General features: G+C 38.9%; 7 protein-coding genes, 2 long non-coding RNA genes and 1 other non-coding gene across 20 annotated transcripts; 7 read left to right on the forward strand and 3 right to left on the reverse strand.

The window, feature by feature from the left end:
- The first annotated feature begins 15,071 nt into the window (after positions 1-15,071).
- Positions 15,072-15,178, forward strand: LOC141645013 (small nucleolar RNA R71). Its single transcript, XR_012544611.1, has one exon. It is a non-coding gene; the product is annotated as a small nucleolar RNA R71 (small nucleolar RNA).
- Positions 15,179-42,638: 27,460 nt separating this feature from the next.
- Positions 42,639-48,808, forward strand: LOC141643323 (RNA-binding KH domain-containing protein RCF3-like). The gene is made up of 7 exons (XM_074452435.1): positions 42,639-43,413; positions 45,081-45,428; positions 46,203-46,448; positions 46,584-46,817; positions 46,920-47,002; positions 47,983-48,094; positions 48,433-48,808. The coding sequence occupies exons 1-7, from the start codon at positions 42,916-42,918 to the stop codon at positions 48,562-48,564; spliced, it is 1,653 nt and encodes a 550-aa protein (XP_074308536.1). The 5' UTR covers positions 42,639-42,915; the 3' UTR covers positions 48,565-48,808.
- Positions 48,809-49,291: 483 nt separating this feature from the next.
- Positions 49,292-51,292, reverse strand: LOC141631051 (UDP-glycosyltransferase 91D1-like). The gene is made up of 2 exons (XM_074443773.1): positions 50,176-51,292; positions 49,292-49,928 (listed from the first exon to the last, which is right to left on the reverse strand). Exons 1-2 carry the CDS (start codon positions 50,998-51,000, stop codon positions 49,353-49,355), a joined length of 1,401 nt encoding a protein of 466 aa, XP_074299874.1. The 5' UTR covers positions 51,001-51,292; the 3' UTR covers positions 49,292-49,352.
- Positions 51,293-52,142: 850 nt separating this feature from the next.
- LOC141641600 (uncharacterized) lies at positions 52,143-52,989 on the forward strand. Its single transcript, XM_074450256.1, has 2 exons — positions 52,143-52,602; positions 52,658-52,989. Exons 1-2 carry the CDS (start codon positions 52,143-52,145, stop codon positions 52,987-52,989), a joined length of 792 nt encoding a protein of 263 aa, XP_074306357.1.
- A 6,871-nt stretch (positions 52,990-59,860) lies between these two features.
- LOC141643324 (KH domain-containing protein HEN4-like) lies at positions 59,861-71,278 on the forward strand. Of its 2 annotated transcripts, XM_074452436.1 has the most exons (8): positions 60,343-60,453; positions 65,083-65,631; positions 67,219-67,566; positions 68,738-68,983; positions 69,116-69,349; positions 69,452-69,534; positions 70,501-70,612; positions 70,951-71,278. In XM_074452436.1, the coding sequence occupies exons 2-8, from the start codon at positions 65,125-65,127 to the stop codon at positions 71,080-71,082; spliced, it is 1,662 nt and encodes a 553-aa protein (XP_074308537.1). In that variant the 5' UTR covers positions 60,343-60,453; positions 65,083-65,124; the 3' UTR covers positions 71,083-71,278. The 2 variants fall into 2 exon arrangements, with proteins under 2 accessions (XP_074308538.1, XP_074308537.1); XM_074452437.1 differs by lacking the exon at positions 65,083-65,631 and having other exon boundaries at positions 59,861-60,453.
- Positions 71,279-73,052: 1,774 nt separating this feature from the next.
- On the reverse strand, positions 73,053-74,700 carry LOC141641601 (UDP-glycosyltransferase 91D1-like). The gene is made up of 2 exons (XM_074450257.1): positions 73,876-74,700; positions 73,053-73,667 (listed from the first exon to the last, which is right to left on the reverse strand). Exons 1-2 carry the CDS (start codon positions 74,698-74,700, stop codon positions 73,053-73,055), a joined length of 1,440 nt encoding a protein of 479 aa, XP_074306358.1.
- A 24,229-nt stretch (positions 74,701-98,929) lies between these two features.
- Positions 98,930-108,703, forward strand: LOC141643326 (KH domain-containing protein HEN4-like). Of its 4 annotated transcripts, none has more exons than XM_074452439.1 (8): positions 99,449-99,559; positions 102,129-102,677; positions 104,265-104,612; positions 105,778-106,023; positions 106,156-106,389; positions 106,492-106,574; positions 107,542-107,653; positions 107,992-108,703. In XM_074452439.1, the coding sequence occupies exons 2-8, from the start codon at positions 102,171-102,173 to the stop codon at positions 108,121-108,123; spliced, it is 1,662 nt and encodes a 553-aa protein (XP_074308540.1). In that variant the 5' UTR covers positions 99,449-99,559; positions 102,129-102,170; the 3' UTR covers positions 108,124-108,703. The 4 variants fall into 4 exon arrangements, 3 of the variants coding, with proteins under 3 accessions (XP_074308541.1, XP_074308540.1, XP_074308539.1); XR_012543682.1 differs by lacking the exon at positions 99,449-99,559 and having other exon boundaries at positions 101,548-102,677; positions 107,992-108,197; positions 108,233-108,703; XM_074452440.1 differs by lacking the exon at positions 102,129-102,677 and having other exon boundaries at positions 98,930-99,559.
- A 157-nt stretch (positions 108,704-108,860) lies between these two features.
- On the forward strand, positions 108,861-109,575 carry LOC141643327 (uncharacterized). Its single transcript, XR_012543683.1, has 2 exons — positions 108,861-109,345; positions 109,381-109,575. It is a non-coding gene; the product is annotated as an uncharacterized LOC141643327 (long non-coding RNA).
- Positions 109,576-122,780: 13,205 nt separating this feature from the next.
- LOC141643328 (RNA-binding KH domain-containing protein RCF3-like) lies at positions 122,781-128,105 on the forward strand. 6 transcript variants are annotated; one of them, XM_074452445.1, is made up of 7 exons: positions 122,781-123,519; positions 124,395-124,766; positions 125,035-125,283; positions 126,274-126,480; positions 126,576-126,664; positions 127,390-127,506; positions 127,658-128,105. In XM_074452445.1, exons 1-6 carry the CDS (start codon positions 123,040-123,042, stop codon positions 127,490-127,492), a joined length of 1,500 nt encoding a protein of 499 aa, XP_074308546.1. In that variant the 5' UTR covers positions 122,781-123,039; the 3' UTR covers positions 127,493-127,506; positions 127,658-128,105. The 6 variants fall into 6 exon arrangements, with proteins under 6 accessions (XP_074308546.1, XP_074308548.1, XP_074308543.1 ...); XM_074452447.1 differs by having other exon boundaries at positions 127,698-128,105; XM_074452442.1 differs by having other exon boundaries at positions 127,395-127,506.
- A 4,381-nt stretch (positions 128,106-132,486) lies between these two features.
- LOC141631056 (uncharacterized) lies at positions 132,487-140,250 on the reverse strand. 2 transcript variants are annotated; one of them, XR_012537583.1, is made up of 4 exons: positions 139,997-140,250; positions 133,341-133,561; positions 133,174-133,231; positions 132,487-132,657 (listed from the first exon to the last, which is right to left on the reverse strand). It is a non-coding gene; the product is annotated as an uncharacterized LOC141631056 (long non-coding RNA). The 2 variants fall into 2 exon arrangements; XR_012537582.1 differs by lacking the exon at positions 133,341-133,561 and having other exon boundaries at positions 139,997-140,248.
- Positions 140,251-144,179: the final 3,929 nt, after the last annotated feature.

Consider the following 144,179-nt stretch of genomic DNA (forward strand, 5'->3'; position numbering starts at 1 on the left):
ATTTATAATTTCCTATTAAAACTAACCTAGGCTAGTGGTAACAGGGTCGAATCACAAGGAGGCGAATGTAATTTATAGTTGTCTAAATTCGGTCTAAGGTAACAAAAGGTGGGGTTTTGATTGGGTTTGGTCTATAGCTAATAACAAATAAAGACAATAAATTAAATATGTGAACAAGACAAATATAAAAAAAAGGTGCAAGGATGATCGGTTCGTTATAGTTTCGGCGGCAGCATACTAAACATATCTAAATCAAAACACATGAGGCGGGAAATAAAGAGGTCCTCTCGGTCCACTCTTAACAAATAGCATCTTTCGATCTCGCTATAGGTCCCTAATATCACTAATACTAACTTTCGTCCTGAAAAGTGATTTACGGTCTAAACTTTACCTATCTTTCGATCTCAGCATAGTTTAGTCATTTTAATTGGTGATCTAGCAACTGTCCCTATCTCTCGATCTAACGGGTCAGCCATATCCTAAATATTCAACTAGTCGTGTGCACTCGATTCGTCGAATTAAGAATTAAAACAATTAAAACGAAAATAAAAACCTCACGTGGTCAGTCGATCGACCGGGTAGGGTGGTCGATCGACCAACACGCGAATCAGGCCGTGTTCTTTATGTTGCCGCCTACACTATAATTCCCCTACATCCTAGCACGAATAAATTAGCTACTCATACTAACGATGATAACAACAATGAAATTAACGAAATAGACAGAAGGTTTCATGCTTAAAACGAATGAACAAACAATTAACAAATAATGATAATTCGGTTTCGGGAGACTAACTAACAATTCCTATACTATCAATGCAATAAAGAATGAACTGGAAATAGAGCAAGTGAATACCGAAATTGCAGATGGATTGTAACGGAATGATTGAAAGCACAACGAAAATCCAATGCGAAATAGTTTCCCAAACCCTAATTATTTCTAAATAACTGTATGTGAAACTTAATGCCAAAACTTCCTCCCTAAACTGATGTTTCTAGGTTACGTTATATAGGAAATATACGTAACAATTATTATCAAAACCTAAACTCAATGGGCTTGCGTTTCCTCGATCTTTTAATTCTCGTCTGGGATAGCGGCTTGGTCGATCGACTGCTCGGACTGGTCGATCGACTGAATAGAAATGAACAGTAGCTTCTGGAACCCGATGGTTGGTCGATCGACTGAAGGTAGTGGTCGATCGACTGCTTGAGCTGCTACTTGACTTCTATAATCCCGTGGATTTGTCTTTTGGGCCTTGGAATGCGCACCAAGCTTGTTCCTTAAGTGAATTCTTCACGTCAAATGCAATGCAGGATAATCAGGGACGGATTTAGCTTGATTTCCGCTGTGGATTCTTCACATTTCTGCAATGATGTACAAAATACGGAAGTAGACGGAAATAGGGAAAAATGTAGCATAAACTACATGAATGAGCTCTGAAATGCGTGTAAAATGAGGTGCAAAACATCATATAAAAGACACGCATCAAACTTCCCCAAACCAAACCCTTGCTTGTCCCCAAGCAAGAACTAGACTCGATCTAAATGGAACGAGTTCAAACTTAGAGCGAATTGCAACAAGTAAAACCTAAACCATTTTAATGCAACAACCAACAATCAATTAGCGTATGAATCATGCAAACGAGTTATGAAGTCGTTAAAAACTATGCTGAACCGTCAACTATAGAGACTTATCAAATTGGACTCTCACGGGTCGCTCAAATCACTCAAAAAAGCATAGGTGAATAATGTAAAGATAGAAAGAATTCGTTTTGTAAAGACTCTCACCTAACTACGACCTATAAGAACATGCCTGCAATATAATATGAAAGTAGTCTCTATGGCCGTACATATGCATTCCAACCAACAAATGACCATGACACATGCCGAGGTATATATGTGGATATGTGAGGTATGGGTAAGAAGAGGCAAAACATTTATGGAAAAGTGGAGGTACATGTGATCACGCTAGTACCAAAACGGAACCATATGGCAACATCCAACTTCTTGCTCAAAAACAAATGAAACGGTGCTATAGCAAGCACAAATCTCATAATCTCCAGGTATAAAAGTAATCAACTAACTCCCCATAAAATATGAATAATACATGGGAGCAAAAATCGCCAAAAGATAAAGGCTTGAATTATGCGAATTGATTCTTTCTTTTTTTCTCTCGAACCTCGGTCGATCGACCTATAATGTCAGTCGATCGACCGCTTAAACAGTACAGAACCTCTTTTTCTCTTTTTTCGAATCATTTTTTTTTCACTTCTTTTTTTTTCTTTTCTATTCTTTTCTTTCCTTCCTTCATTTCATTTTCCCAACAATCATCTCAATTGAGTAAATACCACCAAAAACGAAGTAACAATCCCAAAAACATGGACTACTAGCTTGACAAAGGACAGGCTAAATGTAGGATGTGGTAATGGGACAAAAAGGCTATTTTTGGCAGTGTGGAGTTCATGGGCAAAACGAATAAGAGGAAACCTCTACCACATGTGTCAACAAACCACAGACCGAATACATACAGGCATTAAGCAGATTAAGTTCATATTTATGCACATTTAAGGAAACATGTCTCATAAGGAGTACTACTCACATTCCTAAATAAACCGGTCATAGATGTCACCAGTTATAAGCTCTAAATCTCAGAAATATGATGTAGGTTGCCAAAATTCAAAGTCAAGTCTCAAGTTCAGCAAATAAATTTAGCGAAAACTCTGCATATATGATTCTACTAATAACATGTTAGTTAGCAAGGCTTAGGCGAAAACAGATGCAATTGCAATATCATCATTGAAATACTACCGTCCCGACTCGACCTATATGCTAAAATAAACGTGCAATTGTTATGAAATTTTTGAAATTTTTCAATTTTTGGATTTTTGTATATATGAAAAATGAAATAAACAATGCAAGGCAAAAAAAAATGTAAACGTGAATGCAAGCAAATGATATGCGACGCAAAACCCTTCCCCAAACCAAATCGCACAATGTCCCCATTGTGCAAAATCATGTAATGAAGAAAAGAGAAATGGGAATTTGCGAGAAATTTAAACAAATAAATATGACATGAAGTGAAAATTGGGAACTCACAAGACTTTAAGCGCAGCAAAGGAAACCTCCCCAAACCAGCGTGAGTTAGGAGGTTTCAGTAGCCAGCAGTGCTACTAAAAAGTACCTGAAAGACAAAACAAAACCCACGCATAAAATCGAGAAGACAATTATGAAGCGGTATTATGTGCATAATTGGGAAAAATAGAAGAAATAAATAAAATGACGGAAGATAAATTGGAGTAGAAAACTCCCTTAAGTCCGCTAATCGACCAAACATAGCAGGAGAGAGGTCGTAAACAGGTACAGCAGTGCATGGTGGTCGATCGACTACATCACTCAGTCGATCGACCAAATGAACAGGAACAGAAGCTCCTGGAAACCGCAGATCAGTCGATCGACTACACAGACCAGTCGATCGACTGGCAATACTGCTGTAACTTCTTATTTCTTCGTATTTGCTCAATTACTTGAGCTAATGAGGTCTAAAAACCTTCAAGTGCACAATAATACGCACCCAAAATTGCGCAAAACCCAAAGTAATGTATCAAGCATATAAAATCCGAAGCAAGCAAAATAAAATGCGAAGTTTCGCGCACACAAAAGCAATAAAAAGTGTTTAAAAGCAATAAAATGTTTGATAAGCAATGTGACCAACTAGTAGTTGATCAAAAACGGCCACGGTATGGCCCACTTCGTCGGCTTCTGGCTACTAGAGGTAGCCTCAACGGTGCTTATCTTATCAGTTGCACCCTTCTCAGCTTCCACGTCTGTATGGCTCAACGGATCAACACTCTCATCATCTCTCCAATCAAGGACCTCCTCCAACTCGTCAGAATCCAAGTCAGACTCCGTTACTTTGACCGGCTCGTCATCAACTTCCTCATCGGTTGCATAGCTAAGGCAGCCAAGACCTCCTCTTTGAATGATCGGCTTCTTCACAGCTGAAGTAACTTGTAGCTCGTTCTTCCCCAAACCAGCTCCTGCAATATCAGAAATGGACAAATCTTCCTCCAGTTTGCTCCCATTCTGGGGCGGAGGGGTTACAACAGGAACAGGGATAGGCATATCAGGAAGCATAAAGTACGATTTCTTGTCAGAAACCGTGTTACAAGTCACAGGCCACATGGGGTCCTTTTTCTTAGACGGCTGGGCAAAGACAATAGAATGTTTGCCCACTTTAAAAGTCAAGGTACCTAGACCGATATCTATGATGCACCAAAGGTGTGCGAGAAATGGCCTACCCAAAATAATGGGAATATGGGCATCCTCAGGCATGTCAAGTACAACGAAGTCAACGGGGAAGAAAAACTTCCCTATTTGGACAGGGATGTCCTCTAAGACTCCTATTGGCTGGACCGCAGATCGGTCGACCATCATCTTGTCATATCATCACTGCGAACCTAGTCAATTTGAGCTTCCTAGCTAGACTCAGGGGCATGACACTTATACTAGCTCCTAAGTCACATAATGCCTTCTCAATAGAGAAGGTACCTATATTGCAAGGAACAGAAAAGCTACCCGGGTCCTCTAGCTTATGGGGTGCAGTGTGAGACAAATAAGAGCAGGACTCCTTGGTTAATGCGACAGTATGCACATTTTCAAATGACCGCTTCTTGGACAAAAGTTGTTTCATAAATTTAGTATAAGCGGGCACTTGGTTGACTAACTCAAGGAAAGTCACTTGTACATTCAAGCTACGAATAACTTTTTCAAATTTATTGAAAGATACCTGTTCCTTCGTCGGCACTAGTCTTTCCGGATATGGGGCTGAGAGAAGTACCTTATGTTGGGGTTGGTGTCCTTAACAGTTAGTGCAAGGACTTACAAACCTCTAAAAGGATCAAAGGGCATACTTTGGTATTATTATCAGTTGATCCACGTTTATCAATAACGGTTGGCTTGCTAGATAAGTTTGACGTTATTGTCATACAGATGGCGGTGATCAACTGGTCCCTAAAAGTCACACCTATAGGATACGTTCGAGAGATGTGACGGTATGAAAATACTGTCATATAGATGCCAAAATTGACTAACCAGTTAGTCCGAGTTATTTGACTAGTAATTAGTCAAATACGTGATGTTGAGATATTATATTTAATACGGATTAAATATCATGGGCTAAGGCGAATTAACCAGTTAATTCGTGAAATTAAATATACGTGATTTATATTTAATTAAATGTATATTAAAATAATTATACAATCTTTGTTTTTTGTCGGACACGAATTAATAATTCAGCTAACCCGTATTATTAGCCGATGCCTTAATTTCCGATAACCGATAACAGTTTATAATCAAACCCGTCATATACATTTTAGCGGAATTGATCGGACCACAGGTTAAAATATTAGGAGAAAGTGGAAAGCCCACTTCCCCCTAAAAACCCACGGCTGGCCGAGCTAACAAAAGAGAGCATCCCTCTCTTTTGTAACCGAGACAATTTCATTTACAAAAAAACTAGGGTTTTGGAGATCAAGCTTTTCTCTGAAACCTGAGATCTCTCATCTCGACAAAACTCACAACAGTTCTCCCTATATTGCAAGGCAATCGGAGAACACTGTTCTAGCACAAGGGCATATCTCGGACAAAGTCTTGGGTGCAACGATTAGGAGGGAATCTGCTTAGATTTCTGATCTTTACGCCGCAATTAAAGGACCCGAGGTTGATTTCTATACACTTATCGTTTCTATTGTTTTATCGTTTTATGACTATAAATTGCATGTAATTTTTACGTTATAGTCCTGCAATTTAAGGGGTAGTATACGGATATTAACCCACAAGTGGTATCAGAGCGAGGCCACGTGAATTTTTCATGTGTTTTTCATAAAACGATCTTGAAACGATTTTGTTTTGGCTAAAAATTTGTCTCGGTGACCTATTTTTCACTCGGCAGAATTTTTTTTTAAATTTGCTGCGTTTTTTTTATGGTTGCATTGGGAACCGTGTCTTGTTTACACGGTTGCTCTCGATGTTTTTGTGCTTGAAAACCCGTGCCCAGTATACACGGCAGAATTTGTTTGAAACCGTGTCATGTATTACACGGTTTTATCATCTTTCTCGTTTTGGTTTTATGCATATTGTTGTTTTATACAGAGATTATAACAATATGTCAAGTTTTTATCAATTATCAAATTTGTTTTGATGCGTTTTGATCAAAATTTTAATTGATTTTATCTCGAAAATCAGTTTTCACGAGGGTTTGGGATTTTTCAGAAATTTTTGTACTTGATCGAATAAAGTTTCAATCGATCGAGTGGTTTTTTTCATTTGGTTTTTGTTCGATCGAGTCCCGATGTACTCGATCGACCACGTGTCTAAAACCTTTTCTCGATCGAGTCCCCTGTTGTACTCGATCGACCCTTTCTAAACCCGCCGCTCGATCGAGTTGTCCTCGTACTCGATCGAGTAGTGTTCTTGATATAGGTACTCGATCGACCACCAGTTTAGTCGATCGAGCACCTCCTGATTAGCATACCTCTCGATCAACTTGCGATTGATCGATCGAGCTCCCATCCCCTCGATCGAGCACTTATGTCCCTGGATCGAGGGATTTAAATCTTTTTGACTTTGAAAATTTGTTTCTTTTGATTTAAATTTTCCTTTGGCTTTAATATGTACTTTATCCGGATATAGTACACTCGCTTAATAGTGAATCGGTTCACTCACGTACCATATAGTTGTTTTAAAGTGTCTTTAAAATGACGGATTATAATAGATTAAAATTAAATGATAGAAGCGGTTTTATCACACGAATTTTAATCATTAAAAGGTGGTTTGGATAAATTTAACATAATTACAGAATTATGTCACGAATGAATTTGTTTTAGTTGATGCATTTTTATTTATCGTTTTGTTGAATGCCGTGAATGCCTTTTAATTACGTATTTAATATTTACAAGCGATTGTAACTTAGTGTGGCCTTAGTAGAACGTGTTACCGTAATGATGGAACACGGTCTTGGTTGTATTTTGAGATCTTGTATCTCCGTTTTGGATTTTTCACTTGTAATTACAGTTTTAATTAGAATGTAAATAGGTTTATATTTGTAACTTTAATTGTAATTTTTGAGAAGACCAAAGATGGAGACCGGATGCTCACTCCCGCTACTTGGATCAAGATGGAACATCAAGACAAGCTTTTCGGGTCCAACGGTGGATTCCAAAGTTGTATTATGTTCTTTTACTAGGATAGGCCACACTAGGACATTTTTATTTACGTTTTTGCATTCATTTATTTATTTTTCGCAACGATAATATGCATCATATTCCGCCTAAAAACCAAACCACCTAATTTATTGCATGAAAACTGACACATATAGAGGTCACGAGTTAGTTTTCATTGACATTCTCATGTCACACGTTAAAAGCCATCATCTAAATTAATTCATTCACGACAGACGCTAGTTATTCGTTCACTTAAAAATGAATTATAATTTAGTTGATGGGATCTTCCTCGTATAAACAAAAATTGAGAACGGTCTTTATAGGTCAAACTCCAATGAGTCCCTTCTTCGTCGGTAGGCATACTATGACCCCTTCTACGTCGGGTAAGTTGGAACCGATTGACCTATTTTATCTCAACACTATGGTCACTCAAACGATCCCGTGATCATGGTGGACTATAGATAGGATTTACGGAAATCTATCGACCAAGAGTTCTTACGAAAGAATTAGCTAAACAGTTGGCTTATCAATTTACGAAATTGAGTCTTGGGATCACTTGTATCATTCTTGAGGGAGATCAATTATGCAAGTGCGAGAGTCTACATGTTTAAAATGAATTTTAAAATAGACTTAAATCACCTCGATGAGTTGCTTATTTCGTTTTGTTTTTCTTTTCTTTTTCAGTGTAGATCACGTTTTAAACTGCTAAACATCAAATGGCTGGTTCAAGTGATAACCCAATGCCAAGTGCCACATTGGACCGTGAGTCCTGGCTTAGGATCTTCATGAGTCGGATGAATCGGTCCACTCGATCAAGAATGACGGATCCAACTTCGCGGATCGGGAGGCAAAGATTACGGAATGCCGCCTGCCGACGGAAAGCTCAAATATCTACTTGAGCCCATGCCACCACACCCGGTTCCCACGGTGGAGCTAACGAGATCGCTAATTATAACGATTTCGTCATGGAAGCGGGTGCGATTAAAAACGTGCTCATTTTTGCAATGGAACCCAATTTGCAGAAACGCTTCATAGCCCAAGGTGCAAACAAGATTTTCACCACGCTCACTAAGGAATTCTCGAAAGCACCGAGAATCGTGACCTATGAGCATACCACTCGCTTCTTTGATGCGAGACTCCAGAAGGGCCAACCGGTTAGCCCACACATTCTCAGCATGATTGAGAATGTCGAGAAACGGAGACCTTTAATGTAACATCAGCGAGAATATTGTTATCGACCGTATTCTTCATTCACTCCACGATGGTTATTCGCAATTCAGAGCGAATTACTATATGAATGATTTGAAGAAAACTCCCCATGAATGGCACTCCCTCCTCGCATGGACCGAGAAGGACATGAAGTGCGGTGGGAGTTCGAAACAGGATGTCCTCGTTGTGTCAAACAAAGGGAAAGGTAAGGGCAAAGCTCCGGCAAACCTAACGAGAGGTAAGGCGAAGTTCAAGAAGTCGGGTTCGGGGAAGAGTGGTCCTGGTGAGGCAAGTAACTCATCGAGGCATGACAAAGAGCAAGAGTGATAACATGGAATGCCATCATTGCCACAAGACTGGGCATTGGAGACGCACATGTCCTGTTTATCATGAGGACTTAAAGGCAGGTCGTGTTAAACCTGTTGGTATGTCTTCTCTCTCTTCTACTTTTATTCATATGATTGAGATTAACCACGCAAGTTACGGAACTTGGGTACTTGATACTGGTTGTGGTTCTCATCTGTGTAATCATGTGCAGGGGCTCCGAAACATCGAACCCCTCGTAAAGGGTGAGGTGGACCTGCGTGTTGGAAATGGAGCAAGAGTAGCTGCCATCTCCAAGGGGACATATGTGATCCAGCTTCCTAGCGGATTTGAGTTATCATTATATGATTGCTATTATGTACCCAGTCTTTCTAAAAACATTATTTCTGTTTCTGCGCTTGATAAACTTGGTTTTTCATTTGTAATAGAAAACAATGCTTGCATTTTCTCATTACACGATATGATTTACGGCAAGGCAGTTTCCATGAATGGAATTTATGTTTTAGATCGGACAATGAAATATTACACGTAATGAATAAAAAGTTAAAGGTTGGTGACAAAGATCAAACGTATCTATGGCACTGCCGTATGGGACACATTAATGAGAAACGCGTAAAACAGCTCATCAAACATGGAGCTATCTCGGCCTTTGATTTTCAATCATTTGGCACGTGTGAATCATGTCTCATCGGTAAGATGACTCGGATTTCCTTCAAAGGTGTTGGAATGCGCGCTGCTGACCTATTAGGGCTCATACACACGGATGTATGTGGTCCTATGTCAATCACCGCACGAGAAGGCTATAGGTATTTCATCACTTTCACGGACGATTTGAGTAGATATGGCTATGTCTACTTAATGAAGCACAAAAGTGAATCCTTTGAGAAATTCAAGGAATACCAAAATAGGGTGCAGAACCTATTAGGTAGAAAGATTAAAACACTGCGTTCGGATCGTGGTGGCGAGTATCTTTCTCACGAGTTTGATCAACACCTAAAGGACTGTGGGATTGCCCTACAGTTGACTCCACCTGGAACACCTCAGCTGAACGGTGTGTCCGAACGGAGAAATCGAACTTTACTTGATATGGTTCGATCCATGATGAGTCACACGGTTTTACCTGATTCATTATGGGGTTATGCTCTTATGTCAGCCGCTCTAATACTTAACCGAAGTCCGTCTAAAGCTGTTGACAAGACTCCATATGAACTATGGAAGGAACGGTCCCTAACTTGTCCTTTATACGGGTTTGGGGCTGCGAGGCTTATGTCAAGTGGAGACACGAGGATAAGCTCGGCCCCGATCGGTCAAGACATACTTTATAGGTTATCCTAAAGGATCACGTGGTCATTACTTTTATTCGCCAACCGAACAACGCGTTTTTGTTGCGGCTAGTGCGACATTCTTAGAGAAGGAATTTCTCGAGAATGCAAAGAGTGATAGAACCTTCGACACATCGGAGATTCCAGAACCAAACACCGAGCAATTATTGGAGGAACCAATTCCTTCAATCCCCTGCCATGTGAATATTCTGAGGAACCTAGGAGGTCGGGTAGAGTCTCTATTCCTCCGGACGGATACATTGGTATGGTCGAGGAACATGACATAGATGACGTTCTACTCTTAACGAGTAGTGAACCCGCAACCTATAAAGGTGCCATGACGAGTTCTGACTCAAAGCTATGGCTTGAGGCCATGCAATCCGAGATGGACTCCATGTATGAGAACAACGTGTGGGATCTTGTTGACTTACCTGCTAAGGTTCGTCCCCTTCAATGCAAATGGCTTTACAAGATAAAGCATTTCGTGGAAGGTCGCAAGATATCTACAAAGCACGACTAGTTGCTAAAGGTTTCACCCAAGTGCCAGGTTTGCACTACGATGAGATTTTTGCACCCGTAGTTATCTTTGCGTTCCATTCGGATTATCTTAGCGATCGCCGCTTTTCATGACTATGAAATTTGGCAAATGGATGTGAAAACCGCCTTCTTAAACGGCTTTTTGGAGGAAGAGTTGTACATGGTACAGCCCCCGAAGGTTTCATCGATCCAGTACATCCTAAGAAAGTGTGCAAGCTTAAGCGTTCCATTTATGGACTTAAGCAAGCATCAAGGAGTTGGAATCATCGCTTCGACCAAGTGATAAAAGAAAATGGATTTACTCGATCCGTCGAGGAACCATGTCTATATATCAAGTCGAGTGGGAGCAAGATTGTCTTCCTAATATTGTATGTTGACGACATACTCCGGATTGGGAATGACATACCTCTCTTAACTTCGGTGAAAGTATGGTTGAAGAACCATTTCGGATGAAAGATCCGGGAGAGGCACAGAGAATTCTAGGCATCCGTATCTATCGAGATAGATCACGACGGATGTTATCTCTCGATCAGAGTCTTACATAGACAAAGTCCTAGAGAGATTCAAGATGACTAACTCCAAGAAGGGGTTCCTTCCCATGTCCCCGGGGTGCATTTGAGCAAGTCTCGGGCACCGGAGACACCGGAAGAGAAAGAGCGCATGACACGGATTCCTTATGCTTCGGCTATAGGATCAATCATGTATGCCATGATATGCACACGTCCGAACGTGGCATATGCATTGAGTATGACAAGTCGATTCCAACAAAGAACCAGGTGAACCACATTGGTTGTCTGTCAAGAACATTCTTAAGTACCTACGGAGGACTAAAGATTGGGCATTGACTTATGGAGGCTCTCAAACGCTATGCGCAAGAATGGTTACGCAGATGCTAGCTTCCAAACGGATCGTGATGACTCGAAATCTCGGTCAGATTCGTTTTTACTCTTAATGGCGCTGCATGATCGGTGGAAGAGTTCGAAACAAATCTACAAGAGATTCTACGATCGAGTCCGAGTACTATGCCGCGTCTCGAAGCAACAAAGGAAGCGATATGGATGCGTCAATTCTTACATGGGCTCTCTGTAGTGCCTAGTTCGAATGACCCGATCACCATCTATTGCGACAATAGTGGTGCCATCTTCCAAGCTAAGGAGCCAAAGTCTAGCAACAAGTCTAGACATGTACAACGGAAAGCTCATCTAATCCGGATTACGTGGAGCAAAAGATAGTAGTGATAGAAAAGATTGCTACAGATGATAACATAGCAGATCCTCTCACTAAAGCATTACGACAAGATAAGCATGAAGGGCACGTAAATTCCATGGGAATCAAACGTGTTCCTGAGTTGTAGTACTCTTTTATGGATCAGATTCATTCTCCTTTGTACTCTATACGACATCATCGTTTTGATATTTTATATATATATTTTGTTTTTCATGTGGAATTGTACGACAATTTTGAACACCACAAAGTGAAATGAACAAACATCATATCTTGTTAGTCCTTAATTGCCCACATGAGTGATAACTCGCAATTATTCTGCGTGACGTTGGTTGATGGTGGGTTCAACGAGCCATAAGTCAACAAAGGTTGTGACCAATCACAGAGGCGATTTATACGGATATTTCGTAGGACACAATTGTGACATCGACGTGGAGTCCTAAATGTTTTATAACATTCGTTGCCCGGTCGTGGATAGGACTTCCATGGTGATCCTAAGAGTCGATTCTTTGACTATCGATTGTCTCTTGAGACTACGGCAGATTTTGGGTGACTTTGGTTTCTTTCTCACGGTCATCCGTAACAGGGGCCAAGTAGATTTTTTCGGGTCATTTCATCTTTCGTGCTTAGATCGGAAGGAGTCGAGTTGAAGGAAATATTCAGCCTTTATCGGGTACTCGATATTTCTCAGGGCCACTCGAGGAGTCAGAATCGAAATGCATGGCCATGCTCGAATACGGATTCGTTTTATCAGTTAAGTTACTCTCTAGTCGGGAAACCACTCTAGATACGGATCGATTGTAAAATACGACCTTTGTGGATCCAGATCTGCAAATTGTTTTACATTGAGTGGGAGAGATTTTAAATGAATATGAGAATCGGTTATCGCACATACACTTGTTCGGACAAGTGGGAGTTTGTTGGAGCTTGTGTCCTCCAGTTAGTGCGGATAACGTCATTGCACATACACTTGTACGGACAAGTGGGAGCTTGTTGGGGTTGGTGTCCTTAACAGTTAGTGCAAGGACTTACAAACCTCTAAAAGGATCAAAGGGCATACTTTGGTATTATTATCAGTTGATCCACGTTTATCAATAACGGTTGGCTTGCTAGATAAGTTTGACGTTATTGTCATACAGATGGCGGTGATCAACTGGTCCCTAAAAGTCACACCTATAGGATACGTTCGAGAGATGTGACGGTATGAAAATACTGTCATATAGATGCCAAAATTGACTAACCAGTTAGTCCGAGTTATTTGACTAGTAATTAGTCAAATACGTGATGTTGAGATATTATATTTAATACGGATTAAATATCATGGGCTAAGGCGAATTAACCAGTTAATTCGTGAAATTAAATATACGTGATTTATATTTAATTAAATGTATATTAAAATAATTATACAATACTGTTTTTGTCGGACACGAATTAATAATTCAGCTAACCCGTATTATTAGCCGATGCCTTAATTTCCGATAACCGATAATGTGATTTATAATCAAACCCGTCATATACATTTTAGCGGAATTGATCGGACCACAGGTTAAAATATTAGGAGAAAGTGGAAAGCCCACTTCCCCCTAAAAACCCACGGCTGGCCGAGCTAACAAAAGAGAGCATCCCTCTCTTTTGTAACCGAGACAATTTCATTTACAAAAAAACTAGGGTTTTGGAGATCAAGCTTTTCTCTGAAACCTGAGATCTCTCATCTCGACAAAACTCACAACAGTTCTCCCTATATTGCAAGGCAATCGGAGAACACTGTTCTAGCACAAGGGCATATCTCGGACAAAGTCTTGGGTGCAACGATTAGGAGGGAATCTGCTTAGATTTCTGATCTTTACGCCGCAATTAAAGGACCCGAGGTTGATTTCTATACACTTATCGTTTCTATTGTTTTATCGTTTTATGACTATAAATTGCATGTAATTTTTACGTTATAGTCCTGCAATTTAAGGGGTAGTATACGGATATTAACCCACACCTTAGCCCTCTCCTCTAAGTCTCGCATGCCGGCATCCGTGGACTTAGGCTGAAAGTCCACCACCTTCTCCTTATTGAAGCTTGAACCCTCCTCAGACCGTCTCAAATGTGAGCCATTAACCGTCATCGGATCGTACTTCGGAGCTGGGACTGACCCATCAGCACTCGGGTCTTTCCCCAATATTTTCGGGACTGTCGTGCCCCTGAACAAATGATCCCTCAAGTTGTCGGGCATCGGAGGACGAAAAATCCCGTTATCAGCAGGGGTCTCAGTCGATCGACCAGTGATGTCAGTCGATCGACTGGGATGAACAGGACCAGAAGCTCCTGTAACCCGCACTTCAGTCGATCGACCGGGTATGTCAGTCGATCAACTGATATACCTGGTAGACGCCTTTTTCTTTCCTTTGCTCGTTCCAGCTTTGTTTTGACTCAGTTTTGCCTCATCTTTCGCAGTGGCATCCTCGACCATAGCAGGCCCCTCCAGGGTAGACCCACTCCTCAAAGTTATGGCGTTTAGGGTCTCTTTCTGGTCAGTTTGAGTCGGTAAGTGTCCCGGAGCTCGAGTGGTACTCTTGCTAGCCAATTAAGCAATTTGGCTCTCTAGCATCTTTATCCCGGCCTCTCTAGCTTGGGACTCCATCAGCAATAAGTTCTTCAACTCGGTGAACTCAGAATTTTGGGATTGTTGCTGCTACTGAGGGATATACGGAGGTTTTTGGTATAGTTGTTTGTGAGGGGGCACATAGGCTTGCTGCTGCTGCTGTTGTGGAGGTTGAGTCGGATTTAGGACATTTTGGCTACTCCACCTCAAGTTGGGGTGGACATTCGGCTCATAGTACGTGTTTGTCTGCGTATAGTGTTGAAAGGCAGCACAGGACTCAAAGGGGACAGAACAATTCTCTGAGACATGCCCCTCAGCTCCACATCTTCTACAGACGAAAGGACCGTCTGAAACAGCGTTAACATGGTACATCCCACCTTTAGAAGCTCCTCCCAATTCATATTTGTCAAACCTTGCAGTGAGAGGTTCTAGTGCAGCAACAGAGGAAGATTCAGTAGCTCTCCTCTAGTTTCCTCTCGAATTCCCATATTCAGCCTTATGAGTGGCCAAATCATCGATGATCTTCCACCCCTTAGTCTCTCCCATGTTCTCAGCAAATCGGCCATTGGTCGCATGACATCCAAAATAGCCCCTCGATCGTCATCATATGACCCATTATAGAACTGGTTGCAAAGACTCCATTTTTCGAACCCATGGTGCGGTATGGTTCGCACCAGTTTCTTGAAACGGACCCATGCTTCATGGAAGTTCTCATCAGGCCCTTGTTTAAAGCTCGTGATCTGAGCTCTAATGGCATTCGTCTTCGAGGCAGAGAAGTACTTTTTGTAGAATGCCAGGGCTAAGGAATTTCAGTCGGTGATCCCATGAGCGGCTCGGTCCAGATCTCTATACCACTCTCTCACAGCGTCACGAAGAGAGAAAATGAACATGGTCTCCTTGATCTGATCTTGGGTCACACCGGCCAGCGGGGGTATAGAGCAACAATAATCAACGAAGGTCTCCATATGCTTGGCTGCATCTTCATTTGCAGCTCCCCGAATCGGTTTCTCTCAACCGGTTAATATAGGAAGGCTTTGGCTCGAATTTTCTCGCCTCCCAAGGTAGTTCGAATCCTTTGTAAAGATTCTCGGTTGTCGGCTCCGAGTGATGGCAATGGTTGCTTCTTCAGCCATGACTAGAATTTCTGGAGAAGTGACTGTCTCAGCTGAAGAAATAGAAGCAGGAGATGTAGGTGGATCTTCTTCGAACAGCTCGTTCTCGTAAAAGCTTAACAGAGTACTCAGCTCTTCCTCTGTCGGCAATACCCTTTGTGATCGTCTCAACTCGCGCAAGGATTTCTCAATCTCAGGATTTAATGGTACTAGTTCACCACCCTGTGACCTGCGCATAAGAAGAAACTACAAAAAGAGTATAAGAAAAGTTTAAGGAACGGATGTCCCTTAAACTAAAGAAAGACTAAATAAAAACAACTAAAAATTAGAACAATTGCCTCCCCGGCAACGGCGCCAAAATTTGATACCCGTCGTTGTGAGTACCAAAAATAAGATTTATAATTTCCTATTAAAACTAACCTAGGCTAGTGGTATCAGGGTCGAACCACAAGGAGGCGAATGTAATTTATAGTTGTCTAAATTCGGTCTAAGGTAACAAAAGGTGGGGGTTTGATTGGGTTTGGTCTATAGCTAATAACAAATAAAGACAATAAATTAAATATGTGAACAAGACAAATATAAAAAAAAAGGTGCAAGGATGATCGGTTCGTTATAGTTTCGACGGCAGCATACTAAACAGGTCTAAATCAAAACACATGAGGCGGGAAATAAAGAGGTCCTCTCGGTCCACTCTTAACAAATAGCATCTTTCGATCTCGCTATAGGTCCCTAATATCACTAATACTAACTTTCGTCCTGAAAAGTGATTTACGGTCTAAACTTTACCTATCTTTCGATCTCAGCATAGTTTAGTCATTTTAATTGGTGATCTAGCAACTGTCCCTATCTCTCGATCTAACGGGTCAGTCATATCCTAAATATTCAACTAGTCATGTGCACTCGATTCGTCGAATTAAGAATTAAAACAACTAAAACGAAAATAAAAACCTCACGTGGTCAGTCGATCGACCGGGTAGGGTGGTCGATCGACAAACACGCGAATCAGGCCGTGTTCTTTATGTTGCCGCCTACACTAAAATTCCCCTACATCCTAGCACGAATAAATTAGCTACTCATACTAACGATGATAACAACAATGAAATTAACGAAATAGACAGAAGGTTTCATGCTTAAAACGAATGAACAAACAATTAACAAATAATGATAATTCGGTTTCGGGAGACTAACTAACAATTCATATACTATCAATGCAATAAAGAATGAACTGAAAATAGAGCAAGTGAATACCGAAATTGCAGATGGATTGTAACGGAATGATTGAAAGCACAACGAAAATCCAATGCGAAATAGTTTCCCAAACCCTAATTATTTCTAAAGAACTGTATGTGAAACTTAATGCCAAAACTTCCTCCCTAAACTGATGTTTCTAGGTTACGTTATATAGGAAATATACGTAACAATTATTATCAAAACCTAAACTCAATGGGCTTGCGTTTCCTCGATCTTTTAATTCTCGTCTGGGATAGCGGCTTGGTCGATCGACTGCTCGGACTGGTCGATCGACTGAATAGCAATGAACAGTAGCTTCTAGAACCCGATGGTTGGTCGATCGACTGAAGGTAGTGGTCGATCGACTGCTTGAGCTGCTACTTGACTTCTATAATCCCGTGGATTTGTCTTTTGGGCCTTGGAATGCGAACCAAGCTTATTCCTTAAGTGAATTCTTCTCGTCAAATGCAATGCAGGATACTCGGGGACGGATTTAGCTTGATTTCCGCTGGATTCTTCACATTTCTGCAATAATGTACAAAATACGGAAGTAGACGGAAATAGGGAAAAATGTAGCATAAACTACATGAATGAGCTCTGAAATGCGTGTAAAATGAGGTGTAAAACATCATATAAAAGACACGCATCACTTGGTGCGCATTTCGAGGCCCGAAAGACAAATCCACGAGAATTTAGAGTTCAAGTATCAGCTAAAGCAGACGATCGACCGCTACCTATGGTCGATCGACCATACCACGACTTCAGGAGCCACTGTTCAGAGCTTACCAGTCGATCGACCGGCCTCAGTGGTCGATCAACCACACCGCTATTCTGACAAGAATTAAAAGATCGAGGAATGGTAAGCCCATAGTAGTTAGGTTTTGGAAATAAGAACTACGTTGTATTCTATATAACGTATGCTAGGTTTTCAGAACAATCATCCAGTTTTTATTAAGCTTAAATCTAGTTTTAGTTCTACTTTTATAATTAGGGTTTGAGATTATTGTTCTTCGATTAATAAAGTTCCCTTCGCTTTCGGTTTGGATCTGGCTCTGCAATTCCTTTTCGGTATTCTTTTGTTCAGTTCCATTGCCTATTTTACTCATAGTATAGAATTGCTAGTTAGTTTCCCGGAGCCGATTATCGTTTATTGTTATTTGTTATTTAACTATTTTAAGCATGAATTCAGTAGTCTATTTCGTTAATCTTGTTGTTGTTTTTACCAATATCATGAGTAGCTAAATACCTCGTGCTAGGATGTAGGGGAATTGTAGATTAGGCGGCAGTAGAATAGTACGACCTGAGTCGCACACCCTGGTCGATCGACTGGCCACGTGAGGTTTTGTTTCGTTTTAATTGTTTTAAATTCTATATCTGACGAATCGAGTGTACGCGACTAGTTAAATGTTTAGTAATTGACTGACCCATTACATCGAAAGATAGGGAAGGTTGTCAGACTACCAATTAAAACGACTAAACTATGCTAAGATCAAAAGATAGGTAAAGTTTAGGTTATTAGTCACTTTTCAGGACGAGAGTCAGTACTAGTGATATTAGGGACCCGTAGCGAGATTGAAAGACGCTACTTGTTAAAGAGTGGACCGAGAGGACCTCTTGTTTTCCCGCCTCATGTGTTTATTTCAGACCTACTTAGTATGCTGATGCCGAAACTACAGTGAACTGACCATCTTAGTACCTCTTTTATATTTGATTTTATACATTTCTTAGTTTATTGCTCATTAGTTATAGACCAATTCAATCAAACCCCCACATCATTGTTACCTTAGACCGAAATTAAGACAGCTAAGAATTACATCTGCCTCTCTGTGGTTCGACCCGACTGCCGCTATCTATAGTTGTAGTTGGAATTATAAATTTATTTTTGGTGCACACAACGACGGGCGTCAAGTTTTCTTTAGACGGTTTTGAGATGATAGTCGGGATGGATTGGTTAGGAAAGTATAAAGCTAAGATAGACTGTCATCAAAAGAAAGTGTCTCTGAGAGGTCCTAAGGGCATTAGTGTGTCTTATCGTGGGTTTGTTGTCAAACCCAAAGTTAAGTTAATTGCAGTTGTGAACTTGAAGTCATATCTAAGGAAGGGGTGCCCGATGATCTTGTGCCATGTGACAGATGACAGGATGGAGAGTCCGACAGTTGAGCTGATACCAGTTGTGGGGGAGTTTCCAGATGTCTTTACAGAGGAGATTCCGGAGTTGCCACCGAAGAGGGAGATAGATTTCAGTATTGAGCTGAAACCGGGGACGGGGACAATCTCTAAGGCACCGTACCGGATGGGTCCTAAGGAGTTGGAGGAGCTCAGGAAGCAGTTAGATGATCTGATTGAGAGGGGATACATTAGACCTAGTGTATCACCATGGGGAGCACCAGTTCTGTTTGTGAAAAAGAAGGATTGGAGCTTGAGGTTGTGCATAGATTACAGGGAGCTGAACAGAGTGACGGTGAAGAACAAGTATCCTTTGCCAAGGATAGATGACCTGTTTGATCAATTGAGTGGTGCAGCAGTCTTTTCTAAGATTGATTTGAGGTCGGGCTATCATCAGGTGAAGATTAGGGAGGACATACCAAAGACAGCTTTCACGTCGAGGTATGGCCATTATGAGTATGTGGTGATACTGTTTGGGTTATCTAACGCACCAGCTGTGTTTATAGATTTGATGAACAAAGTCTTCAGTCAGTTTTTGGACAAGTTTGTGGTGGTTTTCATAGATGACATCTTAGTTTTTCTAAGACTAAGGAGGAACATGAGGAGCATCTCAGGATTGTGTTGTAGACCTTGAGGGGGCATGATTTGTATGCCAAGTTGTCCAAGTGTGAGTTCTGGTTGGAGAAAGTTGCCTTTCTGGGGCATGTGATTTCTAAGGAAGGGGTAGCTGTGGATCCTGCAAAGATTGAGGCAGTTACCAAGTGGGAAGCACCAAAGAATGTAGTTAAGATCATGAGTTTCTTGGGTTTAGCCGGGTATTACAGACGGTTCGTGAAAGATTTCTCCAAGATTGCTAGACCTATGACGGCTTTGATGAGGAAAGATAACAGGTTTCGTTGGGATGAGAGTTGTGAGACAGTGTTCCAAACATTAAAGGAGCGTTTGACCACAACTCCAATCATAGCACTGCCTGAAGAGAGTGAGAACTTTGAAGTGTATACAGATACTTCAAATAATGGTTTGGGATGTGTGTTGATGTAAAACGGTAAAGTCATTGCCTATGCTTCTAGGCAATTGAAGCCTTATGAGGAAAATTATCCTACACACGATCTGAAGTTGGGTGCAGTTGTGTTTGCTCTCGAGATTTGGAGACATTACCTGTAACACCCCCGCACACCCGGACGCCTTACCAAGCACCATCCCAGTGTATGACGGTGTCACCATCTCGGTTTCCCAAGGAGGTAGATCAAATTAGACAATAAAAGAACAATCGTACAATATTAATATGCCTCATACAACACAACTCAATACAAAGTCTTTATAATAAAGGTACAACTACAACACTCATGACACTGCATCTCTAGAATGGTAGCGTGATGACTCGATCCCTCCAATCCTAGCAGCCACAGTCAACAGTACCTGCTAAGCCAACTGCTCACCATCCCCGAATGGATCACCGCAGACACCACAAAACAACACGGGGTCAGTACTGACTAATCAAATGTAAGACAGGTCAACAATGTAAACAGCTGATCATCCTCTATTCCAGTCTCTCGATCTCGCACAGTAACCGACTACACCCCGAAGGGTGTAGCCCTGCCAGATTACCCATCGCAACAGGTAATCCTCACCGCCAGTGGGTGACCGCAGCCCATCCCACCTAGTCCAGCTCATCAACGAGCGACAAATATCCCTGTCCCTTAATGTGCACATCCCCTCCCGTAGCGGGTTCCACGGAGGGCGAACTAGGGTGTGAAGTCACTCCCGCAAGTGACTCCACCACAATCATACAACACCACTGCATCACAGCTGTCACAACACCACAACCGTCACAACACAACCACATCGCCACCACTATCACAACCCCCATCCTTCGACGATCAGCAGATAACAACAATTATAAAACAAACACAATCTTAATCAATTAACAGTACTGAGTAGGAAAACCCTACCTCGTCGCAAAGCATGTAAAACCTCCATACACAGCCACGCACGACTCCAATAAGCATCCTAACATTACACATCGGCGGTGACATAGACGACCACCACCCACGTCATCCTTCCCCAGCGAATCCCGTCCTTCCCATGGTGGAGGTTTAGGCTAAATACATTAAAGTGTGAAGATATGGAGTGATAGGAGAGGGAGATAGGCTAGGGTTCGAGAAAGAGAAACTGTCGAGGAAATGAGAAAATGAAATGAATCTCGCGAACTTGCGTTTATATTAACGTGTCGACAGCAGCCATACTCGGTCGAGTACGAGAGTACTCGGCCGAGTAGGCTCTACTCGGTCGAGTATAGGTGATACTCGACCGAGTAGCCTCAGCTAGGTCGAGTAAACAATCCTATAAAACTCATGTTACAAGCCTGATCCCTCACCCATTTATCCCTAAGGTCTGTTTGGTCAACAAGATCGGTCAACAGCGTTCTTAAATATCCTGGGTATTACAGTCTTCCCCCCTTAAAAAGAACTTCGTCCCCGAAGTTCAGCCCGCACGCCACTCCCCTCAGGGTTACGCACTGTGACACTAACCACTTACACAAAGACGCACCACTCACACCATCCTGACATCACCGTCATACCACATTACTCATACAACAGTCACCTATCACAGCTACTCTTCCAAACAATATTAATCACCAACTTTCACATATACTTACGGAAATTAATGAATTCATATGCACTCTTTTGTTAAAAGCGACACAACGACTAGCAACCATACACAAATGCAAAACAATACTCAAAAACATTACTCAACCACCACATTCCGTACACCTATACCAAATATACAAATGCAAAACAATACACAAATGCAAAACAATACTCAAAAACAGTACTCAACCACCACATTCCGTACACCTATACCAAATATCACATAAATTTAATTGAGACACCCGTGCAAAGTATAATCTTCATATTACTTGAGTACAACATGGATACAACTTTAAGGAAACATAAATGTAATTCTGAATGCTAACATGCATAACATACATGTGATTCCAAATATTATAGGCATAATTAAATACGTATTTCCGCGACATTACTCTTCCCCTCTTAAAGGAACTTCGTCCCCGAAGTTCACCACTAGCCACTTCCCGTGCCCAAAGCCAACACACACATGACATAACTCATAAACTCTTGTAGCACAACTTACTTTATGACATTACACTCTTGCGACTTGTAAAGACAGAATATTTCAGCAACTAAGTAGTATATATAAATAATATGGGGTTAACAAAAGATAGCAGCTTTATTCGTGACCAGCTGGGGCGATTATAACCGTAACCAAACATATCCACGCATAAGACTGGTGACAGCTACAACACTATATGGGTATTGTATTATCTTTCTACATTATTTAAAGACTCGGGTATTCCCCCCTGAACAATTAAATTCCTGGATACCAACCAATGTTATATAACGAAACATTCACAAATTAATAGGTTATCTCAACAATCACGTACCTGTGACATAATCATAATCAATCTTTTGAACACTTATTCTACAAAATAGCAAAATAAGGCACTAATAAACTCCTTCATACAATTATTCACATAACTCATGCAATTCACGTAGCTATTACACATCAGTGTCTCTGTGTCAGCAATAATCGGCCGAGTATGAGAGGCTACTCGGTAAGCTCTACTCGGTCGACTATATTTGTATACTCGGCCGAGTAAGCTCTACTCGGTCGAGTAGTAACTATGCTCGGTCGAGTTATGACAGCTAGAGAGTGTTTTGACGACATCACATAGAGCATTCACAATCAACCTGCATCAAACTCTTCCCAGCAATATCAAACACAACTAATCTCTAACATAACGAAATCCAACTCGTCTCCACACGATAAATAAAGTAATTAACGGCCTTATGGCCGAGTACAGTCATCCAACAGTAGATAATAAATCCCGAAAGCAACATGCAAAATAGAAATAATAAATCCAACACAAAAGAACTATATCCAACACCAAAGAAATAAATCCAACACCAAACAATCTAACAACACAAGATCAATAACGAGGACCCTCCTCCATGTCATCATCACCACCTGCGCCAGAAGTACCTGCGCCTAAACTCCCCGCTCCTGGAAAGCCTGCTGCTGCTGAGTAATCCCCTCCTAGATGACTGCCAGAGTTGGCTCCCAACGGTCCCGCAAGGCAGCCAAACTCAGTCTCCTCCGGAGGTCTCCAGTAACTCGGGTCAACTCCATAGCTGTGGAATACTCCCGTATCCACCCCCGGTCCCCTCCACCAGACAGGTTGTGCTAACTGTGTCCCTATGCCCTGGTTAAGGGTCATCTCATGCAGGTTGCGGAGCACCAAAGTAGAGGAGATCCGCTCAGCCAGGTCATGCGGCTGCATCCTGGGGTCATGCACTGTGGGGTAGGGCGAGTACTGATAAGGGTGGTAAGGGTAGGAGTCAGGGGTAGAGTAAGAGGGCTTAGGTACAACCGGGTCTGCCCTAAACTGCCTCACTCCACGGCGCTCCCGAGGTGGGGGAGGTGCCTGCTGCTGACCCTCAGGCACGGTGACAGGCTCAAGTAGGTCCAAGAGAATCCGTGGGTCAATCAGGTAGGTCTGGGGCTCAGGTCTAGGAATGGCACAAGTCTCCCACTCAGCCAAATGATCAACAACAGGGAGATGGGCTGGGTCCGGAAGTACCATCCACATAGATCCCCTCACCCTCCAGGCATAAGACCCGTCATCCATCTTCCTCAACCATCTGTTCTGACGCCAATACTGAGCATCCATGGTAGGCACAATCTCTACATACTCATTCCCCTCAGGAGGTGGGGCCTCAAAATCTGTCAGGCGCTGAGCTAGGCAGGTCACTATGGCCCCGCAAGCAATATGTCGGGTCTCGGACTGTGCCATGCGCTCAAGACTAGAGCACACTACACCAGGAGCACTGTAGTAGAACGGTTTCTGACGGTGTAGGTTAAGGTAAAACATAAGGAGCATGACTTCGTGAGAATTGAGCTTGCTCACGTCATCTCTCGAGTACAGTAAACAGGTCAACATCCTCAGAAACATACGAAGAGAAACGTGCTGCACATCATTAATCAGCATGGCACGGGCACTAGAGGTAGGTCTGCCAGTCAAATATGGAAGGTAAAGAGGTGCACCACTGTTCTTGGCCACATCACTAAGGTACCCCTCCCCCTCGGCCTCTAGACCCAAATGATCAGCAAACTCATCTAGGGTAAGCTCATGATCTTCATTCATGAGACGAAAAGAAACAGTCTTTCCCTTCTTATCATAAACAAAAGAGCTCAAAAACTCCAAGGTCAAATGGGGGTAGGATTTCTTCCTCAGATGATACAACCCCTCCATACCCAAAATCTAAAAGATATGAAATATGTCCTCTTTGATCCCTAAAGTCTCAAGGATACCAGGATTAACACAGCGGGTGGGACGAAAAGGGCGACGCATAAGGGACACAAAAGGCTTACGATGATTGAAATCAGAGAATATTACCGATGGATGTGCCTCCACCGGCGGAACTACGGGTCCACTGCTTGACTGACCAGTCTCAAGCTGGACATTAGCACGAGTTCTTTTGTTGGGTAAGCCTCTGGTTTTCACCATACTGCAAGAGAACACTCTTTAACAAGGGATTGACACAAAAATTCTTAGCGCAAAAGACGGACTGTTTTCAATTGTATATCGATTTTGGAACGATCTTTTTAAGACAAATTATCAGAAAATCACCAATTACCTTACAACTTATATGGTTATAAGCTTTAATTTGTTTCAATTAAAGAATAACCATCAACAACAAAGAGAGTTTCGTTTTTGAAACCCTAGAATTCAAAAATTGAATTTTAAATCATGAAATCGCTTAAACAAGGGCATACACAAGGTCTACATATAATTGACTCCAAGAATCAGTAAATTGAAGACTAAATTTCAGTTGTTTTACATAGAAAATTCGAATTATAGCATGAAATTATACCATAACTTTGAAAACAAATGAGAAAATTGAGTTTACATCTTACCTTAAACTGATTTGGGGCAAGCAAGAGCAAGTGGAACGCCAAGGTTTTACCCAAAAGCTTGAGGAATGAGGGATATGGAACTTTTGGAGAGAAGGAGATGTGAAGGTGGGAGGCAGAAATAAGAAAGAAAGGAACGAAAATAGGGTTTTTGTATAACCCGCTTAAATCCCGATAAAGCATTACTCGGTCGAGTATAGGTCATACTCGGCCGAGTGTCGACCACTCGGTCGAGTGTTTAGGCATACTCGGCCGAGTGTAGACTACTCGGTCGAGTATCCTTCTTGCTCGGTCGAATTTTAAAGAACAGAAGCGATTATTATTTTCACCAAACGGATACTCGGTTGCGTAGCTTGATACTCGGCCGAGTATGGTCTACTCGGTCGAGTACAGTCACCTACTCGGTCGAGTTTCCAAAAGTGAACAGGAAATCCTAAATTTTCATTGTTCCTGCAAAATAAATAATATCGTTCGGAGTTCCGTACAACCGGCTCGTCACCATTAAAGCTGATTTCTACCACATAAACACATAACAACACGTATTTTTGTACATCCACTATCAAAACGATCATCACTTCTACCTTCATTCCTCACTATGCCATGAAACTATTACTCCCTATCCTTATAGCATACTCAGCAATTTAATTACGGTACCTGCAAGATTTAGCTCTTATATCACATCATCTCAAATTCCGCTACTCACCATGTATACACCTTAATCACATTACAAGACAGCAATTCAACACACAACACATTCATCGTGAAACAACTTGATTAATCTTACCATTGGTCGCACATCGCCACAATTCCATCACCCACTTCAAACTTTTCCACACATACACCTTGACACATATCATCCTAAACATAGATACACACAACAATCATCACTAAGCAATCAACGACTCTCACTAGCTACCCTTTTTCCCGTGTCTGGCTTAAGTCCGATGGGGCCATGATTTTGAAATGAGGGCGCCTACTCACCCAAAATCTAGCATCGGCTGGGGCTCCCAATGTACATACACCAGGTTCATTTTAATTGACACCCTATATTCATTAGATTCATTGGTTCAGGTTCCAAAATCGTCGGCTCTGATACCACTTTGTAACACCTCCGCACACCCGGACGCCTTACCAAGGACCATCCCAGTATATGACGGTGTCACCATCTCGGTTTCCCGAGGAGGTAGATCAAATTAGACAATAAAAGAACAATCGTACAATATTAATATGCCTCATACAACACAACTCAATACAAAGTCTTTATAATAAAGGTACAACTACAACACTCATGACACTGCATCTCTAGACTGGTAGCGTGATGACTCGATCCCTCCAATCCTAGCAGCCACAGTCAACAGTACCTGCTAAGCCAACTGCTCACCATCCCCGAATGGATCACCGCAGACACCACAAAACAACACGGGGTCAGTACTGACTAATCAAATGTAAGACAGGTCAACAATGTAAACAGCTGATCATCCTCTATCCCAGTCTCTCGATTTCGCACAGTAACCGACTACACCCCGAAGGGTGTAGCCCTGCCAGATTACCCATCGCAACAGGTAATCCTCGCCGCCAGTGGGTGACCGCAGCCCATCCCACCTAGTCCAGCTCATCAACGAGCGACAACTATCCTTGTCCCTTAATGTGCACATCCCCTCCCGTGGCGGGTTCCACGGAGGGCGAACTAGGGTGTGAAGTCACTCCCGCAAGTGACTCCACCACAATCATACAACACCACTGCATCACAGCTGTCACAACACCACAACCGTCACAACACAACCACATCACCACCGCTATCACAAGCCCCATCCTTCGATGATCAGCAGATAACAACAATTATGAAACAAACACAATCTTAATCAATTAACAGTACTGAGTAGGAAAACCCTACCTCGTCGCAAAGCATGTAAGACCTCCATACACAGCCACGCACGACTCCAATAAGCATCCTAACATTACACATCGGCAGTGACATAGACGACCACCACCCACATCATCCTTCCCCAGCGAATCCCGTCCTTCCCATGGTGGAGGTTTAGGCTAAATACATTAAAGTGTGAAGATATGGAGTGATAGGAGAGGGAGATAGGCTAGGGTTAGAGAAAGAGAAACTGTCGAGGAAATAAGAAAATGAAATGAATCTCGCGAACTTGCGTTTATATTAACGTGTCGACAGCAGCCATACTCGGTCGAGTACGAGAGTACTCGGCCGAGTAGGCTCTACTCGGTCGAGTATAGGTGATACTCGACCGAGTAGCCTCAGCTAGGTCGAGTAAACAATCCTATAAAACTCATGTTACAAGCCTGATCCCTCACCCATTCATCCCTAAGGTCTGTTTGGTCAACAAGATCGGTCAACAGCATTCTTAAATATCCTGGGTATTACATTACCTATATGGGGCGACCTTTAAGGTATTTTCAGATCACAAGAGTCTCAAGTACATCTTCACTCAAAAGGAGTTGAACATGAGACAGAGGAGGTGGATGGAGTTGATTGGCGATTATGACATGGATATTACCTACCATGAAGGGAAGGCCAATGTAGTTGCAGATGCTTTGAGCAGGAAGAATGTACATTCTTTGTGCACAACTTTCACTATAAAAAGAAATAAAACAGGCGACCGATTTTGGCGACTGAAATCAGTCGCTAAAATCAATTTAGCGACTGATATCAGTCGCCAAAGGTCAGTCGCTGACTTTAGTCGCCTTTTCTAATTTTGGTCGCCAAATTTGGAGACTGACAAATCAGTCGCTAAATTGGAAAAATAGCGACTGAAATGGTAGTCGCTAATTTGGCGACTGAAACAAGGTAGTCGCCAATTTGGCGACTAATTTTCAGTCGCTAAATTGCCTTTTAGTCGCCAAATTTGGGTGACGTAGCCAAATTCTATGAGGCTTTTTTGGCGACTGATTTCAAGGTAGTCGCCAAATTGACGACTGAAATTCAGTTGCTAAATGGCTTTTCAGTCGCTAAAGCCACTGATTGTTTTGGTGGTTTTTTTCGTTTTCATTGCTAGCCAAATATTTACAACCTGCATACAAACCGAAGTTCCACAACGCCATACATCCCAAATTTCAATACACACAACACCATACATTTCAAATTTCAATCCAACACCACGCATTTTCCCAAACTTCATTTCATATATTAAAAATGAAAGTTTTACAAGCTAACATATTCTAAATTTCAAGTCTTATTACATGCTAAATTAAACTTACTTAACTACTTGGAAGCCAACACCGGCTCCACTCCCCCCTTGTGGACCATGCGGATCATTTGGATCGTAGTCGGGTCTAGGTCCGGGGTTACAACCTTGCCACCAAGTCTCAAACATTGCCATTTTTTCCTTCATTTGGCGGAATTCTTCATCACGTTTTCTTTCACGTTCATCACGCTCTCTTCGTTGAGCTTGGAGTTGACTAATAACTCCCGGTTGATACGTGTTGCTGGGAATTGTTGAAGTCGATCTCCTACGCTCATAGAAAGCCAGTGTTGAACTTCCGGTCCCATATACGTGCCCTTTCTTGAAGCCATTCACCAACTCAAACCATATGTCATTATCCGCCTTTTCTGGTTTGGCGGCTTTTGCATGTTCAAATGCATCCTACAATATTAAACAAATCATTATAAGTTAATATGGTAACCAAAATAAGACATTAAAAAAGAGTAATTTAACAAAAAATAAGTGTTAGGGAAAACTTACATATAAGTCCTTGTCTTTTGTCTTAGTCCAACTTCTAATCCCTTTGTGGTCAACTCTGGAATGCGTGTCCAGAAACAGTTCTGGTACCGTCGTAACCGGCTTTGACTTCTTCTTTCCTTTCAGAATGAAAAAAACATACATGTTAGAAAATCAACAAAAAATCTAACATAAAATAAACATGTTGAAAACCAAAAAAGTGTGAAATAATAGACAAACTTACACCCAATACACGATCCCATAACGATCGAGATCCCCCGTAATGAGTAGGCTCGACCACGGCTTCTTGTTTTCCTCCTTTTTTGTTGAGGGATGCTTGCTTAGACTTTTTTCTGAAAAGCTTCACTTTTGGTATGATTTATTAAGCCTTCATACTTCTCACCTGCAATTACACATATGAAATTATAACTAATAAATAAGTTACTGGTATTATTTATAATATAAGAGAGTATATGCTAATTAATACAAATAACAAAACAAGTTAATTAAATACCTTTCATGTTATCTGGCTCCTTCAGGCGCCTGACCGTCTTCCAGATCACGTCCCGATATCGTCGAGTACCGACTTCATTGTACCTGGCACGGACATTCATTTCTTGAGACTCATCCCAAGCAAATGCTTGCTACAAAAAAAAAGGCAACAAAAATTCATATCAGTATAAAATAAAAGTCTAACTTGGTTCTTAAAAAATTTATCAAAATTAATTATTTGGTTTCTAAAACAAAGAACTACGGAAAATATATACCTGAAAGTTATTGAACCACGCCTCTTTTTGTGCATTAGAAGCTTGTGTCCACGATGTAGGAACTGGACCCACGAAATTAGTCTTCGTACTTTTCGTTACCCCTCGTATCACGCAATCGTCCCTAAACCTGCATTTATTTTGAACATGTAAAATTAGAAACAATTTTTATTTTACAAAAAAATAATAATAATAATAATAATAGTAGACTAACAAAGAATAACTTACCATGGTGTGCCAATATGATGCACAATTTATCCATACAAGAGTCACTGCTAGGATATCTCAGCAACAGTTTTGGTTCACAATGGTGTATGCTTACAATGATGGTATTGGAAGAAGAGACCTATGGCAGAAGTTAGAAATTATAGCTGGTCAATGCAGTGGGGCTTGGGCTTTGGCAGGAGATTTTAACAATTAACACTGTTATTGATCCTAATGAAAGACTGGGTGCTAACACCAGACAGGCTGATATGGATGAATTTTTGGACTGTATTGCTACCTGTGGTGTCACTGATATTGCTGCTACTGGGGCTTACTACACATAGACCAACAAACAGGAACCACTTACAAGAGTGTTTAGTCGGTTGGACAGGTTCATGGTTAATCAGGAGTGGATGAATCAGTTCCCTAATATGATGGCACACTTCCACCCAGAGGGATTATTTGATCATTGCCCTTGTACTGTGGGCAACTATGAGATAGGGGGTGGCAGGAGAGCTAGTTTTAAGTACTACAATATGTGGAGCAAAGCAGACGATTTTATACCCACAGTTACTGAACAATGGAACAAAAACTACCCAGGGCATAAAATGTTTGCTGTCATTAAGAAATTGAAAGCTCTAAAACCTGCTTGGAAGGCACTGAATAGGAGTTGCTATCCTGATATTGTTAACAACACTCTGATAGCTGAAACCAAACTCCAGGATCTGCAGAAACAGTTAGCCACTGATATTCACAATACTGAACTGATGCATAAGGAATTTCAGGCTGCTGCTGATCTTAAGAAGTTGAGTGTAGCAATAGACAGCTTCCTGAGTCAGAAAGCCAAGTCCCAATGGCTAGAAGAGGGTGACAGTAATACTGCATACTTTCATGGGGCCATAAAGAAGAGAATTAGTATGAATAAGGTGATCCAGATTGAAGATCAACATGGTAATGTATGTACTGAGAACCAGACCATCCAAAATGCCTTTCTTGACTATTATCAAACCCTTCAAGGCAGTAATAAACCTACTGAACATGTGAGACAGTGTGTTCTAAATGAGGGGAAATTTTGTACTCAGGACCATGTACTGTTGTTAAATGCACCTATCACTAATGCTGAAATCAAAAAAATCTTCTTTGACACTCCAAATGACAAGTCTCCAGGGCCTGATGGATACACAAGTGCATTTTTCAAGGACAGTTGGGAGGTTATAGGAGAAGATGTGTGTGATGCTATCAAAGATTTCTTCTCCACTGGTAAGCTCCTGAACCAGATAAATGCCACTAACATTACTCTCATACCAAAATGTGAGAGGCCAACCACTGTCAAACAATTTAGACCTATTGCATGTTGTAATATGATTTATAAGGTAATATCTAAATTACTATGTAATAGGCTGTCTCAAGTTTTGTCTGATCTCATAAGTGACAATCAAGGAGCCTTTATTAAAGGAAGATCTATTATAGAGAATGTACTTATTTGTCAGGACATTGCCAAGATGTATAACAGGAATGTTGTGTCTCCAAGATGCTTGTTTAAAATTGATCTCCAGAAAGCTTATGACACAGTCGAGTGGGATTCTGTTGAGCAATTATTTCAAGGCCTGAAATTTCCTTCTGATTTTACTCATAAAGTTATGACTTGCATAAGATCCACATCCTTCTCTTTGTGTCTCAATGGTGGTAGTTTTGGTTATTTTAAAGGAAAAGAGGGTTGAGGCAAGGGGACCCTATCTCTCCTCTTATTTTTACCATATGCATGGATTACCTTACTAGAATGATTAATTATGCTGTGGCTAGATGGCCTTTCCAATACCATCCTCTTTGTAAGGCATCCAAATTAAATCACCTGATGTTTGCAGATGACCTGTTAATGTTCTGTAAGGGCAATGCTGCTTCTATAATGCTGTTACTCAGGGCTTTCTCAGCCTTTTCTAGAGCTTCTAGCCTGTCTATGAACAGCTCTAAATCTGAGGTCTATTACAATGGAGTTGGGCAACAGCTTAAAGAGGACATACAACAGGCTACAGGTTTTGTGGAGGGTGCTATGCCATTTAGATATCTTGGAGTCCCTATCAAAGCAGGCAGACTGACTAAGACTGAATGCAATACTATAGCAGAGAACATGGTAGGAAGAATTAGAAGCCTTGGGGCAAGAAAACTCTCCTATGCAGGTAGAGTAGTACTCATCAATTCAGTTCTTAATACTCTCTACTCATATTGGGCAAGCATATTTCTGTTACCAAAAAGCATTATCAAGAGAATTGAGGGCATTTGCAGAAATTATTTATGGGATGGCAATACTGAGTATCACAGAGTCCCACTTATTGCTTGGGATAAGGTTACACTACCTAAAGAAGAGGGAGGCCTGGGAATTAAGAAAGCACAGCTATGGAATTATGCAACAGTGGCCAAATTGGTGGACTGGATTTATGGGAAGGCTGATAGACTGTAGATTAGATGGGTCAATCAAGTATATTTAAAAGAAAGGGATTGGCATGAGTATGTCCCTCCTGCTGATGCTTCTTGGTCGTGGAAGAACATATGCAAAGTCAAGGAAATGATGAAAAATGGATACTCTGATGGACAGTGGACTGCTGATGTTAAAGGGTATTCCATAAGAAGTGGATATGATTGACTTAGGGTTCAACAGCCTAAGCAAGATTGGGTGCCTCTGGTTTGGAACAAATGGAACATACCCAAACATACCATTATTGCTTGGATCATCATGAATAATGGTTTGAATGTGAATGAAAAACTATGCAAAATAGGATATTGTACAGATGATTGCTGCTTGATCTGTGGCAATGATGTTGAAACACAGGAACACCTATTTTTTTATTGCAGATACAGTCAGAAGGTAATACACCAGATGGAGAACTGGTGTGGATTCCCACTGCAGACTAACAGGAGCATGGGTATGCTGTCATCTAAAGGAAGCCTGAAGCAGAAAGTTCAATTCCTGATGATAACTGCATGTTATTATCAGGTATGGATGCAAAGAAATAGTGCCAGAATGAAACAAGTGTTGCTTAAGCCAGAGAAAGTAGCTGAACATATCATTGAGGAGGTAAAGACTAGAATCAGAAGGAAGCTCACGAAGCCTGTTTCGAGTACTGAGAAGACATTGCTGGAAAAATGGGGTGTCCTAGGAGTGAGCTAGCAGCATGTGTAGGCAAAAGAATGTGTATGCATATTTGTCTTGGTTAGCTAAGGCTTTTTGATGTTTACCGTTGCATGAGATCCTCTTGTAATTAGACTTTTTGTTTGATTTTAATATATACTCACATTTCACCAAAAAAAAAAAAAAAGAATAACTTACCATAATCCCGCTGGCTCAAGTATCATCCGACGATCCGCAGTGTACCGTATCTATACCTGTACTGCCTCGTCGGTATCGGCAGGCTGATCCTCGTGACCGTCACCGTCACCGTCACCGTCTGTCAGCACCGGATCCTCACGCACAAACTCCTCCTCCTCCTCACGCGTACTCTGTCCAGAACCTGAGCCGCCTCCACGCTTCCTACCTCGACCTGCTCTAGCCATCTGCAGTAATACAAATAAAAATTAACACAAATAATGATAAATGAAAATTATACGGACTTCTAAATTTTAATTATTTACTCTTGAGGAATACAAAATTATACCAATTTAATCATACTCATCATCGTCGTCGTCCTCTTCCTCATCCTCATCCTCATCCTCATCCTCATCCTCATCCTCATCCTCATCATCATCATCATCATCATCATCATCATCATAATCATAATCATAATCATCTTCATCTCCAAACCCCTCGTCCCTCCTCCTCCTTTTCTCCTCCTCCCTTCTCCTCCTCACCTTCTCTTCCCCCCTCATCTCCTCCTCTTCTTCCCTCCTCTCCTCCTCCTCCTCCTCATCCTCCCCCGGCAGTCTCTCTTCCACATCATAATATTCTTCCTCTTCCATGTCTTCACCATCTTTATTCTCTTGCTCATAGTTGATTTCATCGGGTGGAGACAAATGTGTTTCATTTGAAACGTTTTCTTCTTGGAAAAAAAATTGTATCAACTTGTGACCGTGCCTTTGTCTTAAAGATTGCACACCACGCATTTTGATTTCTATCATTTGTTGTGATTGGATAAGTAGCAAAATACACTTGACGAGCCTGATGTGCAAGTATAAATGGATCATACTTAGAGTATGTTATAGTACGATTCACTTCTACAAGCTTGTATTGTTCATGTACTCTCATTCCAGTCACATAATTATCCTTCCAGTCAACCTTGAATAAGATAGTTTTATAAGCTCGGTCACGTCCATTATAACTAATTTCAAAGATATCTTCAACTATACCATAGTATTCGTTGTCATCAAGAGAAGAAATAGTCACCCCCCAATTGCACTTAGCCTTACCTTTACCGTGGTTGAATGTTTGAAAATTAAACCCATTAACCGAGTATCGATTCCACGTTCTTACCATTCTTGAAGATCCAAACGCCAAACTTCCTATCAAATCATCTTGAATATTCAACTTAATTACATGTTTCTGAAACCATGTTGGAAATTAGTCCTCATGTTTGTCCCAAACATCATCCTTACTTATATTAGGATTCCTCTCAATGAAATCATTAACAAACTGTGTTTCGTATGACTACAAGAGGTCACAATTAGATAGCACGTAAAGGTGGGCACGATTATACTCCTTATCATCCAAATATCTTGTTTGCCCCTTTGATGAACACCCTTCATCATCTTGAGTTTGAAAAAATTCGGGTAAACTTCCGTCTATTTCATCCGGTTTCTCAACATTCAAATTTTTTGCTTTGGTTTCTATATGTTTTTCAAAGTAAAGAGAACAAAAGTTTGCAATATCTTCCGTTAAATAAGCATTGCATATAGAACCTTCTACCCTAGCTTTATTACCAATTTTTTTCTTCAAATGATTAAGAAACCTATAAAAGTTAATGATGAGTTTTATTAATAATTAATTAATAATAAGTTAACATATAATAAATAGATTAGTTATTATTATTAATTTTAATTTAAAAGTAGCTAGATTATCTTAATTACCTTTCAAATGGATACATCCACCTATATTGGACGGGTCCCCCAACTTTGGCTTCATATGGCAAATGAACTGGTAGATGCTCCATGGAGTTAAAAAATGCAGGAGGAAAGATCATTTCAAGCTTACACAATATCTGTGGTATTTGCTCTTCCAGACGAATCATGTCATCAACACATATTGAAGAGGCACATAAATCTCGGAAGAATTGACTAATCTCAACAACTGCATTCCAAATGTTTGTCGGCACGAGGTGTTTCAAAGCAACGGGTAATAATCGCTCCATGAATACATGACAATCATGACTTTTCAAGCCTTGCAACTTGACTTCTTAAGATCAACACATCGACTAAAATCGATGCATACCCATCAGGAAACTTCAAATTTTGTAACCACTCACACAATACCTTTCTCTTAGCTTTGTCGAGAGTGAAAATGGATGTTGGCTTAGACCCGTCGCCGCGAATGTGTAATTTGGGACAATGACAAAATTTCTGCAAATCTTTTCTAGAAGCAATGCTATCACATTTTTCACCTTCTACATCCATGATCATGTCAATTAGTTGCTCAAAGAAATTCTTTTCTATGTGCATAACATCCAAATTATGTCTTATCAACATTGTCTTCCAATAAGGAAGGTCCCAAAGAATGCTTCTTTTAAACCAACCGTTTTTCTGCATTTTCATTTCTTTAAATTCTTCTTCGGTACCATCAACAGGGGATGCTATATCACATACCGTCTTTCATATCTCATCCCCAGGCACTCGTTTTGGAGGGACATCAAGCACCTCTTTACCTTTTATGAAAGCTTTCTTGTTCCTCCTATGTGGATATCCCTCTCATAAGAAGCATCTATGACAATCAAACCAGCTTATTTTCTTGTTATTGGGAAGCCAAAATGCTTTACTTTCCCCCATGCAACAAGGACATGCTTTTTGTCCTTGTGTAGACCACCCAGATAGCATACCATAGGCGGGAAAATCATTTACTTTCCACAAAAAGGAAGCTTTAAGTTGAAATTTTTTTTTAGACACATCATAAGTTTCCACCCCAACTTCCCACAAATATTTCAACTCCTCCACCAATGATTGTAAATAAACATCGAAATTACGTTTCGGGCTTTTTGGTCCGGGAACAATAAGTGACAAGAAGATAAATGGTTTTTTCATACATAACCAAGGTGGTAAGTTGTATGGTGTGGCCATAACGGGCCAACAAGAATACTTCCTCCCAAAATTACCGAAAGGATCAAATCCATCCGTACACAAGCCAAGTCGTACATTGCGGAGTTCCTTGGCAAATTCAGGATACATCTGATCAAATCGTTTCTATTCTTCCCCATCACTAGGATGACTCATCTTCCCCGGAGCACGTGGGTTTTCTTTGTGCTATCTCATTTGTTCGGCAATGTTTTTGGTGGCATAGATTCTTTGAAGTCTTGGTGCGAGAGGAAAGTAAAACATTTGGTTACATGCTATTGGTTTCTTACTCTTTTTGGCCCTCTTACTACCCTTGCCTTTTTTCAACACCAAAACTGTATCTCCTTCACTTGTCTCATATCTATCCGCCCCACAATCTTTGCATTTGTCAAGCAAAATATCATCTTTCCAAAATAGCATACATCCTTCGGGACATGCATCAATCTTTTCATGCGGTAACTGAAGACCTTTAACTACTTTTTTGGTAGTGTAGAAACTTCGGGTCATGATATTATCATCGGGGAAAGATTCTCCAAGGAACGAGGCAATGCCATCAACAGCAAGAAATTGCATATTAAACTCACATTTCAAGGTAACTAGCCTAGAAGCGGCTTGTAACAATGTCATTCTACTTTTTTCATACAAGGATTTTTCTGAGGCTTTTAACATGTCAAGAAAGGCTTTTGCTTGTGGGTGTGGCGGTTGTTCTTCAGAAATGGTTGTATGGTCATCACTATTAAAAATAGTGGAATCCATAGCATCAACAACCATCTCTCTATATGGGTTCTCATCAATTTGTATTTGTTGGGTGTGAGCTTGTTCATGAATTGGAGAATATGCTTCTCCATGTGAAATCCAATTGTAATAATTTGGCTTAAACCCGTTTATAATGAGATGTTCTTCTACTACAATGTCAAGCTGGTATTTCAGGTTTTTGCATTTGGCACAAGGACACCTAAGTTTTTTGTCTACCAAGTCATATTCATCTTGTTGTTTGGCAAATTCAATAAACTCGCTAACACCCTTTATAAATCTAGCGGTATGACGTCTTTTCTTATTAGAATGGTCTAATCTTCCTTTATACATCCATGAACGTTCCAATCTCTTCATTTTAATCTAAAGAAGACCCCACAATAATTTAAACATTTTTAAAAAATAACAATAATATTACATACAAAATTTAAACATTATACTCCACATTATACAATAAACATATGAAAACAATATATAAATATTGTCAATAAGTAATCCATCTTCGAATGGGGTCCTTATCACTCCAACTTAAACCTGTCAATGTACGTTTCAAGTCACTAGCAAACACACTTGTAATTTATTAATGAGGAAAAAATTGGCAGACAATTCCCTTGATTCTCCAAATACACATCAATGTAGAATAACTAATTACTCCACATATACATGTATTCGGAGAACATTAAAGGGATCCCCACCAAACTCATTCCTCATTAATAAATCACAAGTATGTGTTTACTACCTAAATGACTTGAAACGTACAAAGACAGTCCCAAAATGGAGACTATTCAAGAATTACTCCTAATGAGTAATTCTTGAACGGGTACTAAGTCAACATCAAATCAAACTAACTCTAATTTAAAGTTTAAGATAAACAACACTTGGTACTAAATTAATTAAGTCAATCAATAGCACAATTCAACAACATAATAAAGGTTTCTATACTAGAGTCCGTAGCATAATTTGAACTAAAATTAGTAAATTTAAAAGGTAACTGGTAAGAGCAAATTACCTAATCAAGTAAAAGCAAAAATAAAAAGAAAACAAGAAGCAACAGCTACCGCGAACGGTGGTGCTCAGCAGCGCGGTGACAACCCTGGAAGGAGAAAAGAAAAACAAAAAAACAGGTTTATTCAACCTCAATTCATCAATAACATGAATTATCAAACTAAATTTATCAAAATCAAGTCCTAAAGAAGGTTCCTCTTAGCTAATTCCATTAATGCAAAAGACGGTTTCACTTAGCTTAATATTAATAATAATAAGACGGTTTCACTTAACTTAGTAATAATAATAATAATAATAATAATAATAATAATAATAATAATAATAATAATAATAATAATAATAATAATAATAATAATAATAATAATAATAATAATAATAATAATAATAATAATAATAATAATAATAATAATAGTAATAATAATAATAATATTAATTAAGACGGTTCCACTTAGCTTAATACTAATGATAATGAGACGGTTTCACTTAGCTACCCAACACCAAACACCACCCACGACCCACCCAAGGCCACCCCACGACCCACCCCACCCACGGCCCATCACGGCCCACCCACGGCCGACAACCGCCACCCACGGCCGACCAACCCCCCACCCATAACCCTAAACCTAAACACAAACCCCCTTAATCATTCCCTTTTAATTCAAACACAAATTAAACTAAATCTAACTACAAATTAATCTAACATACTAACTACAAATAAATCTAACAAACTAACCACAAATTAATCAAACTAACTACGAATTAATCTACAAATTAATCTAACAAATTAAACTAATTAAACTGAAATTAAACAAAAAAAAAACTAACCTAATTAAAGAGAGTGGAAGTGGCGGTGGAAATGGCGGTGGAAGTGGCGGTGGAAGTGTGGTTGTGTCGTCGATGTTCGTCGCTCGTCGCTGCTTCTTCCCTTTTTTTGTTTCGAAAGAGTAAAGTAGGAGAGGGGAGGAGCCTGTTTCTATTAAAAAAATTGGCGACTAAATATCATTTTGGCGACTGAATTTCAGTCGCCAAATTTGGCGACTACCTTGAAATCAGTCGCCAAATTAGAAAATCAATCGCCAAATTAGATTCCCTTTTTAAAAAAATCAGTCGCCAAATTAGCGATCGATTTGATCATAATGTTAATCAGTCGCCAAATTGGCGACTACCACTATCAGTCGCCAAATTTCGGTCGCCTGTTTTAGTTTTTCTTGTAGTGTTTATCGTTGATGAGATTGAGAGATGAGGTTGGGAGGTTTGGGATACATATGATCCAGAAAGGGGATGCCATGGGAGATTTGACAGTGCAGCCTGATCTTTATGATGATATTCGCGGTAAACAGGAGTTGGATCCCAAGATGGTGGAGTGGAGAGCTGGAGTAGAGAAAGGGACAGTGTCTAGATTCTCTATTCATACAGATGGTAGTTTGAGGTTTGATGTGAAGTGGTGTGTTCCTAATGATGGGGAGATGAAAAAGACAATCATGACAGAGACACATTGTACACCATAATCGGTACATCCAGGGGGTGACAAGCTGTACAAGAATTTAAAGAAGACTTTCTGGTGGCCTGGGATAAAGAAAGAAACAGCTGAGTTTGTGGCCCGTTATTTGACATGTTAGAGAGTTAAAGGGGAGCAGCGACGACCATAAGGTAAGATTCAGTCTTTAGAGGTACCTGAGTGGAAGTGAGAGTCCATTTCTATGGATTTTATCGTGGGTTTGCCAAAGAGTCAGTAGGGTAACAACATGATATGGGTTATAGTGGATCGACTGACCAAGTCAACTCATTTTGTACCAATGAAAGATACATGGACTAAGGCACATTTAGCTATGGCTTATCGGAAGAATGAGTTGAGATTGCATGGAGTGCCTAAAGACATAGTATCCGATAGAGATTTGAGATTTATCTCAAGATTTTGGAAAGAGATGCAGGAGTCTTTGGGAACGACATTGAAGACGCGTATAGCATTTTATCCTGCGACAGATGGTCAGACTGGGAGGACAATCAAGACTCTTGAGGATATGTTACGAGATTGTGTGATGGATTTTGGTGGTAGCTGGGAACAGAGGTTAGATTTGATTGAATTTTCTTACAACAACAGCTATCACACCAGTATTGGCATGGCGCCATTTTAGGCCTTATATGGGAGGAGATGTAGGAGTCCGATTTGTTGGGACGACAGTGCTGAGGCAGTGGTTTTAGGGCCAGAGATGGTACATGAGATGGTTGAGCAGATTAAGCTGATCAGGGAAAGGATGAGAGCAGCTTAGGATAGACAAAAGAGTTATGCAGATCTACATCGTCGGGCTATAGAGTTTCAGGTTGGGGACAAGGTTCTTCTGAAAGTGTCTCTTATGCGTGGGGTCATGAGATTTTGGAAGAAAGGCAAGCTGAGTCAGAAGTTCATATGACCATATGAGATCTTAGACCGGGTTGGAGAGGTTGCTTATCGTTTGGCTTTACCTTCTGCTTTGGATAGGGTACACAATGTGTTTCATGTATCTCAGCTGCGAAAGTATGTGAGTGATCCGTCACATGTGTTAGAGGTGGAGAACATAGAGCTAGATGAGTCCTTGTCTTATCTTGAGGTGCCTAAGCAGATTCTTGACCCGAAGGTTAGGAAGACTAGACATGGTGAGACGGTCTTGCTTAAGATTCTTTGGTCTAAACATGAGGTTGAGGAAGCTACATGGGAGGCCGAGGAGGCCATGAGAGAGTGCTATCCGTTCCTTTTTTATCAGGTATGTATGGTTACGGAGACGTAACCTTGTTTCTTTTAAGGGGGTAGGAGATGATCGCGAAGAATTTTTGCATCTTTTTGTGTTGCTTTTGATATAGTTAGTAATTGTTTGAGTCGGGTTGAGTTTGGTCGGTAGTATGTGTCGGAGTTTTTATGTTGTGTTTTGTCTTGGTTTTTATGTCGGGAGTGTGGTTTTTATGTTGTGTTGGTATTGTGACGGTTGTTGGATTTTATCATTATTGATTGTTGTTGATTGTATCTGTCTGTGATCTTCGAGGTGCGTCCCCGGCTGAGTGGAGTCACTTGCGGGAGTGGTTTCACGCCCATGATTCGCCTTCTGTGGAACCCGCCACAGAAGGGATGTGCACATTAATGGACTTGGGTTTATCGCTCGATGGAGATGAGCGGGGCTTAGGTGGGAACGATTGCGGTCCCCCACTGGCGGTGTGGAGTACCTGTTGCGATGAGTACTCTGGCAGGGCTACACACTTTAGTGTGTAGTCAGTGATGAGGAGTTGATTACGGAGTTTGGGTTGATGTGACGGTTGAGCTGTTTTGTTACTTGTCTTATTGTGATTGTATTGTGTGATTAGTACTGACCCCGTCTTTGTTTTGTAAAACTGTGGTGATCCATTCGGGGATGGTGAGCAGTTGTTGAGCAGGTTTGATTAGAGGCATATGGGCTAGCTGGGATGTGTCACCACGAGCTGATTAGAGTCTTCTGCTGTCTTTCTTTAGTAGTTTTGAGACATTTGGTTTAAGAGAACATGTACCGTATTTTTATCAGTGTGGATTTGGAATTGTAATCACTTAAACTTTATTACTATTTAAATTACATTTCATTATTGTCATTTGATTATCATTGTCTCGGGAAACCGAGATGGTGACGTTCTTATACCTAGTGGTCCTGGTAAGGCACTTGGAGTATGGGGGTGTCACAGAAATTTGGAATGTAGGTAGAGGGGAGTGCAAAGTAGATCTTAATTGTATTGTTTGTGGTGGTTGTTGGTTGCAAGTGGTGGTTTAAGGGGAGTTAAATTGAAGGTAAAAAACAATTAGAAAAATGTCAAAGTAGGATTTTTTTTCGTGGGTCAATTCACTCACCTCAAACCACACTTGCAACCAACAACCATCAAAAGCAACACAACAACGACCTACCTTACACTCCCTCTACCTACATACGACATTTCAGACCCAACAAAACATCCTAACCACATTTAATGACCCACGAAAAACCTTATGACCATTCGCTTTACATCTAGCCTCTTCGACAAGCTTTACTTTACACATCAATAGACTCCACATAAGGCCACCTTTGACCATCGTGTTGATAACCTCTGGAAAGCTTGTATTTCCACCTTTCCAACTACTCCAAGAACACCTCAAACTGACATTGTTTGCTATCTCAAATATCGACTGAAAGGTTACCCCATTGTAAAATGTTGAGTTTTTCGGCCAAAAGGTCGTGTTTAACAACAAAAATTATTAAAGGTTGTGTTTTACAAATTTTTTTTAAAGGTGGTATTTGGAAGAAATTTTTTTTAAAGGTTTTGTTTGACAAAAAAACCCTTAAAGCATAGCTGGATTTAGGAATTAGACAGGTTAAATGGGCTAAGTGTGTTAGAAATAATCTACTTAAAGAATAATTGGTTAAATAGGTCGGATGGAGTTGTTTCAAAATTAATTGGGTCGGGTTAGGATTGAGACAAATGATCCGTTAATATAATTGGGTCGAGTTTGGGCTGAAGTGATGATGACCTACTTCTTTTTTTGGGTGCAAATAATGACCCTTATAATATTAACACGAATACGACATATTTATCAGATATACTCCGTATTGAAAAGGTGGGAGAGAAACCCAAATTGGACCTAATCGACGAATTTTCCACTCCAAAAGTATATACTTAAATCTAGACCTGATAAATGGGTCAAATTTCGGTCGGGTTACTTTGGATCGGATTATTTTAGGGTCAATTTATTGGGTCACTTTCGGGTCAAGCCGTTTTGGGTCGGGTCAAATCAGATTGGGTCACTTTGGGTCGGGTCGTTTGGTTCATTTTGGATCATGATTTTGTATTAGTTTAGTTATTTTGGGTTAATCGGGTCATTTCAGGTCACTCAAGTCTAGTCACTTTTAAATCGGGTTTATTGGGTCACTTGTGGATCATACATTTCAGGTCATTTTTAATTCATTTATCAGCCTTATCAAATCGTGTCAGTTTTACCGGCTCTACTTAAATCCATATCGTTTTCTCTAATAATCACCTACATCTTCAAACTCGATTAGTTTAGTCACACTCACAACTCACAAGAACATGACCAATTTCCTACTCAGCAGCCGTGACCTATGTCTTTAATTTTCATCGATATATCCTCAAATTGGACATTAATTTACTCATTTAGACTCCATAATCCCCCAAAATTGCTGTCATTATAAATCTTTCCGTTCATCACCACCATTTTTTAAACCAAAGACTCTTCTAGTGGAGAACCCAGCCAACTCACAAACACAACAAGAAGTACTATTACTAACTCTTTACAAGTTACAATCTTGATTCTTGAATACTTCTCAAAATCATTACAAACTCATAAATGTCGAAAAAGAAAGAAGTAAAACAGATCAAAGAAAGGGAAAACCAAGTACAATTCCGACTCCTATGCAACAGCCACACCGTCGGCGGACTAATCGGCTCCAACGGCACCATCATTCAATCTCTCGAACACGCCACCTCTTCCAAAATCAGCGTCAACGCCTTCGGACCCGCCGGCTCCGACCGGATTGTCCACGTCGTCGGAGACCACTCGCTGACTCGAACCATTCTCGTTGACGGCGTTAAAATTAAGGTGTCCCCGGCCCAGGATGCGCTGGTTAGGGTCTTCGACCGTATGCTAGAGGTCGATGCAGAGGAAGGAGGTGGAGGTGGAGTTGTTAAGTGTCGCCTTGTGGTGGGCCCGAGTATGGTGGGTGCTGTTTTTGGTAAAGCTGGTAAGAGGATTAATAACATTTGTCGGGAGACCAACGCTTATATTAAGGTTAGGCCACTAGCTTCGCCTCCGCCTGGTTCGTCTCATTCAGATGAATTGGTTCAGGTACCTCTAATTTCTATCAATTGTATACATTTTTCAAAATTTCCCGCTATTTTATTAAGTCAAATTGGTTAAAGTTTGTTTCTTTTGATGGCTACATTTTGATTAGGACAGATTTTACATTTGGGTGTTCTTGTTTTGATGTGTTGTTGACTTGTTGGTGTTGTTTGTCAAACTTGCTAGTTATTCCATTGCTGAAAATACAAGTCCGGGATTTTGAGACGGAATTTGGTTTCTATTTCGGAACATAGGAGAAATTGGTTAGCTAGTCATATACGTACTAACATTGACATTAAATCAGTTAGGTTGTGTGCATACGCGGTGTCTAGTGGGTGCATACTGCCTCAAGGGCCTAGGGCCCCTTCAGATTGTGAGATGAAGGTGGGAGTCTAGTGGGTGAGATGTCTCAACTTTACGGTGTTTAACTGTTTTCTAATGACTCAAAATGGAAATTGTGTCGGGAGTTGTATTTAGTGATTCCTACTTTGTAGTCAATTCGGTGAATAGTGAGTCATTGGCTCCACTGAAAGTGGAATTAATTCTATCACATTCTCATTATTTCCTCTTAGTTTTGTAATTATTTGTTGTAGAAATTAAACACGAGAAGGATTTCCGTCATGATCCCTACGGGTATGAGTTATGACCATATAATCCTTCAAACCTTCATCATCTTTTGATAATCCTACACAATACAACAACATTAACCCAGTGCCTCAATGACTCCCACAAATTGCGGATTAAGGTTTGTCGGATATACGCAGTCTTACTCTTGTGTCAGCAACACAAAGAGGCTGTTTCGGAATCTTGCATTGAGAACTGCAATTTTCATCTTTGGGTCATTCGGAAACAACCGATAGGGTTATTATGATTGACCAACTGTAGAATTAAGGTAAATTAGGGGTAAAGTCATAGTCAACCCAAATATTTATAGTATACGCTGAATGTGATGGTCGGAACATTTCAGCCTTTCAATCGTTAGTTTTATGCTTATATTTAAGCGTTGTTTATGGTCATTGCTTTTGCTCATAAGAAAACTTATTGTGATTATTGATCTCTATATTTTATCGAATGTATCTTGCTGCGTGACCAAGGCTAGAGATTTCCAAAATACAGGTATACAAATCTGCGTTCTTCCCTGTGTCTAATAGGTGATCCCTCACCATGAGTGATCTATAGAGTTTGCATTCTTGCTACGAGAAATGCCAATGATGTGCTTCATGTTCAGAATAAGACTACAACAGTGTGACACTATGTGTATCTAGAGTAAACTAAACTATATTTTTTCTATATACTGGGGAGATGTGTGGTTGTATACTTTACAACTACATTACCCCGGTGTTTCAATGACTTCCACAAATTACCCCGATGTTTTAATGACTTCCACAAATTGTGGGGTAAGGGTGTGTCGGATGTACGCAGCTTTACTCTTGTGTCGACAGCACAAAGAGTCTGTTTTCAGATAACCCAGGTTGAAAATTGCGTTGAGAAGTGCATCAAATGACTACTAGGAGTACTTCACCATAGAAAGAAGAGTGGCCACTTTAGCGAGTCACTTTGCCGTATTCCATCATAATCCAGAATCAAAGAGTAATGAGTTTTTAGCTCCATTAGAAATTGAAATATATGGTTGTGTACTTAGTTTATCCTATTTAAAATCTTCACTTCTGTAGATCACTGGTGGCAGTCTACCTGTGAAGAAAGCACTGGTGGTTATTTCACGATTTCTTCAGCAGAAAGCAATAGAAATCCAAAGAGGAGCTCCTGAAGCAACATCCTCTCAGTTTCTGGATCGAAACTTGAAAATAAACACACACAATGCACATGTGGACAATACCGCTAATGGAGGACTAGCAACGAAAGTGGTTTTCAAGCTTATATGTCCCTATCGCGCAGCTGGTTTTGTAATAGGATTTAAAGGAAAAAAAGTGAAGAAGATAGAGGAAGAGACTGAAGCTTCTATATTCTTTTCTGCTGCCGACACTGGCTGCGAGCGTGTTGTCACCATATCCGCTTTTGAGGTATGACTTTGTTCCGGGAAGCTTTTAAAATTTTCTAGGTAACTAGTTTAATGTGGCAAAATGAGTTTGTTAGTTTTGTCTTTTCTAGAATCTTCCTCCCAATATTGTCCATTTTTCCTTTGTGATTTATTGCAAAAAAAAAAAAAAAATGTCCCTTTCTATATCCATTGAAAAAAATTTCATCCAACCCATTTGTCATCCGCGAAACTTATCACTATAATTCATCCGTTCATCTCCGATGCTCGGTTCATCCAGTAACTATTATAAAGTTTTTAGCCAGCCCACTCGTTGCCCACAAAAATTATCACCTCCAACCCATCTATTTATTACCCGCGGATGAAACGCGTGATCAAGTTATATATGAGGGATACCTAGTTATGTTTCTAAGTTAAAAAAAAGTACTAAAAATTATTTTACCTAAAAATATAAAGTGAACTAGGTTTTGAACTGGCTGGCTAGTGAGTATTTTCAAATTTAATTAAATATTTGTTTAGAAGGTGTGAAACATGGAGTAATATAGTAGGGAGTTTTGTTTTATTAGGTTGAATTAATGTATCTATATATCTTAAGCAAGCCAATAAGGGAAGAATATAGGATGACGGCTTGGATGAAGCGTTACTTAACCCACCGACATCTGTCCTTCATCCTTTTAGTTCGGGTTTCCTTTCATCCATTTTGATCGGTTGGATGGGTTTTTAGCGGCGTGGGTGAAACTGTCATCCCTATTTATGCGCCTCTGGTACTTGAATGATATCTTGTTTTTGACACCTGAAGAACAGGGAATCACAATACTCTATTGCACAAAATGCTACTGTTCGCGTTTTTAATGAATTGGTCTCATCAGAGGAGGGTAATACAGTGACCGCAAGACTATTAATCCCCCCATATCAAGCTGATTGGCTTAGTGATGGAGAGGTCTCAGTCATGTCAACTATACATAATGCCAATAGCGCTACCTTAAAAGTTGTGAAACTTGATAATTTGCCTGCCGGTGCCACTGTTGATGAGAAAGTCCTCCAGGTGAGTTTTGGGAGTTGTTGACTATTACTTTTTTTTTTTTTTTTACCTTTTCCAAGTTCCAATTGACTTGACGAGGTTCAGATAGTTGACTTTATTGAAATTTAGATGATTGTTAATTGTTATATCTGCTTGCAGATAGATGGTGATTATCCTAATGTACAAATTGCGCTGTTTCAAGTTACTTGGGTATTGAGAGAGAGAGTTTTCAATGCATCTTTGCCGAAAGACAGTTTGCCTCTTCTCCCACATAATCTCTTTAATAAGCTTTCTCAAGGGAACAAGATTTCTTCAGTAACAAGCAAGATGCACGAGTGCAAGGTTTCTACGAACACTAATGGTTCTATACCACCTATGCTCCCCCATTCGCAGGTTACTGTATTTTCTTTTTTCTTTTTTTTTTCTTTTTTCTTTTGTTCATGTTGTGGTTGGTTATTGTTTCTGCCATGGGTGTTAAGTAGAGTATTTTTACAGTTTTCTGCTGGATCCAGCTTGACGACAAGAACGGGTAGTGCTGGCAATTCAGCAACTGTTAATGATGGTTCTGATTTTGGCAGGTCAGCTCAGTCATATCACTATATGTTTCTTGGTGTTCAAATTTCTTTATATTCTTGTGTTTGTGCTATTCGGTTGGGATTTCACTTCTTTTTATATCACGAATGATGCGTATATCCTTAGGCTGAGAAGGCATTATGGTTCTTTTGCCTCCTCTGCAATCTTCCAGCATTACCCTCGGAAAAATTTCTGCATTTTGTCTCTATCCAACTGGACTAAGTCTAAGTTTTCCATATTCTTGTAGCCCAAAAGATGGGGCCTTCGATTTCCGCCCATGTTAGATCTTGGTCGAAAGCCTAGTTTGTATATATTGGCTGCAAGTTCCCACATTCACCGCTAGCTCATCACTAAATGTGTTACTTTACAAGACCCGATCTGAATAACTTGCCTAGACCTAAAAAGAACAACTCGATTTAGATTCGGATCCGAAATGATTGATTTGAGACAAAAACCGTTATAGCCACTGCTTGATATCGGCATCACATGTAACTAATGATCCAAAAACAACCAAAACTCGGCTTGTATGACTCATTTGCCAAGTCTATGGCTAAATGCTATAGACATAATCCATGGTTTGCTGGTGAAAAAGTGATGAATTGTGGAAAGATAGTTTTATCATTTCAGAAAATTTACGTGGTACCTACTACCTATGAGGTTTGCCACGTTGCACATGGTATCACTTAGAAGTTAGAACCCAAAAGCTTTGTTTGACCATATCTCTTCGCCACAAGTTTAGAATGCGGCAATTTTGTTCTAATCAATTGTCTTTACGAGAATCACTATATGGAAAAAAATAATTTGTTGCATTTTCTGGATTTGTAAACACGAGTCAAAGTTTTATGATTCAAAAAGAGGGGGGCCCACGTGTGATTGAGTGAAGTGGCAAACCTCAGAGATCTCACTTTCTGTTTTTCCGTTTTTGTTTCAATGTCATTGATGTTCTCGCTGAAAGATATGTTGACTTGTCTGATCGCGTGTGCAGTGGCAAGAAATCTTTTACAGTGACCAATACAAAAGTGGAGATTGCAGTTCGTAAAGACGTGTTTAGTGCCGTCTTTGGTGAAGATGGTAGCAATTTACATCGTCTACGAGTGGTAATAATCTAATCTACTGTATCATTTAGGGCTCCTTGGGAAGGAGGTAACTGTCACTAGATTTATAGAGCTTAGATGAACTGAAAAATGGAGGAAAGTGTAATAGTTGCTCTAATAATGGAGTCTTTATTAGTAATGTATTGCCTCCATGTGAGGTAATGATTCCTCCCTCACCTCACCTTTCCACCGTCCACAACCACCACGAACCACCAATCTCCTCCTATTTCCTCTTGTTTTAGGCTTTATTACTCAGGGTAATAATTACCTTAATCCCAAGCAAGTCCTTGAAATAACTTTGCTTCTTATTAGGTAGGTAACAATATGAATTTTTTGATCAGATATCAAACGCAAAAGTAGAAGTGCGGGATCCTAGCTCAACCGGAAATGACGGAATGGTGATTATTTCCGGGACACGTGATCAGACCTTGGTTGCTCAGAGCCTTCTACAAGCCTTTCTAATGTCTGCTTAAACTTCTTCTCCTCCTCCTCAGATTCTGTAGATATTAGAGTGGAGGGAGTGTCTGATGATTGCGGGATGTCCGTTGTGCTTAGTTTTTCCACGGGAAAATGTGATATGAGGTTCTTTTTTGTGTAGTATTTGCGATTACTACTAGGCAAGTTACTATCCTTCTGTGCTCAATTATGGCTGTTTTTTGTTGGGTCAAATGAGGCACTAAAAACCTGCAATACAAGAACAGTGAGATTTTACTTGCATCACGAGGTATTGATATCAATGGGTGGAATATAATTATGATGATGGTGTGATGTTATATCATACGGACGGAGTATTTCGTATCCATATCCGACTATTTATGCGTGTTATTCAAAACCCCTACTTGATCCATTAAAATTACTTGGCCTCAATGCACACACAAATTATCTGCTGCGATGGCATGTGCGGTGGTGTACCTTTGTTTGCATGGTGGTTGTAAAATTTATTACCTACGCACATACTTCTTTTGTCTCAATTATTTGTTTATCTTTAATTAACTAAAATATCCCTTAAATTAATATAAAAGGTAAACAAATGACTGAGACGGAAAGAGTAACCTCTAGAGAATATTGCATGTTACTGTAGCATAATATCATAAGCATAACCAAGTGCTTGCAGTCTAGTGGTAGACTTGGGTAACTCCGCTCATTTATAGAACGATGACAATTTAAATGTTACTAAAATTAGATAAGATTGTGCCCAAAAAATTTAGATAAGACCATTTTTCATATTGTACACCTCATATTATGATGACTCCTTTGACACTCAATCGACAAGTAACTTAATTTTGTTCCTGGACAAATGAGCAGGCCCAGGCCCATTGTTCCTCAGAAACTCCTCTAATTTGTCAAAATACTGGGTTTGTAAGCCTATATCAGCAACTACTCGACTCATTTTCACAACCTCTGCTCTATATATACTACCGGCTTCATCCTCGACTACCAATCTCACTAACTCCGCTACTGACCGTCTATTAATCGACCCATCGTTTTCAGCCTTCTCTATTTCAACACCAATCTGCTTCTCCTTCAGGATTCTGGCATTTAACACCTGGTCTAACACAAATGGTAGCATTATCAGCGGCCTTCCGAACTGAACCCCTTCAATTACCGAACTACAACCACAGTGCGTCAAAAACGCTCCTACTGAATCATGTGCCAGTATCCTGCTTTGCGGAGCCCATTTAGTCCAAACCAACCCGCGTCCCTGGATACGCTCCTGGAACCCGTCTGGTATTTCCACTGAGCTACCTTCTGCTCTCCTTAAGGCCCAGAAGAAGGACAACCCGGATAGCTCTAGACCGAAGGCTAACTCAGTGATTTGATCTTGCCTCGGTGATACCTTGATAAGATTAGGAGATACATATTTTTCATAAATTGTCTTGAAATGAAAAGTGAATACAAAAATTAACTTATTTACAACGGTTTTTCTAACGTGTACTCTAATCTTGAGAATCTTTCCTTATATGGCTTCTTAATGAGTGCCCTTAGGGCACACGTTAGAAAAACGGTTGTATTTACAATACGAGTAAGCTCTCTACCTTTACCAAAACTAGGAAACACGATGCTGTTACATTTTTTCAACTTACCTCACTTCCCAAGGCCACGTACAGTACTGATCTTTCTCTGTGCTTGTCTAGCCATCCTTTTATTGTCTGCCATGTGTCGCTGTCATGGTCGTCATCATGGGAAACCGGCATCAAACCTGTAGGGACAACAGGCTTCTTCTGAAGCGTTTCAAGCAGTTGCAAAGACTCGGCTTCCAACTCCACGCATCCACGTATCAGGATTACGTCAGTGTTTTTGATTGAAGCTCCTGTTTCCTCTGAAACTTCATCGATGTTTCCAAGACTCTTTTTTGCCTGACGGAGACGACAAAGGAGATTGTCGTCTATATCATCACCACCAATGCATGGACGATTATTAAAAAAGCCTTCTTCATCGAGACTGTCAAGTGGTGACGCAACTACTGAAATCGTCCATGCATTGGTGGTGATAAAGAAGGCTTTTTTAATCCCAAATCTATCTGCAATCGAACCAATCCATGGGTTTAAGTCATGTACAATCCAATCAACCCGAGAAGAATCTTCTAAAAACCTGAATACGTGTTCTTGAAGACCACGGTAAGCTTTTCGAAGGAGAGGGATCTTGCCGGAGGGTGTATCTGTGGTGGCTGCAGCCGTTGGCGGTAAGCCTGGCACGAGGGGAAGCGGGAGAGGGACGAGAGTCAGTTGGGGGAGAAGATTGTGAGGGATTTTCGGGAGACGCTGGAGGTTACGAGAAGCAGAAAGAAAGGAAATATGATGTCCCTTTGAAGCCAAGTATTTTGAGAGGTGGAAAAAGGGGAGCAAGTGACCAAATGCCAACCATGGAAACATAACAATGTGTAACATTTTCGTGTTTTCGGACGCCATTGATGCAAATTTGCAGAGAAGAATGTTGGTGTGCTTGCTTTAATTGAGAGATGGACTAATCTTGTCTTGTGGTTTAAAAGGCAGGGGATGGAAATGCAAGAATCATGCGTGCATGTCCGGATATCCGGGATTGGCAAGTACGTATACGCGTAGTATGTAGACCAAGGAATGCATTTAATTTGTGCAACTGAAAAACGGAATGTATACACTCATTTCACACCTTTGTACAGCACTTGTCAAGCTTGTGAGAATCAAGATGGTGAAGAGGGATGTGCATTGTTGGTGATTTAAGTAAAATCGTTGGTTATTTAATTAGTGTAATCGGGTTTGATTTAAAGGAGGGTGAACACGAAATAGTGAGTTGTGGTTGAGAGATTTTTTTTTGTCCAATAGAGAGGAGGGGTATTCGAAGCTAAAACCTATTCTGCACAATACATTTGTCTTAACCACTCGACAAAGACATCTTCGGTAGTTAGGTCAAGACATTGTGACCCATTTATGTAAATAAGGTAACTCAGACACAACACGAAACTTATGTGGGCCAAGTTAGCGCTTTTGACACGAATTCAACAAGAATAACCCATTTATTTAAACGGTTTTTCTAACCTATGTCCACTAGACATAGGATAAGAAACCAAAAAAGGAAAGTAATAAATGATATTTTTATGGAAAATTGTAATATCAATTACTTACTTATGGAGACGGTTTGAGTGATAGAAGCATCTCCAACATATGGAGACTAGCCAAAAAACCAAGGTTAGTAGGTGAGAAGTTAGATGTGAAGAGTGGTAGGATAGGCAACAAAAATAGAAAAAGAATCTTATCAAACATTGAGCACATAAAGTCACTAAATCATTCTCTAAGAGATACCATGATCGGAGTTTCAGAAAATTGTGGAGTTTCAGTTGGAACAGTCCATTCATGGGTAAAAGAGGGTTTACTTTAACCTCATTCAAGCCCATTACATCCTAAACTCACAGACTTACATAAGGGGCAAAGGCTACTTTATTCACTTAGGTCATTAGTTGTCAAGCAAGTACTTCAAGAATTCTTTGATCTCAATAATGTGCCACTAACTGAAATCTTATTTACTGAAATGAGCAACACAATACATATGGATGAGAAGTGGTTCTTCGTCACAGATGGCAACGAGAAAGTATATGTTGTGGATGGGGGAGGAGCTGTCATATAGAAGTTGCCAATCAAAGAGGTACATTACAAAAGTTATGTTCATGTGTGCAGTGAGCAGGCCAATATATTCAGCTGATGGGGAATGTCTATTTGATGGTAAAATAGGCATGTTTCCATTCACAAACCAAGTTCCAGCAGCAAGGGCAAGCAGAAATAGGCCTAGGGGTACTTTAGAGACTAAGCCAATTGAGTCTATCACAAAAGTGGTCATCAAAGAATGCTTAATACAACAAGTCATTCCAGCAATTAAGAGGGTTTGGCCAGAAGGTTTAAGCAAACACATATACATACAACAAGACAATGCAAGGCCTCATATCAAGAATGATGATCCTGAGTTTATGGCAGCTGCAAACTCAGATGGATTTCACATTGAGTTGGTATTTCAGCCACCTAACTCACCAGACCTCAACTGTAATGACTTGGGTTATTTCAGAGCTTTACAATCATTACAAAAAAAAACATGCAGCAAAGACAGTGGATGATTTAGTTAATGAGGTAATGCAAGCATTTGTTGATTATAGTCCAAGTAAACTGAATAATATATTCCTATCATTACAAGCAGTAATGGTTGTGATTATGAAATGCAAGGGTCATAACAATTTCTCTCTTCCACATATGGGGAAGGGGCATCTGGCTGCCATTGGTATGTTACCAAGGAATTTAGAGGCCAATGTGGAGTTGGTCAGGGAATGCATTGAGTATTTGCAAGGTATTGGTAAAACAGATGGATTAGAATATCTTATGAACGAACTAGGTTACAATGTTAAAGGTATAGTTGATCAGCTAAATGGAATGTAATGGTTAGTTTAATGTTCACTTTAATCCTCCAATGTAATGTTAAGTTTAAAGTTCATTTGAGAAAACCATTTCAAATGACAATTAAACTTTATTTTGAAATGTAATGGAATGTGAAATGCAAAGTTCAGTTCAGTTTTATGCATACAAAATGTGAAATTTTCAGTTTCATGCAAACAGAAATGATACTGACACAATACAATACAAAAATGCAATATGTCAAGGTACAGTTGCAAAATGTATAGACTAACTCTCAGGCTAAGTTTGCCCTCATCATTGAGTTGTCCCAAGTATTCTTGCCCCCTACACTTAACAAAATGAAGGTAGACCATGCTCAACATGCAAAAAACAGTATTGACATCCAAAATAATCTCTCAAACCAATAAGGTATAGTCATCATTGAGTAATCATACTGCAGTTACCATGATTGAGCACACACACCCTTTCATTAATATAGCATGTGGTGGCAAAAATACTTGTAAGTAATGGGCAATAAAACGTACATATAATTCCTCCATTCAACTCCACCAAAAACCACGTATAGCTCTCAAACCATTAAGGTATAATCATCATAGAGCTTGTCTAGTTTAAACAACTCTCAGGCCAATGTGGCCTCATCATTGAGTTGTCTGAAGATGTAAAGCCTCCTACACATAAACAATGAAGGTAGACCATGTCATCTCCATTCAACAAGTGTACTAAATCAGCCCTCAAACCATTAAGGTAGAGTAATCATTGAGCTCTAAAAGTACTCCTATTTAAATGGTTAGACACACACACCCATTCATTCATATATAATATAGTGGCTTAACAACTAAACATTATTGGCCACTTAACTAGACTCCACCAAAAACCATGTATAGCTCTCAAACCATTAAGGCTACTTCATCATTGAGCAATAATGACAGTAACAATAACAGTGATGATACCCTCTCAATCCAGGAAGGACCATCATCGAGGTTAATGACAATAAACCTTGAATCCTAACAGAAAAAATTCAACACATTAAGCCCTGAATCCTCAGAAATTAAAACAAAAGAATAGACCAAATTAACCAAATTACTGAAGACAAGCATTAGCACGAGGACAAGCAGTAAAACGTCAAGTGAGCAAAGTACTGAAGTATACTCAATCACGACTCATCCATTCCAATAATGTCCACAGAACCTTAACCAAATTCATCCATAAAAGTCGAAAAAACAAACAAAACAGATAATAAACCTTAACCAAATTAACCAAAACAGATAATAAACCTTAACCAAATTCATCCAACATTAACTCCATTTTTCAACCAAAACAATAAACAAAATATAAATAAACAGTCGAAAAAATTCATCTCTAACAAAAACAAATAATCCTAACAGTCAAAATTTCATCCAACATTAATACTAATTCCTAACAGCACGAAATCCCGGCATATTAATTGTTGAAATTATAAATAAATAAATTATAAAAAGAATAAGATTTAGGGATTATACCAACGAGTTTGCTTAATTAATGATTAGCATTGAATCTATCGCAATAAGCCTTGAATCTCTTTGAACTTGGTGACGGAGAATGATCCTCCAGATATTCTACCAGTGGTGGTTTTTTACAGGTGTTTTCGCACGTTTAGCAGCCATCCTCTTCAAATAAGCATTCGCATATTTGGTGCATGGTGATTCAGATTTAGGACGGTCATCAGGTGCACCAGATCTACAACCCAAACCATCAGCAAATGGGATGTCAGGTGACTTAGGACGGTCGTCGTTCTCAGGGGAGGTACGTAAGCATAAATAACCATCATCGAACTCCATCTCCAAGACCTGAGTCCCTAAATCTTCAGGATCTAAGGAATCAGGAACAACGATGTTTGGAGGAGGTGAATCAGGCGCAGAGTCTTCAATCTCATCTTCTTGCTCATCTTCAGATAAACCATTACGATACCAATCAAGCTTACACATCAAACATTCATGACCGCATTTTTTATGTGAAGGATTCATTATTTATATTGTAAGAACACTGATAAATAGATCAGGAACAACGATTTATGATAGAAAGGTAATCAATATACAACACAACTTTAGGGTTTAATCAAGATATAAGATGGATTTTTTGTTTTACTGAGATGGGGATGAAGGAGGGAGGCGGCATTAGAGAGAGAGAGAAGAGAGATTTAGGGTTTGGAAGTCTCTAGATGAATGGAGATAATGATAGACGGATTGGGTAGGTGAATGGAGTAAATGGGATGATGGGAGTAAATGGGGTTGGGTTTGAATGATGGATTTTTTTGAATGGATTTGGGGGAGTATATGGGTTGGGTTAGGATAATTTGGAGGGAAGGGTTAGTGAAGGATGGAATGGATTAGGAATACTAATTGGGCCAGAAATAGATTAGGGTGGATTTTATTGGTAAAAGGAGGTGGGCCATTTAGTGGCATTTCTTGTAAATAGGATGGTGTGATAAGGACGAATAGGTCATTTTACTTTCTTTTTATAGTAAGTGGTAGAGTGAAGTTGAATGAATGATTATGGAAAGGTGGTAGAGTGGAGTTGAATGGAGGAAGTATCTATAAATACTATTAAAAGGCTACCCTAAAATGTTCAATTAAGTCTACGTAGACAATGCCACGTTGGATAAAAAAAGTCACGCAGACATTTGAAGCCCACCTCAGCCCCATAACCCAAATGCCACATACACATTCATACCCAATTACCTCGTCTCTTATCATCACTGTTCCTACCGACAACGACAACCCCCCTTTTTTCGCTCATTTTGTTAACCGGCATTAATTTATTATTACATGACATTAATTTAATTCATTTATCTATAAATTAATTTAGTTCACTTATCTATAATATTAAAAGATATTATCTATATTCTTAAATGATTTCTGTATATTAAATATATTGTTTTCCCAAATTTATGTAACCTTAGAAATTACATCAAAATTTCATAATTTATAGTTAATATTGACATTTTAATTGAAATTTTTGTGATAAAACATGTTAATAAAATTTATAATTTATAATTAAAATTGAAATTTTTATAATAAAATATGTTAATAAATTAATTAAAACTTATTAATTAAAACTCTTCATATTACTTACCACCCACCATTTTTATTAACATTTTTTCCTATTTAATTCATTTTTTTTAATTAAACACGAAAATAAATTGATTAAAACTCTTCATAATACTTAACACCCACCAAATTAATTAATTTTTTTTCTATTTAATCAATTTTTATAATATAATATGTTAATAAATTGATTAAAACTCTTTATATTACTTAACAGTTAACAACAATAATTTTCATTAATATTTTTTCCTATTTAATTCACCTCTTGAGTTTCTCGGCAATCAATTATCTAATTAAATAATATCACAAAATAAATTAAAAATAAAATTAAAATATTTGATTTTATGGTTGTATAATAGCTATAAAACCTATAATAGTTTATATCTATAAAATCTTATTAAAAGGCTAACAAAAAAATGTGACATTGCAAGTTTAATTGTGATGTGACAACTTTTAATGTGACATGGTAAAAAAAGTGATATGGATTACCAATTTAAGAAAATTAAAAAATATAAGGCAAAAAAAGTTAAAAAAATATAAGGGATAAACACACAAAAAAAAAAAAAAGAAAAAAAAAATTGTAAACCATTGATCTCCTCTCATAATTATTATTTATTTATTTACCTTATTTATTTAATAACCATTATTTCCTTTATTTAATGAAATGACCTTTTAACTTTCCCTTCATCATTACTATATATACTCCTATTTATGTACCATATTTTTTTATTTTTCTTTCATTCATAAAATTTTGAGAGAATTTGTAATAGAATTTTTCATATATATAACTATTATATTCACCCTAATTTTCAATTTTATTCAAAAAATAGCACCTAAAGTATACATAGAAAAGTAAACTAATTGTTTCATTTTTCATTTTTCTTATGTTTTGTATTAATTTGTTATTTTTTTTTTGTTTGTATTAATATTGCAGGAGAATGAATTTCCAACTTTATTCAAAAAATTGGTAGGTAAGGTATAGCTAAAGAACTAAATTAATTATTTCACTTTTTATTTTTATTATGTTTTGAATTAATTAGAATCTTATTAGTTACTTTTTTGCGTTTATATTAATATTGCAGGAGAATGAATTTTCAACTTTATTCAAAAAATTGGTAGGTAAACTATACAATGAGAACTAAATTAATTGTTGCACTTTTTATTTTTATTATGTTTTGAATTAATTAGAATTTTATTAGTTATTTTTTTTTGTGTGTTTGTATTAATATTATAAGAGGATGACATACTCACATATCAATAACAATGCACGAGATTCGAAATAATGGCTATGGATCTTCTTTACAGATTTTTTTCTTGGTTTTGATGACTCTTTCATTTTTGTCAGTTTTTCATTTTTCTACAATGGTGTATTAGAAATATCGAATGGTAGCAAATATCTTTAATAAGTTGTTGACATGTTGTTGCATTATTGTCCTTCACTTTTTCATACACTTTAGTCTCCTTTGTAACACTTATGTTTTATTTTTACTTTGTCAAACAGGTTACAAATCAAATTGTTTAGCCAAATTACGATACACATGTCAATTTGATCTTATCATAGTGTTATAATATGCATAAATAGTAATTAGTTAGAAAACGATTCTTATTCTCCAATTCATTGTTTCAATTCCAATGTGTAATAAGTTTTGCTCATCTTATACTAATAATAATAATTATTAGAGTTCACCTATAAAGTTTTGATCCTTACTTTACTCTCTTACTTTTTGTCCCATATCTAATCTTATATATACTACGGAGTATATTATTATAACACAAAATGTGATATTTTAAATATATGTAATCTTTCCTTGGAATTATTTGGAATAGTTGTTAAAGTTGCTCACATAAAAGTTCACGACCGTTTCTTTGCAAGACAAACATAGGGCCAAGTACTTTAAAATGCACCAAAACGACAATAAAAACAGTATCTTCATTCAAGCAATAAAGAGGCAAAATGCAATGTTTGTTGGTGAAAAAAACCATTCATATTCTATAATCTTTAAGCCGGTCAAAGCAATGGTTAAATAATAAAGAGATAATTGAAGAATCGCTAATTAAAGAGACAATTGAAGAACCATTAATTGAACAGGCAATTGAAGAATCATTAGCAACTCAAACGAGAAAATTGAGAGTCATTGATTTTCTTTCTATAAAATCTCATCAAAATACCAATTCATATTGTCTTATTTGATACCAGGTTGTCGAAACCAACATTACCCGTCCTTTGAAAACAAGGGACGACAATGGAGCGCAATTTCATGTTCCAATACTTCTATGGCGTCAAGATTGTCCATAAGACCAGAAGTACCCGAAAATTCAATTTGACGGATTGTGTCCTCACTTCAAAACAACCAAGCTATTCACATTTTGGTTTGCGTACCATCCAGAATCAAAAATTTGGTGTATTAAACTTTTGTTTTAAAATACCGTTCCCCCAGTCGTGTTTATTTATTTACTTTTTTTTTTTAATTATTTGTGAGTGGTTTTTTAATTAAAATTAGGGTTATTTAATGACAATAATCCAGCCTAAGTCTCCCCTTCCCCATTTAATCCAACCTATTGATTATCCCATATTAATCTGATCTTTACTACCATTTAACTTATTTTGATACGTTGGAAAGGCAACCTATTAAACAGGTCATCCTTAGAAATAAAAAATAAAAGAAATAAAAATAAAATCATTAAAACAACAACACTTCTACATCCTCTTCAACCTTCAATCTTCATCCCCTTCAAGCTTCAATCTTCATCCCGTCTCAGCCTTCACCAAACACTAAAAACCACATTCACGGAACCGCACCGCATGTCCACCACCACCACTAAACCGCATCACTTTAAGCCCACACCACCGAACCACCTAAAAATAACCGCATCCTCACCCAACCCTCCTCTCTCACCAGGTCACCACCCCCACAACCACTAATGCCCAACTGACGATGACCACTCCCTGCCGCCGACGGAGTTCTGACGACAACCCTGACACACCACAAAGACAACAACGGAAAACCACAGCCCTTGTTACGGACCCAGATCTCGTGGTGGTGGTTGTTGGTGTCGGTAGTATTGTCGTTATTGTGGTGGTTGTGGGTGGTGGTGATCATGATTTCGAGGAAGAAGTAAAACAGCCGCTAGAAATGGGTTCCGACGATAGTGTTACTTGCGAATATGATGCATCTGGTATTTTGTTAGATCTCCTTTTTTTTATTTTTTGGGTGGTTGCAGGTGTGGGGTTCGGGTGGTGATGTCAAATTTGTGTGGTGATGTCGAAATTGTGGGGATTTGTGATGTTTTGGGTGATGAAGGATAAGATTTATGAAGAAGAAAGGAGAAGCTTTGAAAAATAACAATGGAGAAATGAAGAAGGAAACAAAAAAAAAAAAAAAAAAGATGACCTCTTGGGCAACCGGTTCTAACAGGTCAAATATGGGACGAGATCAATGGAAGTTAAATGATAGGAAAGATAAGATTAATATGAGATAATCAATAGGTTGGATTAAATGGGGAAGGAGAGACTTAGGTTGGATTATTGTCATTAAATAACCCTTAAAATTAAACAAATGATTGAGAGGGGGACTACTCCATATAAATTATTCACAAATTAAACACTTAAACACAATCAATTATTAACGATCCCGTGATTTTCACGGGCTCCAAAACTAGTTATATATTAGAAGTTGTAGTGAGACTCCTTTTTACCTATAAATAGTGCCTAAAAAACAAATGTATACAAATAATTAGAACGAGTAAAGTACGAGTACTAATTTAGACCCCATAATCCCCCAAAATTGCTGTCATTACAAATCTTTCCGCTCATCACCACCATTTTTAAAACCAAATACCCTTCTAGTGAGAAAACCGGCCAACTCTCAACACCTGCAAAAATTATAGCACAGCAAACTCAAAAAAAATGCCGAAAAACAAAGAAGTAAGACAGATCCAAGAAAAAGAAAACCAAGTACAATTCCGAGTCGTATGCAACATTCACATCGTCGGCGGACTCATCGGCTCCAACGGCACCGTCATTAAATATCTCGAAGAATCCACCTCTTCCAAAATCAGCGTCAACGCCTTCGGACCCGCCGGCTCCGACCGGATTGTCCACGTCGTCGGAGACCACTCGCTGACTCGAACCATTCTCGTTGACGGCGTTAAAATTAAGGTGTCCCCGGCCCAGGATGCGCTGGTTAGGGTCTTCGACCGTATGCTAGAGGTCGATGCAGAGGAAGGAGGTGGAGGTGGAGTTGTTAAGTGTCGCCTTGTGGTGGGCCCGAGTATGGTGGGTGCTGTTTTTGGTAAAGCTGGTAAGAGGATTAATAACATTTGTCGGGAGACCAACGCTTATATTAAGGTTAGGCCACTAGCTTCGCCTCCGCCTGGTTCGTCTGATTCAGACCAATTGGTTCAGGTACCTCTTATTTCAATCAATTCTATACATTTTCAAAATTACCTTAATTTTATGAGTTGGTTAAAGTTCGTTTGTTTTGATGGGTACATTTTGATTATGCAGTGTTTACATTTGGATGGTCTTGTTTTTAAGTGTTGTTGACTTCTTCATGTTCTCAACTTGTTTGTCTTGAAGAAAAATTTCTTGTGTTTTTCGCGAGTACGGTCCTCTTTACTCTTAAAGGCTCAATTAAATGGATTACTCCGTATTATAAAGGTTTAAGTATAAGGATTACGGTTCACCCGATGGATACAAGAATTTTTTTATCTTGAATGGGTTTGTTTTTATGTGTTGTTGACTTGCTCACAAACTTGTTTGTCTTGAATTGGTTTCATGATGAGTAGGTGAAAGTTTTCGTGATCTAGGCTCACCTAAACTCACTTGAACCATTGTGAACATTTCTATATTTTTATGATATCCCCTAATATTTACTCCTCTATTGATCATTTCTTCGAATCAACGGTCCGATAACTTATGTGAGAGTTCATTCAAGCCTATCGCCGGAGATGGGTTCTTCCCAAAGCCTATCTCCGGCGATACATCACATCTCGTCCCTTGAAATTCCTCATTATGCATCTTGTTCTTCCACCGCGGTTCCTTTTCCCTTCTTCTCCGTTCTTTGGGTGGGGGGTCGTTTATTTGTCGGGACCTCGATCTGGCTCTCACCCTATCTTATTTTGCTCTTTTCCCCAGTTTTTTCTCTCCGGTTTTACTTGCCGGAGGTGGGGCTGCCGTGGTTCGGTTTCTTTATGGATCTCCTTCTCTGTTTCCTTTCCCTCCGTCTGTCTTGTCATCCGTGTCCTTGCATGTTTTGTGGGTGTTTCCCCCTTGTCGTTCCGTCCCTCCGTTACCTTGTCTGTCGCCGTTTCTTTTTCCAACCTGAGGTGATTCCCCCATTCCCCCCACCTTTGGTTTAGTGTTTTGTCTGTGTCCGATGCGTCCTGTTTGTCGTTGTGGTTGTGATTTGGGTTTGATATGGTGATCCCCCCCATTCCCCCCACCTATCGTCCCGTTTCATTTTTCACTGTTCTTTGTCGGTGTCGCCCGTTGTTTGGTTTGTTTGCATGTTAAGCGGTGGTCCTGGGAGGTGTTGTTGGTGAATCGGGTGTTGCATGCATGTGTTATGACAGTTGTGGTTCGGGTCTTTGGAACTTAAGCTTTTGGAGATCTTGTTTTACTTCGTGTGGATGTTTATGGTGTTGGGTCCTTTTCTGGTCTTCCTGGTGGTAGTCGGGTCCTTTTTTCTTTTCGGCTTGCTGTGTCTTGGTGTTGTTGTTTTGAGTTAGGTTTCTGGTGGATTGGTTGGTTTGGTGGTGGTGGTTCTGTTAGTGTGTCTGCATGTTTGATGGGGCTTTCTTTGTTTGAGATGTGCGGGGTAGGGTGAAGTCGGGGTCTGGCAATGTTGTTGGTTGGTCTGGACGCGGTGGTCTTTTTCTCCGTATAATGTTTCTTCTTGGTTTCGTTTGCTTTTTATTTTTTCAAATAATAACCTCCTATAGGTTTATCTTAGTGGTTCATTCATGGATGTTTGAGGTGTCCTGTCCTCTTATCCATGGGTTGTCTCTTTTAGTTAATTTGCTTTTAGTCATAATAAGTTTCAATTATGAGACTCTAGTGGAAGATTTATGTCCTGTCTGGGTTGGATTCGTTACAAGACGATGCTTGGTAGCAAAAATGGACAGAAGATTGGTTGACGGGCGTCTTTTGATATGGTCTTTGTGCTCGCTGTATGTTTTGGTTTGTTGGCGTATGTGTGACTGTAGAGTTCCATCACCAAGGTGTAGGAGTTCATTCTCCACCGGATGTAGGCTGTTTCAATGGTCTACAATCCACCTTTCCTTTCTACGCTCTTGTGGCGTAAGTACACCTGGTCTTTGCCTCTCCGCAACTCACATGTATCGGCGACATTCTGAAGATGCTAGATGTGTGCAAGATGTTGACAACGATGACTGCAACTTGTATTTCGTACTCCATCAACCTGACTATTCTATCCGACATTATCCTTCTCTAATGTTTAATGTAGTCTTTAGTTTTGGCTTTATATCGCTAGATTTGCTACTCGGGCTTCTAGCGTTATTTAGTCAAGTAGCTTGTTACGTTATGTAATTTTAGGAATGCTATAAGCCTTCCTTTTTCACTCTGACAAAAACAAAAAAAAAAAAAAAAAAAAAAAAAAAAAAAAAAAAAAAAAAAGCTTATGAACTCTTGGCTACATCTGTTTTTGATAAAGCCTTTTGAGTAGCGGTTGTGAGAATTTTTATCTCTTGTACTTACCTAAGAGCATCCACAATGGTAAGCTAGTTGCTACTAGCTTACCTTTGCCACATAAGATTTTCAAGCTACAACATTTTTAGGCTAGAAACTACTACAATGGTAAGCTACTAGTATTGTGGCTTAGATGGGCCCATATGTCAACTACCTTTCATATCACCCATTTATTTATTAAAAATTCTATTTCCACATGTATTATTTTAGTAGGTAGATTTTTTTTGTAGGACCATTTAAGCTACTAGCTCCATGGAGCTAGTAGCTCAATTTAAGCTAGTTCAATGGAAGTGCTCCAATGGTCAAGCAAGTAGCTTGAATTTTTTTTATTTGCAAGCAAGTCCTTTTGGGAAACCATTGGAGATGCTCTAAGTAACTCCCCTGCTTGATTATCCTTAAAAGAGTTAAAAGTTTTCATCAATTGATCTTACAATATTTGTGAAAACTCTAGCATTTTCTTGGGTTAAGAGCTTATAATGCTCATGGAAGTCATATCTCAAGGCATCTCTAATCTCTATCAACATTGAAAGATCCTACGTATTTCTTATGTAGTTTACGTAGATAACGTTTAATTCACATTATCTATGTCATCTACCACGCTTCTAGCATGTTCAGATTCTCCATGTATATTAGGAATTCATCATTAGGAGTAGACCTAGAACGAGGGTTGTCCAAGTTCCTTTCATGGGTAGTCTCCAATGAATCACTGCTAGATACTATTTATAAGGATGTATTTTCAGCATTGGTAAAGCCTTGCTCTTTATAGTGATTGCCCGTCGATCTAGTTAAGTACTTATATACAATTCCCACTTTCTAATGATATTTAAAATGTTAGATTAATTATACCAATCATTCCACTATGGTCGCCACTTTTTGTGTGGAGTCAAGCACAGTACCACCCTGGGACTGGGATTGGGGTTGTAACTCCCTCCTATAATTTGTGATCTACCTTTAAGTGGAAAGGTTCAAGCAGAGTTGTAGATGCTTGATATGATTCTTACCATGCTAAATTACTTATACTCCGTATAATTTAGCGTTAAAGGATGAGTAATATGATTCTTATAGTCTAGAATAATCGACAATTCAAAATTTGAATTGTAATGTTACCCACCTATTGTAGTTGGGTATGATTTTTATAGTGTAAACACATGAATCTTCAAAAATACAATGTTAACAAAGTTTTCATAAGAGTACTTGTGAATGCTAAATTACAAATTAAGGGATAGATGGCTAATTACTATCGTTGAATGAAGGATTCACCGTGCTAAATCTACCCTAAGATAGATTAAAATCTAAAATATATATATAAAATTAAAGATCTAAAGATAAACTCATTTGTAGTTGTTTGTGTTGTCTTTTTCTCTTGGTCAATCCTTATATATGCATTTTTCATTGATTCCTTTAGTCGGAGTAGTTTAGAGGTGATCAAATGGCCCAAGCCCATTGGCCCGGCCCAGCCCAGCCCGCTTTTTTGAAGGGCTTGGGCCTTTTATTTTAGCCCAAAAAAGCCCATGGTCCGGCCCAAAAAAGCCCAATGTACTTTTGGGCCGGGTTTGGGCCAAGCATTTGGCCCAACTTTTGGCCCGGCCCGGCCCATATTTATTAATTAAAGAATATTTTTCTTATAAAATTTGTTTAAGTAGCGTAAATTTTATATATAATTCCTTATAAACTCATGTATATATTTATTGAGATTTAAAAGCGATGTTCACGTAACATAATCATATCTACTAGATATGATTAAGCATTATAATGTGTCGATGATTGTCTTTTATTCTATTTTTGGAGATTAATTCATATGTATTTCATCATACTTTGTACGATTTTTTATACTAAGTGCACATTTAAAGTACAAGTTGAAGGTATTATATTACTTATCTCGTTCGGTAAGTCGTAAATTTTAGGGCCCGAAAAGCCCATATAGGCCCAAAAGCCCGATTTAGCCCATAAGGGCCGGGCTTGGGCTTGCTAAATAGGCCCTCTCATTTGGCCCGGTCCGGCCCAACCCGCACATGTGGGCCATTTTTATCATCCCGGTCCGGCCCAAGCCCGCATAGGCCCGGCCCATGATCAGCTCTAGAGTAGTTAAATAACCGCTAGTAACTCCCTTATTCTTCTCGACCTCTCGTGAGTGTGACTCTTCTGGCCTTTTGTTCTCTCCTTTTTCGCTAAACACTTGACTAGGCCCAATATTCATTCTTAGATAACAGGCCCAATTATCTTTTAGTAATAAATTTACCCTAACTAAATTAAGCGCCAACCGTACTTGAACTATATACTCATTAACTCATACCGTTTTCTCTAATCATCACCTCCAACTACAAGTGAGTGGGTCTTTACAAGTTACAATCTTTGATTCCTCTGAAAATGCTGAGAAAGATCCAAGAAAGAGAAACCCAAGTACAATTCCGACTCATATGCAACACCCACATCGTCGGCGGACTCATCGGCCCCAAAGGCACCATCATTGACTCACTCCGACAAGCCACTTCTTCCAAAATCTCCGTCAACGTCGCTGGACCCACCGCCCTCGACCGTATTGTCTGCGTCATTGGGGACCACTCACTCACCCGAACCATCCTCGTCCACGGCGCCCAAGTTAAGGTCTCCCCGGCCCAGGATGCGCTCGTTAGGGTCTTCGACCGTATGCTCGAGGTCGAACAAGAAGAAAAACAAGGAGGTGGCTGTGGTGGTGGTGGTGGAGGAGAAGTTGTTAAGTGTCGGCTTGTCGTGGGCCCGGGTATGGCGGGTGCTGTTTTTGGTAGAGGTGGTCACAGGATTAATAAGGTTTGTCGGGAGACCAACGCTTATATTAAGATTTGGCCACTAGCTTCGCCTCCGCCTGGTTCGTCTCATTCAGACGAATTGGTTCAGGTATGTCTAATTTCAATGAATTGTATACATTTTTCAAAATTCCCGCTATTTTATGAATTGCGGCAAGTTAAAGTTTGTTTCTTTTGATGCCTACATTTTGATTATGACAGCTTTTACATTTGGGTGGTCTTGTTTTGATATTGTCAAACTCGCTAGTTATTCCATTGCTGAAAATACAAGTCCGGGATTTTGAGACGGAACTTGGTTTCTATTTCCGAGCATAGGAGAAATTGGTTAGCTACTTCTGCCAAGTATGTAGTACTCTGATAGAATATGACTAACACTGACATTTTATCGGTTTAGGTTCTGTGCATACATGGAGTCTAGTGGGTGCCTACTGCCTCAAGGGCCCCCTCAGATTGTGGGATGAAGGTGGGAGTCTAGTGGGTGGTGTCTCAACTTTAGGGTGTTTTCTAATGACCCAAAATGGAAATTATGTCAGGAATTGTCAATTGTATTTAGTGTTTGCTACTTTGTAGTCAATTTAGTGAATAGTGAGTCATTGGATCCACTGAAAGCGGAGTTAATTCGTCCACATTCTCATTATTTCCTCTTAGTTTTGTAATTATTTGTTGTAGAAATTAAACACGAGAAGGATTTCCGTCATGATGCCTATGGGTATGAGTTATGACCATATAATCCTTCGAACCTTCATCTTCTTTGATAATTCTACACAATACAACAACATTAACCCGGTGCCTCAATGGCTCCCACAAATTGCGGATTAAGGATGGTTCGATGTACGCAGTCTTACTCTTGTGTTAGCAACACAAAGAGGCTGTTTCCGAATCTTGCATTGGGTCATTCGGAAACAACCGCTAGGGTTATTATGATTGAGCAACTCTAGGGTTAAGGTAAATTAGGGGTAAAGTCATAGTCAACCTAAATATTTGTAGTATACATACACTGAATGTGATGGTCGGAACATTTCAGCCTTTCAATCGTTAGTTTTATGCTTATATTTAAGTGTTGTTTATGGTCATTGCTTTTGCTCATAAGAAAACTTATTGTGATTATTGCTCTCTATATTTTATCGAATGTATCTTGCTGCGTGACCAAGGCTAGAGATTTCCAAAATACCAGGTATACAAATCTGCGTTCTTCCCTGTGTCTAATAGGTGATCCCTCACTACGAGTGATCTATAGAGTTTGCATTCTTGCTACAAGAAATGCTAATGATGTGCTTCATGTTCAGAATAAGACTACAACAGTGTGACACTATATTTTTTCTATAAACTGGGGAGATGTGTGGTTGTATACTTTACAACAACAACATTACCCCGATGTTTCAACGACTTCCACAAATTGTGGGGTAAGGTTTGGTCGAATGTACGCAGCTTTACCCTTGTGTTAACAGCAAAGAGTCTGTTTTCAGATAACCCAAGTTGAAAGTTGCATTGAGAAGTGCATCAAATGACTACTAGGAGTACTTCACCATAGAAAGAAGAGTGGCCACTTTAGCGGGTCACTTTGCTGTGTTCCATCGTAATCCAGAATCAAAGAGTAATGAGTTTTTAGCTCCATTAGAAATTGAAATATATGGTTGTATGCGTTAGTTTATCCTATTTAAAATCTTCACTTCTGTAGATCACTGGTGGCAGTATACCTGTGAAGAAAGCACTGGTGGTTATTTCACGATTTCTTCAGCAGAAAGCAATAGAAATCCAAAGAGGAGCTCCTGAAGCAACATCCTCTCAGTTTCTGGACCGAAGCATGAAAATGGACACACGCAATGCACATGTGGACAATACCGCTAATGGAGGAGTAGTAGCTAAAGTGGTCTTCAAGCTTATATGTCCCTATCACTCAGCTGGTGGTGTAATAGGATATAAAGGAAAAAAAGTAAAGATGATCGAGGAAGAGACTAAAGCTGCTATATTCTTTTCTGCTGCTGATACTGGCTGTGAGCGTGTTGTCACCATATCCGCTTTTGAGGTATGATTTTGTCCCGGGCTTTTAAAATTTCCTAGGTAACTAGTTTAATGTGGCAAAATGAGTTTGTTAGTTTTGCCTTTTCAAGAATCTCCCTCCCAATATTGTCCATTTCTCCTGTTGTGATTTATTGCATAAAAAATGGCCCGTTCTATATCTATCGAAATTAAGGTGTGACCTTGTACTATCCCCACACAAGTAACAAAAGAGGTGATACCTTTACTCTTAAATTCTTTTGACTTATGGGTAATATTGCTATTTTATCTGTAAAGTAAAAGATAACATTAGTCAAAAGGGTACATTATAAAAGTGTTGGATACTAAAAAAATGGTTATTTTTTAATTAGTAAATCTACTACGTTAGAAATTTCATCCAACCCATATATCATGCGAAACTTATCACTATAACTTATCCGTTCATCTCGGATTCTCGGTGCATCAAGTTACTATTATAAAATTTTTATCCAACATTCCAACCCATTCGTCACCCACAAAACTTATCACCTCCAACCCATCTATATGTCACCCGCGGATGAAACGCGTGATCAAGTGATAGACAAGGGATAACTAGTTATGTTTCTGAAAAGGTAAAAAAAAAAAAAAAAAAAACTATTTACCTAAAAATATAAAGCGAACTAGTTTGTTAACTGGTTGACTAGTGAGTATTTTAATTAAATATTTGTTTAGAAGGTGTGAAAAATGGAGTAATATAGTAGTGAGTTTTGCTTTATTAGGTTTAGAAGGTGTGAAAAATGGAGTATACTCCCTCTGTCCCGATCACTTGTTGTCCTATTCTATTTTTGGGTGTCTCGGTCAATTGTTGTCCTTTCTATTTGAAGAATGAATTTGATGAGCAATTTAATCATTCACGCTCAATTTGGTCCATTTGTCATTTAGTAATTGGCCCCCTCCTCTTTCCTTGGTCTTTGTGCCAAAACCAAAGGACAATATTGACCGGGATGGAGGGAGTATATCTTAATTAGGGAAGAATATCAGGATGAGGACTTGGATGAAGCATTTTTAGTTAACCCACCGACCACCATTCATCTGTCATTCTTTTAGTTCGGGTTTCCTTTCATCCATTTTGATCGGTTGGATGGGTGTTTTTTTCCCCGTGTCATCCCTATTTATGCGCCTCTGGTACTTAAATGATATCTTGTTTTTGACACCTGAAGAACAGGGAATCACAATACTCTATTGCACAAAATGCTACTGTTCGCGTTTTTAATGAATTGGTCTCATCAGAGGAGGGTAATACAGTGACCGCAAGACTATTAATCCCCCCATATCAAGCTGATTGGCTTAGTGATGGAGAGGTCTCAGTCATGTCAACTATACATAATGCCAATAGCGCTACCTTAAAAGTTGTGAAACTTGATAATTTGCCTGCCGGTGCCACTGTTGATGAGAAAGTCCTCCAGGTGAGTTTTGGGAGTTGTTGACTATTACTTTTTTTTTTTTTACCTTTTCCAAGTTCCAATTGACTTGACGAGGTTCAGATAGTTGACTTTATTGAAATTTAGATGATTGTTAATTGTTATATCTGCTTGCAGATAGATGGTGATTATCCTAATGTACAAATTGCGCTGTTTCAAGTTACTTGGGTATTGAGAGAGAGAGTTTTCAATGCATCTTTGCCGAAAGACAGTTTGCCTCTTCTCCCACATAATCTCTTTAATAAGCTTTCTCAAGGGAACAAGATTTCTTCAGTAACAAGCAAGATGCACGAGTGCAAGGTTTCTACGAACACTAATGGTTCTATACCACCTATGCTCCCCCATTCGCAGGTTACTGTATTTTCTTTTTTCTTTTTTTTTTCTTTTTTCTTTTGTTCATGTTGTGGTTGGTTATTGTTTCTGCCATGGGTGTTAAGTAGAGTATTTTTACAGTTTTCTGCTGGATCCAGCTTGACGACAAGAACGGGTAGTGCTGGCAATTCAGCAACTGTTAATGATGGTTTTGATTTTGGCAGGTCAGCTCAGTCATATCAATATATGTTTCTTGGTGTTCAAATTTCTTTATATTCTTGTGTTTGTGCTATTCGGTTGGGATTTCACTTCTTTTTATATCACGAATGATGCGTATATCCTTAGGCTGAAAAGGCTTTATGGTTCTTTTGCCTCCTCTGCAATCTTCCAGCATTACCCTCACAAAAATTTCTGCATTTTGTCTCTAAGTCTAAGTTTTCCATATTCTTGCAGCCCAAAAGATGGGGCCTTCAATTTCCGCCCATGTTAGATCTTGGCCGAAAGCCTAGTTGTATATATTGGCTGCAAGTTCCCACATTCACCGCTAGCTCATCACTAAATGTGTTACTTTACAAGACCCGATCTGAATAACTTGCCTAGACCTAAAAAGAACAACTCGATTTAGATTCGGATCCGAAATGATTGATTTGAGACAAAAACCGTTATAGCCACTGCTTGATATCGGCATCACATGTAACTAATGATCCAAAAACAACCAAAACTCGGCTTGTATGACTCATTTGCCAAGTCTATGGCTAAATGCTATAGACATAATCCATGGTTTGCTGGTGAAAAAGTGATGAATTGTGGAAAGATAGTTTTATCATTTCAGAAAATTTACGTGGTACCTACTACCTATGAGGTTTGCCACGTTGCACATGGTATCACTTAGAAGTTAGAACCCAAAAGCTTTGTTTGACCATATCTCTTCGCCACAAGTTTAGAATGCGGCAATTTTGTTCTAATCAATTGTCTTTACGAGAATCACTATATGGAAAAAAATAATTTGTTGCATTTTCTGGATTTGTAAACACGAGTCAAAGTTTTATGATTCAAAAAGAGGGGGGCCCACGTGTGATTGAGTGAAGTGGCAAACCTCAGAGATCTCACTTTCTGTTTTTCCGTTTTTGTTTCAATGTCATTGATGTTCTCGCTGAAAGATATGTTGACTTGTCTGATCGCGTGTGCAGTGGCAAGAAATCTTTTACAGTGACCAATACAAAAGTGGAGATTGCAGTTCGTAAAGACGTGTTTAGTGCCGTCTTTGGTGAAGATGGTAGCAATTTACATCGTCTACGAGTGGTAATAATCTAATCTACTGTATCATTTAGGGCTCCTTGGGAAGGAGGTAACTGTCACTAGATTTATAGAGCTTAGATGAACTGAAAAATGGAGGAAAGTGTAATAGTTGCTCTAATAATGGAGTCTTTATTAGTAATGTATTGCCTCCATGTGAGGTAATGATTCCTCCCTCACCTCACCTTTCCACCGTCCACAACCACCACGAACCACCAATCTCCTCCTATTTCCTCTTGTTTTAGGCTTTATTACTCAGGGTAATAATTACCTTAATCCCAAGCAAGTCCTTGAAATAACTTTGCTTCTTATTAGGTAGGTAACAATATGAATTTTTTGATCAGATATCAAACGCAAAAGTAGAAGTGCGGGATCCTAGCTCAACCGGAAATGACGGAATGGTGATTATTTCCGGGACACGTGATCAGACCTTGGTTGCTCAGAGCCTTCTACAAGCCTTTCTAATGTCTGCTTAAACTTCTTCTCCTCCTCCTCAGATTCTGTAGATATTAGAGTGGAGGGAGTGTCTGATGATTGCGGGATGTCCGTTGTGCTTAGTTTTTCCACGGGAAAATGTGATATGAGGTTCTTTTTTGTGTAGTATTTGCGATTACTACTAGGCAAGTTACTATCCTTCTGTGCTCAATTATGGCTGTTTTTTGTTGGGTCAAATGAGGAGGCACTAATATGTAGTGGTAGTAGTATCTCATTTCCCGTCATTCAAGTAGTAGTATTTAATATCGAAGTCCGTTTTGCGGCCATCCATCCAAATCTGCCTCAAAGCCCTTTAGTTTCTCTATAAATAGACCCTATTATATAGAGGAGTAATTTAAACAGATTTAATTAATGTGGTCTCTCCAAAGAATGTAACACTCTCAATTTCCCTCCAAAATGAACTCTTGTTGAGTGCGTCCTAAACATCTAACCAATCCCGAAAAAGTTGGGTAATTTCCCTCCTCACGTAAATTTATGAAAGGGTTTTCTGAAGGAATATATCATGAGAAATGTAAGAATCAACTCATTTATTCCATATTTAGTGAAATATTCCTTAAATTCTTTCTTTATTTAGCCTCTTAATATGTTTTTTTTTTTTTTTTTTTTCCTTAAATTCTTTCTTTATTTAGCCTCTTAATATGTTTTTTTTTTTTTTTTTTTTGGTGTTGACCAGGAGTATCCCCTACCGACGGTGGGCAATCTCCTTCGAGAGTCGAAAGCAATTTAATGGGTTGACCCTCCCAAGTTTGGCTTTTTCATTCGCAAGAGTCAAGAATCGAACCCCTGACCACTTGTTTAAGAGATGAGAGCCTTACCACTCACACAAACCCAACTTTGGTGCCTCTTAATATGTAACCAATCCGAAAAAAAGGCACTCGTTAGAAAAAATCCTAAATAATTTTATCTAAGAGGATCATAATCTATAAAATAAGATACACCAAAAAAAATCAAAAATAGTCAAAAAAAAAAGTATACTCAACCTAACCCTCTTATAAAGCCGATAAATTTAGAGGGGAAAGTGCACTAAATACACTATACGTAATACGTCGTGTTTGGATTAAATTTCAATTTTCAGTGGAATTCAAATGTCATGTACTCAAGAGGACTAGTGTACTTACTCCGTACAAATTTTAAACACATCACCGTTAATTGTAGGAATAAAGTGGGCTAGTTTTGCTTCTCTATGTGAAATTAAAATATTTGAATCTACAATGAAAATTTGGAATTTTTGTGATATTTTTAAATTTTAATTAGTATATACGTATAAGATTAAGATTTACAGTCTAACATACCCAGGCCACTGGCCATCATCATAATACAACCGAGTTCGTTCAGTTTATTTCACTAATAACATATCTAATGACTAAAAAATGAATTAAATCAGATGTTTTAAAAGAAGTCATGTATACATGAGACTCTTGAGGATAACGTTAGTGGGTGATACCAAATTACAATATCACTACAGTTATTTTCAATATCACCTGGTGGCACGTTCATATTTCCCTAATAAATTGTACAGAAAGTACCCCTTACTTCGAAAACATAAATTGTTAGATACATTTGAATCATAGGAGTAGAGAGAAAGTTAAAAGGGTATTATGCGATAAATGATCAAATTAGGGGTCTAAGGGGTACCATAAAAATTGTTCAAATAGCTCCTAGTTACTACAGAGGTTAAAAGATCAAAACCTCAGTTAGAATTTTCTGTTCTCTTTTCATGTCCCATTTTATATCTCATAATTAATGTGTTAGAAGTTTAAAGTAACGGAACACCTACTCTGTAGTAATTTATTAACATAACATAAGCTCGTATTCAAAGTAATAACTCCGCTCATTTATAGAACGATGACAATTTAAATGTTACTAAAATTAGATAAGATTGTGCCCAAAAAATTTAGATAAGACCATTTTTCATATTGTACACCTCATATTATGATGACTCCTTTGACACTCAATCGACAAGTAACTTAATTTTGTTCCTGGACAAATGAGCAGGCCCAGGCCCATTGTTCCTCAGAAACTCCTCTAATTTGTCAAAATACTGGGTTTGTAAGCCTATATCAGCAACTACTCGACTCATTTTCACAACCTCTGCTCTATATATACTACCGGCTTCATCCTCGACTACCAATCTCACTAACTCCGCTACTGACCGTCTATTAATCGACCCATCGTTTTCAGCCTTCTCTATTTCAACACCAATCTGCTTCTCCTTCAGGATTCTGGCATTTAACACCTGGTCTAACACAAATGGTAGCATTATCAGCGGCCTTCCGAACTGAACCCCTTCAATTACCGAACTACAACCACAGTGCGTCAAAAACGCTCCTACTGAATCATGTGCCAGTATCCTGCTTTGCGGAGCCCATTTAGTCCAAACCAACCCGCGTCCCTGGATACGCTCCTGGAACCCGTCTGGTATTTCCACTGAGCTACCTTCTGCTCTCCTTAAGGCCCAGAAGAAGGACAACCCGGATAGCTCTAGACCGAAGGCTAACTCAGTGATTTGATCTTGCCTCGGTGATACCTTGATAAGATTAGGAGATACATATTTTTCATAAATTGTCTTGAAATGAAAAGTGAATACAAAAATTAACTTATTTACAACGGTTTTTCTAACGTGTACTCTAATCTTGAGAATCTTTCCTTATATGGCTTCTTAATGAGTGCCCTTAGGGCACACGTTAGAAAAACGGTTGTATTTACAATACGAGTAAGCTCTCTACCTTTACCAAAACTAGGAAACACGATGCTGTTACATTTTTTCAACTTACCTCACTTCCCAAGGCCACGTACAGTACTGATCTTTCTCTGTGCTTGTCTAGCCATCCTTTTATTGTCTGCCATGTGTCGCTGTCATGGTCGTCATCATGGGAAACCGGCATCAAACCTGTAGGGACAACAGGCTTCTTCTGAAGCGTTTCAAGCAGTTGCAAAGACTCGGCTTCCAACTCCACGCATCCACGTATCAGGATTACGTCAGTGTTTTTGATTGAAGCTCCTGTTTCCTCTGAAACTTCATCGATGTTTCCAAGACTCTTTTTTGCCTGACGGAGACGACAAAGGAGATTGTCGTCTATATCATCACCACCAATGCATGGACGATTATTAAAAAAGCCTTCTTCATCGAGACTGTCAAGTGGTGACGCAACTACTGAAATCGTCCATGCATTGGTGGTGATAAAGAAGGCTTTTTTAATCCCAAATCTATCTGCAATCGAACCAATCCATGGGTTTAAGTCATGTACAATCCAATCAACCCGAGAAGAATCTTCTAAAAACCTGAATACGTGTTCTTGAAGACCACGGTAAGCTTTTCGAAGGAGAGGGATCTTGCCGGAGGGTGTATCTGTGGTGGCTGCAGCCGTTGGCGGTAAGCCTGGCACGAGGGGAAGCGGGAGAGGGACGAGAGTCAGTTGGGGGAGAAGATTGTGAGGGATTTTCGGGAGACGCTGGAGGTTACGAGAAGCAGAAAGAAAGGAAATATGATGTCCCTTTGAAGCCAAGTATTTTGAGAGGTGGAAAAAGGGGAGCAAGTGACCAAATGCCAACCATGGAAACATAACAATGTGTAACATTTTCGTGTTTTCGGACGCCATTGATGCAAATTTGCAGAGAAGAATGTTGGTGTGCTTGCTTTAATTGAGAGATGGACTAATCTTGTCTTGTGGTTTAAAAGGCAGGGGATGGAAATGCAAGAATCATGCGTGCATGTCCGGATATCCGGGATTGGCAAGTACGTATACGCGTAGTATGTAGACCAAGGAATGCATTTAATTTGTGCAACTGAAAAACGGAATGTATACACTCATTTCACACCTTTGTACAGCACTTGTCAAGCTTGTGAGAATCAAGATGGTGAAGAGGGATGTGCATTGTTGGTGATTTAAGTAAAATCGTTGGTTATTTAATTAGTGTAATCGGGTTTGATTTAAAGGAGGGTGAACACGAAATAGTGAGTTGTGGTTGAGAGATTTTTTTTTTTTTTTGTCCAATAGAGAGGAGGGGTATTCGAAGCTAAAACCTATTGTGCACAATACATTTGTCTTAACCACTAGACAAAGACATCTTCGGTAGTTAGGTCAAGACATTGTGACCCATTTATGTAAATAAGGTGACTCAGACACAACACGAAACTTATGTGGGCCAAGTTAGCGCTTTTGACACGAATTCAACAAGAATAACCCATTTATTTAAACGGTTTTTCTAACCTGTGCCCACTAGGCATAATTGACCAATTTCCTACTATACGTACTTGCCAATATTAAATTAGTCATAAGTTAGCCCCTTATAATATTAACACGAATACAACACGACCCGACCTATTTACCGAATATACTCCATACTGAAAAGTTGGGAGAGAAACCCAAATTGGACATAATTGACCAATTTCCTACTCCAAGTATATAAATACTCAAATACACATCGTTTTCTCTAATCATCATCAACTACATCTTCAAACTTGATTAGTTAGTCAACAAGATGACCAATTTCCTACTGTGCACCCGTGATGACCTATGTCTTTCTTTTCTAAAAGACTAGTTGGAAAGTCGTGTGCTTCGCATGCGGTATCCAATGTTTTTCAATTGCAGCAGTTGTGTTTGCATACGATTATACAACCATTTTTAAGTTATTTAATATTGTAAATGATAAAGACTACTATTAAAATTCGATATAAAAAGTGTAGAAAAACATTATTTTATTTATTAATATAAATAAACATTTAAAAAAACAATAGGGGATATATTATACAATTATTATATTAACTGCTTACATTTAATTAAAAAATGGCAAAATTTTACTGATCTTATTTCAGACGGGAAAAGTGCCCGTCTGAAAAAGATTTTTCGTTTTTTCTATGCTAGATGAAATGCATAGTAGTAGTTTTTTTTTAAGTGTGTTAACTATTGAACTTGTGTTTGTGTACTCCGTTTTGATAAGTTCTTTCAGTGCGTCTTTCTTTAGACGTTTGTTTTTCGTCTTAAATACGATGGATAACATGTAAGCATTATAGAATACAAAAAAATTATTCTACGGCAACATGTTTATAGTCTTTCTCACTTCATTTACCGTGTAAAAGTTGACATCTCAAGTTAAAACGTTCTACAAATTTAATGGTTAAATTTTTTATAAAAAAAAAGGACAATATTTGTATCCGCCTTATTTCAGACGTGAAAACAGTCCGTATTAAATTACAATTTGCGAATTTCTTTACCTTTTCCTTATGGGTTAATCATTTCTGTACGGTAATTACTAATGAACTGATATAATTTTTAGGGTCCATAAATCTTTATATTCAAAGTAAGTACAAATAATAATTTAAACGAAGCACAGACATTTTAGTTGATAGATATAGTATTATTTATTTCTTCAATAAGTCTCTATTGTGACAGATATATCAGCCACAAGTTTGTGGTGGTTCAAGTTTGTGACGGGTGAAGTACCAAAAATAATCTAAATATTCCACGTAGCTTCAAAACTAAAGGATTCACTTCAGCGTGGCTCTTCACACCTCCTATCTTCAACTTTGTATGTGTTAGAAATATATGCCTTGAATTTGTGTCGAAGACGGTCTAAATTAAAACATGAAGGGGAACAAAGTTAAGCGAGTAGAAGAGGTCTAATACCGAGCTCTTTGTGAGTCGCAGAAAAGTCTGACGCTAGAAACTAATTGAGGTACATGTGTGCGTGCTTAGTTTCCACGTGATTTGGGTTTATGTTTTGGAAAGAGTGGGTCCCTCCACCTTTCCTAATCTCTTTTTTTTTTTTTTTTTTTTTGACAACAATAAACCCATTTATATTTAAAAGACTAGCAAATTACAACGAGTTTAGCCTGTAGCCAGGCTTACAGACCAGAAAGGATGAAGTACAAACAAAGTACGGATCTTAAAGACAGAGTGCCGACAAGATGGTGGTATGCGGCAACGAGTTTGCGTAACGGTGGATAATTTTCTACTTGTAACCTTGAAAGTAACATGGGTATAGTTCTTACATTCAAAGATAGCCCATAGCTAGAACAAGCAATCGTGCGAAAGAGCAACAAACAATGATCCCGCCTGCATCGGTCTTAGAAATTGAACATTCCAAGGCCGAATCAAATAGAGCACCAGTGAAACATTGTGAGGACCGTAGTCGGTGTGTAGAGATCAAAATGCAAACACCCTGCTCTTGTTGTACTGAAGTAAAGCCTGCATTTTTAATAAAAGGAAGGCGCACAACATGTGTTTGAAACGACGACCTACTCAGATGAAGCTGAGAATTAGAACGTACCAGATCAGTAATGAGGCGATGAATACCTGCAGGCTCAACAGGACAATCTTTGAAAACAACCCAATTTCGAAAGGTCCAAATAGCACGAAGGACACAACCAAAGTAGATCAAATTGGAATCCGTATCCGTTCCAAAAGATTGACGGTTAAGATAAGATAAGAAATCCGCCATCCAAGTGAGAAAGGGAGTAGAAGGGTTCGCCATGGGATTAATACCCAGCCAAGAAGATTTCCATAAATGCTGTACTATAGTACATGATCTAAACAAGTGGCTCATGGTTTCGGGAGAGGAGTGGCAAAGATGACAGTCTTGCGCGACATTCAAGCCACGTGATAGCAAATTAGCATTCGTTGGTAAAATATTGTGTGCCATACGCCAAATAAGGATTGACAACTTGCGTGGCATCTTTTTTGTCCATACAATTTGCCAAGGAAATTGATGAATCCTAGAGCGAGCAGAGGTAGCAGACAAAGTTTGTGACCAAAGAAAGAAGTAGCCTGACTTTGCTGAGTAACTACCATCCTCAGTAAATTTCCAATAAATAAAGTCATCAATATCAGGGGCTGGAGGTTCCATAGCAATGATGTCCTTGGTTGTTTTAGGAGAAAAATAACGGAAGAGCATAGACGGATTCCAGTCCCCCGAGTCCAAAATAAAAGATGATAAAGATGGTGATGGCTCCGAAAAAGACGGACTAAAAGATGGTAACTCACCATTCACCCACCGACTAGACCAAATATCAACTAATTTACCACTGCCTAATTTCCAGCAAATAGCATCTTTCACTGAATCCACTGAACGACACACACCAGTCCATGCATAAGAGACATTAGAGACAGAAGACCTGGATGTCGGAATAGGTAGATCCTTCTTGTATTTAGCAGTCCAAAACTTTGCAAGTAAGGTATTCGGATGAGTAGTAATACGCCAGAAGTTCTTGAGGAGCAAGGATTGACTCAACAAGAATGTATTCTTAATACCGAGACCACCATATTCCTTTGGAGACTGCAAAATCTCACGCCGAAGCCAGTGTATAGTGTTCTTGTTCCAATCATTACGCCACCAGAAGGCGGTAATAAGAGCATCAATTTTACGGCAGACCCCATGTGGCAAAGGAACACAAGATAAAATGTGATTAAGAGAAGCTAACAAAATAGACGAGATAAGAATAAGCTTACTCGACTGGCTTAGATGAAGTGCTGTCCAAGAAGTAATGCGTGTAGTAATCTTGTCAATTAAAGGAAGAAATGGTTCCGACTTTTTCCGCGGGATATCAATTGGAACACCCAGATAATCACCAAAATGAGTAACCGTGGGCATCTTCAAAATAGTCGTCAAATGATCGCGGAAATCCACCGGCGTGTTCGGATTGAATTTAATGTATGACTTGTCCAAATTAATCATTTGCCCAGACCCAACTTCAAACTCCTTGAGTAAATCTCGCAGTGCTTCGAAGGAATTATTTGTAGCTTTGCAACAAAGTAGAGCATCATCCGCGTAAAATAGATGTGATAAAGGAGGCGCATATCTTGAGATCTTGATTCCAGTAAAAGATTTCATCCGTTCTGCCTTGGCAAGCTGTCGTGATAAAACTTCCATACAGAGAATAAACAAATAAGGGGATATAGAATCTGCTTGACGCAGACCAGAAGTAGGCTGTAGAGCTTGAGAAGGCGTGCCATTTATAAGAATCCTGTATGAAACCGTTGAAATGCATTCCCAGATGAGATTGCGCCAGTGTATAGGGAAACCCATATGTCTCATGACAGACATGAGGAAATGCCAAGAGACGCGGTCAAAAGCCTTGCTCATATCCAATTTGAGGGCCGCATAACAATTAGTTCCTCTTTTTGTTTTGTTGATGTAGTGAAGCACTTCATGAGCAAAATATTCCCAATTGCCAGAGTTTGACTTTGAAGATCTGATCTAATCTCACAACGTGGGAAATTGTATCTGCAACTGAAACCATTAATCATAGGATATGCGAGGTACTTCACTACTTTGTTTCTCGCGGGTTTCGGTTGTATTAGGTCTATTAGTTTATTTCTTAACTAGTATATGCCCCGTGCAATATTGCACGGTATTTATAAAATTTTACCTTTTAGTATACAATATTTATAGAGTGTAAATTGACAATTCATTATTTTTTAACATTTTTTATCATTGTATTTTGATTTGAGAGAAAAAAATAATTTAAGTAATACTCATAGCATAAAATGTGTATTTTAATGAAAAAAGGTTTTTACCCAAATTTAATGATATGGTTTTATAACTTTTTTAATAGCATATCTATTAGTTACAACTTATCTTACCGAAACGAAATTTTTATCATAAAAAAACCTAGAAGCAAATCTTAAATAGGGATTATATTGAAATAGGAAAGCAAATAATAGATTATATCAAAATAGGGGAAATATTTTAGGCGGGAAAACTTTGAGTTTTTCCTATTCATTTAGTATATAATATAGGGGATTAGACTAGATATTTTATCTTGGGTGAGATAAATATATAAAGACCCAAGTTTTATTCTAGGTTAAATTAAGAGAGAGTTTTGAGAGCACAATAAAGAGGGTCGATTTGTGAGATTCCTTCTGAAGAAGAAAACTCAATTTGTTCCGGGCTCTATTATTGGTGTTCGTCTGTCTTTGAAGATCGGAGGAGTTTGTTCAGATCTTGGTAGGCCTCAAGATTATTTGTCCTTCGTCTTATTGGGGTAGTTTCTTTTGTTCCTTTGAGACTACTATATTTGTTGGTAGAATAGGGTATACTTTTGGCTCATATTGAGCGCGTGTGTATCGGTCTACTGTTGTACTATTTTCTCCACATAGTGAAATTTGATCTCCTCGCAGGGTGGACGTAGCCAGTTATTTTACTGGTAAACCACGTAAATCTTTGTGTCAACTTTATTTACATTCGTTATTTATTGTTCTTATCGCCTTATCAATTAACTATTTGGGTAACGGGACGCCTCCGTTACAACAATTGGCACCAGAGCTAAGGTTCTGATTTGGGATCTGCTTCCGCGTTATTTGTCTTTTAGGCGTTATTTGGGTTTCTTGATTTTCAGGTGAAAAGATGTCGGGAACGAATGTTTTGAATGTTGAAAAGTTCACTGGGAGAAATAATTTTGGGCTGTGGCAGTTAAAGATGAGAGCTTTGCTTAGACAGCAAGGCGTCTGGTCTGTTATCTCAAAAGCAAATTCGGCAGGTAGTTCATCTGATGCATCAAAGACAACAAAGACAGATGCAAATGTAGTCTTGGAGGAGAAGGCTCATTCTTTAATTATGTTATGTTTATCTGATCATGTTATGGTTGAGGTTGCCGGTGAGTAAACTGCTATAGGTTTGTGGTTGAAGTTGGAATCTTTGTATATGACAAAGACTCTAACCAACAAGTTGCTTCTTAAGCAGCGTTTGTTTGGTCTTCGTATGCAAGAGGTACGTCTCTCAAGGACCATCTAGACCGTCTTAACTGATCTATTTTACTTGATTTACGTAATTTAGATGTTAAGGTAGATGATGAGGATGCTGCCTTGATTTTGTTAGTTTATTTGCCAAATTCGTTTGAGACTTTTGTGGAGTCTTTTGTTGTTGGTAAAGATTCTTTGACCCTAGAGGAAGTGAGGTCAGCGCTTCACACTAGGGATTTGCGCCGAGTAGCGCCAGGTGGTGTTGTAGATAGTAGTCATGTAGGGCTTGTTGTGAATTCGGAGAGTTCTAGTAAGGGTAAAACCAAGTCTAAGGGTCCTCGTAAGAATGTTTGCAATTACTGCAAAGAACCGGGTCATTGGAAAAATCAGTGTCCTAAGTTGAAGGAAGTTGGTGTTTCTGCTGTTGCACAAAAGGTTGCTAAATACGATTCCGAGGAAGATTATGCTCTCGTTGTTGATGTTGTTCCATGTTCTTCGAATAGTTGGATTTTGGATACGGGATGCGTTTATCATATGTGTCCGTCTAGGGAATGGTTTACTTCTTCTGAAGCTTCACATGGGGTCAATGTTGCCATGGGTGACGGGTCTATCTGTGAGGTGCTTAGAGTTGGTACTATTCGGGTTAGGACATGTGATGGTGTTGTTATCTTTCTAGAAGGTGTTAGGCATGTTCCACGTTTGAAGAGAAATCTAGTATCACTTGGGATGTTAGTTGATCAGGGCTACAGTTTTCAAAGTGATGGTGGATCTTTGTGTATTGGTAAAGGTTCTTCTGTTACTTGGAGGGGTGTTAAGGAAGGAACTATTTATGTCCTTCAAGGCACTGTGCTGACTGTTGGAGCATCAGGTAATCATTCTTCTGTCTCTCTCGAGTCTAAGTTGGGGCATATGCAACTTGGATATGTGAATGATACTTTGAAGCACATCCAGTTTGGGTCACTTGGGTCACTTGGTGATATTCTGGATAATTCGGGTTTGGATAGCTTTAGTGAGAATAGTAGTGTTGACAGTAAGGTGGAGTCTATTCCGATACAGGTCAAGCTACAGGGTTTTCTAGACAAGCTATCTGTAATAGTACGGTTTTATGAGTCTTGGGGTACTCTATCGAGTAGGCCTTACTCTGTCGAGTAAGGGTAAGTTGCGTTTTAGAAAAGTTTCTGACCTGTAGGGTACTCTATCAAGTAGCCTTAGGTACTCGATAGAGTAAGGGGGTACTCTATCAAGTAGCCTTAGGTACTCGATAGAGTAAGGGGGTACTCTATCAAGTAGCCTTAGGTACTCGATAGAGTAAGGGGGTACTCGATCGAGTAGCCTTGGGTACTCGATCGAGTAGCCGGTTTTACGGGGAGTTTTCTCGGGTTTTGTTAATTATGCGATTAAGGTATATAAGCTTTGTCGTCATTATTCTAAAACACTTCTGCAAAACCTAAATTACTGTTTAAGAGAGAAAGCAAGCAAGTTCTTCATCCTAATCGCATTATTAGCAATACCCGGAGTTTGGAAGGTCAGTTCTGAGCGTTGATTATACCGTTGAGTTCCTTGCGTCGGGGGTAAGATCTATGTACCCTTTTTATTGTCTTTCCTTTAAGTTGGTTAAACCCTAATCTAGGGATTTGGGGGTTTTTGAGTAGTTTGTGATTTGGTAGCATTTGTATGTTGTATGATAGGAGGAGGTTTCGTAGAAGAGCCTTTTGAGACAATTTGTAGAGACCGTCGATAGTTGTGCTTTCCGGGTAGGATTTTCTACTCGGTATTAGTCCCATAATGGGATTATTGTTGATGTGTTGAGATTGATTGTTTAATATCGTAGTTGCATTGTGACGGTTGTTATTGTGATTGTGATTGGTTGTCTCTGGTTCTCGAGATGATTCTCGGCTGAGTGGAGTCACTTGCGGGAGTGGCTTCACGCCCTAGTTTTGCCCTTCGTGGAACCCGCCACGGAAGGGGATGTGCACATTAATGGACAGGGTTATCGCTCATTATGAGGAGCGGGGATTTGGTGGTGGGCGGCTGCGGTCCCCCAGCTGGCGGTGGTCGGGTCCAAAGTGGACGATCGGTGATTGAGATTGTTGGAATTGGTGTGGTTGTATATGTGTGACGGTTAAGCTGTCTGTTTATCTTATTGTTGGTTTATATAAATTGTGTGATTAGTACTGACCCCGTTTAAATGTTTTAAAAACTGTGGTGATCCATTCGGGGGTGGTGAGCAGTTATTGAGCAGGTATGATATGATGCGTATGGGATAGCTGGGATGAGTCATCACGTGGCGATTAGAAGTCTTTTTGTGTCGACGATGTTTCATAGCTTTGATAGTTTTAGCGATGAGACCGTGCGAGAATGTTGTATTTCGTTTAGCGAGTTTTGGTTTTGATCATGTAATCACTTAAACTATATTTACTTTTAAAGTACGTTTCTTAATTGTCTTATGATTATCATTGCCTCGGGGAACCGAGATGGTAGCACTTCCGTGCCTTAAGTGGTCCTGATAAGGCACTTGGAGTATGGGGGTGTTACACTATCTACTTTTGTCTATGCGCCTCAATGAGGCGGTCTACGCCCCAAAAGGTGGGGCGATTTGGGGCTCCAGGTGGAGCTGTTTGTGGCTCTTGAAAGAGAGCCGTTTGGGACCTCGGAAGGGGTCATTTGAAACTTCGACGGGAGTTTATTCTTTGGAGCTTTTGGGTTGGACTATCTTGTCTAACAATTTGTACCTTTGATGGAGGTCATTTGTGCTCGCTGAGAATGTTTGTTTTTTGTTTGGTTTCGGCTTGAGTTTTGTTGCCTTGGTGTAGGCATTTTTGTGGTGGTCATGACACCTAGTATACTCAAGTGAGACATTTGTTTTGTTCAATGGCGTTTGTGGCTTCTTTGAGACAGTTTGGTACGACGGTACGTTTAGCCATGTCGTTTGGAGGAGATTTTGTTTTTGGAGTCTTGTGTGCGTTGTTTTGGTACACCGTTTCATCATAGTGACATTTGGTATCTCATATATTTGTGTTGGCATTTGGTAGCTTTTGTCCTTGACACGTCTGTCGCGTACCTGTCAAAAATAAAACCTAACGGTCTCAACTAAAAATGTAGTAGAGGCAGTCGAGTATCGAATCCTCAGGGAGGTAATGCAACTACAGCTATCTATTTCTAATCTATGGTAACAATTGGGTTTGATTAAATTTTTGATTCTAACTACGGAGTTGAAAGGAAGAGAAATAAGGCAAGAGCAGTAAAGCAAGAAGTGAATTAAACTATCAATAAGAGGGAGACATGTCGGGAATTCGGTTCACTACGGTAGTTCAACAACTTAGCAGTAAATGACTCAGACGAACTAATGCGAGACGGATATTAGAAGGTCCTTTCGGTCCACTTCCCACCCTAAAATACCACTAACTTAACTTTCGCCCTCATTAGGGTAGTCTACTGTTTATAGCAGGCCTATTTAGTCCAATCTTTCGATCCAGGATTAATTGTAGCCAGATTAATGGGTGACATAGAAGCGTGCACTCAACTAGGTCGAGAATTACAGTTATATTGCTATAGTGACAGAGTCTCTTTAATCAATTCGTCTAATTCATTCACTACGTCGTCATTATTCTACCGCAGATCCCCTAATCCCAACATGAAGGGGTTTAGCTACTCATACTCGTAATTAATCTAACAGCAGATAAATTCCCAGCAGATGACATAACGAAATAACAATAAAATTCAATAATAAAAATTAGGGCAAGGAAGAACGATAACAAAAACAAGAATTAAAAACAACAAGAAGGTTAATTATTATTGAAAGAAGGAAGGGAATTACAATCCAGCAAATTCCGGCGTAAAGAACTCGAAATCCGAGCAAAGCAATTCCGGAAACAAGAGTAGCAATCGAAGGTTGAAGCAACGTAGAAAGTAACAGTGTCTAATGTATCAACTAAGAGAGTAAAAAGATGATAAAAAGAACAGGTAAAAGGTTGATGACCAATAACCTAGTAAAACATAGGTTAAATAGCCAAACACAAAGTGTTATTGCGGAAATAATTAAAACACGGACTGATTAAAGCCCATAGAGTCGAAAGCCACTCGATCGAGTGGGTTAAACCACTCGATCGAGCAAGATCTCAGCAGAAACTCCTCGATCGACCAGCAGGGTTCTCGATCGAGGACTTGGTCAAATGCAGCTTACTCGATCGAGTAAGGAATAGCTCGATCGAGCCTTGGGGAGCTTATGGACTACTCGATCGTCCACCAAACAGCTCGATAGACCACTTGGGTCTTCAATTCAGCTCACGTCTTCACCCAAATGCCTCGTAATGCGTGCAACGACACTTCTAAGTGCAACATCTCACTCCGGGACAGTCCCGTCTCCTCTAAATGCATGCAAAAAGGACGAAATGGAGTATGGTTCCGCTACTTCCGCGATTATCCCTACAAAAAGGACAAAATACACCAAAGTAGCCAATTCGGGGCAAAATACTATAAAAACAGTAAAGAAATGCATAGGAATACGTGCTGAAATAGGCCAAAAAGACTATACATTAGGCACGTATCAAATCTCCCCAAACCAAACCTTTACTCGCCCTCGAGTAAACTCAAAACTAAACTAATGGAACGGAAACGATAACTCAGAGCTAGCTTAACTTGTCTACTTGAACCACTTTAATGCAACAGAAATCAACAATTAAAGCTAGACAGTCAATACGCAAACGAATTATAAGCTGTTCAGAAATAAAGCTGACCTATCGACCTTGCAAGACCAACAAAACCGGACTCTCACGTGGTCACTCTTCTCTCATGAAGCAAAGGGCAAATGTTATGTGTAAAAGAGAGAAGAAAATACAGTCACTCGCCTAACTGCGACCTACATAGCATGCATGCAACAAAAATGAAAGACAATTCAAGTACTAATGCACACACTCCAACCAAAAATGTCCGTCACAGCCGAGGGTTTGCAAATAATATGGGAATAGTGAGGTTCAGGTGAGAAAAGGCAAAACAAGTTATGGAAAAGTGGAGGTAAAAGCGTCAAGCTAGTTCCTAACAGGACCATGATAAACTATCCGAATCTCAACTGTCTGAAAGACTAAACACAGGTGCCCTTCACTTGGCACAAAACTCACTAGACTGAAAGCACAATCTCCTCAAAAAATATAGCATAAGAGTGGAGGAGCTAGACGGTCACAAAAATTCCCTTTTTTAAACACCGTCTGAGACAACTAACTGAAACAATCAACCCTCTTGTCGATTGTACGTCTTCAAACATCTTCTCAACTCTGACAAGAGGGTACAACTTTTTCACAACTTTTTCTTTCTTTTTTACGTGAATCTCATCATTTTTTTTTTTCATTTTCTTTTCTTTTTTTTTTTCTTTCTTTTTCTTCTTTCACGTTTCCTTTTTTTTTTTTCTTTTTCCAACACTTTTTTTTTTCTCTTCCTCCTTCCTTAATACAAACACCAACTCCAAACGGGAATTACGGACCAAACTGCAACGGAAAACATACCACAAAAGGACAGACTAACTAGCTTGACTAGGCAGGCTTAGTTTGGACTGTGGCTAATGGGTCAAAAGGCAAGTTTTGGTCAATGTGGAACTAAATGGGTGAAGGATGTGAAGAAAGGGGAATTTGCAAGACCCTCCCTGCATGTGACACCAACCGCAGACCCGAATATGTGCATTTGACGAGAAATTGAATGTCATAAATGTGCAAATAAGATGAACATGCTATGCAAGGAGTACTACTCTCAAAATTCCTAACGAACTGGTCATGAATGGCACCAGTTATGGCTCTAAAACTCAGAATTTTTAAGTAGTTTGCCAATTTATCAGATCAAGTCTAAACAGTCAGCTATTATTTGAACAGAAATTCGTAGACTATGCGTATGACAAAGCTAAAAACCATCAATAAAGTGCAAGGCTCAAGTGAATTGACAAGTTAAGTGCAATTTCATCACGGGAATCTACCGTTCCGACTCAACCTAAATGCAAAAATAAACGTGAAAATTTTTTGAATTTTATCATTTTCTAATTTTTTTGGATTTTTTTGATTTTTTTGAAAATAAACAACAAATGCAAGCTGAAAAATTAAACGTGAATGCAAAACAAATGCAGATGCAGACTCAAAAGGATGCAATACCCTCCCCAAACCAAAACGGACAACGCCCTCGTTGTCCTCCAGCATACACCAGCAGAAAAATGGGGGATGGGAGTATACAACCAATAAAAGAAAAATAAAGGAGACGAAATAAAAGGAGTGAGAGAACATACAAAACACGAACTTCCCAAAACCGGCCAGAAAACTGGGGAAGTGAGTAGACCAGTAGCTACTCGTCGTCGGCACCGCCGTCTCTCAGGTACTCCGACTCAACAAAACGGTCTCCCCAAACCAGCAGCAAACAAGGGGGGGACTCAGTCGTCATCTCCATCCTGGTCCTCCGGATCGGGTACGAACGGAGGGTCACTCTCCTCCTCTCTTGCAGCTCGGTGTGCCGCCTGCTCTGCCCGTAACCGCACCTCTCGTGCTACCGCTGTCTCCTCCGGCTCCGACTCTGAGTCAGAAGGTAGTGGAGGGTACCCGTCCGCTGGGTATCGGTAGAAGGAAGGATGCGGCCACCCCTCTGGAATCGGTCGCCGGGCTCGGATGTGGAACTCGTAGAGCGGGAATACAGCCAAAGCCATATCCCGTCTCATCTCAGTAATGTACCTGCACAGATCCGAAAGCGCGGCATCACGACGCCCTTGGTCCATGACCTCGGGCGCCTCTAAGACAGGAGGGCAGACAAAATTGGCCGGAAATACCGAACCAGAAGGAGGTGGAGTGAGTGAAGGTGGAGGTGTGGGAGTCTGAGTGGGTGTAAGCTGAGGCGTGGGGGTCGTTCCAGCCTGGGCCTGGGTCTGGGTCTGAGCCTGAGAGCTAGAGGATGCTCCGGCCTCCCGCTTCCTCTTCTTAGAAGAAGAAGGAGGGGTGAAGGTAAGGTGGTAGGTAGGTGGAGGTGGCCTCGCTCCCTCAGCAGCAGATGAGAGCGGTAAAAGTGGGGGAAGGGTAGAGCACGGCAAGGTAACAGACGTGGAACCACAGATCTTCCACGTCCTCGCACTCCCCTTCGCCTTTGGGAACCAGGTCAAGTCAGCCATGGCATCCAGGTCAAGATGAGCCATCTGATCAGGTGCAGTGAGTCCGGGCTCACTGGGGTAAAGGTGGCGGGCAATCCTAGTCACCAGCCCGCCGCAGACAACTGCGGTCTTGACCCGAGTCCCAATTCCGTTCCAATGCTGAGTTACCAGATAGGCAATGTTTAGAACAAACGGGGTACCGTAGTCAATGTTGAGGTACCCCGCGAGAATCGCTAGCTCAGTGTTGGTCACGTTATTGGGCTCAGGGCGCCCAAAAATGGTCTCTCCTAACAGACGCAAGTAGTAACGGGGCGCAGGTAAGTGAATATGAGCGCCCTTCCGTGCCTGGAAGGGGGTGTGAGAGAGCGCAGCCCAAAGTGGCTGAAGGAGCTCTCGAGGTGGGGCAGTGGGACCGTCACTAACTAGTCCCAAAACCTGCCCAAACTTGGCCAAGGTCCAGTGGTGCGACTCGTTGCGGAGTCGAAAGTGAATGCAAGAACTGGAGTGGTCAGCCTGGTAAGAGTCGGTGTCAAAAGAGTAGGAGCTAAAAAACTCGTAAGTAGAGGTACGAATGGTAGCCTCCTGCATGGTAATCAGACCCGACATACCCGTCCCGTTCAACAAACTACAGACCTCCTCATAAATGCCTAAGGTCTCTAGGTCAGCTCGCGCAAGGAAACGGGTGGGAGAGAGAGGGCAGCGAAGTAAAGCGACTAACCGTTTCCGGTGAGCCTCTGAAGTGAAACGTACCGTGGGCATCTTCGGTAGAGGTGTGAGTGCGCTCTCCCCCGTAGCAACAGCCTCAAAAGGGCTGGAAGTGACGGCTAACTGGCTAGCCTGCGGGTGTGGCCTCGGTGGCACCATACCAAGCTGCGGGAAGCGGGAGATGAATCCGCAGTCCAGCAAAGAGAAAGGCCTGGTAGGAGTAGTGGTAACGGCAGGAACTATAGTGGTTACCAGGGCAGTAGTGGTGACAGCAGGGACCACTGACTCGTTCTGCGACGAGCTGGACGAGCTGGAGGACGTACTGGTAGAAGGCAAAGAACTCGCGTCCATCCTGCAAAGTATCAAAGGGCACGAATAAGAGAAGATGCTGCTAACCGTGGTTAAAACAACCGCTAACCAACATGTGACAGCAAAAAGCATGGCCCTATTGGTCGAAACAATCGACGTACAGCAATCAAAACCAAACAATTCCTCAAAAATTTCGAAAAACAGCATGTGAGTGGTGATAATATGATAAAGCAGTGACTGCAAAAGGGCTAATACAGCATGAAAACCGAAAATGGGGGCATGTATGACTCCGGGCAGTCGAGAGTAACCATTCACAGCACGAGATTCCTAATAATTCACAGCATATAAAGGTGATAGGGGACGGTAACGGCAGTTAACAACAGCGTTAAGTAAGCATGGACTGAAGTTAAGCAAGCAAGGCAACAGAAAACCGTCTGACAGTCGACACATTTCGACTCACAGGAACCCTAATCGCGGAAATCGCGCGAAATTCGAATTTAATATGTAGAAACAGGGAGGAATTGCGAAAATATCATCAACAAGCTAATCAAGGGCAAATAAACACAATTTAATCGAATAAATTCGACTAGACAAGGAATTTTCGAACCCTAATTCAATCACCTCAAGAAATTCGAATTAATTAAAGATAAAATGCAAAGAGTGTGAAAGGAACACTTACTTGATGATGATGATCCTATACAAGCAATTAAACTTCAAAAAACAAGCAACAAAGGCGGATTTTCGATTGAAAAACCGCAAACCCTAATTCCCTTTGAAAACCGTGAAAATGAACACAAAATAAGGGGAAAACAAGGGGCTATTGAAGAATTCAGTGCTAGTGATAGAATGTTGGTGGTGGATTTGATAATATTGGGCAGGAAATGGGGATTTGGGGGAAAAACAATCGCACATTAGGGAGAGGTTAGACGGAAGTTATAAGTGAAATGAAATAAGATTAGGGAAATAAAGAGTTTAAGAAAGAAAACTCCCGTTGTCCCTGTTCATCTCACTCGATCGAGTGGTTTTAATCACTCGATCGAGGACTTTTGCTGTCCCTTTTGCTCGATCGAGTAACAGTCCTTCTCGATCGATCAATTCCTCTGTGGCCTTCCTCGATCGAGTAGCCAGCAAGCTCGATCGAACCAACTTCCACTCGATCGAGTACAAAAAGTACTCGATCGAGGACTTCCTCGTGTAGACTTCTTTGAATTTCCGTCTTTTCTTCCTTGAATTGCGTGCATCTTCCCCAAACCTGCATAAAACATATCCAAACATATCCCAAAATACCAAAACGTAGAAAACACAGTCTATAGTCTCAGTCTAAGCTAAAGAAATGTCTAAACTAATTGTCCTAATTAAAAACGTAATAAAGAAATTCAAAAGAAATTCAAACGAAATTTATTACAATTTGTTACACGGGGCATTTCCCCGTTTAATTCCCATTAGCTTTCAGTAGCCCCTTCGTGGGCTTCTGACTGGAGGACGTCACTTCAGCGACACTGACCGTCCTCTTTGATTTCCATGAGCTTGAATTCCTGTTTGCAAGAGGAGGAGGAACATAGTTCCAATCTATGTAGGTTCGAACTGCCTTCGTTCTCGCCCCTCTGTCATCTTCTTTTGCATCCTTGGCTCCAGTTTGATTGATAATGGTTGCACCGCGTCCCTTGACAGCTCCTTTCTTGCCTTCATCTGTACCTGCAGTAAGGAAAACAGACGAATGTTCCTCCTTTTTGCTCTCAGTATGAGGCGGAGGGTTAGCAATAACAGCAATATTCTCCAAATTTTCATCTGGAGTGTCAATAATAGGGTCAACGAGAAGAAAGGGCATTGCAAGGCCGAGCTTGCATGGGAGCCCTCCGGAACTTGGTGATGAAAAGTCAGCTCCTCATCCCCTACCTGGAAGGTCAAAGTCTTCCCCCCGACGTCTATTACTGCACGGGCAGTGGACAAAAATGGTCTCCCTAAAATGATAGGGGTGTGCACATCTTCGGGGATATCTAAGACGGCAAAATCAACGGGAATAAAGAACTTCCCGATCTGAACAGGTACGTCTTCTGCTACACCTAGTGGCCGTGATAGACTACGGTCGGCCATCTGGACAGTCATGTTGGTGCAACTCAGCTTTGTCACACCAAGTCTCTTAGTTAGAGACAAAGGTAAAACACTTACGCTAGCGCCTAAATCGCATAGCGCATTATCAATCAATTGCATACCTATGTGACAAGGGATCGAAAAACTACCCGGGTCTGATTGCTTGGGAGGTAGCTTATTTTGAAATAGGCACTACAACAAATTGTCACTTGCGCCACGAATTATGCCACGGGAATTTATAATTCGTGGCTAAATTCTGCTTGGCCACGGGAAAAACTTATTCATCATTTTGGAACAAAATTTATGCCACGGGATAACTTTTCCCGTGACAAAAAGTCACGTGCGTCACAAATTAGGCTACACCCGTGGCAAATATTCATTTTAGTCACGAGCTATGTCACACCCGTGGCGAAATTTTACTTAGCCACGGAATGTTCCGTGACAAAAACTTTTTTAGCCACGAACTAACAAACACCCGTGACGAGTATTTTTACGACTTAAATTAAGATATTTTCATGCTAAGGTAAACCTAAAAATTGTTTGCTTAATACAAAATTTGAATGAAATTTAATCAAATATAAATAATATGAAAATACATTTAAATATAAAATTTTGGAAGCACTTTGATTAATTTGATTAATATTTTTTATTATTTTATTTACTTTAATAAGAAATTTTAAAATTTTATAAACTTATATGTAAGCAAAGAAAAGTTTATCGTCTAAGTTTTTTTGATTTTTTCCAAATCACAATTATGTTTTGTACGTTTTTCAAAACATTGATAATTTAAGAAATTTGTTTTAATATATAATTTCATTTATTAAAGTCGTGAATTTCATTTTTTTTAATTAAGACTTTATAATCTTGAATAACAATCTTAAATGATCGTATCACATTTAAAGACATAACATATTCAATTAAATAAATAAATTATTTACCATCTATCTTAGAGAAATCTAAAATTAATATATTATCAAACTTTTTCATTCAAAATTATATTTAAAACTTTATTTGTAAGATATTTATAGAAAGATTTGGACTTGATATAAAATGTAACACAAAATATCACTTTAGACAGACACTATCCGTCTAAAGTTGTAGACGGGTCAAATATGTCACCACTTTCATAATAAGACAAACAAAAGTGAGAAGGTGGGAGTTATCTTATTATGAAAGTGGTGAAATATTTGACGTGTCTACATCTTTAGACGGATATAACCATCTAAATGAGAATAATTGAAAAGGTAACTTGTTGAGAAAAAAAATTTGGGAAAATGTTTTTGGGAGTGAAAAAGAAACAACAATTAGATTACAAAATTGATTAAATAAAATAATTGCGCTAAGAAATGAAAGTAAAAAAAATGATCTCCCACAAATCATTTAAGAAAAAAACATATTGGAAAAATTATCAATATTAAAATTCTGTATGGAGAATCTTTTTCATTAAAAATGAGCACATCACAGAGAAAATATAAAAATTATAATAATTTAATGTTACATGTGCAAATAATGTGAAAATTTTGAGAAAAGAAATGATAAATCATAACAAACATAAATGAGTTTAGCCAAGTAAGCAATTCTGTTGTACGACAATCTTTTTCGCGTTTTTTGGGTTAAAAGTGACTACCTTTTGGTTAATAGAGACCACTTTGGCGAAAGAAACCATTAGTTATAAAAAGTGGTCATTATTTTACAAAAAATAGGCCACATTTTCATATCGCATGTACGACGGTCATAATATAGAATTTGCATAAAAAAATATACGAAAAAATGAGTACAAGAGAAATGAAAATAATAATGTCGATAAACTAAAGAAATAAAAAACTTTAGGAAAAAAAAAGTTTAAGTTTACTTTTTGGAGAAAATGATTATGCGGACTTCAAATAAAAAAGACGTCAAAATTATTAGTCGGGAGGTTAACATCGAAAATTTGTAAATCATGTAACATTTTTTTAATTAAATAGTACTAAAAGTAAATTTTGAAAGAAATAAAATTAAACTTATTAGGATTCAAAGTGCTAATTATATCAACAAAGTTAACTTTCAGTTTCGGTAGCACATCAAAAGAACTCTACAGTTAAGCGTGCTCAGGTGAGAGTAGTGTTGGGATGGGTGACCTCCTGGGAAGCCTCTCCGATGTGCACAGATGCATGACTGGTAAAACCAAATAACGATTCAAATGAATCGAGTTAACTAGCGAAACAAGTAACTAGATTATCACGGTTCCATATATGATCAAATATCCATTGTGAAAAAAAAAATTATTTTACGTTTTTATTTATTTAATTTTCATATATATTATTTGCCACGTGAATTATTTTTTCGCCACGGGAAATTTTTTTGGCCACGGGAGTAATTAGCCACGAGAGACTCCGTGGCCAAAAATTCAATAATAGCCACGTTCTTGTTTTCCCCGTGGCTATCTGTTAGCCACGGCCAATTGCGTCACGGAAGGTATTCCCGTGGCAAAATGATTTAGCCACGGAAATTAAGCACTTGCGCCACGAATTTAGCCGTGGCCCAAGTGCTCATTTGTAGTAGTGAGGGCTGTCCCCACCTCAGTCAAAGCTACGGTCTCATTATCATTTATAGTCCTCTTACGTGCTAAAATTTCTTTCATAAATTTTAAATAAGAGGGTACCTTGGTCAGCAATTCAGTGAACGGCACGGAAACTTCCAAACTCTTCAAAAGCTCAAAAAATTTGCTAAACTGTTGATTAATCTTGGTATTCTGCAGCCGCCTCGGGAAGGGAACCGTAATTGGAATCTCAAGTCCCTTGTTTCTCGCCTCCAAAGTGTCTTCCGGAGCAAGTTCGGTGTCCTTTGGACGCTTCTTACCTCTCGAACGAGGTCTTTCTGGTAATTCCTCGCTTAAACGAGCACTAGCAGGCTCTCGAATAAGCTTCCCGTCATCAGTGTCACTCGATCGAGCACTGTGTTCACTCGATCGAGCAGTTTCTTCAGCAACTTCAGTCGATCGAGCAACATTCCCACTCGATCGACCATCTTCAGCTTCCAGTTCACTCGATCGAGCAGAAAGACTACTCGATCGAGGGCTTTCCTCATCAGTTCCACTCGATCGAACACCAGTTTTCAGTCGATCGAGTAGTTGTTTTGTCGTGAGTCCTTTTCTTTTAACAGAACACTGTTCATAATCAGCGACAACTTCCCTCGGGTCTGATTTCTGTACTTCCGGACCTTCATAAGAAAGACCGCTTCTCAACTCTATCAGATGCACCGTCTCATTTGGGTTCTTGTCATTTTGAGTCGGTAGATGACCGGGCTTCCTTGAAGATTGATTTTCAGCCAGTTGGGCAACTTGAGTCTCAAGTGCCTTGAATGCCGTGTCCTTTTGTTGTAATTGCTTTGCAATGGACTGCATCATGGACTTTAGCTCACCTATCTCACTCACCCCACTAGATGACGAAGCACCTTGGTTATGAGGGTTGAATGACGGAGGCTTCTGATAGCCTTGTTGCTTCTGGTGTGGAGGAATATAAGGCTGCTGCTGCTGATTTGGAGGAGCGGTGGGATTGAGTACGTTCTGGTTACTCCACCTCAGATTGGGGTGGATATTCGGCTCGTAATGAGTGTTGTTTTGCCTGTAATGTTGGAAGGCAGCACATTGCTCATAAGGACTAGGACAATAATCAGCGACATGTCCATCTACCCCGCACCTCGTACAGACGAAAGGACCGTCTGTCATAGCATTAACCTGGTACATCCCTGGCTTGAGAGCTCCCCCTAGTTCGTACTTGTCGAACCTAGCAGTAAGGGCTTCTAATGCGGCCACCGAAGAGGATTCAACGGCTCTCCTTTGGTTTCCTCTTGAATTCCCATATTCAGCCCTGTGAGTGGCTAAATCATCTATAATCTTCCACCCTTTGGTGGCTCCCAAGTTGTCAGCGAATCGACCGTTGGCTGCAGCATCTAATATAGCCCTCTGATCATCATATAGACCATTGTAAAAATGGTTACACAGGCTCCACTTTTCGAAACCGTGATGCGGTATGGTCCGCACCAGTTTCTTAAACCGAAGCCATGCCTCGTGGAAGTTCTCGTCAGGCCCTTGTTTGAAACTTGTTATCTGAGCTCTGATGGCTATGGTTCTCGAAGCAGAAAAATACTTCTTATAAAACGCCAATGCTAGCGAATTCCAATCTACTATGCCGTGAGCAGCTCGGTCCAAATCCCTGTACCACTCCCTTGCAGCATCGCGGAGTGAGAAGATGAACATAGTTTCTTTGATCTGGTCAGCTGTCACGCCAGTGGGAGGAGGTATGGAGCAGCAATAATCAATGAAAGTCTCCATATCTTTGAGCCGCGTCTTGATTGCGGCTCCCCGAACCGATTTTTCTCGACCATATTGATGTATGCGAGGCTTTGGCTCGAACTTCCTAGCATCTCCAGCGAGTTCGAACCCTTTATAGAGATTGTCAACCGTGGGCTACGAGTGACTAGCAATGGTTGCTTCCTCGGCCATTTCGGGAAATTTCGGGAAAGTAATAGATTCAAGTGATAAATCGGAAAGCGGAGAAGAGGCGGATTGTCTTGAAAAGCTCGTTCTCGTAAAAAGCGCCGCGAGAACTAGGCTCTTCCTCTCGCTGTTGCTCTTGAAATAGTCTCCTTTTTACGTGCGAGAGATCTCTCAATCTCGGGATCAAAAGGCGTAGTGGACCACCTTGCGACTGCGCATAAGACGAAACTACAGACAAGATATGAGAATAGTCTAAGGAACGATGTTCCTTAAACTAAAAGAAGAATTAAAAATAAAAACAGCTAGTAATTTAAACAATTGCCTCCCGCCAACGGCGCCAAAATTTGACACGTCGTCGCGTACTGTCAAAAATAAAACCTAACGGTCTCAACTAAAAATGTAGTAGAGGCAGTCGAGTATCGAATCCTCAGGGAGGTAATGCAACTACAGCTATCTATTTCTAATCTATGGTAACAATTGGGTTTGATTAAATTTTTGATTCTAACTACGGAGTTGAAAGGAAGAGAAATAAGGCAAGAGCAGTAAAGCAAGAAGTGAATTAAACTATCAATAAGAGGGAGACATGTCGGGAATTCGGTTCACTACGGTAGTTCAACAACTTAGCAGTAAATGACTCAGACGAACTAATGCGAGACGGATATTAGAAGGTCCTTTCGGTCCACTTCCCACCCTAAAATACCACTAACTTAACTTTCGCCCTCATTAGGGTAGTCTACTGTTTATAGCAGGCCTATTTAGTCCAATCTTTCGATCCAGGATTAATTGTAGCCAGATTAATGGGTGACATAGAAGCGTGCACTCAACTAGGTCGAGAATTACAGTTATATTGCTATAGTGACAGAGTCTCTTTAATCAATTCGTCTAATTCATTCACTACGTCGTCATTATTCTACCGCGGATCCCCTAATCCCAACATGAAGGGGTTTAGCTACTCATACTCGTAATTAATCTAACAGCAGATAAATTCCCAGCAGATGACATAACGAAATAACAATAAAATTCAATAATAAAAATTAGGGCAAGGAAGAACGATAACAAAAACAAGAATTAAAAACAACAAGAAGGTTAATTATTATTGAAAGAAGGAAGGGAATTACAATCCAAAGCAAATTCGGCGTAAAGAACTCGAAATCCGAGCAAAGCAATTAGGAAACAAGAGTAGCAATCGAAGGTTGAAGCAACGTAGAAAGTAAATGATGTCTAATGTATCAACTAAGAGAGTAAAAAGATGATAAAAAGAACAGGTAAAAGGTTGATGACCAATAACCTAGTAAAACATAGGTTAAATAGCCAAACACAAAGTGTTATTGCGGAAATAATTAAAACACGGATCGATTAAAGCCCATAGAGTCGAAAGCCACTCGATCGAGTGGGTTAAACCACTCGATCGAGCAAGATCTCGCGAGAAACTCCTCGATCGACCCGGCGGGGTTCTCGATCGAGGACTTGGTCAAATGCGACTTACTCGATCGAGTAAGGAATAGCTCGATCGAGCCTTGGGGAGCTTATGGACTACTCGATCGTCCACCAAACAGCTCGATAGACCACTTGGGTCTTCAATTCAGCTCACGTCTTCACCCAAATGCCTCGTAATGCGTGCAACGACACTTCTAAGTGCAACATCTCACTCCGGACGAGTCCGTCTCCTCTAAATGCATGCAAAAAGGACGAAATGGAGTATGGTTCCGCTACTTCCGCGATTATCCCTACAAAAAGGACAAAATACACCAAAGTAGCCAATTCGGGGCAAAATACTATAAAAACAGTAAAGAAATGCATAGGAATACGTGCTGAAATAGGCCAAAAAGACTATACATTAGGCACGTATCAGTCCTCTTCGGAGTTTGCTACGTTTGGCCTTCCTGCTGGTATGAAGATATGTTGGGTACTTAGTACAATTGGTAGTTTTCAGCTTACTACATTGGGTACTTCGTATGTTGGTCACATTTGTTGCACATTTGGTTCATTTGTCTATTTTGGGAGTTGTGTTCAAGTTAAAGTGGAGACTATCGGGACAGATAGTGACTTGCGGATCGACTCTATTGAAGCTGATTTTGGTTTAGTTCTTTTGGTTTGGTTCGTGTTTGAATAATTCAAGTCAAGGTGGAGATTTGTTAGAAATACATGCCTTGAATTTGTGTCGAAGACGGTCTAAATTAAAACATGAAGGGGAACAAAGTTAAGCGAGTAGAAGAGGTCTAATACCGAGCTCTTTGTGAGTCGCAGAAAAGTCTGATGCTAGAAACTAATTGAGGTACATGTGTGCGTGCTTAGTTTCCACGTGATTTGGGTTTATGTTTTGGAAAGAGTGGGTCCCTCCACCTTTCCTAATCTGAAGCATATAATTTGGTCTTCGTCAGTTTTATGAGGTACTTCACTACTTTGTTTTTCGCGGGTTTCGGTTGTATTATGTCTATTAGTTTATTTCTTAATTAGACTAGATATTTTATCTTGGGTGAAATAAATATATAAAGATCCAAGTTTTATTCTAGGTTAAATTAAGAGAGAGTTTTGAGAACACAATAAAGAGGGTCGATTTGTGAGGTTCCTTCTGAAGAAGAAAACTCAATTTGTTCCGGGCTCTATTATTGGTGTTCGTCTGTCTTTGAAGATCGGAGAAGTTTGTTCAGATCTTGGTAGGCCTCAAGATTATTTGTCCTTCGTCTTATTGGGGTAGTTTCTTTTGTTCCTTTGAGACTACTATATTTGTTGGTAGAATAGAATATACTTTTGGCTCATATTGAGCGCGTGTGTCTTGGGTCTCTTTGTTGTACTATTTTCTCCACATAGTGAAATTTGATCTCCTCGCAGGGTGGACGTAGCCAGTTATTTTACTGGTGAACCACGTAAATCTTTGTGTCAACTTTATTTACATTCGTTATTTATTGTTCTTATCGCCTTATCAATTAACTATTTGGGTAACGGGACGCCTCCATTACAACAGTATGTTTCTATCTAACAACTCAAAGTAATCTCAGAAAAGCATATTAAAAAATGAAGAGTGGCAAAAAAGTAAATAATGACGTAATACAAGGACATATGCCATGTAAATAAGTGTCATAATATCTATACTACTTGAAAAGCATATTAAAAAATAAAGAGTGGCAAAAAATAAATAATGACGTCATACAAGGACATATGCCATGCAAATAACTGTCACGATACTATCCTCTTTTATAAGTAGTATAGAAATCCTCAAATTTGGACTTTAATCAATTACTTCCTCCATTCCAATGAATTGTAAGTTTTCTTTTACTCATATATTTAGTTACACATTACTAAAAATTATAAAAATTTGATATTCATAATGTACTCGACTATTTTTTATATTATGTATTAGAAGTTGTAGTGAGACTCCTTTTTACCTATAAATAGTGTCCAAAAAGTAAATGTATACAAATAATTAAAACGAGTAAAGTACTAATTTAGAGCCCATAATCCCCCAAAATTGCTGTCATTACAAATCTTTCCGCTCATCACCACCATTTTTAAAACCAAATACCCTTCTAGTGAGAAAACCGGCCAACTCTCAACACCTGCAAAAATTATAGCACAGCAAACTAAAAAAAATGCCGAAAAACAAAGAAGTAAGACAGATCCAAGAAAAAGAAAACCAAGTACAATTCCGGCTCGTATGCAACAGTCACATCGTCGGCGGACTGATCGGCTCCAACGGCACCGTCATTAAATATCTGGAACAATCCACCTCTTCCAAAATCAGCGTCAACGCCTTCGGACCCGCCGGGTCCGACCGGATTGTCCACGTCGTCGGAGACCACTCGCTGACTCGAACCATTCTCCTTGACGGCGTTGAAATTAAGGTGTCCCCGGCCCAGGATGCGTTGGTTAGGGTCTTCGACCGTATGCTAGAGGTCGATGCAGAGGAAGGAGGTGGAGGTGGAGTTGTTAAGTGTCGCCTTGTGGTGGGCCCGAGTATGGTGGGTGCTGTTTTTGGTAAAGCTGGTAAGAGGATTAATAACATTTGTCGGGAGACCAACGCTTATATTAAGGTTAGGCCACTAGCTTCGCCTCCGCCTGGTTCGTCTGATTCAGACCAATTGGTTCAGGTACCTCTTATTTCAATCAATTCTATACATTTTCTAAATTACCTTAATTTTATGAGTTGGTTAAAGTTCGTTTGTTTTGATGGGTACATTTTGATTATGCACTGTTTACATTTGGATGGTCTTGTTTTTAAAGTGTTGTTGACTTCTTCATGTTCTCAACTTGTTTGTCTTGAAGAAAAATTTCTCCTGTTTTTCGTGAGTACGGTCATCTTTACTCTTAAAGGCTCAATTAAATGGATTACTCCGTATTATAAAAGTTTAAGTATAAGGATTACGGTCCACCTGATGGATACAAGAATTTTTTTATCTTGAATTGGTTTGTTTTTATGTGTTGTTAACTTGTTCACAAACTTGTTTGTCTTGAATTGGTTTCATGATGAGTATTGAGTAGGTGAAGGTTTTGGTGATCTAGGCTCACTTAAACCATAGTGAACATTTCTATATTTTTATGATAGCCCCTAATATTTACTCCTCTATTGATCATTCCTTGAAATCAATCGTCCAATAACTTATGTGAGAGTTCATTCAAGCTATTATGTTTGTCAATTAATGGTTCTAAATGGCTTATGAACTCTTGGCTACATCTTTTGATAAAGCCTTTTGAGTAGCGGTTGTGAGAATTTTTATCTCTTATAGTTACCTAAGTAACTCCCCTGCTTGATTATCCTTAAAAGAGTTAAAGTTTTCATCAATTGATCTTACAATATTTGTGAAAACTCTAGCATTTTCTTGGGTTAAGAGCTTATAATGCTCATGGAATGATGGAAGTCATATCTCAAGGCATCTCTAATCCCTATCAACATTGAAAGATCCTACATATTTCTTATGTAGTTTACGTAGATAACGTTTATTCACATTATCTATGTCATCTACCACGCTTCTAGCATGTTCAGATTCTCCATGTATATTAGGAATTCATCATTAGGAGTAGACCTAGAACGAGGGTTGTCCAAGTTCCTTTCATGGGTAGTCTCCAATGGATCACTGCTAGATACTATTTATAAGGATGTATTTTCAGCATTGGTAAAGCCTTGCTCTTTACAGTGATTGCCCGCTTATCTCATTCTATACGTCGATCTAGTTAAGTATATACAATTCCCATTACACCAATCATTCCACTATGGTCGCCACTTTTTGTGTGGAGTCAAGCATAGTACCATCCTGGAGGTCGTAACTCCCTTCTACAATTTGTGATCTACCTTTAAGTGGAAAGGTTCAAGCAGAGTTGTAGATGCTTGATATGATTCTTACCGTGCTAAATTACTTATACTCCGTATAATTTAGCGTTAAAGGATGAGTAATATGATTCTTATAGTCTAGAATAATCGACAATTCAAAATTTGAATTGTAATGTTACCCACCTATTGTAGTTGGGTATGATTTTTATAGTGTAAACACATGAATCTGCAAAAATACAATGTTAACAAAGTTTTCATAAGAATACTTATGAATGCTAAATTACAAACTAAGGGATAGATGGCTAATTACTATCGTTGAATGAAGGATTCACCGTGCTAAATCTACCCTAAGATAGATTAAAATCTAAAATATAAAATTAAAGATCTAAAGATAAACTCATTTGTAGTGGTTTGTGTTGTCTTTTTCTCTTGGTCAATCCTTATATATGCATTTTTCATTGATTCCTTTAGTCGGAGTAGTTTAGAGGTGATCAAATGGCCCAAGCCCATTGGCCCGGCCCAGCCCAGCCCGCTTTTTTGAAGGGCTTGGGCCTTTTATTTTAGCCCAAAAAAGCCCATGGTCCGGCCCAAAAAAGCCCAATGTACTTTTGGGCCGGGTTTGGGCCAAGCATTTGGCCCAACTTTTGGCCCGGCCCGGCCCATATTTATTAATTAAAGAATATTTTTCTTATAAAATTTGTTTAAGTAGCGTAAATTTTATATATAATTCCTTATAAACTCATGTATATATTTATTGAGATTTAAAAGCGATGTTCACGTAACATAATCATATCTACTAGATATGATTAAGCATTATAATGTGTCGATGATTGTCTTTTATTCTATTTTTGGAGATTAATTCATATGTATTTCATCATACTTTGTACGATTTTTTATACTAAGTGCACATTTAAAGTACAAGTTGAAGGTATTATATTACTTATCTCGTTCGGTAAGTCGTAAATTTTAGGGCCCGAAAAGCCCATATAGGCCCAAAAGCCCGATTTAGCCCATAAGGGCCGGGCTTGGGCTTGCTAAATAGGCCCTCTCATTTGGCCCGGTCCGGCCCAACCCGCACATGTGGGCCATTTTTATCATCCCGGTCCGGCCCAAGCCCGCATAGGCCCGGCCCATGATCAGCTCTAGAGTAGTTAAATAACCGCTAGTAACTCCCTTATTCTTCTCGACCTCTCGTGAGTGTGACTCTTCTGGCCTTTTGTTCTCTCCTTTTTCGCTAAACACTTGACTAGGCCCAATATTCATTCTTAGATAACAGGCCCAATTATCTTTTAGTAATAAATTTACCCTAACTAAATTAAGCGCCAACCGTACTTGAACTATATACTCATTAACTCATACCGTTTTCTCTAATCATCACCTCCAACTACAAGTGAGTGGGTCTTTACAAGTTACAATCTTTGATTCCTCTGAAAATGCTGAGAAAGATCCAAGAAAGAGAAACCCAAGTACAATTCCGACTCATATGCAACACCCACATCGTCGGCGGACTCATCGGCCCCAAAGGCACCATCATTGACTCACTCCGACAAGCCACTTCTTCCAAAATCTCCGTCAACGTCGCTGGACCCACCGCCCTCGACCGTATTGTCTGCGTCATTGGGGACCACTCACTCACCCGAACCATCCTCGTCCACGGCGCCCAAGTTAAGGTCTCCCCGGCCCAGGATGCGCTCGTTAGGGTCTTCGACCGTATGCTCGAGGTCGAACAAGAAGAAAAACAAGGAGGTGGCTGTGGTGGTGGTGGTGGAGGAGAAGTTGTTAAGTGTCGGCTTGTCGTGGGCCCGGGTATGGCGGGTGCTGTTTTTGGTAGAGGTGGTCACAGGATTAATAAGGTTTGTCGGGAGACCAACGCTTATATTAAGATTTGGCCACTAGCTTCGCCTCCGCCTGGTTCGTCTCATTCAGACGAATTGGTTCAGGTATGTCTAATTTCAATGAATTGTATACATTTTTCAAAATTCCCGCTATTTTATGAATTGCGGCAAGTTAAAGTTTGTTTCTTTTGATGCCTACATTTTGATTATGACAGCTTTTACATTTGGGTGGTCTTGTTTTGATATTGTCAAACTCGCTAGTTATTCCATTGCTGAAAATACAAGTCCGGGATTTTGAGACGGAACTTGGTTTCTATTTCCGAGCATAGGAGAAATTGGTTAGCTACTTCTGCCAAGTATGTAGTACTCTGATAGAATATGACTAACACTGACATTTTATCGGTTTAGGTTCTGTGCATACATGGAGTCTAGTGGGTGCCTACTGCCTCAAGGGCCCCCTCAGATTGTGGGATGAAGGTGGGAGTCTAGTGGGTGGTGTCTCAACTTTAGGGTGTTTTCTAATGACCCAAAATGGAAATTATGTCGGGAATTGTCAATTGTATTTAGTGTTTGCTACTTTGTAGTCAATTTAGTGAATAGTGAGTCATTGGATCCACTGAAAGCGGAGTTAATTCGTCCACATTCTCATTATTTCCTCTTAGTTTTGTAATTATTTGTTGTAGAAATTAAACACGAGAAGGATTTCCGTCATGATGCCTATGGGTATGAGTTATGACCATATAATCCTTCGAACCTTCATCTTCTTTGATAATTCTACACAATACAACAACATTAACCCGGTGCCTCAATGGCTCCCACAAATTGCGGATTAAGGATGGTTCGATGTACGCAGTCTTACTCTTGTGTTAGCAACACAAAGAGGCTGTTTCCGAATCTTGCATTGGGTCATTCGGAAACAACCGCTAGGGTTATTATGATTGAGCAACTCTAGGGTTAAGGTAAATTAGGGGTAAAGTCATAGTCAACCTAAATATTTGTAGTATACATACACTGAATGTGATGGTCGGAACATTTCAGCCTTTCAATCGTTAGTTTTATGCTTATATTTAAGTGTTGTTTATGGTCATTGCTTTTGCTCATAAGAAAACTTATTGTGATTATTGCTCTCTATATTTTATCGAATGTATCTTGCTGCGCGACCAAGGCTAGAGATTTCCAAAATACCAGGTATACAAATCTGCGTTCTTCCCTGTGTCTAATAGGTGATCCCTCACTACGAGTGATCTATAGAGTTTGCATTCTTGCTACAAGAAATGCTAATGATGTGCTTCATGTTCAGAATAAGACTACAACAGTGTGACACTATATTTTTTCTATAAACTGGGGAGATGTGTGGTTGTATACTTTACAACAACAACATTACCCCGATGTTTCAACGACTTCCACAAATTGTGGGGTAAGGTTTGGTCGAATGTACGCAGCTTTACCCTTGTGTTAACAGCAAAGAGTCTGTTTTCAGATAACCCAAGTTGAAAGTTGCATTGAGAAGTGCATCAAATGACTACTAGGAGTACTTCACCATAGAAAGAAGAGTGGCCACTTTAGCGGGTCACTTTGCTGTGTTCCATCGTAATCCAGAATCAAAGAGTAATGAGTTTTTAGCTCCATTAGAAATTGAAATATATGGTTGTATGCGTTAGTTTATCCTATTTAAAATCTTCACTTCTGTAGATCACTGGTGGCAGTATACCTGTGAAGAAAGCACTGGTGGTTATTTCACGATTTCTTCAGCAGAAAGCAATAGAAATCCAAAGAGGAGCTCCTGAAGCAACATCCTCTCAGTTTCTGGACCGAAGCATGAAAATGGACACACGCAATGCACATGTGGACAATACCGCTAATGGAGGAGTAGTAGCTAAAGTGGTCTTCAAGCTTATATGTCCCTATCACTCAGCTGGTGGTGTAATAGGATATAAAGGAAAAAAAGTAAAGATGATCGAGGAAGAGACTAAAGCTGCTATATTCTTTTCTGCTGCTGATACTGGCTGTGAGCGTGTTGTCACCATATCCGCTTTTGAGGTATGATTTTGTCCCGGGCTTTTAAAATTTCCTAGGTAACTAGTTTAATGTGGCAAAATGAGTTTGTTAGTTTTGCCTTTTCAAGAATCTCCCTCCCAATATTGTCCATTTCTCCTGTTGTGATTTATTGCATAAAAAATGGCCCGTTCTATATCTATCGAAATTAAGGTGTGACCTTGTACTATCCCCACACAAGTAACAAAAGAGGTGATACCTTTACTCTTAAATTCTTTTGACTTATGGGTAATATTGCTATTTTATCTGTAAAGTAAAAGATAACATTAGTCAAAAGGGTACATTATAAAAGTGTTGGATACTAAAAAAATGGTTATTTTTTAATTAGTAAATCTACTACGTTAGAAATTTCATCCAACCCATATATCATGCGAAACTTATCACTATAACTTATCCGTTCATCTCGGATTCTCGGTGCATCAAGTTACTATTATAAAATTTTTATCCAACATTCCAACCCATTCGTCACCCACAAAACTTATCACCTCCAACCCATCTATATGTCACCCGCGGATGAAACGCGTGATCAAGTGATAGACAAGGGATAACTAGTTATGTTTCTGAAAAGGTAAAAAAAAAAAAAACTATTTACCTAAAAATATAAAGCGAACTAGTTTGTTAACTGGTTGACTAGTGAGTATTTTAATTAAATATTTGTTTAGAAGGTGTGAAAAATGGAGTAATATAGTAGTGAGTTTTGCTTTATTAGGTTTAGAAGGTGTGAAAAATGGAGTATACTCCCTCTGTCCCGATCACTTGTTGTCCTATTCTATTTTTGGGTGTCTCGGTCAATTGTTGTCCTTTCTATTTGAAGAATGAATTTGATGAGCAATTTAATCATTCACGCTCAATTTGGTCCATTTGTCATTTAGTAATTGGCCCCCTCCTCTTTCCTTGGTCTTTGTGCCAAAACCAAAGGACAATATTGACCGGGATGGAGGGAGTATATCTTAATTAGGGAAGAATATCAGGATGAGGACTTGGATGAAGCATTTTTAGTTAACCCACCGACCACCATTCATCTGTCATTCTTTTAGTTCGGGTTTCCTTTCATCCATTTTGATCGGTTGGATGGGTGTTTTTTTCCCCGTGTCATCCCTATTTATGCGCCTCTGGTACTTAAATGATATCTTGTTTTTGACACCTGAAGAACAGGGAATCACAATACTCTATTGCACAAAATGCTACTGTTCGCGTTTTTAATGAATTGGTCTCATCAGAGGAGGGTAATACAGTGACCGCAAGACTATTAATCCCCCCATATCAAGCTGATTGGCTTAGTGATGGAGAGGTCTCAGTCATGTCAACTATACATAATGCCAATAGCGCTACCTTAAAAGTTGTGAAACTTGATAATTTGCCTGCCGGTGCCACTGTTGATGAGAAAGTCCTCCAGGTGAGTTTTGGGAGTTGTTGACTATTACTTTTTTTTTTTTTACCTTTTCCAAGTTCCAATTGACTTGACGAGGTTCAGATAGTTGACTTTATTGAAATTTAGATGATTGTTAATTGTTATATCTGCTTGCAGATAGATGGTGATTATCCTAATGTACAAATTGCGCTGTTTCAAGTTACTTGGGTATTGAGAGAGAGAGTTTTCAATGCATCTTTGCCGAAAGACAGTTTGCCTCTTCTCCCACATAATCTCTTTAATAAGCTTTCTCAAGGGAACAAGATTTCTTCAGTAACAAGCAAGATGCACGAGTGCAAGGTTTCTACGAACACTAATGGTTCTATACCACCTATGCTCCCCCATTCGCAGGTTACTGTATTTTCTTTTTTCTTTTTTTTTTTCTTTTTCTTTTGTTCATGTTGTGGTTGGTTATTGTTTCTGCCATGGGTGTTAAGTAGAGTATTTTTACAGTTTTCTGCTGGATCCAGCTTGACGACAAGAACGGGTAGTGCTGGCAATTCAGCAACTGTTAATGATGGTTTTGATTTTGGCAGGTCAGCTCAGTCATATCAATATATGTTTCTTGGTGTTCAAATTTCTTTATATTCTTGTGTTTGTGCTATTCGGTTGGGATTTCACTTCTTTTTATATCACGAATGATGCGTATATCCTTAGGCTGAAAAGGCTTTATGGTTCTTTTGCCTCCTCTGCAATCTTCCAGCATTACCCTCACAAAAATTTCTGCATTTTGTCTCTAAGTCTAAGTTTTCCATATTCTTGCAGCCCAAAAGATGGGGCCTTCAATTTCCGCCCATGTTAGATCTTGGCCGAAAGCCTAGTTGTATATATTGGCTGCAAGTTCCCACATTCACCGCTAGCTCATCACTAAATGTGTTACTTTACAAGACCCGATCTGAATAACTTGCCTAGACCTAAAAAGAACAACTCGATTTAGATTCGGATCCGAAATGATTGATTTGAGACAAAAACCGTTATAGCCACTGCTTGATATCGGCATCACATGTAACTAATGATCCAAAAACAACCAAAACTCGGCTTGTATGACTCATTTGCCAAGTCTATGGCTAAATGCTATAGACATAATCCATGGTTTGCTGGTGAAAAAGTGATGAATTGTGGAAAGATAGTTTTATCATTTCAGAAAATTTACGTGGTACCTACTACCTATGAGGTTTGCCACGTTGCACATGGTATCACTTAGAAGTTAGAACCCAAAAGCTTTGTTTGACCATATCTCTTCGCCACAAGTTTAGAATGCGGCAATTTTGTTCTAATCAATTGTCTTTACGAGAATCACTATATGGAAAAAAAGTAATTTGTTGCATTTTCTGGATTTGTAAACACGAGTCAAAGTTTTATGATTCAAAAAGAGGGGGGCCCACGTGTGATTGAGTGAAGTGGCAAACCTCAGAGATCTCACTTTCTGTTTTTCCGTTTTTGTTTCAATGTCATTGATGTTCTCGCTGAAAGATATGTTGACTTGTCTGATCGCGTGTGCAGTGGCAAGAAATCTTTTACAGTGACCAATACAAAAGTGGAGATTGCAGTTCGTAAAGACGTGTTTAGTGCCGTCTTTGGTGAAGATGGTAGCAATTTACATCGTCTACGAGTGGTAATAATCTAATCTACTGTATCATTTAGGGCTCCTTGGGAAGGAGGTAACTGTCACTAGATTTATAGAGCTTAGATGAACTGAAAAATGGAGGAAAGTGTAATAGTTGCTCTAATAATGGAGTCTTTATTAGTAATGTATTGCCTCCATGTGAGGTAATGATTCCTCCCTCACCTCACCTTTCCACCGTCCACAACCACCACGAACCACCAATCTCCTCCTATTTCCTCTTGTTTTAGGCTTTATTACTCAGGGTAATAATTACCTTAATCCCAAGCAAGTCCTTGAAATAACTTTGCTTCTTATTAGGTAGGTAACAATATGAATTTTTTGATCAGATATCAAACGCAAAAGTAGAAGTGCGGGATCCTAGCTCAACCGGAAATGACGGAATGGTGATTATTTCCGGGACACGTGATCAGACCTTGGTTGCTCAGAGCCTTCTACAAGCCTTTCTAATGTCTGCTTAAACTTCTTCTCCTCCTCCTCAGATTCTGTAGATATTAGAGTGGAGGGAGTGTCTGATGATTGCGGGATGTCCATTGTGCGTAGTTTTTCCACGGGAAAATGTGATATGAGGTTCTTTTTTGTGTAGTATTTGCGATTACTACTAGGCAAGTTACTATCCTTCTGTGCTCAATTATGGCTGTTTTTTGTTGGGTCAAATGAGGAGGCACTAATATGTAGTGGTAGTAGTATCTCATTTCCCGTCATTCAAGTAGTAGTATTTAATATCGAAGTCCGTTTTGCGGCCATCCATCCAAATCTGCCTCAAAGCCCTTTAGTTTCTCTATAAATAGACCCTATTATATAGAGGAGTAATTTAAACAGACGAATTAACTGTGGTCTCTCCAAAGAATGTAACACTCTCAATTTCCCTCCAAAATGAACTCTTGTTGAGTGCGTCCTAAACATCTAACCAATCCCGAAAAAGTTGGGTAATTTCCCTCCTCACGTAAATTTATGAAAGGGTTTTCTGAAGGAATATATCATGAGAAATGTAAGAATCAACTCATTTATTCCATATTTAGTGAAATATTCCTTAAATTCTTTCTTTATTTAGCCTCTTAATATGTTTTTTTTTTTTTTTTCCTTAAATTCTTTCTTTATTTAGCCTCTTAATATGTTTTTTTTTTTTTTTTTTTTGGTGTTGACCAGGAGTATCCCCTACCGACGGTGGGCAATCTCCTTCTTGAGATCTTGAAAGCAATTTAATGGGTTGACCCCTCCCAAGTTTGGCTTTTTCATTCGCAAGAGTCAAGAATCGAACCCCTGACCACTTGTTTAAGAGATGAGAGCCCTTACCACTCACACCAGCCAACTTTGGTGCCTCTTAATATGTAACCAATCCGAAAAAAAGGCACTCGTTAGAAAAAATCCTAAATAATTTTATCTAAGAGGATCATAATCTATAAAATAAGATACACCAAAAAAAATCAAAAATAGTCAAAAAAAAAAGTATACTCAACCTAACCCTCTTATAAAGCCGATAAATTTAGAGGGGAAAGTGCACTAAATACACTATACGTAATACGTCGTGTTTGGATTAAATTTCAATTTTCAGTGGAATTCAAATGTCATGTACTCAAGAGGACTAGTGTACTTACTCCGTACAAATTTGCGATTAGATTGGAAGGAGTTTCTGTAGATATTAGATTGGAAGGAGTTTCTGATGATTGCGGGATGTCCATTGTGCTTAGTTTTTCCACGGGAAAATGTGATATGAGGTTCTTTTTTGTGTAGTATTTGCGATTACTACTAGGCAAGTTACTATCCATCTGTGCTCGCTCAATTATGGCTGATTTTTGTTGGGTCAAATGAGGCACTAAAAACCTGCAATACAAGAACAGTGAGATTTTACTTGCATCAGGAGGTATTGATATCAATGGGTGGAATATAATTATGATGATGGTGTGATGTTATATCATACAGACGGAGTATTTCGTATCCATATTCGACTATTTATGCGTGTTATTCAAAACCCCAACTTGATCCATTAAAATTACTTGGCCTCAATGCACACACAAACTATCTGCTGCGATGGCATGTGCGGTGGTGTACCTTTGTTTGCATGGTGGTTGTAAAATTTATTACCTACGCACATACTTCTTTTGTCTCAATTATTTGTTTATCTTTAATTAACTAAAATACCCCTTAAATTAATATAAAAGGTAAACAAATGATTGAGACGGAAAGAGTAACCTCTAGAGAATATTGCATGTTACTGTAGCATAATATCATAAGCATAACCAAGTGCTTGCAGTCTAGTGGTAGACTTGGGTAACCTCAAAGCTTGCAAAGGCAAGAATTGCGAGGTCCCGTGTTCGAACCCACGGATGAGCAATGCACGCGGTTATCTCGGCGGCCCCAATTGGGGGGGTTTACATGGTCCAGGTGGTGACGCTGGATTGCCTGGGTCGGGGGATTAAACCCCTTATCAAGAAAAAAAAATAAATAAATAATATCAATCCTTAGCGCCACTCCCTCTTGTCGTGCTACCTTCCCATCGACTTTCCTCGTGTTGCACTTCACCCCCAACACACTACCCCACTAGTATTAGTGTTCGGCTTCGCCCGGGCTACCTCTACTCACAATTATTATTTTCTTTCATTAAATAAAATTACTTAAAAGTTATATAACCCATAAATTAATCATTAATATATTTTTTATGACATATCCAAGATCTGAAATAAATTTTGAGACAATTCACTACTCCCGCTTTATTAATATTTTACTCTTATTAAAGAAACAATAGTAATAACATTTCACTACTTGCCCGTAATTATTGTTACTTTCACTACTTCCGCCGTAATTATTGTTGTTTTCACTACTTCCGCCGTAATTATTGTTACTTTCACATCTCAGGATTAATATTGATAATTTCACCACTCCCGCCGTAATTATTGTTACTTTCACTATTGCCGCATTAATATGGACTATTTCACTACTCCCGTTGTTTCTACCACTCTCACTAATCTCGCTGATAATATTGTTACTTTTACTATTCAAATGAGTGATTACTATCATATAACTATATCCAATGTTACTACAATTCTTTTCTTTACAGACGAAATTACTTTTACTACTTAGTCATGCAATTTTAAGAGGATTATGCATTAAATCAAATCGAAAAAATTATGCAATATTATATATTATGAAATTTAACTTGAATTATTTATAACCTACTTATTATATTTTTGTATGTTAAATAATTAACATCTATACATTTATTAAACTATATATTTTAATAAAATGGGATAGATTTTAAATTTAATACATAATTTTATGATGATAATAATTAATATCATAAGTGTGCGTGCATGTTTATACAAATTAGTTATTTTATTTTAAGAAAATTGACCATCTTCTAATCTTCTATAAAATTTAGGAAAATTACCAAGCATCTTCTTTCTTTTAATCTCCTTGAAATTGACCATCTTAATTAATTATTTTATTTTAAAGGAATTGACCTTAATTAATTATTTATTTTAAAGAAATTAACCATGTTTTAGTCTCTTACAAATGTTTAGGAAAATTACCAAGCTTCTATATAATTTAATTTTAACCCAAACTATATAATATTTGCATTGAGAACCCTTAATCGGGTCCATCACACGATGCTAGTGATTTAAAACTATATAGTATAATTAATTTGTATAACTTTCTTTAATTACATTGAATTCCCTTGGTTTCTGGATTTAATATATAGTATTGATAACATGTAGTGGTAGTAGTATCTCATTTCCCGTCATTCAAGTAGTAGTATTTAATATCGAAGTCCGTTTTGCGGCCATCCATCCAAATCTGCCTCAAAGCCCTTTAGTTTCTCTATAAATAGACCCTATTATATAGAGGAGTAATTTAAACAGACGAATTAACTGTGGTCTCTCCAAAGAATGTAACACTCTCAATTTCCCTCCAAAATGAACTCTTGTTGAGTGCGTCCTAAACATCTAACCAATCCCGAAAAAGTTGGGTAATTTCCCTCCTCACGTAAATTTATGAAAGGGTTTTCTGAAGGAATATATCAAATCAACTCATTTATTCCATATTTAGTGAAATATTCCTTAAATTCTTTCTTTATTTAGCCTCTTAATATGTGCTTTAAGGACACACGTTAGAAAAAACTCTAAATAATTTTATCTAAGAGGATCATAATCTATAAAATAAGATACACCAAAAAAATCAAAAATAGTTATAAAAAAAATATACTCAACCTAACCCTCTTATAAAGCCGATAAATTTAGAGGGGAAAGTGCACTAAATACACTATACGTGATACGTCGTGTTTGGATTAAATTTCAATTTTCAGTGGAATTCAAATGTCATGTACTCAAGAGTACTGGTGTACTTACTCCGTACAAATTTTAAACACATCACCGTTAATTGTAGGAATAAAGTGGGCTAGTTTTGCTTCTCTATGTGAAATTAAAATATTTGAATCTACAATGAAAATTTGGAATTCTTGTGATATTTTTCAATTTTAATTAGTATACGTATAAGATTAAGATTTACAATCTAATATACCCCGACCATCATCATAATACAACCGAATTCGTTCAGTTTATTTCACTAATAACATATCTAAATGACTAAAAAATGAATTAAATCAGATGTTTTAAAAGAAGTCGTGTATACATGAGACTCTTGAGGATAACGTCAGTGGGTTATACCAAATTACAATATCACTGCAGTTATTTTCAATATCATCTGGTGGCACGTTCATATTTCCCCAATAAATTGTACAAAAGGTACCCCTTACTTCGAAAACATAAATTGTTAGATACATTTGAATCATAGGAGTAGAGAGAAAGTTAAAAGGGTATTATGCGATAAATGATCAAATTAGGGGTCTAAGGGGTACCATAAAAATTGTTCAAACTTCAACTGATCCTAGCTCCTAGTTGCTACAGAGGTTAAAGATCAAAACCTCAGTTAGAATTCTCTGTTCTCTTTTCATGTCCCATTTTATATCTCATAATTACTCTTTTAATCCATAATCTTTCATTATAGAAAATGTTTTGTACACCGTAAATCAATTAAATGGATAATGTGTTAGAAGTTTAAAGTAACGGAACACCTACTCTGTAGTAATTTACTAACATAACATAAGCTCATATCCAAAGTAATAACTCCGCTCATTTATAGAACGATGACAATTTAAATGTTACTAAAATTAGATAAGATTGTGCCCAAAAAATTTAGATAAGACCATTTTTCATATTGTACACCTCATATTATGATTAAGGAAATAATAATTATAATGAAGTGTATAAGTTAAACAATAAAGTAGATGTGTTTTAGTGGTAGATTGGTATAAATAGTAGTTTTTGATGCAACGCAACTAAGGTTCGAGTCCCACTGTCCTCAAATTTTTTGTGATAAAATTGACCTCATTAAATGTAATCTGAAACAAATCAATAAACTTCCTTATTAAATTATTTAATACACCTGATTTAGTTTTGGTTATTTAATTAATTTATTGTTATTTTTTGCTAATTTCCAAATTGTCAATATTCATTATTTTAGGGTATTAAGAATTTATTTTTGCCCTAAAATAATTAAATTTTCTTTCAATGATGGTATAAAGCCCGAACCAAAATAATGTTGAAAAATAAGAATAAAGATAAGTTGTTGATTCTATGAAAATGTTTATCACATTACATTAAAAAAATGTTCAATTCATTGTGAATTACAACAAAAATCAAAATTATTTTTACAAAATAATATAATGATAAGTTGAACTATACAATGAAACCTCCAAGCCGGTCCATTTGATTATATATTGTGAGTTTGTAATTTGAATTTTTATATGTTGCATAGTACGATGTAACATTTTTACGATTTTCAATTTTTAAATAGTATATAGCCTTAAGATATTCGCTACCCCAAATAAAAATTCCTGGCTTCGCCCCTGATGAGTGGAATATAATTATGATGATGGTGTGATGTTATATCTTACCGAGTATTTCGTATCCATATCTGACTATTTATGCGTGTTATTCAAATCCCCAACTTGATCCATTAAAATTACTTGGCCTCAAAGCGCACACAAACTATCTGGTGTGATGGCATGTACGGTGGTGTACCTTTGTTTGCATGGTGGTTGTAAAATTTATTACCTACGCACATACTTCTTTCGTCTCAATTACTTGTTTATCTTTAATTAACTAAAATATCCCTTAAATTAATATAAAAGGTAAATAAATGATTGAGACGGAAAGAGTAACCTCTAGAGAATATTGCACGTTACTGTGGCATAATATCATAAGCTCATGGGCGTCATGGCTCACTAAAACACAATCATATTGCATCAAGCCTTAGCGCCACTCCCTCTTGTCGTGCTACCTTCCCATCGACTTTCCTCGTGTTACACTTCACCCCCAAGACACTACCCCATAACATGTAGTAGTAGTATTTAATATCGAAGTCCGTTTTGCGGCCATCCATCCAAATCTGCCTCAAAGCCATATTATATAGTACTCCCTCCTATTCTCTAACATCTTCCACATTTTCTAAAACGGCAAATTCACTAAGATCTTCCACTTTCTTTATTTGTCTATCATTTGTGGTTATAGTAATTTGTGACTCCACATTCTCTCTCTTACTTTTATTTATATCCACATATCACCATACCACTGAATTTTACCCCAAAACTAATGTGGAAGATCATACTCCCTCCGTATCAGACCAATGGTAACACTTACCTAATACGGTCGTACCACACCAATGGTAACATTCCTTATTTGGCCCACAACATTGCCAAATTATCTTTATACCCATTTAATATTTACATAAAATGCCACTACATACCCCACCAACCAACTCACAATTAAACCCACAATTACATACCCCACCTATTTTCTTCCCTCTTTACCCCTTCGTTTACCCTCTTTTCTTAAAAACCTCATTTTTTACCACGTTACCATTTACTTCCTCTATTCAATTCTACTCTACCACTTTCTTTTTTCACGTTTGTCAACGCGTGTTTTACACGCTAAATATAGTTAGCTACGTATTTGCAAAAATTATAAAAGTTAGATATTTTTAATGTGGTCTATTCTTGGAATGTAACACTCTCAATTTCCCTCCAAAATGAACTCTTGTCGAGTGCGTCCTAAACATCTAACCAATCTGGAAAAAGTTGGGTAATTTCTCTCCTCACGTAAATAAATTAAACGATATTTCATGACAAAAAAAATATTACGTCTAATGTAAGACTGTCTCACTGTAATGCTAAGACTATCTTTATTTGGGAAATGGATCCTCTCCATTTCCTTTCTCTCCATTTCCTCTCAGAATCTATTTAAATAATAATTACCCCTTCATTCTCATTTCTCCTTTATTTTTATGCGTAAATTTATAACCGTTAGATGTTGCCAAAATACGATCCGGACCATTTATAGGAACTTACCTCTCCATTTCTTTTTAGGAAATGGAGAGAAATTGGGCTCCTTTATTTGCAACCTTTATTTTGGGTTGTCAAATATAAAAAATATTTTTTTATTCATCAAACTTTGTAACTATGACCTAGTAAAAATATGTCCAAGTCCAACCCGCTAAAAATTGAGAATGTTGCATGCAATAAAAATTGACCGATCGACGGTCGGGACTCCGGTCCATCATATTTTGCCATTACGACTCTGGTCTGGTCGTTGACCCGTGAATAGTTCTAAAACCTTTTAATATCTTCGTGTTTCATGTAAGAGGTTATTGAAGATAATTTGTAGTTCATTAACACAAATTCTTATTAAAAACAAACATATTGGTCTTAAACTAGAAATTGGTTACATAGTTTTTTTTTTTTTTTAAGTGAAATAAAAAGCCAAAAATGCCAATGAAATAACTTTTGTCTCATCTATCTATATGGAATTATGAGGTAATATTTGACCCGTTTTACAATTAACACATATATGATCATCTTAAGAGAGACCAACTAGTTGATTAAAGGTAATTTGTGATGATTCTTATAAAAGTATGATATGATTTTTATGGCTAAGATTTGAGGTTAAGGAAGAGCACAAATTCTCATTTGTAAAATCCGTCACAAGTTTGTGATGTGAGACAAAGGGGCAAGTGAGAGGGACAAGTGGAGAGGGTTGTGAGCACAAATTCTCATTTGTGACGGGCTAAATCCGTCACAAGCTTGTGACGTGAGACATACTTGCAAGTGGGAGGACAAGTGAGGAGGGCAAGTGGGAGGGGGGTGTGAGAGGTCACAAGCTTGTAACCATCACAAGCAAGACGGATTGGGTTGTGAGAGCATCCGCAAAGGTGAGGCTCCCCATATTTTCTCTTTCCTTTTCTTATTCGTCCACCTCATTTTCCACTAACTTTTTCATTCACCTTTCCCATTTCATAATTACATCTATGCAACAATGGGGTTCCCCAATTTACACACAAAAATTTGGGAACCTCCCCAAAAGTAACACAAATTGCCTTACTTTTTTTTGGGGGAGCTCCTCTAAAAACAGTGGAACCCCAAATGTTGGGGAGCTTTGTGCAACAATGAGGAGCCCCATATAAGGAGAGAGGGGACATATGGGGAGACACCTCCCCACCTTTGCGGATGCTCTGAGAGGTCACAAATTTGTGACCGTCACAACTACAAGCAAGAGGGTAGAGAGGAGAGTTGTTCAAGAGGTAGCAAGTGGACGGAGATTGAAGGATGTCATAATATCAAAGCGTCTTGCTTGTAACGGGTTAATCATGTCACAAGCTAAATACCTCTCACAAAAAGGGAGAGGGGATAAGGTGGGGCACCTCCTGTGTGCTTCCCCACTCACATCTCATGGATATTTTATGAGAGGAAATGGTATCCGTCACAAGCTTGTGACGAATATCGCCGTCTTTAATAAGATTTTGATTCATAATATGGAGTTCAATGGTATACGGAAGATCAAGCCACGCATGTGTATATCTAAACTAATGTAGACGGTTAAACTGCCACTAATTCATTAATGTTACTAATCTGGCTTTTTAGAACCGAATCAATCGAAATGAACTAAATGGAGCCGAATCAATCGAGCCGAATCGAATGAATCGAATCGAGCTTAATCGAATCGAATGGAGTGAATCGAAAAATGAGTCGAATCAATCAATCGAATCAATCGAATCGAATCGAATCAATCAATATAGTTGAACCGAACTAAGTGATCGAAATTTGAATTGAATCAAATAATATTAATAGTAGTAGTAATAATAATAATGTTATTATTATTATTAGAAGAAGAAGAAGAAGAACATTAATAATAATAACAGCAATATTAATACTAGTAATTATAATAGAAAGAGTAAAGTTCGTATATGAAAAATTAATTGGTATTAATAATAGTAATATTAAAATTAACAATGTTAATAATAATATTATTATTAATTAATAATAATAATAATAATAATAATACAGTAATAGTATTAATTATATTAATATGAATATTATTGATTTTAATAACCATAATATTCATAATAATAACAATAATGAGGATGATTAACTAATAATAAATTAATAATGATAATAATAATAATAATAATAATAATAATAATAATAATAATAATTAATAATAATAATAATAAATAACAATAAACAATAAACAATAAACAATAAACAATAAATAATAAATAATAATAATAATAATAATAATAAAAATAAAATAATATTAATATTAATATTAATATTAATAAATATATAACATTAATAACATTAATAAAAACTATTAAGTTTAAGATTCGCAAAATTGAAATTGGCTGAATTTAGTGGAGCTGAGCTGAATGGAGCTGAGCTGAACTGAATTGAACTGAGGTGAGCTGAACTGAACTGAGCTGAACTGAACTGAATAAAGCTGAGCTGAACTGAACTGGGCTGAAAATAAGCCAGAAAGAACAAGGCCTAATTCATTAAATCGGTTACTTCTTCCCTCCTTGTTACTCGTTTATAAGCAATTTGTTAGAATATGGAAGATATTCTTGTTAATATTTTGATATGGAAAATATATGATCTTATTGTAATTAGGTAATGTATATTATATAGTTGCCAAATATTAGGAAGGCGAGATCTTGTAAGGATGTATATATCTTCTAGTTGAACGATGCTTTGTTCGTGAATAAGAAATACAATTGCATCTCACATAGTTTCTCAAAGTTTCTCATGGTATCGTGAGCCATTAACGATCCAGTAAAACACAAAAAAAAAAACATACAAAATTAAGATCCATAAATCAGAAGTATTCACCATGCCCGGTGACGAAGAAAAAAGCGGGAGTAGTCCAAAGACGATTCCCTTGACATCACCCCTTTATCTTCATCCCTCTGACAGCCCTAATTTGAATGTCACCCAAATCGTCTTTGATGGCAGTAATTATGAGATGTGGTCGGATGCTGTCAAGAACGGTTTGGATGCCAAAAACAAGCTAGCTTTCATTGAAGGAAAGGTTCAGCAACCGGCAATAGAAGGAGATGAAGAAATTCTTGAGGCGGTTGCGTGGAGGCAATGCAACGCAATGTTGCGAGCATGGCTTCGAAATGTCATTGATCTAAAGCTACACCCAAGTATATCTTTTCCCCAACCTATTAAGGATGTGTGGGACGAGTTGCGTGAGAGGTACTCAGCGGGCAATGCCCCGAGGGTACACCAATTGAAGTGTGAATTGAGTGAATGCAAACAGGGAACCGATACCGTAGTAGAGTACTACACAAAATTGAAGATGATATGGGAAAAATTGGAGAATTACAGCAAGATTAAGTCTTGCACATGTGGAGCAGCAGCCTCAATAGCGAAAGAGCGAGAAGAAGAGCGGGTACATCAATTTCTAATGGGATTAGATTCGAAGTTATATGGCAATATTCGAACTAATCTATTGATGGAGGACCCAATAGCCAGCCTGAGTCGTGTTTATGCTGTAGCTTTGCGAGAAGAAAGGCATGCTTCTCTTACCAAAGTGAAGGAAGAAAAGCAAGAGGCGGCCATGGCAGCGAGAGCATATGGAGGCAGCAAAGGGCGAGGGCAGGCATCAAAGATGGACAGTGATGACGAGATGGCACCTCCTCAATGCACACACTGTGGAAAATTCTACCACACGGAAGACAATTGTTATGACAAACACGGTTATGAAGTGGTGAAGGCAAAAGAAAGAGGAAGAGGCAGAAGAGGAACAAGATCTTACCGTGGAACTGGTACCCGTGGCAGAGGCAAGGGGCGTGGACAGAGCAGCACGCACCAAGCTCATGCCGTAACAGGAGGATCAGCAGGAAAACAGAATGACACGGCCAAGACAAACATTCCCTTCACTGATGCTGAGATAGAAAAGATCTTAATTATTTTAAGTGCAAGCCCAGAAGGAAGCGACAAATTAAAAGGTATGAAAGTTATAGTTGATGTCGAGTGGTTAATAGATAGCGGAGCATCTCATCACATGACAGGTCGAAAAGACTTGCTGGAGCATTCATGGGTCGAGGGCTTGTCGAGTGTGAGCTTACTTGATGGACGAAAGGTTGAAGCAAGCATCCATGGGGAAGTTCGATTAGGCGAAAATTTCGTTTTAAAGGACGTCTTATATGTGCCTTCGCTTACATGTGACCTCATTTCCGTTCAACAGTTAATTCATGAAAATAATTGCGTAATAACATTCTATCCTGATTATTGTGTAATGCAAGAACAGACTTCGAGGACGGAGATTGGACGGGGTGATCATCGACAAGGGGTTTATTATTTTCGAAATAAGAAGATGGAGTCGGCAGCTCGGATTGATGTTGGAAAGGAGAGTCGATTATGGCATCAAAGACTTGGGCATCCGTCTATGAGTATTCTTTCTCGTTTTAATAATTTGATAAGACGTAATTTATCTTGGGATTCCAATGCTATTTGTGATTCTTGTTGTAGAGCGAAACAGACTCGTAAACCATTTCAACTCAATAATAAGCGATGCACTGATTTGTTTGGTCTTATACACTGTGATATATGGGGAAAGTATGGGGTTGCTAGTTTGACAAGAGCACATTATTTTTTGACCATTGTCGACGACCATAGTCGAGGGGTATGGGTGTACCTAATGAAAGAAAAGAGTGAGGCTGGAGATTATATGAAATTGTTTTGTCAAATGGTCAAGACTCAATTTGACAAGTGTGTAAAAATTATACAGAGTGACAATGGCACCGAATTACTATCGGGGTCAATGCAATATTATTACGAGGAAAATGGCATTGTGTTTCAGACTAGTAATGTAGATACACTCCAACAGAATGGTAGAGTTGAGCGAAAACACCGTCACATATTAGAAAAAGCAAGGGCCTTACGATTTGAAGCAGGTTTACCCTTGCAATTTTGGGGAGAATGTATATTGACGGCGGCATATTTGATAAATCGCACACCCACACCTTTGCTAGAGGGAAAAACACCCTATGAATTGTTGTATCGTAGACAGCCCAACTTTGATAATGTTAAAGTCTTTGGAAGTTTATGTTATGCACACAATAAAGAAAAGCCACGAGACAAATTCGGAGAGCGGGGAAGACTATGCATATTTATAAGGTACCCACATAGCAAAAAAGGGTGGAAAGTTTTTGACCTTCGCGAGAAGAAAGTTTTTGTGTCCCGAGATGTCGTTTTTTATGAACACACCTTTCCCTACTTAGACGCGGGCACAGACAACAACTTATGAACTGATCCTGCCAGTCCTAACAACACCCAAACCCATGTCGATTACACCTTTGATCACGAGGTGACTCCTAGTGTAAGGGGGAGTGATGGGTCAGGGGGAGAAAGGGAAGACAATCGAGAGGAAGGAGAAAGAGAACAAGATATGGGTGAGCCTTTAAACAGTCTGGTTCACGATGTCGCAACAAGGCCAGAAACAGAAGCAGGAGGGAGTAGTACAGGTGGGAGTAGTACGGGTGTAGAGGCAGAGGAAGAAAGAATGGGTCGAGGAGCTCGCAATAAATTCGAGCCGGCATGGAAGAAGGACTATTATTCTAAGTCCACGAGAATAATTACCCCGAACTCGACTGCTCATCATGTACAAAATCAATCCTCCAAGTCAGGTACGCATTATCCATTAATCGATTATGTTATCACCGATTGTTTTTCCGATTCTCACAGGGTATTTCTGGCCACCATAGACGGAAACAGTGAACCTGTTCATTATCAAGAAGCTGCTAAGGATGAAAAATGGAGGATGGCCATGAAAAAGGAGATTGATGCTTTGGAAGCAAATGGAACTTGTAAGATTGTCGACTTGCCACAAGGAAAGAAACCCATCGGGTGCAAATGGGTATACAAAATAAAATACAAGGTAGACGGAACGATATAACGGTATAAGGCGAGGCTAGTAGCACAAGGTTATACCCAAGTAGAAGGAGTTGATTTTCATGAGGCCTACGCTCTGGTAGCAAAAATGACAAGTGTGAGATGTATGTTGGCAGTGGCGGTCATCAAGGGTTGGCATATTGAGCAATTAGACGTTAACAATGCGTTCTTGCACGGTGATCTTGATGAAGAGGTTTACATGAGGATACCACAAGGCTTTGAAAATAAAGCAGGGAACAAGGTATGTAAGCTTCTCAAATCTATTTACGGGCTAAAACAAGCTTCGCGTAATTGGTTTGCAAAGTTAACGGTGTCGATGAAATCTCATGGGTTCACTCAATCCTTGGCCGATTACTCACTATTCACATATAATCGAGATGGAAAATTCATTGGAGTCTTGGTCTACCGTCTATGTAGATGACATGATTGTGGTTAGTAATGATACTGGTACTTGTGCACATTTCAAGCAATTCCTAGACAATAAATTTGGAATAAAAGATTTGGGAAAATTGAAATTCTTCCTAGGAATAGAGGTGGCACACGGTCTAGATGGTTTGTTCTTAAATCAAAGGAAATATGCCATGAGCATCATAGAAGAGATGGGAATGAAAGGCGCAGACGGCTTATACACCAATAGCACAACGGCATAATCTTGGGCTGGCAAAAGGATATGTGTTACGAGACATAATGAAATACCGTCGTTTGGTTGGAAGGTTAGTTTACTTGACCATCACGAGACCTGATCTTGTCTATTCAGTTCATATATTGTCTCAGTTTGTGAATGAGCCAAGAAAAGAGCACCGGGATGCGGCTTTAAGAGTGGTACGATATATTAAACGAAACCCAAGTAAGGGAATTACGTTCAAGAGGAATTCGAGCTTGCAGATACAAGGATACTGTGACTCGGATTATGCAAGTTGTCCCATGACTAGAAGGTCACTCAGTGGATACTTTGTTTCACTTGGGCAATCACCAATATCTTGGAAAGCAAAGAAGCAAGTGACGGTGGCCAAATCAACGGCAGAAGCAGAGTATAGAGCTATGAGTGCGGCCACAAGCGAATTGATATGGATTAAGTCATTCTTGGCATCGCTGGGGATTTTTCACACAAAGCCGATGAACCTGTTTTGTGATAATCAAGCGGCTATGCATATAGCGCGAAACCCGGTTTTTCGTGACAGAACAAAGCACATCGAGATAGACTGTCACTTTGTGCGACAACACTTAGTCTCCAACACAATTAATACTTCCCATGTCAGGAGCAAGGAACAGATAGCAGATTTATTCACAAAGGCACTCGGCGGAGAATCATTTGATCATCTGCAATACAAGTTGGGTCTCGGTTTACCAAGAGCACCAACTTGAGGGGGAGTGTTAGAATATGGAAAATATTCTTGTTAATATTTTGATATGGAAAATATATGATCTTATTGTAATTAGGTAATGTATATTATATAGTTGCCAAATATTAGGAAGATGAGATCTTGTAAGGATGTATATATCTTCTAGTTGTACGATGCTTTGTTCATGAATAATAAATACAATTGCATCTCACATAGTTTCTCAAAGTTTCTCACAATTTGATCATATACATTTATTATGGACTTTATAGTCCAGTTGTCAACCATTAACAACCACCACAAATTATTTTCTACCTTTCCGTAATTTTTGAGCTAAATCAAAGATAAACAAACACTCCATAACCGGGAAGGGAGTATAATTATTTGATGGTACATGATTTTTTTTTTCTTTTTTTTTTTGAGAAAGAAGATGGTACATAATTTTTGGATAATCATCAAATTCATTCCTCGTTGTAGAGGCAATACGTGCAACATCATCGGACGCGTAGGATACAACATTTTCATTTGTGTTACTCTTTCTTTTTTTGGCATTTTTTCCACCTTCCCGCGCACCTTACCCTCATTAACTCGCCCCATCTTTCCCACTACTCTTGTTACTAAAACCAGCAAAAAAAAAAAAAAACATAGAAAAACCTTGATCACCTTCACGGCTTCACTTGCCATTTCAAGCAAACACAACATTTCTCCTTTCACTCCCAAACATTCTCTTCCCTTCCCTTTCATCAAAAATGTCAAAACCACCCATACTCGTACCTCGAGACCACGTCGAGTTCCGCTTATTGGCAGCGCCTGCCGCAGGCGGTGCCGTCATCGGATACAACGGCGCCATTCAAAAGGCTATCGTGCGCGACACTGGCGCGATGACCATACGCGTCGACGACACGCTCCCGGGTTGTGTTGAGCGTGTTATTCACGTCGTCGGTCCGGCGAAGGTGGATAGGACGGTAATTGTGAAGGATAACGCCGGAGGAGTGGCAAGATTTCAGTTATCGGCGGCGCAGGCGGCGTTACTTAGGGTTTATGAGATTGTGGGGGAGGAGCGTGCGGCGGTGTATGGGTGCAGGTTGCTGGTTGTTAGTGGAGGAGAAGTGTGGAAGAGAGACGCGGAAATGAAGAGGATTGAGAGGGAGAGTGGTGCTGTTTCTGTTAGGGTTTTGTCGCCTGAGTTGCTTCCTCTTTGCGCTCATATCTCCGATGAGTTGATTCAGGTCATTGATGTATATTGTGATGATGAATGTTGTATGTTGTTTTAAATTTAGGTCACAATTTGGTAACTTGTGTTATTGTGATGAAATTCTTGTTTATTGATGTATATTGTGATGATGAATGTTGTATGTTGTTTTAAATTTAGGTAAGAATTTGGTAACTTGTGTTGTTTTTGATGAAATTCTTATTTATTGATGTTACGAAGTAATTTGCTTCTAGTTACATTCATGCTGAGTGGTTAGTAATTTCCACAATCTTGTTTGCGTGATCCAGTAGAAGCTTAATGTCTTCAAAATTGTTCCTAATTTTAATTTTATCTTTAGCACAAAGGGAAAGAAATCATGGCTTGATAAAAGAAGTGGTTACGATTTAATAACTTGTTCGTTGTTTAGATAATAGGTAGTGTGGTGATGTACATTCTCTTTGTGTTGCTAACGGTAAGGTAATAGCTACTAAGGCGATGGGGTAATGTAATAGGTAGTGTGGTGATATTCGTATGAGGCGACCCCATATTAGTTTGGGTCTTTGGGATTAAGGCTTTGTTATAGTTGTGGTGTTGTAGCGCAGTGATCAAGAATTGAATCCATTGTGTAAACCCAATTTTCATTACTGCCTAATTTCATAATTTGTGGTATTGTGGTAATAAGAGGTAACAGAGGTTAGATGACAAGAATTACAACGAGGGGTTGGAAATGATACATTTTTATTCAATTATGATGTAGTCCTTGATTTGTTTACATGTAGGTGTATGACAAGTAACATATATGGTTCACATAAATATATCGTCTTCATAATTTCTGCATTTCTTTCCTTTCAAATAAAAAAACTATTTCTTTTGGGTTTACCATTTCTTCAACTTGTACTTGTTGCATTACAGATAACAGGTGCATCTCTTGCAGTGAAGAAAGCTATGATTGCTGTAACACATGGTCTTCAAGGGGAGTGGAAAAAATCAAGTCACTCTCGTGGTTCAACTTCAAGATCGTTGGGACCCTCTCGCGATCTGGTAATGGAGAAAGAAGCATCTTGTGTGATGGAGTCAGGAGATAGAAACCAAAGTCATCATTCAGACGTAGACATTAGAGAAGTTGCTTTCAGGCTGATATGCCCTGCTCATGTATCTGGTGGCTTAGTTGGCTGGGAAGAGACTGTAATCAAAAATATGGAACAGGAAACCGGAGCTTCTATTGTGGCGTCACCTCCAATTGTTGGGTGTGATGAGTTTGTCATCAAGGTTTCTGCTATGGAGGTTAGTCAAATCTATGTTGTTACTTGTTTTCTCTCCAGTTGGAGATCTTTGTTCTTGTTCCAAGAAATCAGTTGCCGTGGTTCATAGAGCTAGTGCTGAAGGGCAATTCACTGAAATTCAGATATGCAGTATTCGCTTTCCGAGTTTCCATGTTTATTTTGTCATGGACTTCTTTCTTTCCCTGAATGTAGATAGATGGACAACCTAACTTAACTAGGTTCTTGCTTTGTTCTTCAAATATAAATGTGTAATGGTTTCTCATTTGTAGAGCAAGGACTGGCAGTATTCGCCTGCACAAAATGCTGCAGCTTGTGTCTTCATTAGATCCATGGATGATAGCACTAGATCTGGGCATGCTTCAGTTGGGACCAGTGAGGCGACTGTAAAGGCAAAGTTGCTGATTCCATTCAACCAAGCGGATGGTGTTGATTTGCAATCAAATATGCTAAATACTGAAGTGCAGATATTGGATGTTCATCAAACTCAATTAGCTTCTGCTGGTGGGAAAATAATACAGGTCTTATTATTTGTCTATTAAAGTGATCAGCTTCGCTGTTCTATTCTTCCTTGATATTAAAAACGTTTTCCTAATACTCTGTTAAATTTCCAAAAAATGACCAAGTGAACTGCCTGTGTTTTTTGTATCGTGAAATACTCTCTCCGTTTGTTTTCTGTTTTTTTGGTGTATCAATAATTTGTTTACTTCCTTTTTGCATTTTGGGATAACATTTGTCTTGTTAAATTACTACACTATCCAACTGGTGAGACATTGAGGTAAGGGAGAGAATGTCCATGGTGCAAGGCAGAGCAGTGTGTTGTGGCAGGGGGAGGGTCATTCAAGTGGTGGGATAGAAGGATGAAGGGTGAACTTGAATTTTACTCTGGCTTTTTGGTATTTGTGCCAAATGTAAAGGTAAATAGATGACAGGACGGAGGTAGTGGTAGTTAATTGATACAAGGCCGTCTGGAAACAAACCTTTCTATATTTCAAGACATGTAAAGTGTCGTTGAACTATGTGTTTCTTATATTGTTGCTACTGCTGCTGTTTTATCAATTCGTCATTGGAAATAATGTACTTGGTCTTTGAAAGCGACGCTAGTGATTATAGCTGCTAATATTAGTAATCACAATTTCAGTGATTAACTAAAAATCCTAACTCCTCAGATTCTAGAGGGAGAATTTTCTTCTACTCCTAAAATAGAATCTTATTATTATTTTTTTTTTTAAATTCTGTGGTGGTCGTATTTATGATGGATTAATGCCATTCTATGACCTATGTTTCACCTGGGAGGAAAATTATAATCCTTTGAAAGCAGGGCAACATCTAAATATCTCTCTTTCATCCTCATTATTTCTTGTTATGCAATAGCTTTATTTCATGGTATGACCTGCTGGGAAAAATCGGTCACCTGATTTGAAGCATTTGAAAATAACTATATGCTGCTTGATGTGATACTGCATTTCCTTCTCTCCTAAACTACTAATGTTTGCAATGGCATCATGTAGATAGTAGGCGAGCTTTCTGATGTGCATGTTTGCCTTTTTCAAGTCACTTGGGCTTTAAGGGAGAAAATGTTTTTGGTAAAGAAAAATGTTCCTCGTCTTCCACATGAAATATTAGGTCGACCCCCTCAGCTACACCAAACTGCTGTCATAACAAAGGCAATTGATCACCTTGCAATTTCTGATCAGCCAAAAGCCCGGCCATCAAAGGTTCAATTTCATCTATTTGTCCATGCAGCCATGCTATAGTAGAATAACTTGCAACTGAACTTAAATATTGTTATTAAGGCGGTTTATGCTCGCAGTTATTTCCTGGAGATCTGCTGACACTAGCTACAGAAAATCAAGTTGACTCTGATGCTGTGACATCTGCCAGTAGTTCCGAACATGGCAGGTTGTGGATAATTTCCTATTAATTTGCCCTATCCCCACCCACCTTAACTCTCTTATCTGGATATGTAGTTAACTATAAATATTTAGGGAGTTAGTCTTGTGTATGGCTGTTTTACAATAATATAGTTGTAAAACGGATCCAAACACAACCTATTAGTGGGTAAAAATGATTACTAAAAGATCCCGTTTTACGATAAATTTGTGTAAAACCGCCTTACAAAGTATTTGTCATATTTAGGTTAATCTCACCTTTAAACTGGCCTCACACAAGACTCATTACTTAACAATGGGTAACTGGGTATAAATATGGACACCAGCTCTAGCATGCTTGCTAGAGTTTTGCTACTGCTTCTGAGTTCTGAATCATTGTATGTACTTCTTTCAAGGTTGTTTCAAGTGATGATGGGGATATATAGTTTCTTAATTTAAGTTAAAGTTTTTTAACGACAAAAATTGGTTTATGGCCTGTAGGCACTAGCACTCCCTCAGTCCCAAACAATTGTTTACGTATCCTTTTTAGGATTTTTTATTGAAATTGAGGATGAATGTAGGACTCCCTTGTGGCTGCTCATTTGTATGTGCATACATAGAAAGTCGATCCGCAGACAACAAAAACTGTTGTTTAGGAGTCAGAACCAAGAGAGAATAGCAATTAAATTTTTCCTGTGATGCATTCAGTCAAGTTTTTATATTCGCTCAACTGTTTACTCTCTGTTGCTAATTAAGTGCAGCGAGGATGGACAAATATTCATCAGAAATACAGAAGTGGAAATTGTTATCCCTGCAACTATATTTGGCTGTGTCTATGGCAAAGATGGTTGCAATATAGCTCGCGTCAGACAGGTAAATCCTTGTATAGTCAAATCTTTTAAAATGTTCGGTCTTATATTCTTGCCATGTTAAGGTCTTTATTTTGGTATTATTGTTATTTTAATTGAGTTGATTCCAAGCAAGTAATGTCGCATCGTAGTATCCTTACTAGCATGTAGTTCAGATTACAGGTGCAACTATCATATTTCATGATCCTTCGCCAGGAAATGATGGTAGGGCCATAATATCCGGGACATTTAATCAAACTCAGGCGGCATTCAGCATGCTTCAGGCTTTTATTAATGAGGGATGATCAGTAGTTTAGGAGCCTGAATCCTTGTTCAGACTGATATCTTTTGTTCAATCAAAGGTAGTAGATGGTAACTTGTAAGGTAGACTGCAGTCCAGTAAGTAATTAACAAATGTTGATGGCGTACATCCATAGATTAGAGTTCCGGAAAGAAGCAACCGTTCTGTAGGCTCTAGCTATTGTACGAAGGTGCCTTTTAGGGAGCTTCTATTTTGTAATTGGAAACTCATCCAGGTGCAGCTTATGAAAGAAGCATTGTTTTAGCCGTAACAACACAAAACAAAACTGGCAAGTAACTTGCTGTAGAATGTTAACTTTTGAACATCTCTTTTTTGTTTAGTAGTATTTGCGATTACTACTCGGCAAGTTACTATCCTTCTGTGCTCAATTATGGCTGTTTTTTGGTTGGGTCAAATGAGGCACTAAAAAGTAAAAACCTGCAATACAAGAACAGTGAGATTTTTTACAGAGTATTTTGTATAAATATGAGAGAAAATTGTTGATTACAGCCTTTTATAAACCACTTTTTGAAAATTACAGTCTTATATAATTTTTTTTTGAAAATTACATCCAAAATATTACTTCTGATGAGAAATTACAGCCAAAATTTTAACTCCGGTGGACAATTGACTCCAAATTGAATTTTTGTCACTTAAGTTCATCTTTTATGACCAAAATGCCCTTACCGTTCTCCTTTCTATTCCCTTAATCTTCATCTCTTCATGAGATTTTGACAACTTCTTCATCTCTCTAATTCCTCATCAAAGTTCAACAATATTTCTAATTAATCATTCTAATTCAATTCAACCCTATTTCCATTTGCTCTTTTTTATACGAAATTGAATTCTACCCTATTTCCATTTTATACGAAATTTAACTCTACCTTATTTACATTTTTCATCTCTCTTTTATACCTTCTAAATCAACTTTCCCCAAATTGAAATTAATTAGGATTCTTCAAAGTAGGAAGTCCCTACAAATTCATACAAATATCTAATACAATCACATGCATTAAAAAAGGAATTTAAGATCAAAACCCGAATTGGGGAATTTGACCAAACCCTAAAAATTCGATTCAATCAATTGAAAAACAACAAATTGGGGAAAACCCAGAAATTTGCAGTGACATTCAACAACAACAAATTGAAGATAAAATTAAAGCAAACAAAGGTGTATGAATCCTTACTCGGGAGCTTTTTTGACAATGGAGAATGAATTACGGTAGAGGAATGAATTACAGTACAAATTAGCAAGTAATTTGGGGATAATTTTAGAGATAAATGATGAGAAAAATGGGTTTAGATGAGGTTTAGATTAAATGAGAGGTAATAAGTGAAAGAAATGAGTGGTAAATTGATATCATCTGGGTAAGTACGCAAACAATTAAGCAAGGGCATTTCGGTCACATTTTAACAAATTTCACCGGAAACATGGTCGTGGTGTAATTTTAGAAGAAAAGTAAAATTTTGGATGTAGTTTTCAAAAAAAATTATATAAGGCTATAATTTTCAAAAAGTGGTTTATAAAAGGCTGTAATCATCAATTTTCTCTAAATATGATGATGTTATATCTTACGGAGTATTTCGTATCCATATCCATCTATTTATGTTTGTTGACATCCCTAACTTCATCCATTAAAATTTCATCGTTGATCTTAATTCTTAAACTCTATCGGTAGGGTGAAGAGGACGACGGATGAACTGGAATCTGAAAAAATGCAAACGATAAATATATGAGGTGATGAAAAAATGCAAAGGCTTGAACATTTAAGCAAAGTGAAAACACCTAAACCAATTACTTGGCCACAAATCACACAAAGTATCTGGTGGCTGCCCGATGGTATGCACGGTTGTATAGTGGAATATTAACACCAGTTATGTGGAGGTCTGCAGTTGCATCCATACCTCAAGCTTGACAGCAGTGGAATATTAGTACCAGGTATGGAGAGTCGTGTGAGTCATTTTGCGCTACCTTTCCATGGACTCTTCCTCGTTGAGAGAGAGAGAGAGATAGAGGGAAATGTTTATCAATCATATAGAACGACATATAAAGAATAATGGACGAAATATTAATAATGTAATTTTTTCTAGCCAATCTGAGAAAAATTGAGTAATTTTGCTCCTTGCATAAATAAAATTAAATGGCATGACCAAAAAAAAAAAACGTTAAGTGTATGGGAGAGTGTCTCTCAATAAGACCATCTCTAAGCAAGGTGACCTTGTTGGATCGCCTTAACTAACAATTAAGTACAAGATTAGCGTGACCTCTTTGCAAATTAACGTGATCCTTTGGTGAAAAAGGTCAATTTGTGACCTCTTTCGTTGCTCTTGACCCAATTGATGACCCAATAGATGTCACATTATCATTGGTTGTAAACAAAACAAAAAAGGTTGGAAGGTGGAAAATGATTGAGTTGATGACCTAGATCGCGGCCTTCTGCTTGGGAGGGTGAAAATGGGTTACGGTTAATAAGGTGGGATTAAGGATAAAATCGGGTCGCGACCTAGTTAGCGCGACCACTGCTTGAAAATGGTCTAATGCTAATACCATTTTTTATCTTAACCTTTATTTTGGGTTGTCAAATTAATCAAATAATTTTTATTCACTAAGCCTATAACAACTCAGTAAAAATATGTCAAACCCGCTAAAAATGAGAATCTTAGATGCAATAAAAATTGATCGGTCCGGTCTTCATTCCATCATATTTTGCCTTTCCCATTTCGGTCTTTTCTTTAACCGGTGAATAGTTCTAAAACCTTCAATATTATTTCATGTTCCATGTAAGAGGTAACTAAAGATAATCTTAGTTGATTAACACAATTTTTATTTAAGATAGACATATTCGTCTTAAAGTAGAACTTGGTTACATAAATGGATAAGACAAAAAGCCAAATGCGTAATGCCTATTGAATGACAAAACTCTTATCTCATCTATCTATATGAGGTATTATATATTTGACTTGTTTTATACTTAAGACGGACATGACCTTCTTAAAAGAGACCAGTTAGTTGATTAAAGGTGATTTGTGATGATCTCCATATGATATGATGTTAATGGCTAAGATTTGAGGTTAGAGGAGAGTTGTTCAAGAGATAGCAAGTGGACGAAGAGTTGAAGGATGTCATAATATAGACTAATATGGAGTTCAACTGTTCAAGAGTATACAAAGATTCACAAATTCTCCATTATAATGGAGGGTATCCGTCACAACTTGTGACGGGTACCATATTGTCTCACAAAAAATTCATAGGGGTGAGAGAAGGAGCACATGAGGTGAGTGTCCATCTTGTCCCCTCTACCCATTTTCACTCACAAAATAACCGTCGCAAGATCCGACCCGTCACAAGGGAGACCTACTGACAAAGATTAAGCCATCCATACGTGACGTGAGTATGAATTAATTTGAACTATTAAACTACAAATAACTTATTAAATTAGCTATAATTTGTTCGATGGTTCATGCTTTTCATATAATTGTAGTAATTTAAGAGCTAATATGTTCAACATCGTCGGACTAATTAGGCTACGAATCTAGATCTGATAAACGAGTTAATTGGGTCGGGTCAATTTCAGGTCGATCATTTTAGGTATGTAGACTTCGTTTTGGGTCGGACCAGGTTATTTTCGGGTCAACCATTATCAAGTTATTTTGGATAATAATCACTAAATAATCGGGTCGGGTTACAATAGGCCGGTTCATTTAAGTTTGGGGCCTTGAGTTCAATTGTCGTGTCGGATTCGGATCGGATTATATGGGCGGGTCAATTTAATAAGGTCTAGCTACTAGACCTGTCAAAACTCGACCCGACCCGTAAACCCGACCCGACCCGTTTTCTTAGGGTTACAAACCCGGTTTTCTCGACCTGCGACCCGTTTGACCCGAACCCGAAATGACCCGTTATTTTAGGGTCGAGACCCGACCCGAGCGGGTCGACCCGTTGGGTCAAGGGAAAATCATGAATTTTATTAAAAATATTATTATTTATATATTATATTTGAAAATATATTTAAAAAATTATTTTTTTATTATTTAAAATTAAAAATTCAACTAAAAAGTCAATTTTATATAACTTTTATAATATTTAATAATAAAATAATTATTAAAAAACTTTATTTTAATAATTATATCAATATAATTATTGTATATGATGAATATGACTAATATAATAATTTAAAATATATTTAATTTTTTAAAAAATATTTTTTAAATTAAAAAAATCGTTTAAAAAAGACGTTAAAAATTATTTCTTGACCCGTATTCTGACCCTAACCCGACCCGTGACCCGTATGACCCGACCCGTATCTGACCCAACCCGTATTTGACCCGACCCGTATTCTGACCCGACCCGTATGACCCGACCCGAGACCCGACCCGCCCGACCCGTTTGACAGGTCTACTAGCTACAACATTTTCATTTGTGGTACTCTTTCTTTTATTGACATGTTTTTCCATCTTCGCGCGCACCTTACCATCAATACCCCGTTACCTCGCCCCATGTTTTCCACTACTCTTGTGTAGAGCTGGTAAGCCTGATTCGATCCGAGTGACCCGACTTGTACCCAAGCAAACCTGACTCGACAGGTGTAACACCCTCACATACCAAGATGTCTTACCAAGACCACCCTTGCATAGGAGACTGCTACCATCTCGGTTTCCCGAGGCTAGTATATCAAAGTTACCATTCCAAAACATTTAATTAAGTATAAAGTTAAAGTTAACGATTACAAATTCAAAAACCAATTCCAAAACAAAAGTTCACTAGTACTCAACAACTAAATCTAAATAGCTAATCTTGTGACAGCGGAAGTTAAACTCGAAGTGATGACTCTCATGTCGTCCCCAAAGCTAAAGACCATCATCACCTGTCACAATCTGTTCACCATCCCCGAATGGATCACCACAGATTTTACAAAACAACTAAGGGGTCAGTTCACTGCATAATCAATATAAGACAAAGTACGATAAGATAAACAGTTGTTCACAATCCACCTTCAACTCCCAATCACATCTCGTAACTGACTACACACTAAAGTGTGTAGCCATGTCAGATTACTCATCGCAACAGATAATTCTCGCCACCAGTGGGGGACAACAACCTTGCCCGGCCACCTAAGCCCCACTCATCACACGAGCGATAACCCTGTTCATTAATGTGCACATTCCCTCTTGTAGCGGGTTCCACAGAGGGCGAAATTAAGGTATGAAGCCACTCCCGCAAGTGACTCCACGCAGCCGAGGACGCGCCTCGCGAACATCATCATCAACCATCACAATACCAACACCAAACTCCATTCCCAACAATAGCAGATAATCACAATATCAATTGTACAAACAATTACAACACAATCTTAAATCGATAAAATAGTAAACCGAGTAGGAAAACCCTACCTTTTCGCAATCCAAGCACACCCAAGCAATCAATAGCGATACTCCATGACACCGTCACCTACACACAAATAATCACATACCATCACTATAAACCATTCCCCTAACCATAAAACCAAGGCAAAACCCTAAAAGACAAATTGACAAAACTTGTAGAACTAGAGGCTTACCGACACAATCGATGCAAGAGAAGAATGAACAAGACTCACGAGCAATCCACGAACTTGAGAGAGATTAGAGATGATTAGAGTTACGTTAAAGGTTTAGGTTTTGGTAAAAATGATTAAGAAACTGAAATCCACGTTTATATAACTCTAATCCTCTCTAAATCAAACCGTGGAAATAAACATCGTCATACCGGATACTCGGTCGAGTATTCCTGGGTAGTAACCTGACCAGAAACACACGACGCATTATTCGACCGAGTAAACCATATTCGGCCGAGTAACAGACTTAGAAAACCATAGTATTATAGCAGGACCCAAAAAAATTTAGAAATGTGATTAAGTTACCGGACCCGATAATGACCCGACCCAAACCCAACCCGATACATCATTTGACGAAATAACCCGGCCCGATAACGACCTGAACCCGACCCGAAAGGGTATGCTGACCCGATATAACTCGAAATCGATATAACCCGACCTGACATGACCCGACCTAAATCTGACCCGATTGCCACCTCTAAATCTTGTGTTACTAAAACCAGTAAAACAAACAAAAAAACTCAAAAACACCTGGATCACCTTCACTTTCCATTTCTGGCAAACCCACATGCCACAACATAATCTCTTTTCACTCCCAAACAAATATCCTCTTCCCTTTTATCAAAACCACCAATACGAGCAGAAACGAAGGTAGAAGGGTCGTGAAAATGGATCGATACCGAGCAAAAGTACTAAAACAGAGAAGCAGTAAAGAGAAATGAGAGAAAACAGTATACGTGAGATTATTGTTACTTTTGTTTTTTGATGCCCTTGACAGTGTAGTTGAGCTTGTATTATAGGTGTACAATGATTGTAAAAAAGGCAAAAATAATCAGTGGAAGGAAATTCTTTTGAAGCAATAAATCCAAAAGTAGTAATTTCCTAACCTCGGTTATGAATGTAAGCATCCCCTATATACTAAAAGATTAACAAATCTCCAAATTTTCCCGCTTAAATTTCCCGCCTAAGTGATATTCTAATAGACAATATTTGTTTCCTAATTAATTAGTGTTGACTATCTATATTTACTACTATTAAACAATATTTATCTCCTAATTAACTGTATAAGATCAATCATTATTTAACTTTTATATAAATAAGGCTAATAAAATATCTCATTTGAATTATATACGCAAATTTTCGACCCTTTTCAAAATAGAGGTAAACTGCATTAGTTTGATTAATTATCGAAGTCTCTAATATCTGTATCTAAAATACCGTGCATTTGCACGGGTAGCTACACTAGTTGTTAGTTAGATCAAGTACACTAAGTGACCTACATGATTTAGACTTACATGATTAAGATGATTTTCTTAATAAGATAAAAATTGTATTTGTGAGTGTTACGTTGGGTAGTATGTTCATTTGTGAGTCCATTTTTGAAATAATGGTCAAAAATAAAATATTTGTCGTTTTGGGTCGGTTTTGAAAATATTTGTCAAAATGGTGTCCACGTAGGCTCGGGATTTCTAGACCTGAAACACGCCACTGCTAATGGCGTGTTTTGTGAAGGAAACACGCCACTAGTAATGGCGTGTCTTTACAACAATTTTTTTTCTCAACTGACTAAACTTTAAAAAAAAAAAAAAAAAAAAAAAAAAATTACATAAGACACGCCATAGGGGATGGCGTGTTTCCCCTCCGAAACCCGCCATTCCCAATGGCGTGTTTGTTTTAGTCCATTTTTTAATGAAGTTTCTTTCCCTACTCATTATAAACACGCCATTGGTAGTGGCGTGTTTTAGGTCCAAAAATCCCGAGCCTACGTGGACACCATTTTGACAAATATTTTCAAAACCGACCCAAAACGACAAATATTTTATTTTTGACCATTATTTCAAAAATGGATTCTTCATTTGTTTACTATACATGTGAATCCTCCCTTTAATAGATACGGAGTAGAATTTAATATTTTCTCACCATACATGCTACCAGTGGCAAGCCAGGTATTTACCCTAACGGGAGCGAAAAATTTCCGACCGTTAGCGAAGACGAGCGTCCGTACTAACCCCCTAACTTCACCACTATATGCTACTCTTTCTACCATTATTGGCGTACATGTTCGTACTCAACATTCATATACTACATCATTAGTAAACTTTACATTGGGCAATTGGATTATTTATTAGCAACCGATATTAAGCTTTGATAACAAGTGTTCCTACAATAGTCCCAACGATAAGAAGCATGTATTGCGCTACAAAATAAGCTGATATATTGAATTTTTATCACTCAGAATATTGTTTTGCTTATTTCGCATAGTTATAATCAGGGTGGACTATTGACTTTTAATCAGAGATGTAAGACGTATGTAAACATGATATGGATAATGAATTCAAAAATAAAAAATTTCTAAAAATAATACTCCCTCCGCACAACTATTTTCACCCACATTTTAATAAAATACACCTCACATATATTAGAGAAATTGGTGAAAATAATTGTGCGGGGAGTACAAAAAAAAAATATACTTGTATAAATATTTGTAGTACGGAGTAATATTAAATTATAACTCCGCCTGTGAGTGTTTTCGGGCATTCGCTGCCGGTCCCAAGCCCGGATAAAGGAGGAGGGTTGCGGTAGGTCTGTGGCAGCCAGCATAAAAACTTCGTCACATTTTATGGACATGAATCGAATTTGAACATCGTTGGGCGTCTCCTCGAAGCGACGCGCTGCACTTCTTAGACCCGGGTGTAGTGAAAAGTATGCGAGGGTTGCTAGGTCGTCGCCGGGGCGACGCACGCGCCATCTTTACATCCGGGGGTGGTGTCAAATAGGCAAGGGTGCGCTACATCTTCTAGACCCGGGTGTAGTGAAAAATATGCAAGGGTTGTTAGGTCGTCGCCCAAAAGCGGCGCGCCACCTCGAAGTATGGGTGTGGTGTCAAATAGGTTTGGATCTAGGAAGCATGGTCAAGAGCGGGTAAAGAAATCAGGACATGACTTTAGGAAGGGTAGTAGGTTACGGTTTGGTACTTGGAATGTTGGCTCTTTGTGGGGAGATTAGCTGAGATAGGGAGGTTATGAAAAGGAGGAGAGTGCATATATTGTGTCTACAAGAGACAAAGTGGATCGGAGATAAAGCAAGGGTGATAGCGCCTTGGGGTTATAAGCTTTGGTACACGGGTAAAGACAAAAGTCGTAATGGAGTGGGTATTGTCATTGATAAAGATTACATTGATGATGTGGTAGAGGTATCGAGAAAGGGTGATAGGATTATGAGTATTAAGCTTGTAGTCGGGGATGAGGTGGTGACGGTTATAAGTGCTTACGCACCCCAAGTAGGTTTGGATGCTTCTTTTCGACGAGCCTTCTGGGAAGATTTGGAAGAGGTGGTAGAACGTGTCCCTATTGGAGAGAAATTGATCATTGGTGGTGACCTCAATGGGCATGTGGGTACTAGTCGAGTTGGCTTTGAGAACATTCATGGGGGTTTTGGGTTCGGGGAGAGAAATGAAGCAGGAAGTGACATATTGGATTTTGCTTTGGCATATGACTTGGGTATAATGAACACTTGGTTCGAGAAAAGACATTCTCATTTGGTGACTTATAGAAGTGGAGGTAATGCTAGTCAAATTGACTTCCTTTTGGTAAGGAATGTGTGGAGGAAAGAGTACACCGATTGCAAGGTCATACCCGGGGAAAGTGCCGCAACACAACATAGACTAGTGGTTCTTGATTTTCGAGGTAAGAGAGACTTGAGGAAGAGAAAGATAATCGGTGAGGCACGGATCAAGTGGTGGAAGCTACAAGGGGGAAACCAACAAGCGTTTTTGGATAAGGTTGGAAGTAGCGATATTTGGTCGGATTGTGAGGAGAAAGATATTGATGCAACGTGGGATAAATTGGAGCATGTTGTAAAGGAGTTGGCGAGGGAGGTATTAGGGGAATCTAAAGGGAATAGACCATCAAGTAAGGACACATCTTGGTGGAACGATGTGGTGAGACAAGCGATAAAGACTAAACGTGAATGCTATAAGGTTTTGGGAAATGCGGGAGTGATGAGAACTTTGAAAAGTACAAGGAAGCTAGACGAGCCGCTAAAAAGGCCGTACGGGATGCGAGGGCAAAAGTTAACCAAGAAGTGTATGCCAGGTTGGACACGAGAGAAGGAGAGAAGGATATCTATAAACTGGCTCGCATAAGAGACCGAAAGACGAGAGATATTGGGAGAGTTAGGTGTGTGAAAGATATGGACGACAAGGTTCTGGTTCAGGATAACGAGATAAAGGCTAGATGGAGTTCTTACTTTGATAATTTATTCAATGGACATCAGGAACAAGGTTTTGGGGATGTAGAGGTAACACCAAACATGGTTAACCGGGAATTTGTGCGTAGAATACAAAAGAGTGAAGTTAGAAAGGCGTTAAGGAAGATGGGGTCAAAGAAAGCAGAGGGACCGGATGGTATACCCATAGAAGTTTGGAGGTGCTTCGGGGAGAGGGGGATTGAATGGGTAACCATGCTCTTCAACAAGATTTGGAGGAGCAACAAGATGCCATCGGCTTGGAGGAAAAGCACTCTTGTCCCTTTGTACAAGAACAAAGGTGATGTCCAAGAGTGTTCCAATTATCGGGGAATTAAACTTATGAGTCATACAATGAAGTTATGGGAGCGGGTAATCGAGCAAAGGCTTAGGAGATATGTAGACATCTCGGAAAACCAATTTGGATTTATGCCCGGGAGATCGACTATGGATGCGATTTTTATCATGAGACAGTTGATGGAATACCATCGGGACAAGAAGAAGGATTTGCATATGGTTTTTATTGACTTGGAAAAGGCATATGATAGGGTACCAAGAGAAGTACTTTGGTGGGCTTTGGCGAGAAAGGGTGTGTCGCGAAAATATATTGACCTCATAAAGGACATGTATGAGGGGGCTAGTGCAAGTGTTCGCACTAATGTTGGGAGAACGGAAGAATTTCCTATTACCATCGGGGTGCATCAAGGTTCCGCACTTAGTCCTTTTCTCTTTGCTATAGTTATGGATGAGTTGACAGGGGATATTCAGGACGACATCCCTTGGTGTATGATGTTTGCTGACGATATTGTGTTGATTGATGAGACAAAAGAGGGGGTGGAGAGAAAGTTGGAATTGTGGAGGCAGACTTTAGAGACTCGTGGGTTCAGGCTGAGCAGGAGTAAGACTGAGTATTTGAGGTGTCAGTTCACTAAGGTGGCGGGGTTGAGATCGACAGAGGCGGGGAGTATTATTTTTGATGGGAATGTTGTTGAGGGTTCGGATTTCTTCAGATATCTAGGATCTATTATTCAAAAAGATGGGGAGTTAGACGGAGATGTGGCTCACAGAATTAAAGCGGGATGGTTGAAATGGAAGAGTGCTTCAGGGTTTCTATGCGATAAAGATATGCCCCAAAGATTAAAGGGAAAATTTTATCGCACGGCAATTAGGCCTGCCCTACTTTACGGCTCCGAGTGTTGGGCCGTGAAACATTGTCACATTCAAAAGATGAGTGTGGCGGAGATGCGCATGTTGAGGTGGATGTGCGGACATACAAGGAAAGATCGGTTAAGGAATGAGGTGATTAGGGAAAAGGTTAAAGTGGCGCCAATAGAGGACAAGATGATGGAAAACCGACTAAGATGGTTTGGCCATGTGAGAAGGAGACCTATGGACGCACCTTTTGATTAGGAGGTGGAGACTTGGAGAAACAGAAAAAAGGTCCCTAGAGGCGAGAGGAAGACCGAGACAGACATGGTTGAGAGTGATAGAGCATGATATGAGAGTTCTGGGGCTTGAGGAGAGTATGGTGACGGAGAGGGCACAATGGAGGGAAAGGATACATGTGGATTTTTAGTATTTGATGTTTTTTTGACAGATTTAGTGCTTTTATTTATTTATTTAATTTAAAGAAATTAATTTATTTATTTTTCTCCCCTTTATTACACACTTTTTCAACAACCACTTTCTTATAGATTTTTGGTTCATTAGGATCCTTAACTCTATTTCGGTTTTTAAAAATCGTTCTAATCTTTTCTCTCGATTTAAATTTTAAGTTTTTATAAAAGAAAGACGGAATCCGATTTTAAAACCCCTAAGTTCACCTTGACTTTCCATTACATTTTCGTTCTCCCTTTTGTTTTTTATCTTCCCTTTTTTATTCGCATTTTGAGGCGTGCGTGCACCCATGGACGGTTCGAAAGGATGATTCATGTCAGCCGACCCCAAATCATTTTGGGATTAAGGCTCTGATGTTGTTGTTGTTGTTGTTGTTGTGGAGTAATATTAAATTATGACTATTGATTTATATCGATTTATACATTATTTATATATGTCCGTGCAACTTTACACGGGTTCTAAACTAGTACTAATAAAAACATGAAGCCTTGGTCTACTACTCCTTTCATTTTTAAGAAATTGAAATCATTCAGATTTTTTTTCTTATGGGAGGATTCACTCTTCTTATGAGAAATGAACCAGAACGTATTTTTAAATCTTAAGTTAACATGCGCCAAATAAATTTTGTGAGACTTCTAAAAAGTTAAATAGTTAGTTGTTAGTTGTTACTTGATAAATCCCTTATTTGTAAAATTTGATAACTCAAATTCCTAATTAAAAAAAAGAGAGGCAAAGTTTAGGTCTTATCTTGTCCTCACCTAGAGTTGGCAATGAGTTGTGTCATGCCGGCATGAGCCCGCCGTGCCCAACCGCTAGTTTGCCCCCCGTACACGGTCAATCGTGTTTTTGGGCAATGCCGTCCCGTTTCTCCCACATCCCCATTGTGGCCCGCTCACTCTAAAATGGTTTATTGCTCCACCTTTAATTTAACTTTGCAGCATTGGAACCATCTACAAGAATCACATTTGTGGTATAACTTGAAGAAGTTTGTTGTAGTAGGTCCAAATGATCCTATTTGATTTCGCGTTGGGCTTTTGGATAAGGTGGACACACATACCAATAGATAAGGTCGACATACATACCAATAAATTTATTATAGGTATTACTTTTGTGTGAGCAACTAAACTACCGAGATAAATTACTAAATCACAAACAAAAAACAAAACAATTGAAAGTAATACTCCCACCGTCTTAATGAAATGTTTATGTAATACCACGGTTTTCTGGGTCTTGTTACTCGGCCGAATAGGACTAACTCGTTGTGTCATGTGTTTTATGGTCAGGCAACTGTCCAGGAATACTCGGCCGAGTAGTGTAATACTCGTCTGAGTAAGGGTTACTCGGCCGAGTACTCTTGGTACTCGACCGAGTAACCGGTCTGACTGGATTTAATTCCGTGGTTTGGTTAAGGATGATTAAGGGTTATAAATCGTGTTTTACAGTTTAATACTCGGACGAGTAAAGGGTACTCGGCCGAGTACTCTTGGTACTCGACCGAGTAATCGGCCTGACAGGATTTATTTTCGCGGTTTGGTTAAAGATGATTAAGGATTATAGATCGTGTTTTACAGTTTAACTTTTCATTTTTAGCAAAACCTAATCACATTCTACGTTCTCTAATCATCCTTAGTTACTCCCAAGGCCTTTGTTCGTTCGTGAGTCTTTGTTCATCTCTCTCGCGCCATTTTCGTCGGTAAGTCACCAGTTCCGTATCTTTGGTTTAGCATTGTCTTTTAGGGTTTTACCCTAGTATTGGGAATTGGGGAAAATTATGATTGCATGTTTGTGATTAGATTGTTGTGGTTATTTTAGGTGAAGGATTTGTAGAAGAGCGTTTCTAGCTTATGTTGTATACTCGTATTCAGATCAGTGCTAAGACAGGGTTTTCCTACTCAGTTGTTTGTTTAATTGATGTAAGATGATTATTGTGGTATTGGCATGATTAGTATCGTTGTTGGCATTGTCTTTCTTGATTGTTGGAATCGTGGTGGATTGGCTATGGTTGCGAGGTGCGTACTCGGCTGTGTGGAGTCATTTTCGGGGATGGCTTCACGCCCTTGATTCGCCCCTTGTGGTTCCCGTCACAAATGGGGATGTGCACATTAATGGACATGGGTTGTTGCTCGTTGGGATGAGCGGGGCTTAGGTGGGCAAGGCTGCGGTCCCCTCCACTAGCGGTATGGATTACCTGTTGCGGTGGGTAATCTGGCAGGGCTACACACTTAAGTGTGTAGTCGGATATGAGATATGATTGGAATTGGAGAATGGTTGTATAATTGTTGTCTTGGTTGTTTCTTGTCAACTGCTTATCTTGATTATTCAGTGAACTGACCCCGTTGTGTTTTGTAAAACTGTGGTGATCCGTTCGGGGATGGTGAGCAGATTGTGACAGGCAATGCTTGCATTTAGCTGCGGGGACGAGGAAGGGATGTCTTCACTTTGAGTCTAGTTTCCGCTGTTATGAGTTTAGATACTTTGGTTTTGATGTATTGAGATTTATACACTTTTACTTCGGTTTTCTTTAAGACGATGTATTCACTAAAGTTTATACTTTAATAATTGCTCTTGAATGGTTACTTTTGATATACTTAACTCGGGCAACCGAGATGATAGCAGCTTCACATGCTAGGGTGGTCCTTGATAATTAAGCCCCTTGTTGAATCCGTTCATAATATTGGATGGGTGAGAGCCTGTAACACCCGCGAATCTCCCATTTTGACATTTAAAATTTATTAAACCGTTTGAATTACTTTATTAAATATTTTTGAATTATTCAATTTAATTGATTTTATGTCAAACACGATTTTTATGAACGTATTATATAAAGGCACATTTTTTTTATAAAAATACGTATTATTATTAAATTATATTTTTAAAACATAATTTATATAAGAATAAATGTATACATATTTTTGGTCGGATAATAATAGTGACAGCAATAGTAATAATGCCCGTCTTAAATTCCGTCTAGCTATAGACTGTCACATTTCACTTAGTACCAGCTTTAATCCGAACCAACCAGAACTTGACAACATGCTCACCCACCCTCTTACCCCTATCTTTAAATATCTCTTTTTATACATTATTATTATTATTATTATTATTATTATTATTATTATTATTATTATTATTATTATTATTATTATTATTATTATTATTATTATTATTATTATTATTATTATTATTATTATTATTATTATTATTATTATTATTATTATTATTATTATTATTATTATTATTATTATTATTATTATTATTATTATTATTATTATTATTATTATTATTATTATTATTATTATTATTATTATTATTATTATTATTATTATTGTATTGTTGTTTTTGGTGGCTCGTGTCCTTCATACCCACATACTCCTCCCTCCTTCTTCATTTTTTCGAAAACAGCAGCAGTCACCAGTAAACAACACCACCAACTGCAAACACCATTTTTCGATCTTAAAAACTCAGATTTCATCTCCGTTTCTCAACCAAATTCCATAATTCTTGTACCTCTAGCTTCCCCTTTCCTTCCTCATTCTTTTAAGGTAATAAAGTCTTGATTTTGTAGTAGTTCGAAAATACCGTCTCATATGACAACTCGGTTTCTGGTCTTAATCGACTCGTTTTTCCTTCTTTTAAGCCGAAGACTGAAGAAAGGCGCATGCTTTTGGACGTTTACTCGAAAATTCGTGAAGTTAGAGGTAACGGTGATAGGTTACTCGACAATATGTCGGGAATTCGCCCTTCTTACTCGGTTTTTACCTTCATTTATCGTAAAGTTTTAATCTTTACTGTGTTTATTGTAAAGTCTCAACCTTTGTGTGTGTGGACAAGGCCCTCGGGAACTGCGTCCGCGGGATCCACACCAGGCATAATCGACTCGAGGTTCTTTCGAATCGAATTAAGACAAATTAGAGTCGCCACCAAGTTTTTTGGGAACTTGGAACCGTTCAAGTCAACTTTACACCTTTCATCGAAAAGCATAAAGCCAATCGACTACGAGTGATTAAAGATAAAGACTTGTACCCTATATCACTCGATTTGAATGACTCTCGTAATCCAATGGTATTTAGACGGATCCACAAACCATAGATCTTGAGTAAGGGGTGAGGGTACGTGTTAGGAAGCCCATAAGGACACCTAACCCCGCCCGTCGATAACGGCCTCTACTAAGTCAAGTGTCGGAGTTCAAACAAGGTCATAGCTACTACGATATATGATATGCAAACATCGTTTTAAACCCTAACATGTGACAACAATTTCTATGTCGTTTTAGATGCAACTAAACTAACTTTGTCAAAGTTGTAATTTAGCATGCGGGTTGGTTAATCTAACAACATACAAAACAAAGCAAACAAGGCTTAGGGGGAATGGGGGAGCCGTTGGGATCTATCCTATTACAACCCAGGCATTTCATGCCGACACAACAATAAATTAAAGATACAACTCGATCTAAATACAATTGCTATATACGACACCATACACGACACATGGCCATTCGGCCTAGGAAAGCGTGCACAAAGGGGTGGCTCACGGCCTACATGACTCACGGCCTTGGGTCACTCCTCGTAATGTGTGCTTTCACTTAATCTTATCGAATTAGACATTGGGTCACTCACCAAAGCATGCATTAGCATAAATCGGGCCATGTTGCTTTAAACAACATGCGATTTACTACGCTCTTACATGCATTGGGGCACAACCATCCAACCAAACAAGACTAAGGTTTTTAAAAGAGGTTTTGACTCGATAAAAGAAAGCTAACTCGAAAATTACAACTCGATAACAAACGATAAATTACAAGCGACAAAACAAATAAAGAACGAACGATGCAAAAACAAACGAAACAAGAAAGGCCAAAGGCCACGGCCAAATCTCACGGCCTAAAGCCACGTCTAAACCTAGGTCCTAGGTCAGGTTCATTAGGTTAGATAGATGATTGCG

This window comes from Silene latifolia, chromosome 2, assembly GCF_048544455.1.
Source record: "Silene latifolia isolate original U9 population chromosome 2, ASM4854445v1, whole genome shotgun sequence".
In the NCBI taxonomy this organism is placed as follows: Eukaryota; Viridiplantae; Streptophyta; class Magnoliopsida; order Caryophyllales; family Caryophyllaceae; genus Silene; species Silene latifolia.

Excerpts from the sequence above, each read along its gene's own strand:
- LOC141643323 (XM_074452435.1), top strand. The coding sequence starts at position 42,916 with ATGTCGAAAAAGAAAGAAGTAAAACAGATCAAAGAAAGGGAAAACCAA. Across the intron at positions 45,429-46,202 it reads TCACCATATCCGCTTTTGAG|AACAGGGAATCACAATACTC; the intron begins GTATGACTTTGT and ends TGACACCTGAAG. Across the intron at positions 47,003-47,982 it reads GATGGTTCTGATTTTGGCAG|TGGCAAGAAATCTTTTACAG; the intron begins GTCAGCTCAGTC and ends TCGCGTGTGCAG.
- LOC141631051 (XM_074443773.1), bottom strand. The coding sequence starts at position 51,000 with ATGGCGTCCGAAAACACGAAAATGTTACACATTGTTATGTTTCCATGG. Across the intron at positions 49,929-50,175 it reads ACGTGGCCTTGGGAAGTGAG|GTATCACCGAGGCAAGATCA; the intron begins GTAAGTTGAAAA and ends AATCTTATCAAG.
- LOC141641600 (XM_074450256.1), top strand. The coding sequence starts at position 52,143 with ATGGCAACGAGAAAGTATATGTTGTGGATGGGGGAGGAGCTGTCATAT. Across the intron at positions 52,603-52,657 it reads TAACTCACCAGACCTCAACT|CAAAGACAGTGGATGATTTA; the intron begins GTAATGACTTGG and ends AAAAACATGCAG.
- LOC141643324 (XM_074452436.1), top strand. The coding sequence starts at position 65,125 with ATGCTGAGAAAGATCCAAGAAAGAGAAACCCAAGTACAATTCCGACTC. Across the intron at positions 65,632-67,218 it reads ATTCAGACGAATTGGTTCAG|ATCACTGGTGGCAGTATACC; the intron begins GTATGTCTAATT and ends TCACTTCTGTAG. Across the intron at positions 69,535-70,500 it reads GATGGTTTTGATTTTGGCAG|TGGCAAGAAATCTTTTACAG; the intron begins GTCAGCTCAGTC and ends TCGCGTGTGCAG.
- LOC141641601 (XM_074450257.1), bottom strand. The coding sequence starts at position 74,700 with ATGGCGTCCGAAAACACGAAAATGTTACACATTGTTATGTTTCCATGG. Across the intron at positions 73,668-73,875 it reads ACGTGGCCTTGGGAAGTGAG|ACAATTTATGAAAAATATGT; the intron begins GTAAGTTGAAAA and ends TTTCATTTCAAG.
- LOC141643326 (XM_074452439.1), top strand. The coding sequence starts at position 102,171 with ATGCTGAGAAAGATCCAAGAAAGAGAAACCCAAGTACAATTCCGACTC. Across the intron at positions 102,678-104,264 it reads ATTCAGACGAATTGGTTCAG|ATCACTGGTGGCAGTATACC; the intron begins GTATGTCTAATT and ends TCACTTCTGTAG. Across the intron at positions 107,654-107,991 it reads ATTTACATCGTCTACGAGTG|ATATCAAACGCAAAAGTAGA; the intron begins GTAATAATCTAA and ends TTTTTTGATCAG.
- LOC141643328 (XM_074452442.1), top strand. The coding sequence starts at position 123,040 with ATGTCAAAACCACCCATACTCGTACCTCGAGACCACGTCGAGTTCCGC. Across the intron at positions 123,520-124,394 it reads TCTCCGATGAGTTGATTCAG|ATAACAGGTGCATCTCTTGC; the intron begins GTCATTGATGTA and ends GTTGCATTACAG. Across the intron at positions 125,284-126,273 it reads CTGGTGGGAAAATAATACAG|ATAGTAGGCGAGCTTTCTGA; the intron begins GTCTTATTATTT and ends GGCATCATGTAG.